We start from the raw sequence: 144,179 nt of genomic DNA, 5'->3' as shown, positions 1-144,179 counted from the left end.
AAATAACTCGGCAAGGATCGAAAATTCGATTTCGCTCATATTTTTATGGTAGGCTAGGGCATGACAAAAACTACTGGATAGTTTTTGTGGCAAAATATCCTTTTATTTCAAAGAAATATGCAAATTAACAAATTCCGTTAAAATCGTCATTTGACGCACCATTTTATTAAACAAGTTTGAGAGCCTCGCATGCAAAACCACATCATTCTTCCGTCTTTAAAACACTCAAATATTTTTGTGCAATGTTTAAATGTGTACTGGGTTGACTTTAGGGAATGTTGCGTTGTCTTTTTGGGTGCAAAATCATTAAATTTCGAAGACATGTATTTCATTCACTTAAAAGTACTTCGTGAATATAATTAATTTTCACCATGTGCGAAACCTTCAAATGGACCAAGCTTCTGGTGGTTGAATTGCAGAAGGATGGTCTATAGATTCCTGTAAATATTTCTTTGGGCAAATGATTGTGAGCGACGCGAGAGCTTTTCAAAGTACGTCAAAAATGCAAATATTTGACCACCCGTCGTCAAATTTCAATTTACGGGTTAGACGTATATTTTAGCATGCGCCACATGACTTGACCTATGTAAGTTGAAATAGACACAGAGCTGATAATTTCGAAATGTTCTAACCTCATTTGCTGCAAAAGGCAGGTCCAAAGCCGATTTGACGTGTTTCTAGTCGATCTCTCACCATTCGTCGCACATAAAGCATATGTTCGCTTTTGTTTACACAAGGTTAACGTCCGATGTACATCGCCTACTGTCAACCTATTATTGGTCGAATACTATGAATCTGTGACCATCTTTCTGCGCATATGAACATCACTGCATCAAAGTCTAAAACGACTGAGGCATTTGTAGATAGTTGCTCGCTTTGCGCTGCGCCAAAATATTGCGTTTGATCGATTGCTGACCATTGCTGATAAGCGTGTCGACGCAGCACAATCTTACAGCCGTTATTGTTCGTCACGCAGTGCTGTCATGGCATATGCTGCACATTTTGATCTATTTTGTATAGAGTACTCTCAGCATAAGTCAAACAATTTAATCATTGTTCTTCTGTTTTTTCATATATATAATAATATATGTGTATATTTATATAATCATATTCTATAGTGTACGTGGCCTCGGTCCATATCACGTTTGTTGTACGTTCTGACGTTTCAGACAACAGCTGATAAAGCTAGTACCTGTACTCACTAGAATTTTAAGAAAATCGCCATAAAAAAAGTTATACATTAATGAAGCAAGAACTAGCTGAAATAAAAAATAGGAAATCACAACGTGTCTAATTGGTGAGAAAAACAGACTAAATTTAATTAGTAATTACGTGAGTAAATAGCCCTGGCCATGCCATTTTGTTTGGCGTATCAGTTGTTTGCTTAGTGGCGAGGCATTGGTATGTAACAGAAAATAGAGGACTGTTGTCAATACAGTCCAAAATTATCGTCAGTAAAATATTATAAATAAAACACCTATTGACCGGTTACCTCCGCGGCCATCATTTGGTCTTTCCGATAAGGGTTTCATTATTGTCTTTACCCCTATTAAGCGGCCACCCAAAATTTAAGAGCTTTGTTTTGGAAAGGGCGATGGCAGATAAGAGTCTGAAATTGAAGGTGCATGACGAGTGATAATTCAAACACACGTCTATCATGATTGTATTGAATTGACTCCATGTTCACCAAGAAATTTATAGCCCGATAGTGAAAAATTAAATATTCAAGGTACACCAACCTCTATTTAAGCGGCTAACCCCATTAAGCGGTCGCCACCCATTTCCCCGGGGGTAGCCCACTGTATTACATGTAAACCAAAAATAATTGCAGAGCGCGAAAAGACCTAGGTATGAGTTTAGCGTTACGGTATTACGCAGGGGCATGTAGGTAGCGGTGGTCGAGTAAAAGATAACAACAGGGGCAATGGTAAATTATTCATTCTTTTCATTTCTTAATTTAATCTCTTCCTACTCAACACGATTGCGTGCTCCCAGTGATTCCAAGCCTTACGGAGCCTTACGTATCAGGATAGAAATTGTCCCACCCCTACCCCCTAAAATGGGATGACAGAATTGCGTGACGAACAAGGAACCGCTGCAAGCAAGGATTCAAGCCATCAAACCATGATGATCAAACGTAATATTTTGGTGTAGTGCAAAGCAAGCAACTATCTACAAATGACTTAGATGCAGTGGTGATCATATGTGTCGAACGAGGGTCACAGATTCATGGTATTCGACCGTTAAATAAGTTGACAGTTGGCGATGTACATCGGACGTTATGTAAACAAAAGCAAACTTCTGCTTTATGTGCGACGAATGGTGATAGAAACACGTCAAATCGGCTTTGGACCTGCCTTTTACAGCAAATGAGGTTAGAACATTTCGAAATTATCAGCTCTGTGTCTATTTCAACTTACATAGGTCAAGTCATGTGGCGCATGCTAAAATATACGTCTAACCCGTAAATTGAAATTTGACGACGGGTGGTCAAATATTTGCATTTTTGACGTACTTTGAAAAGCTCTCGCGTCGCTCACAATCATTTGCCCAAAGAAATATTTACAGGAATCTATAGACCATCCTTCTGCAATTCAACCACCAGAAGCTTGGTCCATTTGAAGGTTTCGCACATGGTGAAAATTAATTATATTCACGAAGTACTTTTAAGTGAATGAAATACATGTCTTCGAAATTTAATGATTTTGCACCCAAAAAGACAACGCAACATTCCCTAAAGTCAACCCAGTACACATTTAAACATTGCACAACAATATTTGAGTGTTTTAAAGACGGAAGAATGATGTGGTTTTGCATGCGAGGCTCTCAAACTTGTTTAATAAAATGGTGCGTCAAATGACGATTTTAACGGAATTTGTTAATTTGCACATTTCTTTGAAATAAAAGGATATTTTGCCACAAGAACTATCCAGTAGTTTTTGTCATGCCCTAGCCTATCTACCATAAGAATATGAGCGAAATCTAATTTTCGACCCTTGCCGCGAAATTAAGAATTTGTCTGATTTTTACGGGCAGGCACTCTTAAAACCATAATCAAGACCGGCTGGTATCAAATCATATTTTGTTTATTGCCGGCGAGCTTTCAAATTTTCTTGAAACAATTTGACTGAACCAGAATAACCCTCAATAAAAAAAGGAACAAAAATATATGTGGTGTTCTAAAAACACGAAGAACGTGGTTAAATTATTTCTGCAGTCTTTTCTTCGCCTTAGTAAAACTCAAATAAAACTGACAATTATAAAACTAACGACGGGTGGTTTAAAGCTCATATATGTGTCAGCAGATACGAGCGTTTCGGTCGTTTCCATGTCACCTGAAATCTCATTTCATATCCGTTTAATTTCATTTCTTAGTCATGTATCATATAGTTAGATACTAACTAATTGGCCAACGAAGAGTACGCATAGAGCGCAAAGTAAGGTGTCAGCCATTTCAAGGTTTATTATAAATACCACGCAGTGAGTGCAATATGAAAGTCGGGGAGTGATTGCGAAAGCTCGAATAAATTTACGGTTTTTGTCGAAAATTTGAACTCTTCGAGCTACGGAAACACCGCCTTCATCTATATCACTCATATTGCACACATTCGCATTCTGGTGATCTCCTTATACACTGATCGATCGAATAACTCGGAAAGAGGGAAGTACCTTATCGCATGTTACTTACCAAAGTCCCAACTTCTTTAAGAAACTTCTTATCCGCGGTAATGAAAAAGCAAATGATAGAACTTACCTTTTATGCCGTCAGGAAGATAAATATCCAGCTTCGTCTGGAATCAAGCGGAGAGCAGTCTGAAATACTAGCAAGCAATGAATAAGCGTAATATATTCTGTGAAGAACACTAATAACATTGGCTATATGTCGTATTCTGCATGTTTTTCTACCCACTGCAAAATGGGGCATTTCAAACTAATCATTTTACAATTGCTGCTTCAACATAACAGACTACGCCGTGTCTGTAAAGATTGTAGCGGGACTCCTTTTATTGAATGTTAATTAGAAATTCACCCCTTGAATGACTGTCATGGTCGGTACAAGAACATTAAGCCATCTGCTGGGCGTTTTTGCATCTACGTGTTAGGCAGAATTATGTGGTCCTTTTCGTTTGCAGAAGCGATGACAGCATCATTTACTCGCTCCTGTACAATGGACGTGTTTGCTATAATATGGCTTCTCCAACTGAGATCTCTTGATTAATTTTGACGCAGGCTTCTTAATTTCTTCATAGATTGCTCCTTTGAAAACTAAAAGCTATCAAATTGCTGCCTGGTTTTGGTTGCTATGCTAATTAACAGCGTTTTGGAGGAAATATTTTCGTGTGTTGCTGGCAAGATTTTAACTTTTCTCGAAAATTTTGACTGAAACTGAGTGAACCTCAATGTAGAAATACTCGAGCGTGCTTTCAACTTAATCTATGTTCAAAACATAAACAAAATAGCAAGGAATTTGTAGAAATTAATTTAGCAGTCTTCTCTTCGTTTACAATAAAACTCTGATAAACATAAGGGAAACTGACAAAAATAAAACTACGGAAGTGTGGTTCGAAACTCATATATATCTGTGTCGAAAGTCTCAAAACAGCATAGCGGTGTCTAATTCTCCAGCGCTCGGCTTGCACGTCGCTTGAAATACCACGCCACAACTGTTTAATATCATTTCCAAATTAATTATCAAATAGTTAACAAAACTGCTAGGTACTCTTTGGTTAACGAGGTGTGTGTGTGTGTGTGTGGAGGGCGCGGTTAGCAAAAATGAACATAAGTGTAGGTCATTGTCATAAAGCCTGGTTTACATATGTCGGGAAAATCCCAGACGGTCAGGGATTTTACTGTTTCCCGACCGTCCCAGATTTTGCCGACTAATGAAAACTCGAAATCGTAGATATCCCCGATCGTCTGGGATGAACTGGGACAAATCTGGAGAATCCGGAGCGTTTCTATTTTCCCGACGCGTGCCAGATTTCTGCGATGGTCGGCGATCATTCCCGACAAATGAAAACTCAAATTTGTACCGTCGGGACGTCGGCGTCCGTCGGCGATGGATTTCGCTCATTACCAATCCCCTAAATTGCTGGACTTCAGTCCCCCTATCACAAATAAACATGGCGTCTCTCGAAAACACGAGTGAAATCGGGAAAATCTGGGATAGACCTCTCCGAATATCCGATATATCGGCAAAATCTGGGATGGTCGGCAAAAAGTAAAATCCCCAATCGTCTGGGATTTTCCCGACATATGAAAACCAGGCGGCTTAAGTGCAGTGAGTGAAAGCTGGGCGAATGGCTGCGAAGACTTCAAAACAGATTTTCAGTTTCTGTCGACAATTTGAAGTCGTTTTTCGCTTCCTTTTACCAGACTGTTAAGCCTGGTTTTCATTTGTCGAGAAAATCCCAGACGATCGGGGATTTTACTTTTTGCCGACCATCCCAGGTTTTGCCGATATATCGGACATTCGCCAGAGGTCTGTCCCAGATTTTCCTGACATATGAAAACCAGGCCTTATTGTGGAAGTAAAACAAATTAAAACTACCTATGCGCTTGAATCCATACGATAGTCATCGTGGATTGCACACTCTTGCATTCAAGCGATTTCCTACGCTGAGCAACCGCGTTACTCGATCGGAAAGAGTGAGTTACTTCCTCAACAAAGACACTGGTATCAATCTGATGAAGTTGCGGATTGTTTTTTGTTTACTTAAATTCTTTTGTTAGGTGCAGTGACTGAGCAAAGTTTCGCGACTTCTTGACTGCGACACAAAAGAAGCGAATGGCTACGCTAATATTGGCATAGCACCGGCACTAAAAGATGAAATGATAGAACTTACCTTATTGAATGCTAAGAGGAAGAGAAATAGCGACTTTCGGTTTAAATCAAATGAGTAGCAGTCTGATTTACTGGCAGGGAAAGCGACCAAATAGGCGTATAATTATAAGCCTTTATTGTAGTTGGCTTTTGTCATTCAACAATTTTTTTTACGCAATGCAAATTAAGCGAACTATACCGACCGAAAACTGATCATTTCACTGCCTGCTGGTTATACACAACAACCCTTAAAGAAAATAAAGTTAAAACGTACCATGCTGCGAAGAAAGACGGCGTAAATGATATGTATGCTTAGTCATATTTATTTTAGGGAACACCTGCTTCAGTTTTTCGAGAGGTTTGCCTCAAAGGAGTAGTAACAATAGTAAGCAAATGCCAAAACGGTGAGTCCTACTTGCGTAATACGTCTGGTGTTGACTGAGAACATTTACAGAACAGAAATGTCATGAGATTACTACTTTCATTGATTATAGTTCTGTATTAGTTTTATTTGACTGTTCTTCTTGACCCATTGCTGCCATAACATTTATGCTAAGGGAAAAAGCAACCTGGGGCCCGTTTCTCGAAAGCCCCGAAACTTTTCGGGCCCACAAAGCCATTCTTAGCTCGTCTGTATTAGTGTATGCGTCCGAATGAATGAATGGAAAAATGAAAACTTTATTTTCAGGAAACTTCTTGTATGAAGGGAACGTCTGTTCATATTAAGAATATGCGAATAAAGCAGCTCTGTAGTCCTAGGGTTCGAGATTTTGCTATGGCTTTACGGGCCCGAAAAGTTTCCCGGGCTTTCGAGAAACGGGCCCCTGGGGAGCTTTCCATTCAACCAAAAATTCCGAACGTTTCAAAACGAGCAAAAATGGTTCGGAAACTTCCCGGGAAAAGTTCCAGAAAATCCGAGAGTTGTTGAATTTCCGAAAGGCAAACCAATCAATCGAAAATTTCGGGAGGAAAATAAAATGGAACGGAAATTTCGAGGAAAAAAATTCGAAAATTTAGGTATACCTCGGGAGGTTGTCCTCTTTCTCGGAAATTATGTAAATTCGCAATTGCCTGTTCAGCGCTAGTTCTTTTGGCCGTGATAACAGCGAGTTGGACGTCCCACGAAAAAATGACGGATCAATAGTTTACTTTAGAATCTTGTCATTTGTCCGTCGATAAATACTTGCCGTAACTAAATTCGTCGAAAAAGAAATTCCAATAAAAAAGATATGCCGCCGTGGTGTACTTGTTTGTTTTGCATAGGTTGGCTAGGAAATGTGCGAAGATTTATAACGCGTGCAGAGCCATTGAACTGCACTCATTAACCCTTTTTTCGCTGCCCTGGTGGTTTGCATAACGTCTCTGCTATTGTGGCCAATTAAAAGCCACGATTTCGACGTATATCAGTGTTCTGTTTGCTTCTTTATTGTATGGCTAGCTTCGTGAGCGGGCAAGATGAGTCAAATCCTGCGCTGTGATTGGCTACCCGAGCGGGCAAGATGGAACTATCTTGCCCGCTCGGGACTACCCGCCGTGTCCCGCAAGAAAAAATTCCCCAAAAGTCATGTAATAAATCCTTTATTGGCCAAGTTTGTTCGGTCAAGATGGCTGGATATTGGCCTCGTTCTTTTTTTGCGAGTTTATGGACCTAAACTCGGTCCCGGTCCATGAACACGCAAAAAAGGAACTTGGCCAATATCCAGCCATCTTGACCAAACAAGTTTGGTCAATAACCGATGTATATTTGCGATTTAAACCTCGTAAAAGTCATTGAAAAATTCCATACGAACAAAAATGTAGCTTATCGTTCTCCACTCTGGTGCAGTCAACGGGAAAATTTTGTTCCATTCGTCCCAGGAAATTTCCGGAAATATACGCTGGGATTTTTGGTCAAATGGAAAGCGCTCCAGTTCAGCTCCTTCGTTTCCAGTGGGTGGTAATGAATATTTTGTAGGGTGTTAATTGACATTTCGCGGAAGCGCGGTGACCTCATGGTTAGTACGCCAAGTGGTCCGGGTTCGAGCCCTGGCCAGGGAGATTCTGTTGTCTTCTTGAACAAGACACTTTACTTGCTGGGGGTAACCCTGCGATGGAGAAACATCCCACCCAGGGGGGCCGTAGAAAAATTCCTAGTGGCTTCATACTAATGAAACCGGAGATAACCGCCGGCTTGATGGACCAAGTAGTTCGTGTGCAGACTTTACATAATTGACATTTCAAAGAAGGGTGACTGGCGCATTTCATCCGTTAGAATTAAGCATTTTCGGTACGCTTTCTACCGCGAGGATACCAACAATAATAGCGAAGCTCCGGCTCGTGTGCTGTATTTTATAGTTATTTCTAACCCTGTTAAAAGGCTATTTTAAAGCCATTTTAACCCTGTTTTATACTCTCGTGTGCTTTATTTTATAGCTATTTCTAACCCTGTTAAAAGGCTATTTAAAAGCTATTTAAACCCTGTTTTACGTCTATTCTAAATCTATTTTGAGCCTCCTTATATTCCAAGGTAGATTTATTACTAGTTTAAACTATTCTAAACCTGTTTTATGTGAATTGTAAAGCTATTTTAAGCCTGTTTTCCAAGGTAGTTTCCTCTTCATCCCAATTTTATCGCTGTTTTATTACTATTTCAAGGCTATTTTCAGCCTGTTCTATTTTCAACTTGATTCATTTGTGCTATTTTAATACTGTTTTTTCATCAAGTTGCATTGATATTATTCACTATTTTACGACTGTTTTAGAGCTATTTTAACGTTAAGTTACATAACTTTAGGTCAGAACTCAAGACTATATCTGGGCTATTTTTTTGTTTCAAAATAAAAGGTTTAAAATAGGTAAAAAAATGCTTTAAAATAGTCCAGAAAAATAGCAAAAAAATACAGGTTAAAGGCTTCTTCAGAGTCAGCAGAATTGATCTTAGGTTTGTTGATGTAGTTTGAGTACCCGCAGATGAGGAAACAAAGGTATAAATACGGGCTAAGAGCAGAGCTCAGGATGACGTGACCGTTTCGCATTGTCGCTGCATAAAGATCTACTTAAACGTTCAAGCATATATTTGTTGACAAAATTAGGATCCTAAACAACGTGAAGTAGAGGGACACTGGTAAATATTTACTGATAAAACAAAAGATTTAATCTGATTCCTTAGCGCTTCGAATCCACTCAGTTTTAAAGGTTTTTTCATCAATTAAATTTCAGTTTCGTTTCAGATGTTTCAGTTGTCTCAGTCGCTCAGTATATTTTTCATTGTCAGCGGTGCGAAAACTCTGATTACACTTTCGAAACAACATTTTCGCTCACAACCTTCGAAATTAACTGCAGCCTTTTAAATCAAAGTTGAGTTCTATCATTATCAGGCTTTGTAAAAAATAAGACGCTTCTCTTGGAAAAGGACCGAGCTCTTTTCACTTGATTAATTTGTCTTCATTACAATTATCCGTTTTGATTCAGGGGTAGCCTGTTTGTTCCAATTTATTCGTCGTATAGAACTATCTTTTCGTTTCGTCATTTCTTACAATAACCATTCGATTCAACAAATGGAGGGTAAGGGCTATGATTGGTCAGGCGAAAGATCAATTATCATATAACTAACAAATGCTGGAGTTAAAAATCCAAACTAGGTTTCGACATAAAAAGCAACTACGGCCCAGTGTGGAACAAACCAGATCTTTTGACCTGGCATCAACTTGAGATGTTGATGACTGCTCTTTTAAGCTTGATTTTTTGCCAAGCTCCGATTGTAGTTCAGGCTAAATCGGTCGAGGTGTCGGCCCACTGGCCCAGGGACACTTACGGTAAGCAACTGTATTCTAGTTTATTTTAAGTCGTACGAACAGTCAGTTCGGATAGTTGCATGAGTTGCTGTAAATTACCGGTCACATTTAATAGTTATTAAGTAAAAGAACGGATACCGCGAGCGCTATCCGGGACCAATTTGTAGCATAACCCTGAGATCCCTTTTGTGTTTCCCGCGGAAATGTTAAACTAAGCAAAAGGAAGATAGAGCTTGATCGCAGGTTACGGAGTAGGGAGCATAAATGTGCTACTTGATGACGGAGGCGTGCTGGAGGTTTCATGAGGAGAAAATAATCAAGAAGTTATTCAAAATTGGGAAGGATCGTACTAATTTTTAGGATTCAGATGAACTATTGGATAGAAAAAGTGAAAAAAAAAAAAAAAGAGAGAGAGAGAGAGAAATCTGACAAACAAAATTCTCGAGTCCAAACTGCTTTCACATGAAAACGTAAAGGAATAAAACACTAAACAATTCAATGCAGGGCAAAAAAACCCAAACATTGTAAGAACACAAAATACGACGTTTCTCGGAGAAGGTGGAGAAAAAAGACAAGTAACATGCGTTATATCAGGCTAAAGAAATTACTAAGCATTTTTTTTTTAGTAAATGTCCGTACAAAAGACAAAAAGGTCCGTGCGAACCTTGCCGTCTGAAGATCAGTGATGGCTAACGATCACTCGAAACGCGGAGCTGCATAATGAGGGACCGCAGAGACATTTTAAAGTGGTAGGGTTAAAACATCTGCCTAAGTTCAAGGTCGTAAGATTCATACATTTCCATGTCATTTGGAGCCTCAAAAAATGAGTCCAAGAAAAAAGTGGTAGAGCTATAGTCCCACCAACCCCTTCCCTTTCGCGGTCCCTGAATTTCTAGAGCTTAAGCAAAGGCGTTTTTGAGCGTTGCACTGCAACCGGAAGTGTACGTTTCTCATTCCGAAGCAGTGGTCGTGCACAAATTTCCGAGTAAATCGTATCTATAAGGGTGAAGACTCTGTAGTACAAATGTGCTAGCGCCAAGGCGATTAAAAGAGAGAACGCCTCACTTCCAGTTGCCGTCTATGGCTCGAAAACACCAGTGTTTAAGTTCCCTAATCGCCATTTCAGATGAAAAAAAGTGGCTGTGAGCCACTGAACTTGGAAAATAAATTATGAAAGAGTGTTATGGGGCACTTGAGTCAGCTGCACGTAGGTATATAATTAATACTTTCAGCTTGTGGTATCTGCTGTACAGGTAGCGGAGTGTGATGAGCGCGTACCCGCCGAGCGAGTCACCGGGAGTTCGAATCTTGTTGGTGACACCAGATTATTTTTTGCTTTTCTTCTTTATTTTTGTTCTGTTTTGTTTTTCCCCTGTCAAGACACCATTTTACCGAAAGGTAACGTTTGTCTTTCCGTTTCTTGTATTAAAAAATCGTCTGAAGCCCCTAATTATTCGTTTCTAATGTTTGCTTTCGAGCTCGCGATATCACGTAGGTTTGTGAAGGATAAACCACGAAGACTTTCCTGAATCGAATCGCTAAGGAAGAACCATAAGTATTTTCCTTATTATGAAACAATTGTTATACCTTCCCCCTCTATTTCTCGAACATAACTAACTTGATACGCTGCTGGCATCTGTAAAATGGCCTTAGATGGCTGACTTTCGAAACTTGGAGGGGACTACTATATGAAAGGTCGAGAATGCTCGCCGTCTCGGGTACAAATCAAGGATTCTGGTCTCCCTTACGGTGTTGATGACGAAACGTTACCATTTTTAGCTCTCTAAGTATCCTTTAGGGTGCGCTCGAAGAAATGATAATGAAAGAAACGCTCTTATTTAATTTCTGTTTTCAGGCTTGATTTCCGATGATCTCTCGAGTACATGAGTCGGGTCTACAAGTGCGCACGAGATCATTTCTTGAACAGTGGCTAGTAATCTAACCTATTCCGTTCTAAGTGGTATGTTTTAGGGGTATAATAAAGCTCAACCAACGTCCGCATTAGCCTCCCTTAGGGGCTAAATTCAAATTTTCCGACGAGCATCCCTTGCCTTTTCATATGGGAGCTCTCCCCCCCCCTCCCACACCAGGTTTCCCAACGTCTAACGGGAAGTAAAGAAGTGAAGGAGCGAAGGAGCGAAGGAGCGAAGGAGCGAAGGAGCGAAGGAGCGAAGGAGCGAAGGAGCGAAGGAGCGAAGGAGCGAAGGAGCGAAGGAGCGAAGGAGCGAAGGAGCGAAGGAGCGAAGGAGCGAAGGAGCGAAGGAGCGAAGGAGCGAAGGAGCGAAGGAGCGAAGGAGCGAAGGAGCGAAGGAGCGAAGGAGCGAAGGAGCGAAGGAGCGAAGGAGCGAAGGAGCGACGGAGCGAAGGAGCGAAGGAGCGAAGGAGCGAAGGAGCGACGGAGCGAAGGAGCGACGGAGCGACGGAGCGAAGGAGCGACGGAGCGACGGAGCGACGGAGCGAAGGAGCGACGGAGCGACGGAGCGACGGAGCGACGGAGCGACGGAGCGACGGAGCGACGGAGCGAAGGAGCGAAGGAGCGAAGGAGCGAAGGAGCGACGGAGCGACGGAGCGACGGAGCGAAGGAGCGAAGGAGCGAAGGAGCGACGGAGCGAAGGAGCGACGGAGCGACGGAGCGAAGGAGCGACGGAGCGACGGAGCGAAGGAGCGACGGAGCGACGGAGCGACGGAGCGACGGAGCGACGGAGCGACGGAGCGACGGAGCGAAGGAGCGAAGGAGCGAAGGAGCGAAGGAGCGACGGAGCGACGGAGCGACGGAGCGAAGGAGCGAAGGAGCGAAGGAGCGACGGAGCGACGGAGCGACGGAGCGACGGAGCGACGGAGCGACGGAGCGACGGAGCGACGGAGCGACGGAGCGAAGGAGCGAAGGAGCGACGGAGCGACGGAGCGACGGAGCGACGGAGCGAAGGAGCGAAGGAGCGAAGGAGCGAAGGAGCGAAGGAGCGAAGGAGCGAAGGAGCGAAGGAGCGAAGGAGCGAAGGAGCGAAGGAGCGAAGGAGCGAAGGAGCGAAGGAGCGAAGGAGCGAAGGAGCGAAGGAGCGAAGGAGCGAAGGAGCGAAGGAGCGAAGGAGCGAAGGAGCGAAGGAGCGAAGGAGCGAAGGAGCGAAGGAGCGAAGGAGCGAAGGAGCGAAGGAGCGAAGGAGCGAAGGAGCGAAGGAGCGAAGGAGCGAAGGAGCGAAGGAGCGAAGGAGCGAAGGAGCGAAGGAGCGAAGGAGCGACGGAGCGAAGGAGCGAAGGAGCGAAGGAGCGAAGGAGCGACGGAGCGAAGGAGCGACGGAGCGACGGAGCGAAGGAGCGACGGAGCGACGGAGCGACGGAGCGACGGAGCGACGGAGCGACGGAGCGACGGAGCGACGGAGCGACGGAGCGACGGAGCGAAGGAGCGAAGGAGCGAAGGAGCGAAGGAGCGACGGAGCGAAGGAGCGAAGGAGCGAAGGAGCGAAGGAGCGAAGGAGCGAAGGAGCGAAGGAGCGAAGGAGCGAAGGAGCGAAGGAGCGAAGGAGCGAAGGAGCGAAGGAGCGAAGGAGCGAAGGAGCGAAGGAGCGAAGGAGCGAAGGAGCGAAGGAGCGAAGGAGCGACGGAGCGAAGGAGCGAAGGAGCGAAGGAGCGAAGGAGCGACGGAGCGAAGGAGCGACGGAGCGACGGAGCGAAGGAGCGAAGGAGCGAAGGAGCGAAGGAGCGACGGAGCGAAGGAGCGAAGGAGCGAAGGAGCGAAGGAGCGAAGGAGCGAAGGAGCGAAGGAGCGAAGGAGCGAAGGAGCGAAGGAGCGAAGGAGCGAAGGAGCGAAGGAGCGAAGGAGCGAAGGAGCGAAGGAGCGACGGAGCGAAGGAGCGAAGGAGCGAAGGAGCGAAGGAGCGACGGAGCGAAGGAGCGACGGAGCGACGGAGCGAAGGAGCGACGGAGCGACGGAGCGAAGGAGCGACGGAGCGACGGAGCGACGGAGCGACGGAGCGACGGAGCGACGGAGCGACGGAGCGACGGAGCGACGGAGCGACTGAGCGAAGGAGCGACGGAGCGAAGGAGCGAAGGAGCGACGGAGCGAAGGAGCGAAGGAGCGAAGGAGCGAAGGAGCGAAGGAGCGAAGGAGCGAAGGAGCGAAGGAGCGAAGGAGCGAAGGAGCGAAGGAGCGAAGGAGCGAAGGAGCGAAGGAGCGAAGGAGCGAAGGAGCGAAGGAGCGAAGGAGCGAAGGAGCGAAGGAGCGAAGGAGCGAAGGAGCGAAGGAGCGAAGGAGCGAAGGAGCGAAGGAGCGAAGGAGCGAAGGAGCGAAGGAGCGAAGGAGCGAAGGAGCGAAGGAGCGAAGGAGCGAAGGAGCGAAGGAGCGAAGGAGCGAAGGAGCGAAGGAGCGAAGGAGCGAAGGAGCGAAGGAGCGAAGGAGCGAAGGAGCGAAGGAGCGAAGGAGCGAAGGAGCGAAGGAGCGAAGGAGCGAAGGAGCGAAGGAGCGAAGGAGCGAAGGAGCGAAGGAGCGAAGGAGCGAAGGAGCGAAGGAGCGAAGGAGCGAAGGAGCGAAGGAGCGAAGGAGCGAAGGAGCGAAGGAGCGAAGGAGCGAAGGTGCGAAGGTGCGAAGGTGCGAAGGAGTGAAGGTGTGAAGGAGTGAAGGAGTGAAGGAGTGAAGGAGTGAAGGAGTGAAGGAGTGAAGAAGTGAAGGAGTGAAGGTGTGAAAGAGTTATGGGGTGCAATCGTTCCACCACTACAACTTGGAAAGTGATAACTATTATCCAAGTTAATGAGCGGCCACGCGTTACTGTCGCTATGATAACAGCTGTTGCTTGGAAACCAATAAGAAAGTAAACTTTGACTTCTATAAGAAATTTTGATTTCTAAACAACAAAAACTGATGCGAGCCTCCTTAATCGGTGAATGAATATTTGGTCGTCCGCATTCGCTCTGTTGTAAACCGGTCAAATGGACATAAATAATCATATAATTTCCCAGAATAACATAATAACACTATGAACGCCACATTTAGCAGTTCCCATACCTGCAAAGCACTCGAGTCGAGATGGGAAACTATTGTCTTGTAATTGCTAGATGTAGAATACTTTGCAAATTTCAGTGAGATAGCCTCCAATTCCCTTCGAAGATTCATTAACTCTGAGCATTTTAAGTCTCATTCGTGAATAACAGTCACTTTTCTTCCAGATTATAACTTGTTTCTGAGCATTGAGGGACGCGACTGTTTGAAACGCGTTAAACAGTTTACACTGTTTACCTTGGACACATCTTTCACACCAGAACAGGAAAGAGAAGTTCTACTAGATATATATGCTTCAACAAATGGACAAGAGTGGTACGACAGACGCGGTTGGATTAGTTCAACCAATGACACATCCCATTGTTCCTGGTATGGAATCACCTGTCACGGAAATACGGGACACATTAAAACTATCGTCTTGGCTTACAACAACCTAAACGGTTTCCTTCCGTCTAACATATGGAAAATCCGAAACTTATTTTCTCTCTGCACACCAGGGAACCCTTCTCTTCGAGGACGCATTGGCGACTTTCTGTTTGCTAATATGACCAATCTGTTGACCGTTGTGTTCAATGCCGCTTCTATTACTGGGAATATTCCTGACGAGATTGTAAAAATGAAAAATCTGCGAAACTTCCTGGGCTGCGTTATGAACGGTGATGGCTTCACTGGTCACTTACCACAGGATATTGGAAACATGACTGAATTACGAGTGCTTTGTCTTGGAGGAAACAATCTAACTGGCCAAATACCAAAGAGTATTTCTAGGTTGAAAAAGCTGTGGTATTTGGACCTTCGAGTGACTCCTGGCCAGATCCATGGAGACCTCAGCGACATATTCGCAATACCCTCTATAACAGATTTGTTTATATCTGGAGTTAAACTAGCCGGAAAGTTGCCTCGTGTATTGCCGGAAAGACTAAACTACCTATGTTTACCTGGAAACAACATTTCTGGGGAAATGCCAAAGAAAAATTTTCCAAGTATATTAAATCTTGCCAATAATCAACTAACAGGGGATATTCCAGGCGATGTGCTGCTGGAGAAAGCCGACATGATCAATTTGTCACAAAACGAGTTTGTATCAATCAACGAAGGAAAACCATGGCCAGATACAGCTCGTGCTAATATTGGCTCTTACATCTCTCTGGCAGGGAATCGAAAATTGGCAATTAATTTTACAAGCTTCGTCGAACTTTTTACAAGGAAAGTAGACTTTGTTGATAGCCCCTCAATTCTAAATCTAAGCTTTTGCGACATAACAAGTCCTGTACTCGCAAACGTGCTGTACATGGAAAAAGTTTCCACATGTGATTTAAGTGGCAACAATTTTTATGGTACTTTACCTGTTTTTTTTGAAGATTTTTCGTTTTTGACGTTCTTCGACGTCTCCTCGAATAACTTGACAGGTAGCCTGCCAGCAGGAATTCAAAACATGGTTTCTCTCCAATATCTAGACATATCTGGAAATCCCTCTATGCGAGATGGGACAGGCGCTTCGTCCAACGTCTTTAATCCTGACTTTTCGACTATGATCAAACCATCTCAACCAGACAACTTTACCTGCCCTGAAGGACTACTCACTTTCAACAATGGTCGCATTCGCTTAGATCCAACATTTTATGAATACAAATATTGCGTCTGCGATGAAGGTTTTTACGGAGACAATGGTTTGTGCAAGGAATGTATGAATGGTGCGACTTGTCATCGACGTGCCATCAATGCATCCGACGATCTGCGTTCAAACATCATGGAGGTATCGGGTGGCTACTGGCCATCACCAGGTCCCAGCAATGCCACCCACCTGGTCAAATGCCCAGTACCGTCTGCATGCAACCCTACAGATTCCTGTGCTTGTCGACTGGTCGCATCACCAAAGGACACAGATTCCTCCTATGGAAGCCGTCAATCACTGTCATCTCTGATCACGACGTGCAATCATTCTTGCGTTTGCCATCCAGGGAACACGGACAGATTTTGCTCTCGCTGTCAAGAAGGATTTTACAAACTAGGTGGACTGTGCTTTAGATGCAAAAAGGGCGATTTAACTTACTATTACGTGTTTATTCCTATCTTTGCTTTGTCCTTTCTCACTCTGCTCTGGTCGTACTTTCATTTTTATCTTCGACCAATCAAATGGTTCCTTGTTACTGCGGTTCATTTTCTACTCATGCTAATCATGATGCTTTTGGAGTTATTACCTGCGTGGCTTTTCAAACTAAACCTGGTCGTTTTCGTGTTATGTATTAGTAAGAGAGGGAAGGCTGCTCGCTCTCTAATCAGCATAACGGTCTTTTACATCCAAACCATGGATTTCATGGTATCCAGTGTCAACGTGTGGCCTAAAAGGGTTATTAAGGCTCAAAGCTACCTGAGCAGCTATTGGAATCTGTACTTTCCCTCTCTTTCATGTGACCTGCCCTCTCTTTTTACTCCAGTAGGAAAGTTTGCATTTCTTCTCCTACTTCCCGTGGTGTGCTTGACCATGGTGGGTGTGTATTTCACCATGATGCTGATTTACAACAGATTTCGTCCCGCTGAAAGGAGAATGCAACTTGTTCATTTTAAGTGTCGCCAAATCGCCTTCTTTTGTCTCAGCTTCAGCTACTTTCCAATCGTGAAGCAGACCCTCTCCATTCTACGCCCATGTCACAGTGATCAGGATGTTCGATACATGCCCAACTTTCCTTGGATAGAATGCACTTCGCACATGCACAACAAACTGAAAGCCCTTGGCGTTTTCTCCGTTGTGTTCTACGTGACTGGGTTTCCCTTGATTATCACTTTTCTGATGATTCGTTTCTTTCCAAAAAGAAGCTCGATGACTCCTGAAGAACAGAAGAAACTTGACGTGTGGCTTGGACCGGTCTATTTGTCGTACAAACCAAAATATCGTCAGTACTACGAGATCCTCATGCTTTTCCGCCGCCTGGTCCTTGCCATTGGCTTGTCGATGATTTCTTCGTCGTCCACCTTGCAAACATTTGTAGTGTGGCTCGTTCTGTTGACGTCAGCAATCATCCACTTGTGCCTCCAGCCATATGACGAAAAAGGCTCCATAAACAGATGCGATCCGAGCGAGCACGAGACCAACAAAAAAATTATCTTGGAACGCATTTTCCGTGAGAATGTTTTTGAACCCTTGGTTTTACTCGTGTTGTCCATGTCTTTTATGGTGTTGAGGTTTACAGCACTGGACAGCACCTATGCTAACATTTTCGTTTGGCTGGTGATGGTCATAAATACATGTGTTCTTGTGACTTTGCTAGCTGGTATAGTTTATCGTTTTCTTGGCAAAAATGAAGGCCGCGGAAATGGTAGTAACAATAACAGTGGTGAAAATTCTGATCAAAGTTGCCCGAATGCGATGGAATCTGACGACGGCAGCGATGAGGAAAGAGAGCATTTGCTACCTGTCAACGGCCGCCTTTGGAGATACGTTAACACAGGTGTTGTTGAGTAGCAACTGAGGTAGCCGTGTCTTTTTACCGACGTCAATCTTTAGAAAAGACCTAAATTCGTTTTTGGTGACATTACAATTTTTTGAAGCACATTTAATGCAGCTGAGCAAGGAAAAGATACTCCTTTGTTGCCATTGACATGCGTTTAGTATTTTAGACCACTTGGGTGAATCAAGAACTTATCATTTAACGAAAATACACAACCTTTTTGATTTTAAAAAACATGTTTTGACAGTTCTTCTGTAATCTTCAGTTCTAATTTACACAAAGTACAAAGTTGAATTTAAAGTGCACACAGAATGCTAATGGGACATAACGACAAAAGGAAACATGAAAATGTATACAGTTACAAAGAAAGTTTGAAATTTACAAGATAAAGTTAATGATTTAATGTAGGTTGCTCCCATTGAATACGAATAGCTTCTTTGATCTTACTTTAGAAGTTGGTTGAAGTGTGACCTAAGATGCTAAAATAATCATTAGCACATAAAATGCGGCATTACTGAGAATTTTGTACAAAATGTCTAAAGATGTGAGAGGTCCCATCACTGACCAGGTGCTCACGCACGCGTGAGGTGGAAAAATGCCGAAAGGTTTCGCCGATATAGCAGTCATTACAGCTCGCGTACAAAGACTTGTAAACCACACGTGCACGGAGCCCGCGAGGGATAGGGTCTTTTACACCAAACATATTACCGATTTTAAAAGATGAAAAAACTAACTTAATATCCAGACGACGATCGAATAGTATCCCATGATGCATCTGGTTTAGGCTTATATTATCACTGCGTACGTGACGTCATCATTTATTCCACGCTTTCGCGATGAAGCCATGGCGTGCTTTCACACTTGTCTGGATTCCGTGGCTTCTGCTTTTAAGAGTACCGAGTTAGTTTATATTCACTGCGTTTCAAAGGAGAATTTTGCCGTTACAGTGAAGGGTTTTACTTGCGTTTCGTTGGTCTGTCGAGAAATACATATAAGCTATGTGGAAAGCATGGACGAACGAAGAAGAGCTCTCGTTCCTGTGGTTGTTGTGAATTCGCCTACGGACAAATTATTCGCTGGGGTAAGAAGCCCTGCGCTGATACGAATAAGTTACAACAGGTACATTCTCCAAAGAGAAGTAAAGGGGTTTTCTGATTTTTCTTTTGACATCTCTTGTGCGCTTCTTAGCAGGCTTGTTCCGTGTTGTGCCGCTTGCTGTATGACATCTCTTGATTACGGCTCCATTGAACTATTGAAATTTACGAAGTTAAACACTCCATTACTAAGGCTAGTTATCACTGCTGAGCATTTTGCAGTTTCGGAAAGAATAGTAACCAAAACACCTTCGAAAATAATCATTTTGACTCTAAAAGATGACCAAGCTCCGGAATAAAGCGCCAAACGAACTGAGACTTGAAGCAGACATTCACACACGCAACACTGGTATGTTACGAAATTTCAGTCCACTTCGATCGCTTAAAAGATCATAAAAATGTGGGTACTTCTCGGTACTTCCTTGCCAAAAATCATTATTATGTCTATATTTTGTGGCGTGATGCCCAAAAATCGAAGACATCAACATACTGTGCAAAGAAAAGCGAATGTTCATGACCTTGTTACGGATCAACGAACACTTTGTGATGCGAATAGTCATATAACACAATCAAAGACAAGAATACTATAATAAGGCCGCGCTCTTAAACACTTACAAAACTTTATAATCGTGTCAAAGATTTAAATAATGCACTTTTCTAACCTTTTACTGCAATAAATATAAGAAATAGACCGCGGAGAAAACCACGTTATTTCACGCTGAAATCCATGATAACTTCGATGTTGCGTCACGTACGTAAAAAATTGCATCATGGGATACTATTCGATCGTCGTCTGCTTAATATCTATGTTATTACAATCACGTTTAACAAAGTGGCTAGCCCTTTTTTGAAAGTGAAGAATGATCATCGCAATAGATTTTCCAATTTAAGCAATTGGAAAGAAGAAGCCTGAAAAAATCAGGACTTCAACGGGATTCGAACCCGTGACCTCCGCGATACCGGTGCGATGCTCTACCAACTGAGCTATGAAGCCACACATTGGGAGCGAGGTCAATTTATTGAGTTCATATCTTCCCGTGAGGAGTGAAATGATGTGAAGTTTATATGAAATAATTCATATATGAACTGCGGTTGTAGATGAAAGTGAAGAATGATCATCGCAGTAAATTTTCCAATTTAAGCAATTGGAAAGAAGAAGCCTGGTCCAATTGCTTAAATTGGAAAATTTACTGCGATGATCATTCTTCACTTTCATCTACAACCGCAGTTCATATATGAATTATTTCATATAAACTTCACATCATTTCACTCCTCACGGGAAGATATGAACTCAATAAATCGACCTCGCTCCCAATGTGTGGCTTCATAGCTCAGTTGGTAGAGCATCGCACCGGTATAGCAGAGGTCACGGGTTCGAATCCCGTTGAAGTCCTGATTTTTTCAGGCTTCTTCTTTCCAATTGCTTAAATTGGAAAATTTACTGCGATGATCATCCTTCAATTTCATCTACTACCGCAATTCATATATGAATTATTTCATATAAACTTCACATCAAGCTCTTTTTTGCATGACAACAGAAAAAGGGCCAATGTAAGGTACTTTGAAGTAATAAGTCGGTGCAGTGTCTGAGACGGAGACCCGGGGATTACAGTCATAACGGGTCAATGTGAGGTACCGATTAACAACCCTTTCAGCTAGATTGGCGGGAAAACGTTTCTTTTGAAGGATTTCAGTAAGTTTCTTGATATCTTCGTGAAAACCCTACCAAGTGTTGCTGATCTTGTAAACTCTATGAACAAGAGTGCGAAAAAGACCCAGTTTATAAGAATAAAATGTAAAACTAAAGTAATTAGTCGATAGGCCCATGAGGCTTCTCCTGCAGTAAACACTAGTATTAGGAAAATGGGTATCGTTGTTGATTAAAGCATCTAGGAATGTTGTTTTATGATCTATTTCTTTTTCCATAAAACACTTGATGTTGGGGGACCTGGAGTTGCATAGTTGAAAAATTAATAGCGCATCATTTACCAAAAAAAAAAGACCACATGTATCATCAACATCACTGCGGTAAAATAATACCTCAGAACCCTTAAAATTTCCCAACCATACCTTTTCATGATGTTAGATTTTAGTAAGGTTGTTTTAATGTTGGAGCATTTGCACAACTTTTGGCAACCAAAAGACAAGTAATTTCTTCTGACTAGTACTTAGAAGTAATGAAAGTGCTCCCATCACTAGGGAAGTACAAGTCCCATACTAAGCCTGTGTCATAGAATTTTTGCAGCCCATTTATTTTTAGACAGTCTTTTCCCGCGAAAAAGGGAGAGCGCCACAAACCAATGGGTTTAATCAGCAAAAACAATGGCTCTGCACGTGCAGATACTTGTGGCTGCTAATCGGCGCTCCTGGGGGATATTCGCGGGAAACTCAGTCTAAACATAAATTGGTCACTGAAAACGCTGTGAGAGAGATATAGGCTACTTCTACGCTCCCAGCGAAAGGCTCCTGATGTCCTTCCCCTTACTAAGACTAGTTGATACAGCTAGGCATTTTTTGTTATTGTTTCTTTCTTTCTTTGCTTCTTTTAGGATCTTACATCTTAGCTGAATAACTCTAAAAAAAATACAGAGCGATATATTTCTTGTACTCGTGCTGAATTCAGTTCTTCCTGAAATGATCAGATCAATAATTATTATTGTTGCTGTTGACCATGCAGTTGCTTTCCTTCTATTTCGAGACCTCGCACTAGTTGGACTGTACAGAGGAAACCTGTATTGAGTAGACACATTGTATCAAGCGGAAACCAGCTTAAGTCATAACATTTTCTTCCCATATGTACTGTAAATCGAACCTGCAATCAGCGTATATCCCTAATCAAAGGACTTGGACACCAAAATTAAACCCTAAGTTACATGAAACCTGTATTGAGAGGACACTTGAAAGAGATTTTAGAACACAATTTTATCAGATTACAGAATTGCTGTTCACTCCTGAAAGCGTTTCTTCCAGTACTTAATTCAGCGTCAATCAAACCTAAGCGGCCAGATGCGAAATGTCTGCGATAAGGCATGTTACACACTAGGCGCTAGTCGACCTTCATTCGGACTCTCAATCTCACATGCAGTCTTCATTCCCCTTGTCCTACGATCGGGAAACGAGCGATCCTATTAGACCTTCGCTTGAATTGCGCATGCTTGGAGATCACCACCATGTTGATGTTTGTATTACTTTCGTTCATTTTGTGATGTTTCAAACAGCCAACAAATGATCAAAATCCGAAACCTAACGGCTCTTTCGAGAGCAGCTCGTTTCTTCAAGCATACACACTACAGGTACGAGATTGGCCGACTCTAGCCCATACACTGCGCTTGTGCATGTTTACTGTTTATTGTGGAATGTTATAGTGGGAGAGTAGTTATGACAAAACACATTTGATCAGTAGCATAATAAGCATAGGCAAGATATTATAGTGTTGATAACTTTAAACTATATTTAAGGGGACATTCACTGTATAAACCGGACATTAACGTAATTCCAGCCAAAATGTCTAGAAAAATACTTTGGTGCGTGCCTCCTGTAAAGAGCAGTATCGATGATACAATAGAACTACACCGTGAATTGGTGGGTAAACATGTTAAGTTGACCATTAAAGAATGGTCGTGCACTTTTTGACCACCCCGAGAGCAGGAAACGTATCTAAGAAAACGAAACCTTATATTTAATACCAGGATTTTTTTAACAGTTTTTAAAAAAAGCGAACAGTACGAAATATATTGATAGGAACAAAAACCTAGGCTCGATTACCAGCCGCTATTCGGGAAAGGAGCCCGCGTTCCTCCCCCGGACTCACGGCTGGACTCGTGGACTTGGCATTGTTAATTTCAACCAATAAGAAATCTACCTGCCTGAATCGAGCAGGCTGCATAAATTAGCTTTCTCGCAGTAGCAAAGAAGTTGTGCGGTATGAAGTGCGATTGCATTAGTGGGACATTTAACCAAATACCGTCAACTGGTGAAACCTTGCCTGATCTAAACCATAGTGGTATGTACAGCACGCAAAATAGTCAACAGACTCATGCTTTAGAATCTATATTTGAATCATGTCGTGCCAGAATGTCAGATAACGAACAAAGTCAACAAAGAGAGGGATAAACGCAAACATCGATTTCAAGAAACAAAACACTCAGTTAAATTGATGTGTACGGCAGTCGTCTTGACGGGAAGCGACGCCAGTCTCTGGCGAAGCCAGACAAAATTAAATTTTTAAATAAGCCAAAGCAAACCGAACTAGCGAAACATAAACATGGTGTCAACACCATGCATACCATACGGCATATGTGTAACCTTTGACATGACCGTTGCTACACCATAGTCAAAGTTCTCTGCTTTACTTTTAAAAAAATTCTTCTATAGAACACAGCATGTAATGCCCTTCCGCAACAATAATGTGAAACAAAATAGGTTGGAGGGCCAAAATTAAAAGACTGAGAAGAAGTGGCGAAAACGCCACAAATTTTACGAGCCGTAGGCGTCATCTGGGCCTGCCTATGATTGCCATCAGATAACATTTTCGGCCACCTGATGCGCCGCAAGAATTAAGTTATGAATTTACGTTACAGACATGCTTTGCCGCTCACGCGTCCTGCCGTCTCTTCTCGGGGAGGAACGTAGACCGAACTCGAGAAAGCGGCGGAAATCGAGCCTAACAAAAACCCTGCGACTAAGGAACAGCAGTTAAACTGAACATTGGCAGTCGCAAATCGTCCGATCATTGACAACTGCAAGAAGCCGATCACAAAAGATCTCAATTCATCAAACACCAACAGTGACGGTTCTACTTATGGTGGTCATTAAGCGACCGATACAATCACCTGTAGAAAAAGACCACGGACAGACAAAGTTTCTCATCCTTTCACGCTGCTGAAGCTTCAATCGTAATTTGGGAAATCAGTTCTTTGATGTCGTTGAATAAAAATTAGTTTTGCAACTCATGATCAAAGAAAGAAAAAGGTGCAAGTAAAGGGAGAGAATACAATAATGATGATGTATGCGAACGCAGCCATAACACTACTGGAAAAGAAAGACCTGAAAAAATTTCAGGCTTTGAACGGGATTTGAACCCTCGAACTTTGCGTCACGGGTGAAATGCTTTCCCAACTGAGCTATCAAAGCCACCTAAGAGCAATTGTATGTGGGTTTGGCCCTTTGTGTTCAGTGGACGTAATACTCGGCCCAAGTATATGAATTCCATGGAAATAGATATCCAACAATAGCAACATAAAGGCCAAACCCACACACGACTGCTCTCATGTGGCTTTGATAGCTCAGCATTGCACCGGTAACGTAAATCTTTTTAGGTCTTTGTTTTCCAGTAGTGTTATGGCTGCATTCGCATACATGATCATTATTACATTTAATTGCTACTGTTGGACATCTATTACCTTGAAGGGAGAGATATCATGATTTATAATAGGATATCATAAGGCAGACGTTCAAACACACATTGCACCACAGCAAGCGTTGCTCACTGCAAATCATGCGCACTCTGTAAACTGAAGTTTATTTGGCTAGGTGACGGCATTGATAGTTTCTTTTGTTCTTTTGGGAAAATAATGCACAGCGGATCGTGGCCACGGATGTTTATCTCAACTACTGCTTTCTACAAACGAAGCTGCCAGCGATTATTAAACCAGATTTCCTTTGCTCAGCAAGAAACAAACAAACAAACAACAACAACAACAAAACCAAGAAAATGTAACATTAACAAAGGTAGAATAAAACTTTAGGTTGCCGTCAAGGAAGAGGGGGACATTCAGGTTTGCGGTATTGCGGTATTGGACAATTTTTCCCGCGGGATTTCGGTAATTTTAAACTCGAAATTCGGTATCGCGGTATTCTCCGAACCTGCAGGATGAGGTTTTTTAGCATTTTGGACGGTATCAAATATTATCGTCCTAGTCCTTCAACGTTTTTCGGACCTTTTCCAGTTTTCGTTTGGACATTCCCGATGAAACTTAGCTCTCATGGTAATGGTAAACTGCAATTCTTTGTGTCGCAATCGTAAAAAGGTATGTTACTTTTTGTTAATTATTAGCCAACACTTTAATGGATGTTACTTTAATATTTTGTCTAAACCGAAAATTACCTGACCTAACGTTCGTTAATAAATTCTTAATTGTTATTTCCGTTTTATTTGCTCTAAACGTTAACATACAGAGTAGTGGTCTCGGTATGACATCGCGTCTCCACTCGGTATTGAAGTATTGCGGTATCTAGCGATTTTTTTTCTTTTTTTACTCTTATACAAGAAACGTTCATTACTACTAATTTTCGTCACACTGTGCGATTTTATTCCCACATTTAAACTTCTTTTTTTTTTTACCCAGGCAGTGAGGTCTGGGTTTAAATTTCGGCTCTTTTTTCGTCGTTCAGTCACAAATTGCCGTCTGGTCTCTAAAGCGCATTCGTCACCTGTGCATCGTACATGTGTAGAGTAGGGCAGCTGAGCACATGGCAAGAATTCACAGAAGTTGTTATCGTTGATCCATGATTTGTAAGGCGATGAAATAACATACAAACGAACACACCGTTCGCGGTAGACCAACAATAAAGGACGTTAAGCGTTTTCGGAACGCGTCGTCTGCAAGACTTGCGAGAGATCAGTTTACGAGCGAACATTTTGAGTAAATTTATCAAGGATCATGTTATACCAAAGGAACGTCTCAACTCTTCAACTTGATAAAAAGCATCTTCAGAAGCGTCATCGTATTTTGACGTGATCGTGGGCCAAGCGCAATCCCAGTACGAACTCAAGAACGTCTGAGCAGCAAGAGCAGAAAGGTTAGATAATTTGTTTATGAATGTGTCTGTTCGAGTACACCTAAGTAAAATGCTCTTGGACACTTCCTAAAAGTATAATCATGTTAACATCTCGAGTTAAACGATATTCTCTCGTTATTTTCTTGTAACAGAGTTATGTGTCTTTACAACAGTCAAACCCATATAGCGAATTATTGTACATTTGAGCTGAGCACAGATACATTTGTAAAGACATTAAACTAGTGTATGTTGTCCCCAGCAAAACAATTATTGGCTTGCACTGTCACGAAATCCTTTCACGCGTTTTCTAAAGTTATTGATCTTTTGTGAAAACTTTTATGGTGCCCGTTACATTTTTTTCTGTCATCTCTCCAGTAAGTAAAGCATTTGCATATCCCGCACTTGTTTCGCGCGCACACTATGCCGCTCTGCAGGTTCATGTTTACAGTTGGATTTCAGTATAATTTTCGACAGATTTATAACAGCTAGTTTTCCAGCTGGAACAGATTAACAGTTAGTGGTTAGCGATATGCCGCTACTCCGGTGTTCCTGGTTTAAAGACATTTTCATCAAACTTGATTTGCTCACAGTAGAAAAATTTTGCTTTTAGTTTCGTGTACTTGCATTGGAAGCGTTGTTAATTGCGTCAATGTCAACCGCAGCGCGCGCGTGGCGCTCAACCATGCCTTGCGTGATGGGCAGGAGCCGTGCGCACTTAAAAAAGTAGGCACTGTACTTAATTTGCATTATAGTAAAACTTGCCAGGCATACCGTATTTCAAGGACTGGACTGGACTGGACTGGACTTGTAGAACGCGAACTTGTAAAACGCGGACTTGTAAAAATATTTTCTAGATCATCTGATATAATGACAGTAGCCTGAATTCATCCACAGGTGGCTGAGAGATTTTAGTGTCATTTCCTGCTTGCGCTAGATGAAGTGTGGAGTGTGGAGCTTGATAAGCATTGCTTACATGACTCTATTAGACACTTAGTGTTATTGGGCTGTTCGGATCTGGTTTTCAAAACATCAGGTATATATCGTCATTATATCACTGGCTAGAGCAGAAATTGCTTGTAATAAGCTGTTGATTGATTAGCTAGATGCTGTTATGTATAGTAAAATATGACTTTTTTACTGAAAAGAAAGGAAAAACCAAAATAAAAATAGGTTGCAGAGTCATGATTATATCGTAGGGAAAGTGACAGCTTTCACTGCAAAGAATTTATGAATTTTCACAAGATAAATTATTGACATTGTATCAATGGCTAGAGCAGAAATTGCTTGTAACAAGCTGTTGATCGATTAGCTAGATGCTGTTTTGCATGGTAAAATATGACCTTTCACTGAAAGAAAAGGAAAACTCAGAATGCAAATAGGTTGTAGAGGCATGATTTTATAGTGCGGAAAGAATTTGTGAATTTTCGCAATTCTTAAATTATCCCAGAGCCTTAGTTTTCTATGACCGAATAGTCACCGAGTTGACTATCCCTTATAGAAAACAAATGTGAGTTGTCTAATGGTGTTAGTAGGCACTCAATGACTACCATTCAAAACCTATAATATTTCATATTTTTGGCCAGAAATCAAGAGTGATTTTCCCTTTCACGAGTAACACACGCACGGCCATGTTCAATAATTTAGCAGTCCGGGATCGTTATCAGATTTGATAACCAAGTGACTTCACAACATGGCGGCCATTTCAAAAACCGAGAATTTTCGTATTCACTTCGCTTTGTTCGTCATTTTGTTCGATTATACTCGGGTAATTTACCCATAATTCTATTCGATAATTACCAGAAAAGAAGGAGCCTCACGTGTTTTGAAGATGGCGGTTGAAGACCAGCGTAAACGATGTAAAATGCTACTCGTAAAGTGAAACAGCGCTTGCAATTTTGCATCCAAACCAGGTATGTTTTTCATTTTGTCATTAGATTTAAGTTACCTGGAGATTTTTGCGAAAATCACAAAAAATATGTCGTTAATCTTCACGCCATATTCTTGGGATTTAACGTGTTTTTAGTGTTGTGCACGATCTGTGAAAAAAGTGCACGGGGGTATTTTGATTTGCGATGTGTTGTTCGTAACGGCGGCCATATTTACATCTGTAATTGATATGTTCCTAGGTATTGAGATGGCGGATGCTGGTACCCATAGAATCAAAATAGCAAATTTATGTCGATTTTGTGGATATAGCTTGGTCGTTACATAGGGTAGGTCTATTGTTGTCGAGTTTTGCAGCATAAAATTTTCGTTCCTTTTAGACATGACAGACACGCACCATTCAACTTTAAGAATTACTAGTGGCAAAATCAAGGGGTACGTAAAAGTAATTTACATAAATCATCTGAGCCCCTTCAGAAAAAAAATTATAGCTCTTAGTGAGTCGCTCGATTCATGGTACGGCAGTCCAGGTGGTCGGGAAACCACTTGCGAATCTAACATTAGTTGTTTATTTTCTTTTGAAGGGTTACCATGAGGTCAAAATCAAGGGGCCAGAAGGAACTTCTTTTCATGTCTTTCCTGAAAATTGCAAACAAAGACTCGTTCGCACTTCGTTGTGTTTTGCCAGAAATGAGAGAAATACCCGAGACACTTCTAGACGTGCCACAGTCTGGTATCCAAGAGCGCTAAGAAAAATTGCAGTTTGAGAGAAGTTGCTGGAAGACAGATAGGCCGGGTCCAATACTTCATAAACAGGGAACTAAAACACCTTTCGGAATGCTGGAAAATCGGCAATCACGTTAAAGGGTAAGTTGCCTGTATTTTAGAGTCAATTTCAACAACTCGCGGTCCTGAAATATTTTCCGGAAATGCCGGCCAAACTAGGTCAGTTTTCTGGCACACCAGTCGTTATATAATGAAGCTTATTGTTGGATTTAGCGAGTGAACTATGGTACGAAAACATATTACTTGAATTATAGCTTCTTTTATATGAATCGGTTATTAAAAGCGTTTTTCCATATCACCGAATGCACAACAATAGACTATTGATCTACAACTAAAACAATTTTTTTCCGGAAATGCCAAGACTTCCAAGTTTACTGTCACATCTCACGACATAAAGTGTTGCATGTACCCATTCCACTGAACGGAGGTGTATCACGAATTGAAGTAAATATACCTGCTATATTTTTGTTGTTGCGCCAGAACCATATCAGGCGAGCCCACAACGACAAAGAGAACTCCAGTGCATCAAAAGTGGAAACGAAATGTACAATACGGCGGAGGGGATTGAATTAGCAATCGCAGAAATGGAATTAGGCGTGGGATGGGATATGGCCATCGAGGTAAGCTATTCTATCTTCAGTATATCTGGACAGAGAGTCGACAGAGGGAGGGTCGCGAACTGTTTCGATACTGTTATTTCCATTTCATAGTAATGAATCATAGTAGGAGATGTTTCGGTCCTAACCACGCTTCGCTCATGCAAATTGAACGAAATTCAGTTACAGCTCTCCGCTTGGAATATAGAAGCAACTTGTTCAGTGTCAATTTGTGAAGATGTATTTACTGTTAGTGTTTCGTTTATATTTTGTACAGACTGTTGAACAGCCAGCTTCGCCAACTACCAAGAAAATGAAGCCTGAGTGAAAATAGAAGCTATCATATTAGTATCAATAAACAACGCTTTTGTGAACAGAATAACTGTTGTCTACCTTCGTGTGTTTTTACTCGGAACAAATATTATACGGTGTCTATCTGAAAATGAAACTTTTCGCTGTAGCTTTTGGACAAAGACAGTTTTCTTCCATACATCTCTGTTTCTATTCCATAATCCAGTAACCTATTGTGAAGCAAACATACAATTACAATTAAATGAAATTGCATTGTGATGTTGTGAAAAAAGTAACTCCTTTCATCGCAGCGCCCCGTCGACCGCCATATTGAATTATACACTGTTGCTACCAAATAATGTCACGTGAACGAAAACTTGTGCAGCGATTGGTTAATGGTTTGTTTTGGTCGAGGTTATCAAATCTGATAACGATCCCGGACTGTTTAGGAAAAGGATGTGATGATATGAGGACCAATCAGATTTACAGATTTCCGATAGAACCAGGGCTGGAAAAAAGCATGAATTCCAGCTTGCCCATTAAACAAGTAGCTCTCAAATTTTACTTACCCTGGGCAAGTGTCAGTTCACTTTTTTCATGATTTAGTTGGCAGATGACTTGCGTGGGCCCTTGCCCATTGGGCAAGTAAGAATGAAAAGGACTTGCCCGGTGGGAAAATCTGCTTGTCCCGGACGACAGGACGGCCCTCTTTTCGAGCCCCGTAAAACACCTTGAGTGGCTAATAAACATATGCAGTTAGATATAGCTCGCTGGCATACAAAGCTCTGCTTTCATGTCCAGTTTGAGCACTCTACTGGGATGAGTCGTTACTTTTGCAATTGCGCATGCTCATTAGTTATATATAACTAGTTATATATAACTAACTGCAGACAGTACTGTTTCGGCCTTCTGGGCCTCATCAGTGCAGTGCTGAAGACTAGGATGGAGGCTAAGCTTAAAAAGCCGCCTCAAATACTACTCATGTGGTAGTATCTAAGCCATTACCAGAGTGCTCAAACTAGCGAGCTAGTGAGCCTGCGCAATTGCAAAAGTAACGACTCATCCCAGTAAAGTGCTCAAACTGGACATACTTCTTGAACTTGAACAGAATAAATTTATAGAGCGCTCGACTCTGAGAGGAGCAGTGTAGATAATAAACAATGGTAGCAAGACTTCAATTCATCGTTTTTGCTAAATTGAAGTCTTGCTACCATTGTTTATTATCTATATATATGTCTGGATTTATGAAAACGGTGTTAAAGACTGAATCAAGTGTTTTTTGATTTATTTTCTTTTTTCTGTTTTTTTTTTTTTTTTCTGCTTTCGCTATGACATCAACTTGTAAATCTTACCTAGCATGAAATGTAGAAACTCCCTGCCGCATGTTTCATTTATTTAGGTATTTTTTTTCATTATTTCTCGACCCCCCCCCCCCCCCACCCCTTTTTCAATTTGCGCTAAGTTTAGCCTAGGCTACACTCGTCTGAATTCAGTTCGCGCGGTGACTCTGACAAGGAGCGACCGATTAGCGTTCTGTATTTGTTGTCTAAAGGAAGTCTGCCCGAGGACATCATTAAGTCCAATGAAGGCCCAAGTCTAACGATTTGCTAGTAAGCGTCGTCCATTATCGTACGTGAGGCGGGCCTGAGGAGCTGTGTTAACTGTACGGGTCACATTTAGTCCCGTAACAGTGGGCCGTTTGCCCTGTGGCGATAATGTTGTGCTTGCTTTAGACAGCAAAACTCTTTAGCCACATCAATTTAGGGCTTAGACGTGCAATGGACCAGACATTTCTAGCTGCTGTTGGCGTCATTTGCTTTGAACTTTGATGTAGCTAAAGACTTAGAAAAAAAATCTGTTGAAATCTGGATGCGCCATTCCGCGCTCGACAAAATTGAAGTACATCCGGGACATTGCTATTTGCCAGCAAAACATGTCCACGAGGAGAGAGAAGAACATGAGTTCAAGCGCTGATCGTGAGTAGAATTTCCTTGTTTTATCAATTTTAGGCGTTCTCGGCTTAGCTAAGTATCAGAACTGTCTGTGATTCGCTAGCGCGGAAGAAATTTATTTGCGTGGCTTCCGGGCGATAATTGACGTAACGACAACATGTTGAGTGTTCGCTTACTGCTAACTATGGCCTAGTTTGTCTGAATTTCAATCGATTCTCGATGTAGGAAGCTCTTGTTCAGTCCATTTAGGACGATGCAGGCCTTTAGAAAGCAATAGATTGGCTCTCCGCCGCGGTTTTGATATCTGTACGTTCGTGTTGATTTAGACTCCAATTTCATGTTAAAAGCACTCTTAATCAAATTGTACAATTCATGATTCAACGAAAAGACGGTGAATTTAGTCTTCCTGGCCTCAAAAGATATACAGGAGAGTTATTTGCTGCTATTTGAGCTACGATAAGCCTCGTGGAAAGCTAGCTCTGGGACAGAATTGTAGCAAGATTATCAGTGACAAGTCAAATTCTATGGCTATGTTTTTGCGAATCCGGTCAGATATTGAGATGAAATGTCACGTAACGGTTACTTTTTGGCTGAAATATAGAGGTAAATAACCGATTCAGCTGCTTACCATGCTCTTGTTAGCGTGACTGGCTAATTTAACCCACAGTAAAGACATATTGAGGTCATTTAGGTGAAATCGCAGAGGTTAAGCCTGTCTAAATTAGTGCCGCGGCGAACCAAATGATAAATGTAAGCTCTAATTTAGCTTTGTTTGGCTCGTTCGACTCATTTGCAGCGACTTCAAAGGCTTGTATAGGCATGGTATGGACTCTGTTAAGAGTACACGAGGTAGATAGCACTCTCGGTACGACATGGCCATATTTATGTACATTTTCTAACCGATTTTCCAAAAACATGCCCGCTATTTTGGTGCAAAGTCTTTAACACGGTTTTCATAAATTCAGACATAAACAAAGCTACTGGGATGAGTCGTTACTGTTGCAATTGCGTATGCTCACTAGCTCGCTAGTTTGAGCACTCTGGTAATGGCTTAGATACTACCACATGTGTAGTATTTGGGGCGGCTTTTTAAGCTTAGCCTCCATCCTAGTCTTCAGCACTGCACTGATGAGGCCCAGAAGGTCGAAACAGTACTGTCTGCGGTTAGTTATATATATATATATATATATATATATATATATATATATATATATATGTCTGAATTTATGAAAACCGTGTAAAATTTGGGGCAAAACTTTCGCGCCTGCCTGCCGGCGATAGCCGGCAGGGAGGCCTTTGCGGTGCTTGAAAAGCCAGGGGGGCTTCCGTCAAGCAGGGTGGGGAAAGATAGCCCTGGGACCTGGCTACCCGCTGATACCAAGCGGGGCTGCCAGGAGCTAACCCCAGGGGGGTGGGGTGGGTCACAGAGAGAGGCACATTCCTCAGTTAAAAACTGCTCATTTTCTTTGCAGGACAGCCTTGGCCGGCAATGCCCTGCAGTCTTAGGGGCTGGCAGCCAGCCTGCCAGCCAGACACAAGCAAGGTGGGTGAGTAGGCTGTGTGTTGACAGAGTGCCTGTGGTTGATCGAGTGAAAAAGCCTGTGTATTTTCTTGGAAAAGTGTCAGGGTGGTTGTGTTGAAATTAGCACGGTTTTCATAAATCCAGACATATATATATATATATATATATATATATATATATATATAACTGCAGACAGTACTGTTTCGGCCTTCTGGGCCTCATCAGTGCAGTGCTGAAGACTAGGATGGAGGCTAAGCTTAAAAAGCCGCCCCAAATACTACACATGTGGTAGTATCTAAGTCATTATATATATATATATATAGATAGATAGATAGATAGATAGATAGATAGATATAGATAGATAGATATATATATATATATATATATATATATATATATATAGATATATATATATAGATATATATATAGATAGATATATAGGCAATTGTGGAAAACGAGGACGGACAACTTCGATACGAAAAAAATATATATATACAGTAAAAAATCTAAGAAATCTAAAAAAAAGTTTAAAAATTTTTAAACTTTTTTTTAGATTTCTTAGATTTTTTACTGTATATATATATTTTTTTCGCTCGAAGTTGTCCGTCCTCGTTTTCCACAATTGCCTACAAATTTCATTACTCGAGGTTTGGACTACGAATCCTTTTGGATCCTTCTGGCGCGTGGCATCCCTGTTGGCTCGAAGCATCTTAACTTTTTATATATAGATATATATATATATATATATATATATATATATATATATAGTAAAGTGTAAGATGTCCGGCTTTTAATGTGACGTTTCGGCCTTCGGCCTTCTTCAGATTGGAACAATATTCACAAATCATCCATGCTCACCAACAAAAAGACGCGTGAGCTTGCAGTCCATTTTAATTGTACTAGGCACGAAATTTCCGAAATTAATTTTATCGTCATCGAACAAATTACTAGCCAGGGGGTTGCTGCGTATATTGATAAGTTGTTATTGACCAGAGAGGCCTATTGGACCTCCCAGCTATTTACACTCAGCCCTCATGGTCTTAATAAAAGACGGGAATTTAGATCCAAAAATCGCGTCCGTTACAATACATAATTAGACTGACTATTATACACTTATACACTTAGTAATTAGGGCGCTCGCAGATACATTGTTGTAATCTCATCACTTGCGCGTTCTTGTAAGTTGCCATTAGCTTGTTACAATACAGAATTAGACTGACTATTATATACTTAGTAATTAAGGCGCTCGCAGATACATTGTTGTAATCTTATCACCCGGCGCATTCTTGTAAGTTGACATTAACTTGTTATGTAATCTATTATTTCAGGTGTTATAGCATTATGTAATTATATTTACATTTTTCTGATCTTATATATATATACATGCAAATCTGTAAACTTACTAGGATTTTTAACGTTTTATTTTTTAACTTGTAAATATTGTTCCAATCTGAAGAAGGCCGAAGGCCGAAACGTCACATTAAAAGCCGGAACAGTTAGAAGTTTGCTTCATGACGCCTCATCTTACACTTAACTAAAATTCACATTGAAGCACGGTATCTTTTGATCCTTCTACTGGAAGTCACCGTTTGGAAAACCATATTATTCTGCCTATATATATATATATATATATATATATATATATATATATATATATATATATACTTTATTATTGTCATTAATGATTGACTGCTTTGGACTGTAAATTGATTTTCTGCCACAATTGTTACTAATCTCGCAGTCGCTAATTTGCCGTTGTCAATAGTAGTCCAGACAACGCTGCTTGCGTCAGTGTGTCACACAATGTCTTTTTTAGCTCGCACTCTGAAAAAAAAGTTTTCTTTGACGATGATATTGTGGTAAAAAACAAATCGAAATGTGGTTTAGCGTTGTCTGTACTCTTATCGACAACGATACGCGTCATCACAGTGGTCACCACGGTGATGACGCTTACTCAGTTAGACAATTATATAGATCAGTTGACCTCTTTTGCTTTTATACGAGAATATTTTGTTTTGAACTAGGTATTTTTTTAACGATGTCAACATATGTTCCTGCACACACCTAGCTGTGAGGACTCATATGTTTACACACCAGTACTGCGGGGACTGTTGACGAATTTTGAGGACCAAAACGAGGCCCCCTTATCTACATGGTCACCAAAAGATTTCCTGTAAAACATATTTTTGACATGAAACTGGGGAGGTCCCCACTACTCACCCAAGTGTGTAAATTCTGTGTTGAAAAGTTCCAACAGTGTCACAAAGGAAGGTATCGTATCTTCATTGAATGTCGATGGGTGTCAAATAACGTTACTCAGTAGCAGCTGTAGATACAGAGTTGCTTTTCAGATCCTATTCGTAGGGCTTTGTTTTCGTTTACAGACTAGCTCTATAATAAGCGTACACACGTTGTGGGGACATCAAGAGAAATTAAAATTAAAGACGAATACAAGACATATTTGAAGAAAAAAATGTTTCCAATGTTTAATTCTCACAATAAAAAAAAATTAATACACAATGATGATGATTGTAAACATAGTGATAAACAAATTAATAATTAATAAGAACTGAACTCATACATATAATCCTAGTATGATAATCATGTATGTACACAAACAGTGTATGTACATTGTGTATGTGTCTGTCCTTACGTATTTATGTATATAAATGCGACTAAATATTCGAGAAAACTGGATAAAAGATCAAAAAAGAAAAAGAATGACTTGTCAGAAAGACGTGTAACGGTTAGCTTTGAAGGCCTTTTTATTCCCACTTTTCCATGGTGCAATTAATATATGATGACATGATAAATACAGTATATTGGTGTTAATAATTACTAGATACCTGTTTTCTGATTTTTTCCCTTTTTAAAAGACGCATGGAAGACTATCAATGGGGTTAAATTATAGTTACAGTGGGTGAGAGAGGGGAAAGAAAACTCAAAACTACATTTAGAAGTCTGTTTAGTTTTTGTTTGTGTTTTTTTTAGTGGCAACACAGGCCAGTTATGACGTTACAATATAACAAGGCGGAATTAAGGACAGATTGGGTATTTTTGTAATGCCAATATATTGCCAATATTGTAACAGAACTGGATATGAGTTACAACTTGATAACTGCAGGAAAGCGCTGGAAGCTGTTACCAGCTACCTTAAAACTCTTGTTTATCATATTTTACTCAGCCTTTGAGTGAAAAACTGTCTACGAATAACCAAAAAAAAAAAATATCGGCTGAATATTCATCCCTGTAAACTAAGATAACTTGGTGTCTTGGAGCAAACTGTTTTAGTATCTACTTGATATTCTTAACCCTCATTTCACCTTTGGTCGCTTCTTTTCCAGGTCGATTTTTCGAGGTACTCAGTATCCTTCTTGTCAATACTGTGATCTCTGTTTGCTTGGATAGACTCCGATCCTAAGACCTTGAAAAAACGTAGCTTTTTTATTTTCTTATTTTCTTTTTTTATTATTATTATTTTTAATGTGAATGAATGTAAACGTAATGGATTAAAGCACGGATTGACCGCAACACATTCTTAAGCCTGTATTGTAAATAAACAGTTCAAAACTAAAATAGATCAACAGAGAATTTTTCATACGCTTTTTACACGAGAGAAACTGGTTACATGCAAACACGCTAAGGCCAAACGGCCCTAAGAATGGTCATAAGAAAAAGCTTTTGGGGGTTATTAAAGTCAAATTTAGAGAATATATTTTTACGAAACTTGGCAAGTCAATAAAGAACAAATGTCCATTTTTTGAGCAACAAAATTGACAGCGAAATATCAACTTATCTCAAAGTTGATGATATCTTGCCAGGCCATTAATTAAGAGTTTTTAAACTCCAACGGTTTTTAAAAATAAAAAGCTGCGATATTAAACAATGACGTTTCGACGGCTCCATGCCATCATTCTCAAATTCAAATAAGACACATTATGTGAGTCCGTTATATAGTGATTGTACGTGTGAAAGTCTCAGTGCATATGATTAAGAAATCAAATAATAGTCGCTCATATGACCGGTAACCAATCAGGAGCCGAGAAAGACAATGGGCTATTGTTTGGAGAACAATGGATGCTATTGTTTTCCAAATCCAAGATGGCCGCCACAAATTTCAACCAATCAGGAGCCGAATTAAGAATTCAAGATGGCGGCGCCCGCGAAAGTCGGCCATGTTGGAAAACAGCCCACCAGCCTCAACGGAGGACTGGGATCGGTCTCACGGATTTCCATGGCGACACAAATCACGCCAGGGTCACGTAAAAAATGTCATGCAACTTCAAAATCGATACTTACGGTGTCCTGTGGTCCTAAACGACAGAGGTCCGGTATTTAAAAACCAAACATCACACATTGTCAAATGTCACGAACTTTAATATCAACACTTTTTGGCTAACATTAAAAGATATGACGTCATTGCCATGTTGATCGAGTAAAAAGACCGGTTTCTATCGTCATCACACAATTTTTCAAATGAACTTTAATGTCCAAAACGTTTGCGCTAAAATTACAGAAAGCTGGTCATTGTGTCTCAAATAAGATAGCACTATCAAAAGAACAGAAATAATTTTATCCAGCGTGAATGCAATCTTTGACGAGTAACGAATAATAAGGGAAGACAAAAATTTATAGGCTAAAAGGTGAGAAGAAAAAAAATACAATTGAAATGCTTCAAGTGAAAATGAATTGCTAATGACAGATTGCAATAAAATCTAAACTCCTTGATCTCGACTGTTCCCTTGAGAAAAGCACCATTCAAAGGAATCTTGAACAAACAAAAGGCGTTTTGGGCGACCATTGAAGCGGAATTAACATAATTAGTCAGAGATGAAACATGGAATAAATTAAAACCGAAAAGCACATGTTTAGAGGCTCAAATCATGATAGACTGTATCTTAACCCTTGAGAATAAAATCAAAGGAATTTCAAACAAACGTTTCGCGCTTGAAGTAAAGATTTAACTTCATTTACAAACACTGCAAATCGCTCCTTATTCAACAATTATAGTTGTCTAAGCGGGTTTCCAATAGCGCCAAAATAAATCACTTACATCAAACATAGTCCTTTCCTCCAAAGCGTCACACAACTAGCAATCGCTCAACTCCATAGCCACGAAGACAGGAAAGAATGTTACGCTTAGAAAAGAAGACGTGTGTTGAACGTTGTCACAAGTAAAATGAATTCTATCAAGACCGATTGACTTATAAACTCGTAAACCAAAACAAAAACAAAAACAAAGAGTCTGAGTCTTTGCAACGTTTATTGAATAATGATAATAAAAATAATAACAGGAACTCCGAAAAAGAATTGATTACAATTTTTAACTCTTTAAGTCTTGACCGTCGGTATTCCACAAAGTGTTGGGAACTAAACTCGTTTCCAGTTTCACAGACTCTTGGTCCCTGGTCCCAAAACGCACGATATTCTGCCCTAGTTTTCTTTGCTTTTGGTCATGAAGTCTTTGCCTGATCCTTTCCTTATTCTTGGCATAATAACTTCTCCAATACTCGTTGATCCGTTCCCTGTTGTTTTTACAGTATTGTCTTCGGTAATTTCTGATGTGCTCCTTGTTCTGTTGACAATACGCTCTCTGGCTGCTGGCGAGTCGTTCCTTGTTGTTTTCATACCATCTTTTACGACGGGTTTTGAGAATCCCGACGTTCTCTGCACGATATCTCTTTTGTTGGGCCAGGATTCGCTGTTTGTTCTTGGCATAATATTTTTTGTGGTAGGCCCTTTTACAGACAACCCTCTGGTCATTCCCCGACAGTTGATTGGAGCAATTCATCTTGCATGTGTGGCGTCTTACAAATAATGACTAAAACCCTGGAATCACACTCTCTTATAAGAGTCACATGGCTAATTCAGGTCTTAACCTCTTCTTCTACTTCCTCTTCGTCATCACCGTCGGGGAGTAACTTCTTCCGCATTAGTCTGTTTAGCAGAAATTTTCGTTTTGCCACTGCCGACTCGGCCGCTTCGTCAAAATCCATGTCGTCTTCCTCAATAAAGCGTCGAAGAGTCTTCATGACTTTACGGTGTATTGCGTCGTGTTTGATACGGTGAGTCCATTTTAGACGCTCTAAGTAAGTCCTTCGTAGCCTTCTTCTACTTACAGGTAGTAGGACGTTGAAAGCAGCATTTTCTGCATAGTTTTGGGATTTTCCCTTATCCAGGAACTGCTGGACTTCTTTCAGGTAGGTTTTTTTGACGTCTTCCCCGGCGTTTTGACGTAGCGGACTCCATGGATCTGGTTCATCGTCGTCCGCTTCTTCTTCCTCTTCGGAGCTGCTACTATCCTGATCTTCTTCCTGTTCCTCTTCAGGCTCCTCTTCATCCACCTCTTCTTCCTCTTCAACGTTCTCGTCATTGTTATCTTCCACGGGGCCAAAAATATCTGTTGAACGATCATCCATGATTCTCGTCGACCTTCACCCAAGACAACGTACTTCAAATGAGCCGAGTCGATTAAACTGATGTTTAATATACCATTTTGGGCAATGATCAGACATCCTCTCTCTTTCTTCGATGCCAGCGCGGGTATCCTTCGTGCGTCCTGAGGTGACTAAACACGCGTTTCCTGTCATCACTGGCGGATGTAAATCTAGGACCGTGTACCCAAACGGTCGTTCGGACACTTTTTGATACGCGTCCATCATGTCTTGCCAGCAAGTGGGAAAAGCTTGAAGCAGTAAATTCTTCATACCTCCTATATCACCACCACATGCACCACCACCGCCGCATCCACCACATTCACCACCACAGCCACATCCACCACCTACACCACCAACACCACCACCTACACCACCACCACATTTACCACCAAATCCACCTCCACCGCCACCATCACCACCACATTCACCACCACCACCGCCACATCCACCACATTTACCACCACCACCGCCACATCCACCACATTTACCACCACCACCACCACATCCATCACCTACACCACCACCACCACTGCGCGAAAAGCCAAATGTTCGGGCCCGAATTCGCTCGAATACGGATCGGCGCACGCCGCGTATGCCGCAATGTTCTGACGTATTCGATTGCGGCTGACTCGAAATACACCTGGAATATTCTAGAGGAATCCGGCCTGTTTTTCCGTATTCAAATTTAATACTCGTGAATGACTCGAAGTGTTCGATAAATCATACGGGCCACGTTTTGGTAGATTAATGTTGCATTAATGTTCTTCGAAGATATAGTGATCATTTATGACTCGAACATTTTCCAATACTCTCAGTTGTTCGAGAGTTTGCGACTGGAACACGAGATGCACGACGCCATTTCTGACGTCAACGTCTTCGAATACTATTGAATACGTCAAGTATGCTCTAATTTTCGAGAATCGCACGCTATGAATACGAAAGTTGTGTCACATTTTTCACAGCCAAAGATGTCTTGCGTCGTCAAGAACGGGTTTTATGCAGGTAATATACACTACCGCGTAGTTCAGTCAGACAACACGCTAATGTTCGAAACGTGCGACTGGAACACGAGACTCATGCGAAGTATGAAACGTGTTCGTGTTTGAACACGGAGGCACACGTGAGGTTTTAAGGTATTCTAAACGACACACTTCAAGTGTTCTGTGGTGTTCGACTGGGACACGAGACTCACGCGAAGTATGAAACGTATTCATGTTTGAATACTGAGGCATACGTGAGGTTTTAAGGTATTCTAAACGACACACTTCAAGTGTTCTGTGGTGTTCGACTGGGACACGAGACTCGTGTAAAGTATGAAACGTATTCGTGATTGAATACTGACGCCAACGTGAAGTACTGAGGACTCATACCAAAGCTTGTATATCCCCCAAACTTTGTTCAAACTGCCGAGTGTAACACACTTTTAAATTCCTTTGGATTCCTAACAAAACCCACCCAAAAGAAAGAAAATTACCAGGACAATATGCATGTTATCCCAACAAAAAGTAAACAACTGCCGTTATGACATCTTCATTTCATTTCAAATAATACTTTATTTATACTGAAATAATAAAACTTACTTGTATATTGTTACTTGTTCGTGTATGTTTATTTTCATCAAACGAAGGAAGAATTTACATTGTTAAGACCCTATGTTATGAAAAAGTATAAGGAACCATCTGAGAAGCAAAACCTAGAAAAACACCATAACATTTTGTATGCATTTACTTTATATCTAGATGCTACTTTGTTATGAAAAAGCATAACCATCTGAGAAGCAAAGTCTTTAAAAAACACTATAACATTTTTGTTTGCAAACTTTATAACTAGATGCTGCTGTGTTATGAAAAGGCATAATGAAGCATTTGAGAAGCAAAGTCTAAAAAACCACTTCTATAACATTTTGCATGCAACTTTCTAACTAGATGCTGCTATATTATGAAAAAGCAGAAGGAACCATCTGAGAAGCAGTCTAAAAAACACTTACATTCTGTATGCAAACTTTAGAACTAGATGCTGCTATGTTACAAAAGAGAATTAAGGATGAATTAATGAATTGCTGCTTTGCATATTTAGAGCGGTTTTCAGTTGAGTGTCGAAAGTAATTAGACAATTACTTTGGTTTAGACAATACTTTGGTTTTGGTTTTGGTTTTGGTTTTACTACACTTCGAGATTAGCTGAGAAGTCAAACTGGTGAGTAGTTGGTTTTAGTTTTGGTTTTACGACACTCAATTGAAAACCACTCTAACATCATCATTATTCAGTTCAACAATTGGAACCCTCTTATCATTACCATATACCTTTAGAGGTGTCTCAGACAAAAGGGACGTAGTGCATCCGATTTAATCTGTAGACACTGTATGTAAACCCCATATCAAATTAAAACTTATAGAGCTGGCTATCAAACTATACCAAGGACTTTCAAATAAAATGAATTGCCAAATTTTTCTAGACATTTTAGTGCTGGCGTCCAAATCATTATTATTATTATCACATTTTGAAAGCTACATGTACAAGTCAAAGTGAACTTTGTTTCTTGTTAATTTAATTTGTTTCTCAGTTTCTGGACACAAAACACTAAAAAAATTGCCCGCGTGTTGCCATATTCAATCACAGTAAAAAGTTACAGAACATTTCCAAAACAGGAATAAAAAATGGTGGACTGATCATTCAAAAATCACTCTCAGAGAAAAAATATTTCAAAATAAAAATTAACAGACATGGATGATAAACTAGCTACTGTCCAAAATTCGAGGCAGACTCACTTTGACTTAGCTTTCAAAAAGTGATCGGATGCTCGCATAGAGAAACCCTGAAAAATTTGACAATTCATTTTATTTCAAAATTCTTGGTATACATGTACGTGTAGATTGATAGCCAGCTTTATTGGCTTGAATTAGACATGCTAAATGGCGTGGGTGCAAGACACTCTGAAAGATATAGGGTAACCTCAAGACAAAGAGCTGAAAATTCAAACCAAGACCTGAGATCAACACTAAGTGTTGACAGGATTGATGACCAAAAGGTTTCACAGTCACATTGGGAAAGCTACACTGTAAGCACCTGGGTTTCTAGTGCATGCAAAAACATACTTAAGATGCCTTTGAGAGAAGAGAGAGTTGTGTTGCACATTAATCAAGTTTACAGTGCAAACAAAGTATGAAAGGATGTGAAGGCCAGAGTTTGTGGGCTTAAAAACATTAAAAACGATTCAAGCAACAATGTTCAAGGTTACAGATTATGTTTCATTTTGCACTGACAAAGGTAGCCAAGCTCTAGAAGCCTTTCATTTTTTGCTAGATATGGTGCAAACTTTTTATGCATTAATTAATCCAATCAAAATTTGAGTATCAAATTCAATATTGTTCTGAATTTTCAGCTCTTAACCTGAAATGAGTGGCTAATAGTCACTCTGAACAAACAGAATGAACTGATTAGATAACTTCATGTACACATGCAAACAAATTCCTTCTTAGACTAATAACCTAAATGAGTAATAAAACTCAATTTTCAATATTTACCTTTGGAAGGGATATGGTTAGTACAGTGGAACCTCGATTTAACGAGCCTCTATATAACGAGGTCCTCAGTATAACTAATGATTTTCATGGCCCCAGTAATAGTAGACTATACGGAAAAGAACCTTGATACAAAACCCTGTTATAGTGAACATACTTTGCCAATTCCTTGGCACTTCATTATATCAAAGTTTCACTATAGTTTGACATTACTATGGGAAATTGTCTTGAAATTTGTAGTAGTCATCAATGAAACAGGGTTTACATGTACCTTAACATAATGTATATATAAAATAACAGATGACAAACTGATCAAATGTAGATTTGACTTGACATTTTATTACTAATTAGTTTCGTACTACACAACTTGTGTGCAGTACTCATGAGATAAAATTGCCAAATGGGAATTTGCATCATTACACTGATTTGAAATACACAAGCGGCCATTGGAAATGTGATAGCTACAATAAGCGAATGCTTTTACAAACAAAGGATAGTTGGAAATTAGGAATAAACTCTGTTATTATTGAAATACAAGAGAAGATTTAAAATTTAAAATTTAACATGTAACATTTTTGAGGAGGAATTTGTTTGCATGTCTACATGAAATTATCTAATCAGTTCATTCTGTTTGTTCAGAGAGGCTAACTCAGGTTTACAAATAATAAAGTACTTCTCCCAAAGGCATAGGTTACATCGATTTGAAGCGGGGTTATATGGGGCAGCCTCCAGGTGACTTTGACAATAAATCAAAGTTCAAAGTCACTTGAAAGATTTTAAAGCAAGCTGCCCCATGTAACTCCACTTCAAATCAATGTAACCTTTGCCTCCGGGAGAAGTACCTTTGTAAACCTTTGTAGCCTCTCTGAAAAAAAATGGAATGAACTGATAACTTCATGTAGACACGCAAACAAATTCTTCCTGAGAAATGCTAAATTTTAACTTTTAAAGCTTCTGTTGTTACACAATATTAACAGTGTTTATCTATAATTTCTAATTTTCCCTCTTTTTTTTGTAAAAGCGTTCACTTATTGTAGCTATCATATTTCCAACGGTTGCATGTGTATTTCAAATCAGTGTAATGCTGTAAATTCGAATTTGGCAATTTTATCTCACGAGTGCTGCACACAAGTTATGTACTACGAAACTAAATAGTAATAAAATGTCAAGTCAGATCTACAGTTGCTCAGTTCGTCATCTGTTATAATCACGCTCTGGTTTACTACTGAGCACTCTGAAAACAGATCTCCAAATCACCTTGTTTATATATAAAATATATAGAGACTGACTTGTGAAATGCCAAAATTTACTTGCCAATATAATTTTTCAAAAGCTCTTACAAAAATAAATCTCAAAAAGTCTCCATGGCCCCCTAAATAGTCATAAATACATACATGTATCTTGTAAGCCAGGGTCTTCCTCATAGGTTTTCCTTTTTTTTCTTCAAATACGGAGGCCAGGGATTATACATACATGTAAGGCATTACCAATTTTACTTCATCCTATGATTAAAATACAATACGCATAAAAGGTTGGTTAAGTTTATGTGTAATTCCACACTGGGAAACCTCAAATCAAGCTTGCAGAACTAAGGAAAATATCATAATAAATCAATCAGTAAATTTTACACAGTAGTTTGATTTAATGGTTTAATTCACCATCGTTCCCATTGCTGTCGCTCTTGAAGTCAAGGTTACATTAACTTCCAATGTATAATTTCTGCTTGATAAAGAAACATTTACAACCAGAGGCAATTCCATACATCTTAAGCAAACATTACAACTGAACTTTACCCTAGAAACTTAAGCTTAACTTACTCGTACGTACAAGACAACCCGGGAAGGCAACAATGGCTTACGTTTTACCTGTTGTTGTTGACTCGTACCTCCGTATGTATCGATGTTTTCACCAGTTGTATGCCACCAAAAACTGCTTGAAATCGTGCACAGAGAAGAAGTGAAGGTAAACTGAATTTTGTCCGCCAAAGTAGAGTTTTTAAACAGTGAAAAAGGACCAAGAGATTGATGCAAGCTTCAACATTTCACACTTTTTAAAACGCCAAAAAATGGCGCGAGAACCGAGAGAACCTGGTATCTAATTTGGAAAACCGCTGATCCGTGCTTGTTGAAGGCCGGACACTCAGAATGCTGATGAATGTCGTTTCTCTCATTTCGTTTCAAGTCGTTTCGAGACACATTTAAAGTCAATTTCGTTTCAAAAGTAACCTCGAGGAAAAAAATCTGATTAAAGTGTTTTCGACTTCGTAATACGTTTTGTGATTTCTTGTTCAAGCGTAATGCAATCTTGATATGATGGCAGGGAGTCGACTGAGGAAGCTACTGGGCCGTTATTTAGGAGTCATCCCACAGAGAAAAGATATTTGTCTGAAGGTCTCGGGACTTTCTCCACTGAATACACCAAAACTTCTCCGAAACGAACTTGATTCCTCTTACTGACCAAACTTTGCGCAGCTTTACGTGTCTCTAGTCAGTTTAACTTTGCGGAACTTTACGTACATACATACACTTTGAATTGTAGTGATTATCCCGAAAACCTCCGTCAAAACCGAATGAGGGGAATTCGAAGTTACAACAAAGTGTGTAAATTTCTTGATTCAAGCAAAACACATGCGCCGCGCCGACAACATGAACCAAAAAAGTACAATTGTTCTGGTCAACGAACGAATACACGGTCGTGCTCCTGCCGTATGCCCATATTCTATAAGAATATTCCAGGTCCACGTCACGGTTGTACACGCGATGAATACTCTAGAATTCTATAGCTTTGGCGTCAAGATCACGTATTCGAGGATAAACGTGTACACGCGCAGATCGCACATACTTTGAATTCAGTCTAAATTTTGCTTCCAGGAGAATGCTATGCACCCGAACTGTTACCTTCTTTTATAAAGTTCTTTTTAGAAAGGGTTCGCCATCATACTCTAGGAGTACGACAGATGTGTGGTATACTTTAACGAAAATCCTCGAACGATTATGAACGGAGCGTATTCCACCGTATTCGATACGAATATTCCAGGTGTACGTCACGTGTTGTGTGCGGCTTGAATACTCTAGGATTCTATTGCGTCACCATCACAGATTCGAGTCTAGAATACATATGGGTTATTGACCAAGTGTGAGGTCAAGATGGCTGGATATTAGCCAAGTTCTTTTTTTGCGTGTTTATGGACCGAGACGGAGTCGAGGTCCATAAACACGCAAAAAAAGAACGAGGCCAATATCCAGCCATCTTGGCCGAACAAGCTTGGTCAATAAAGGATTTATTATATGGCTTTCGGGAAAATTTTTCTTGCGGGACATGGCGGGTAGTCCCGAGCGGGCAAGATAGCTCCATCTTGCCCGCTCGGGTAGCCAATCACAGCGCAGGATTTGATTCATCTTGCCCGCTCACGGAGCTAGCCATATAATAATCTAGAATATTTTGGCTTTCACGCAGTGCACCTACACCACCACCACATTTACCACCGCCACCCCACCACATCCACCACCACCATCACATTTACCACCACCACCAAAACCACATTCACCACCACCGCCACCACCACCACCACCACCACCACCACCACCACCACCACCACCACCACATCCACCACCACCACCACCACATCCACCACCACCTACACCACCACCACCATATCCACCACCACAGCCACCACCACCGCCACCACTGCATTTACCACCACCACCACAATTACTACCACATCCACCTCCACCGCCACCACCACCACATTCACCACCACCACCGCCATATCCACCACATTTACCACCACCACCGCTACATCCACCACATTCACCACCACCACCACCACCACCACCACATCCACCACCTACACCACCACCACATTTACTACCACCAGCACATTTACCACCACCACCACCACATTTACTACCACCACCACATTTACCACCGCCACCACCACCGCAACCACCACCACACTTACAACCACCATCACATTTAGCACCGCCACCAAAACCACATTCACCACCACCACCACCACCGCCACATCCACCACATTCACCACCACAGCCACATCCATTACCTACACCACCACCACCGCATCCACCACCACCACATCCACCAACACCACCACCACCACATTCACCACCACCACCACATCCACCACATTCACCACCACCACTACATCCACCACATTCACCACCACCACCACATCCATTACCTGCACTACCATCACATTCACCATCACCACCACCACCACCACCACCGCCACCACCTCCACCACACTCGTCAACTCGATCATTAATTATGTATAAAACTAAGGCATTAACTGCCTCCATTCATTTTGAGTCAAACTAGCAAGGAGTCATGTCCCTTTATTGCCGATATTGTCATAGACTATTCTCTCGTACAGATAGTAAAATTCGTCACGAAAAACATAGTTGTCAAAGCAGTGGATCAGAAAAGACACGAGATGTCCCAAATATTACATTACCTACCGAAAAGCACCATGGGATCCCTAGTAGAATAGAAATGGGAGAAGCATTTCGGTTCAAGACACCCTCCAGTATTTTGATCGTGGGCCCTTCTGGTTGTGGCAAGACTTGTTTTACCGAATCGTTACTCTTGGATCACTTGGATGAGTTGTTTGTAAACCCTCCCACTACGATTCATTATTGCTACGGGGCGTGGCAAGACGGATTTAGAGACATGGAAGACGCTGGTGTGCAATTTCACGAAGGGATTCCAGAGTCAGACCATCTCAAGTCATGGTTCTCGAAGGGTGGATTACTTGTACTGGACGATCTGATGGCAGACGGAAGTGAGGAAAAAGCGTTGCTAGACTTATTCACCAAACACTCTCATCATCAAAATATCACCGTGTTGTACTTGTACCAAGACATGTTTCCACCAGGGAAATACGCCAAGAGTATTTCCAGGAACGCCCACTACATCGTAGCCTTCAAAAATCCAAGAGATCAATTAGGGATGAAGAATTTACTGCTTCAAGCTTTTCCCACTTGCTGGCAAGACATGATGGACGCGTATCAAAAAGTGTCCGAACGACCGTTTGGGTACACGGTCCTAGATTTACATCCGCCAGTGATGACAGGAAACGCGTGTTTAGTCACCTCAGGACGCACGAAGGATACCCGCGCTGGCATCGAAGAAAGAGAGAGGATGTCTGATCATTGCCCAAAATGGTATATTAAACATCAGTTTAATCGACTCGGCTCATTTGAAGTACGTTGTCTTGGGTGAAGGTCGACGAGAATCATGGATGATCGTTCAACAGATATTTTTGGCCCCGTGGAAGATAACAATGACGAGAACGTTGAAGAAGAAGAAGAGGTGGATGAAGAGGAGCCTGAAGAGGAACAGGAAGAAGATCAGGATAGTAGCAGCTCCGAAGAGGAAGAAGAAGCGGACGACGATGAACCAGATCCATGGAGTCCGCTACGTCAAAACGCCGGGGAAGACGTCAAAAAAACCTACCTGAAAGAAGTCCAGCAGTTCCTGGATAAGGGAAAATCCCAAAACTATGCAGAAAATGCTGCTTTCAACGTCCTACTACCTGTAAGTAGAAGAAGGCTACGAAGGACTTACTTAGAGCGTCTAAAATGGACTCACCGTATCAAACACGACGCAATACACCGTAAAGTCATGAAGACTCTTCGACGCTTTATTGAGGAAGACGACATGGATTTTGACGAAGCGGCCGAGTCGGCAGTGGCAAAACGAAAATTTCTGCTAAACAGACTAATGCGGAAGAAGTTACTCCCCGACGGTGATGACGAAGAGGAAGTAGAAGAAGAGGTTAAGACCTGAATTAGCCATGTGACTCTTATAAGAGAGTGTGATTCCAGGGTTTTAGTCATTATTTGTAAGACGCCACACATGCAAGATGAATTGCTCCAATCAACTGTCGGGGAATGACCAGAGGGTTGTCTGTAAAAGGGCCTACCACAAAAAATATTATGCCAAGAACAAACAGCGAATCCTGGCCCAACAAAAGAGATATCGTGCAGAGAACGTCGGGATTCTCAAAACCCGTCGTAAAAGATGGTATGAAAACAACAAGGAACGACTCGCCAGCAGCCAGAGAGCGTATTGTCAACAGAACAAGGAGCACATCAGAAATTACCGAAGACAATACTGTAAAAACAACAGGGAACGGATCAACGAGTATTGGAGAAGTTATTATGCCAAGAATAAGGAAAGGATCAGGCAAAGACTTCATGACCAAAAGCAAAGAAAACTAGGGCAGAATATCGCGCGTTTTGGGACCAGGGACCAAGAGTCTGTGAAACTGGAAACGAGTTTAGTTCCCAACACTTTGTGGAATACCGACGGTCAAGACTTAAAGAGTTAAAAATTGTAATCAATTCTTTTTCGGAGTTCATGTTATTATTTTTATTATCATTATTCAATAAACGTTGCAAAGACTCAGACTCTTTGTTTTTGTTTTTGTGTTGTTTTACGAGTTTTTTGAGTTACAATAAAAGTGACACGTTACACCCAAGCTGTGTCTTCAGGGTAAATGGGGGGTGAAAAAGATGACTGAAGAGTTAATCTGTTGATAATCACTTCATCCTCAGCGTCGTAGTGCAGCCACGACAGGAACAATAACCTAAATTTTACTTCGCGTACGCAGAGCATTACTTCCGTTGGGATGTTTCTACTGAACATTTCATACACCGTCTGTCTTATTGATTGGGTAATGGTCATCCACGGCAAGTTGACATAGGCATGGATGTACAGGGTAGCGTTTCTCCTTTACTGCACGAAGATGGTGAGTCTTGTATAAAATTCAAACCAGATGGAAAGATTCGCATGGTACGGCAAGGTCCTCCACGAATTGAACAATATTAGGGTTGTGAATATGATAAGGCCGTCCCCCTCGCCGATACCTATTGATGGCATTTGTTGCGTTGGTAATCCTCTCGCGTACCACCTCCTTCCAAGGTGAAAGTTGTGCCTCATCTTCATTCCCCCGAGGATTTGAGGTTTTGCAATGTCCGCACCTATCTGAGTATTGTAACTCCTGTTGCAAACATCTCTTGTGCAAAAATTTTCCACAGCAATAAGTTTTCGCACTACATCGAGTCAAGGAGTCAATGACAAGGTCGCCTTGACAGATGAAACATTTGTCCTTGAACTCATCTACTTCGGGGATCAATCCTAGTAGTCTTCGACTTCTTCTAACTTCCATTTCGTGAGTCAACAAACTTTTTTACTATTTACCTTTTTGACCGAGAAGGGAGTGGGACAAGTCTAGGATTGGTTCCCGATGAGGTCACCGTCCCACGATGCTTTGGAACAGGGAGTACCCCCTCACCCCTATTTTTTACTCCTTCGACTGCCAACGGAGTGGGGCAAGTCTAGGATTGGTTCCGATGAGGTCACCGTCCCAGGATGCTTTGGAACGAATAGAAAGGTATATAAGTGCCTCGGACACAAGTCTCTCAGTCTCCATCATGGCCGCTTGTTGGACGGACCTCTGTCGTTTAGGACCACAGGACACCGTAAGTATCGATTTTGAAGTTGAATGACATTTTTTGCGTGACCCTGGCGTGATTTGTGTCGCCATGGAAATCCGTGAGACCGATCCCAGTCCTCCGTCGAGGCTGGTGGGCTGTTTTCCAACATGGCCGACTTTCGTGGGCGCCGCCATCTTGAATTCTTAATTCGGCTCCTGATTGGCTGAAGTTTGTGGCGGCCATCTTGGATTTGAAAACAATAGCATCCATTGTTCTTAATTCGGCTCCTGATTGGCTGAAATTTGTGGCGGCCATCTTGGATTTGGAAAACAATAGCATCCATTGTTCTCCAAACAATAGCCTATTGTCTTTCTCGGCTCCTGATTGGTTACCGGTCATATGAGCGACTATTACTACTAATAATCAACGAATAAAATACTAAGCATGATGCGCTTCAACTGTCAAATGAAAAGTTTTGCTTTAGTGGAGTCGGATTGATTGTTAAAAGTTTTTTGTCTTTGATGAAGAGCATTTCTTAAATTAGGCAATCCAGCTTCAGACGGCACTACTTGAGGATTGTAAATTGGTCACGGAGATCTTAGTCCCTCAGGTTGTGTAGCACCGCAGTTGTTAACCAATGACCGCAGAATGCTTATGTCCGTTAATGCGCTGAAACAGGTGTCGGCATGTATAGCTCACATAATCTGCATCGCACAGCTACATTTGTGGTTTTCACATGACGTCACTAAAATTCGAACTACAAAACTATTGATCTTCCTGAGATTTTACTTAAATGATGCTTAAGAGCAGCTGAAAACTAATGTTCATACAAATTTTCGCTCCGAATGGGTTCTTGGTTTTGTGATACACAACGCTTGAATTTCTAAGCTTTTGCGTGACGCGGCATTTACATGACGGCCTAGAGAGCCGTCATGATGGTTAAAAAAGGTGACTTATTTCGAGGAACTTGGCTATCTGAACAGTTCATGTCTTAGAAAAAGTATTATTTTAATGTTTTAGAGTTCCTCGAGGGATAAATTCACACTTTTGTAGCAAAACTCAGTGACAGATGTTTCTGTTGGTTTCCGGCCGCCATGTTGGTGCCCATACGGATGGGCACCAGCATGGCGTCTCCATACAAATCTCTATAAATTTGGGTAAAACATTTCTCCGCATATCTCGCATAAGAAAAATTGCTGTGACCAGAATTTTGGCGAGAGCCTTTGCATATTTACCTTCTTTCATTTCCCAGATTCTGGACTTTATCTATTGAACGGTTTTGATTTTTATTTTGATCTATTTTGAATTGCGTGACACTGAAAACCAGCAATTCATAAACAACGCATTGTTCGTTCATAAGAGGTAGTTTGGGTTCTGTCACTTTGATCTCATCAGCAATTTTCTCGCTCGTAAATATTGGGCGCAAGTCGCCATTAATTTTCTTCGCGAGATCGGAGAGTTATCTTCGTACTAAGTCGCTGATTGCTGATCTTTAAAGGTTAGAATAATCTGAACGGGCTTATTATAGCTCACATAACCTGTATTGCACAGATCACATTTGAATTCATAAACAACGATTGTTCGTTAATAAGAAGTGGTTTGGGTTCTCTCACTTTGATCTCATCAGCAATTTTCTTGATCGTAAACACTGGTCGCAAGTCGCTGTTATTTTTCTTCACGAGATCTGAGAGCTAGCTGTCTTCGTACTAAGTCAGCTGACCGCTGATCTTCAAAGGGTAGAGTAATCCGAACGGGCTTATTAACTTGAATATCATGTACTTGTTTTCGGTCTTGCGACTCATTGAATCTAGTGATTGTAGAGTTAATGAGTCTCTTAGGGTACTTAAACTTGAGAAAGATCTCTTTCAGGTTATCACATTCAGCAGCAAAAAGATCAGATGAAGATGAGATTCGATGTGCACGATTTAACATAGTCGTGAGAAGAGATCGTTTATACCTGTTGTGTACATGGCTCTGGTAATGGAGAAGAAGTCCTTTATCTGTTGTTTTCCCATAGACGCATGTTCTTACTTGGCCACCCATCTTCATGAGTTCCATTCCGATGAAAGGCAGTTTGCTATTGATTGCTACTTCAATCGTGAAGTTGATTGAAGAGTGTTCTTTGTTCAGTGTTGCAAAAAAAACTGTAGCAGTTGGAATATCCCGCACCACGGCTAAGGTGTCGTCCACACACCTTTTGTAGAAATAGGGTAGTTTATTCTCCCTTTCTAGCTTCGCCTCGATGGAACATATGAATGCATTTGCCATGAGCGGTTCTGGTGGTGATCCCATCGCCACACCAGCTTTTTGCTCGTAGAGGCTGCCATTAAACTGGAAAATTTGGTGTTTGGTAGCCACTCATAGAAGCGTAACGAGATCATCTCGGCTGATGTTCAGGTTGTATGTCACATTGAATCAATTCTCAGCAAAAGCATTGTTAGAAAGGATCTGTATTGTTTCCTCGAGGGGAGCATTCGTGAAGAGCGAAGATGCGTCATATGATGTTAAAATATCATGCTCAATAAAGGCATCTCCTTGAGGTCAGTGGTAAACTGGAAGACATCAGTGATTGTTTATTTGTTGACCGAAAGCTGTTTCAGTTTCTCGTCGAGCCATTTCGCAAGAACATAATTATATGTGCCCGTGGCAGACAAGATTGGTCGACTACTACAGCTTTTCTTTCAACGCTGAACAAAGCACACCTTTTAAACTTCACGATGGGTAGCCAAGTAAGATCATGCGTGAACAGGAATACAACAGATAAAGGACTTCTTCTCCATTACCGGAGCCATGTACACAACAGGTATAAACGATCTCTTCCCACGACTATGTTAAATCGTGCACATCGATTCTCATCTCCATCTGATCTTTTCGCTGCTGAGAGACTCGTTCACTCTACAATCACCAGATTCAATGAGTCGCAAGACCAAGCACATGATCATACATTTCAAGTTAATAAGCCCGTTCGGATTACTCTACCCCTTAAAGATCAGCGGTCAGCTGACTTAGTGCGAAGACAACTCTCAGATCGCGTAAAGAAAATTAACAGCGACTTGTGCTCAGTGTTTACGAGCAAGAAAATTGCTGATGAGATCAAAGTTACAGAACTCAAACTACCTCTTATTAAGGAACAATGCGTTGTTTATGAATACAAATGTATCTTTGCGATACAGATTATGTGAGCTATACATGCCGACACCTGTTTCACCACATAACGAACATAAGCATTCTGCGGTCATTGGTAAACAACTGCGGAACGTACACAGCCTGAGAAACAAAGATCTCCGTGACCAATTTACTATCCTCAAGAAATGCCGTCGGAAGCTGAATTGTTTAATTTATGAAATGCTCTTCATCAAAGACAAAAAAACCTACTCTTAACACTCAATCCGACTCCATTAAAGCAAAACGTTTGATTTAACAGTTGAGGCGCATCAAGCTTGGTATTTTATTCGTTGATTATTTGATCTCTTAGTCATATGCACTTAGACTTCACTATATAACGAAACCCACATAATGTGTTTTATTTGAGTTTGAGAATGATGGCATGGAGCCGTCGAAACGTCATTTTTTTTTTTTTTTTTTTCATATCGCTGCTTTTTATTCTTAATTGCTTATCGAAAACCAACGGTTTCTCTTTTTTTCTTTGTTTGTATGTTTGTTTGCTTGTTTGTTTTTATTTTTTGTTTATTTGTTTGTTTTTTGCTTCTTTGTAAAGAAGACAGCAAGGGCAATTGAAATCTGAAAGCTGTTTGTCTATATCTCAAAAATTAAAGAGTTATGACATTTTGAATCCCAGAGAATGCCCAAAACCGAAGAGCTAACTAATTGACTGGCTCACTAATTCACTGACGCACTCCCTAACTGTCCGCCCACCTGCCTGCCTGCCTAACTGACTGACTGACTGACTGACTCACTCACTGATTGACAGACTGACTGACTGACTGACTGACTCACTCACTCACTCACTGTTGATTACGGAATAGTCAGTGAAGATCTTCAAAACACTGCTAGGATTTCAAATACAGCATTTGACGCCTTATTCTGATCACTGTCTAATCGTTCTCAAATTAGCCTCCAGTAATCGTGATATCATGAACTACAACGCCTCAAAAAATACTCAAAGAAAGGGGGCGTTTCCACAAAACAACTTCACCAAGTTTCTTTGGAAGTCAGAATGCAAAGATAAATTCATAAGTGCATTATCGAGTATTGATATTCAAGACAGGCTTCAATCCTTTAATGCAGCACACCACAGCTCAATAGATGATGAGATTTCACAGTTCAATCAAATACTAAAATCAGTTGCAAAACTAAGCCTGGAGACATCACGTAAAACGCGAAAATGCAATTATATGTACGAAGAAACACAAACCATGGTACGATAATACTTGCAGACAACTAAAGAAAAAGCTGCAGAAACTGGCGAAGGAAATAAATCCCACAGCTCCTCGATCACTGCGACAAGAATACTTTACCCTCAAAAAGAAATACAAAACGCTAGTAAAAAAGATGTACAAGACATACAAAAATCAACTTTTAAATGAAATAAACAATTTGAATTCCAACCGAAGCGGCGAATTCTGGAAACTAATAAACAAAATTCGTAAAAATGAGACGGTCGAAGAAAGTTGCGATATTTCGTAAGAAGATGGGATAAAACATTTTAAAAACCTTTTATATGACGAATCTCAAGAAACGAACGCAAACGTCATATTTCCGTATGACCGATGAAATTTTAGACGCGCCTACCACTGCAAAAGAAATTCATGATCAAATATCTAAACTCAAAAATAAAAAGGCATTTGGTACGGACACCATTCTGAATGAAATGATCAAACATGGGCGAATTATGTCATGCCTTCTCTAGAAAGAATATTCAACGGCATCATTGAAAACGGCACCTTCCCAACTGAATGGAACATTGGTGTTATAAAACCAATATACAAACAAAAAGGCGATAAGAAATCTCCAGCCAATTATAGAGGAATTACTTTAACCAGCTGCTTAGGGAAACTATTCACATCAATTTTGCAAAACAGATTGAATAAGTTCATCGAGCAACATAATGTTCTAAATCCAGAACAATTTGGATTTAGACCAAACACTAGAACCACGGATAGTTTATTCATTTTCCAGCAACTACTCCATAAATACACCAAACATCACAAGAAACTTTATGTTGGTTTCATTGACTACGAGAAAGCCTTCGATAGCGTATGGCAATCCGGTATGATTCATAAATTACACAAATATGGAATTCAAGGAAAATTCTTGAATGTTATTAAGTCCATGTATTCGTCAATTAGGAGTTGTGTTAAAATTAATCAAAACACGCTTACCGAACTTTTTTCATGTAACAAAGGGATAAGACAAGGTGATGGCCTAAGTCCAGTTTTATTTTCGTTATTTATGAATGATCTACCGCAATATTTTAAACAGAACAAATCTCCAGGTGTGATGTTAGGGAATCGCTCTATAAACTGCTTAATGTATGCAGATGATTTATTAGTAATCAGTCCTTCTCCGGAAGGGCTGCAACAATCGCTCGATGTAATTCATCAACACGCTCAGCAATGGAAGCTCATGATTCAAAGTCAACACTAAAAAGTCGAACATAATCATATTTAGAGGTAACGGGCAAAATAAAAACAATACAAATTTCAAATACAGTAATAAAACTTTACAAATTGTCGATAAACAAACACATTTAGGTGTAGAAATGACTTCATCCGGTCGTTACACCTATGCAAGAGAAATTCTCAGCAAAAAAGCCACAAAAGTTCTCTCGATAATAAAAAGATCCTTTTCTAACTCAGATTCAGCAACTATTGCGATTAAGAACAAACTTTTCGATGCCCTTGTTAAACCCGTGTTACTTTATGCATGTGAAATTTGGGGACCAGAACTACTGTCATACAGAACGCATTTTGATAAAAGTACAATTGAACAAGTCCACATTAAGTTCTGTAAACAAACACTAAACAGAAAATATACAGAAAATATTGCCTGCTGGGCAGAGCTTGGGAGGTACCCTTTAAGCATTGATATAAAAGCCTCAATCTTTAGCTATTGGCAAAGATTGAAGCATTCTTGTAGCAACGTTTTGTCACGTGAAGTATTTCAATATGCAACAACTTCTACACCTTTCGTTGATGTTACAATTAATGAAGAGATCACTAGGGGGTATCAAGTAACAGAATCAACAGAACCAGTAACACGGCAACACATCAAGAACGGCCGATTAAAAATAAACAAAAATCTTAGAAATAAGTATTCACAAAATTGGCTTGAGACTAAGAACAGTTCATCAACAACTTCAAGGGAAAAATTTACGCACAAGGAAGTTAAAAAGAGTTATCAATTTGAAAATTACCTGTAAACGGTTACAAACGCAGCACACAGAATTAGCCTGACAAGGCTTAGGTTAGGATGTCACGCATCACGAATACAAACTGGAAAATATGAAAATAAAGGAGCATCAATCCCAGTAGAGGAAAAAACATGCTTAGTATGCAAAGAAAATTGCGTAGAACACGAACAGCATTTCTTGAGGTATTGCCAGGGGCACGCTACCATAAGAGTTGAGCTCCATTCTCACATTTCAAACAAAGATGCACTTTACGCAAATCTGAGCGATAACGAGAGACCTAAGTACTTACTTAGAGCTGACAATAGAGTTACATCAAAAATAATAGGTAAATATATCAACTTAATGTTTAAAAAAAGAAAAGAGATTCTCAACTTACAAACGAAATGAGCATTATAATTTTTATTTAATTTTATTTGAATTATAAAAGAATCAAGTGAATGTTATTTCTTATTGTACTAGTTAATGTTAAACCTTTATTGTAAACAGACCAATACCTCCCTTTGGAGAGTAAGGCGCAATAAAGATACACTATACTGTACTATACTATACTATATTATACTATACTATACTATACTATACTATACTATACTATACTATACTATACTATACTATACTATACTATACTATACTATACTATACTATACTATACTATACTATACTATACTATACTATACTATACTATACTATACTCACTGACTCACTGACTCACTCACTGACTCACTCACTAACTCACTCACTCACTGGACGACTATCTAACAACTTCTACTTCCTCGTCTGCGTCAGCATTTGGTCCATGCACCAGGACATCAGTCACTGGGATCGACCATAGTTCTGTCTGGGTTCCTTGTTGACGTCTTGAATCGCTGTATAAGGTATCATGATGAGTTTGCTCCAGTATCCTCGCCATCTTTTTATCATCATGTTCCCCTTCCTTAAGAGTGATATCGATGGTTCCATGGTTTTTCACGGAAGACAGGATGCTAGGCTTTTCAATTTATCCGGTTTGCAGCTGGTTTTGAAAAACATTTGCTTCTTCTAATCCGCCTAATGCTTCCTGCAAATCGTTGAGAGGAACAAGCAAAGTCAGACAGCATGAGAAGGACCAATGTGGATTTTTGCGCTATTCATTCATGTAGCAAAGCACGAATACTGTGTACTGACCCGGAAAAAACGAGCAATCAAAGTGTTTGGCATAAAGGCATAGGCCAAAAGAGGCGTGATATCATATACTGAAAATAAACTTTTTTTTCTAAGGAAATCAAAGGAAACGAATACTTTAAAAAGCACGAAACACCGGTGCCCGGTTCCGAGTATCGAAGGCTCAGAATGAAGAGCTGTTTCTCGACGGTTCAAAAATTTGGGCCCGGCAAAGAATACTGACTTCCACTTTCATTTTGAATACTACTTGATGTGCAACAAAGGCCTGGAGATTAGGGCAGATTGAAATCGGAATAATAACAATGAAAAAAGTCTGCTCTAAGTGTTATATGCAAGCTACAAGTTAATTATTGTGTGCGTATAGTGATGCGACTGAGTAGTGAGACGTACCGTGCAGAAATGTAAGCAGAAATACAGGAATCTCAAAACCTTAATCCGTTGAATGGGATTTACATAGCGCTAAATACCAGACCAAAGCATTTTCTACATGTATGTGCAATAATTGTAAAACCTTGAATTATCTTTGACTACCTCATTATCTTTGACTTACTCATGTCCTCTCTATCTCTCTTATGTTATTCTAAGTGCATCAATACTTCACTCATAGATCAAACAGATTTCTCGGGGTAAGTACCGTAACAGGTAGAACTGTAATATCAATACACAACTGTACTGAATATATTTGCCTTAGACTCTACAGTAAAATTAGCCTTCGATTTCCATTAGCAATCAAACTGGTTTCTATTGACCGTCTATACTAAAAATAATGCGATTCAAAAGAAACCTTTTCTCCAGAATACGAACATTATTTTTATATCGTTATCTTTCTTTTTTTCTCATAGTTCTTGCAGACATTGCAGAAAAAGATGTGTGTCTGTTTAAATGTACATGCAATGTGCTGAAAAAACAAGGTGTCAACAACCCAATTGATGTTCAGCCCCAATAAAAGATATTTAAAATAATAACAAAATGATAATAATAATTATAATCGTACTAGCAGTAATATATTTAACAATTATTCACCGAAGTGGAGGTAAATATCCATCACTTTCACCGACACGGAGGTGAATAATTGTTTTAGTATATACCTCACAAGCTGAATAATTAGCGGACCAAAACGCTATTTTATGTGTGACAAGCGGTCGGAATGTTAAAATCTCTGAAATTTTAAAATCGACTGCTCAGAGGTTAATAGTACTTGCTAATCACCTCCGAGTTAACCAATCAGAACGCGGGAAAAGCACTATTCACTTGTGTGGTATATACTAATAATAATTAGTACAATTCTACTAGTACACTAATGCAAATGCTGTTATCTGATTGGCTGAGCCATTGACCACTATCAGCCATTAGAGTGCAGTGGCTGGAGGTCGTCTAGGAAAGGGCAAGGTTTTTTTTTTTTTCGTTTTTCCAAAGTTTTCGACGAAAATTTTGATGCAAATGCATTATTAAATTCCTAAGAAGTCTAAACGAAGGACATTTACTGTTTCTTGAATATTAAAAAAGTTGAAATTATTGAAAAATACTGTTGCGCGCGCGCACACAACTTCAATTTTAAATGACAATTTAATCCGAGCGATCTTTTTCAGGCACAAAGTGTACTAATACCTCAAGAAATAATTGGAAACCGTTATTTGAAGTAAATTTTAGTAAGAATTCTACTAAAACAATTAGATTATTCGCTCTCGATTTCTATGAGGTGAAAGTTGATTCGGCCCTCGGCCTCATCAACTATCACCTCATAGAAATCTCTAGGTCATAATCTAATTGTTAAATATAGATTACTTCATGGAAAGTTCACGCGTACGGTACTGGTATTTACGCACGAGTTTTCTGATAAAACAGTGGATGCGTAAATACCGTACAAACCACTTTCCATGCTGCAATTTGTTTATTTTATACTTACTGAGATTTTCACCGGCAGAACAAATGTCAAGCCGAGAGTTATGTTTTTATTCCGTGTGAGTAAAAGCACTTTATCGCTTCTTCAAAACCCTAGTGTAAATATTTTTCGTACATAATGTTTCTCTCGTCATCAGTCAACGCCTCAGTTGCGTTTGGTTTGTTTCCCTTGCCTTACTGTTTTTTAAAGTCGTTTGCTTCGAGCTTCCAGACATTTCCTTGCTTGGTAAAACTCTTTGTCGTCGATAATGCTTACGGTATATCTGCCTTCTTTAAAACTTTTCTTGTCTCTTCCTGTTTGAGGAATTTGCTAAGCAAGCTAACCTTAACGTCTCGTCGGATTTTTGCCCGAGTCTTTTTGTTCAGCTCTTCCTGAATGTACTTTTTAATGGGTTTATCTAAAGCGATAAACCTCTTCGAACTTTCCGCCATTGTCTACGGTTTATAACTAATTTGCGAGAAAACTGGAGTAAAATTGTGGAAACTCTACAAAATTCTGTGAATGAAGATTGAAGAGGCGCCAACAACAACGTGAACGCGTTGCAAACTGATTCATTTTGACAACTGATTTCTGACTGGATGAAATGCTTTTCCCACGTGTGAGTAAGACGTTTCGCGATCGTGCTTGGATGAAGAAATTTCCGTATGAGTTTTTCATGCGATCGATTCCACCCGAAAACGTCAGTAATTATGATATAAGCAGACTTGCTTAACGCTTTTATCAATTAGTATTCAGTTCTAACGATGATACTTCTGAGACCAACCAAGGACCATCTGTTATATGTGCTCATCACTTAAGCGAAATCCGCCTCACAACATCACAGGTAATTAAAGTTCTGAAAAGCATTGATGTAAACAAAGCGCATACTCTTGACAACATTTCTGGCAGATTGCTGAAAGAAACTGCGCCTGAAATTGCCTCTTCTATCTGTCGTTGGTTTAACTTATCGCTTTCTCCTTAATTAATGGCACGTTTCCAGCCAATAGACCAATTTCGATATATTAAAATTCAGCCTAAAACAATAAACCCCAGTACGAGGCTCTGGGGAATAACTACAGAGTTTGTGGGATTTATTCCCCAGAGCCTCGTGCTGAGGTCTATTGTGTTAGGCTGAATTTTAATATATCGAAATTGGTTTATTCACCGGCGCCATAATAGGCCATTTTCGTATTGTCGGTATTCAGACTGGAGCTAGCTTGCAATAGAGGTACGTGTGGGGGAATATCATTAAAAATAGATTAACGCCAGTTGAATTTGAAAAGACTTCTCGTATTACGCTCAGTTAAAAGTTAGTTCCAGTCAAATACAGAATACCAAAATGGTCTATTAATCTTGGACTATCTATGTCGCGAGGGAACAACAAATACGAATGCATGTCACTTACCGCCTATTGTTTAGCGTGTTATTTAGTGTGTTTGTGCGTTCATCTTTATCCCTATATTCCCATGCATATGGAGGCCGGTCACATACTAGGTGAATCATTAATTACATTTAAGGTCCATGCTGAGAAGTAGAATTCTGATTTATTCCCTGAGCGATCTGAATTGGATCACGAACAGCCAAGACTTTTTTTTTTTTCCTTTCGTTGTTTTGTTTTGTTTGTTTGTTTTTTTTTTCAAAGGAAGACGGTTGGTTTTTAACATAAATAGTTTCCATTTAGTTTCGGCGGACTATTTCACTTGTATATATATATATATATATATATATATATATATATATATATATATATATATATATATATATATATTTTTTTTTTTTTTTTTTTTTTTTTTTTTTTTTCGCATGAGAAGAATAACTTCATACCTTTAGCGCCCTTTTTAACGAAAATTGATTGTTGGGATGCATTAACCCTATTCAGACCAGGGACGGTGGACTTTTGAGACCCTCATTAACCTTGGACTCTGATAACCATTAAAAAAAAAAACACTCTCGCAAGTTTTGAATTGTAGTTTGCTTCGTATCACTTACAGATATCTCACAGTTGCTAAATCTGCGAACGCTCCTTCGGATAGAGATGCAATAGCGTTAGAACGGAAGTCTCCGAAAGTGCTCAAAGCAATGTGTGAAATAATGAAAAGCGACGGCATTTCAATCAGAACTTTTTCCCTTTATAGATTATCAGTTATTAGTCATTAACGTGCTAACGTTCTGTTTAGTAAACGAGCTCAAAAAGATTATGGTTGATATTTTGATGTCCACAAGATGTGTACTGTTAGCACCATTGCGTTCATGGGTAAATTTAGCACAAAAGGAAACAATACAAGCATCCCTAAGTATGGCCATCGCAGCACCAGCACAAACTGGACTCAGGTTGTACCTTTGATAAAGTCGGTTTACTAAAGGAGATGTTGAGTAACATTGCCAAGGAAATAAATTGTGTGTTACTCGAAAACGCGAAGTTAAAGTGATTCAAAATAAATTTTTTTTCGCAAAATCGCGGAATTTAAGTGTCGCGAAATATGCGCATCTCAAAATCGCGAAATAAACGTGTCGCAAAAATTTCATGTAATAATCTACCTCATAACTAAAGAAAGGGTTTCACGGCTTGGCCCATGTCTCTAAACCAAAATAATTTTGTTCGCTTCTTATCAATGTTTTTGCTTAAAACAACCCACTCAGATGTAGTTCAGTAATCACATGCTATAGTTAGTCGTGGCAGAATGACGGTTGACCAAAATTCTCAGATGATTTCAGTGAATTTTACCATCGCTGTCGACCATTGAATTTAGTGTTGACCCGTACAATTTATTCCAAGGTTGATGATTTTACGGCTTTTTGCATGTCAAATTTGGTAACTTGCTTACGATTCATAAACAATCAAAAACTGGGAAGCGTGCACAATTCGAATAAATAATACAAACATGTGCAGAGCCGTGCAACTCTCCCTTTAAACTATCAAGCCTAATGGTCAAGTTTTTGTATCATTTTTAAATTAGGAACAAAGAACAGGTCATTGGGAGAGAAGGGGGTAAGGAAAAAACTAAGGGCGTAGAATGTACTTCCAAAGATTTGGAAAATATTTAATTTCAAGACTCATTTTATCAATTTTCGGCGTCATAATAAACACGTGAAAACAAAAACAATACGCGATTAACAAAGTAGCGACCTCCGCCTCTCCCTCCATTCCAAAAAAAGCAAAAACACAAAGAGTCCAGTTAACTGGGGTCAACAAATAGATAAAATTATAAAACACAAAGACCTAAGTTTTGAAATGAAATAAAACCATGAACATAAAACAGGCTTTCGGGAAAGCTAAGGACAAAGGTGAATGACTGTCGGGGACACAATTAAGCCATGCATCTGTTAGATTTTTTTATGATCGCAGCGAGTGTTTGCATGAGTGTTTTTGTTCCCTTTTTCTGAAAATAGCGTGATCATTTACTCGCTGCTGTTCGCTGGGAGTTTTTGCTATTATATTGCTTCTCGAACTAATCTGATCTGTTGTTTAATTTTGTCGCAAAGTCCTTAATCTTTTATGGATTGTCATCAAATTTAAATTAAAACAAATGAGATCTCTTCATGGTTTTCATTGTTTTGCAAAGGGTTTATTTGAGTAACATTTTAGTGCCTCTGGTGAGGATGCAATTTTTCTTTACACATTTTACCGACTGAAATACACGGGCGCCCTTTCAACTTAACCCTTTTACGTACAAGCAACGCCAAACCCCCACCGTGGTACAAGGGCGGTGAGGAGGGGATGTTGGAGGGGTGGACGGTGCCCCTTCCTTGGGTTTTCATAAGGCACAGCAAAATAGATTTACATTGAGTAGAGAGATCTGTGTTTGCCCTACAAGATGACACCATTTCTACTGCGTATAACGTCATATTACGTCAGCTGATGTTATTTGATCCGCCGTCTTTGGTTCGGCATCTTGAAGTCAGTCGCCCTTTTGAAACTTTTTAAAAATCCTTATAGGGAGCTAGCATCCACCTCTCCTTTTTTGGTAGGTCCCTGAGTTAATCTATGCTCAAAACGTGTTCAAAATAGCAAGGAAATTGTGGAAACTGAGAGCTCCCATAATTTTTTAGTCTTTTCTTTACTTAAAATAAAACTTAAGCTCAACTGATAATTATAACACTAACGAGAGATGTTTCAAAGCTCATTTTTAGATACTTGTGTCAGAAATCGCAAAATGGCACACCGGCCGCTGATTTTCCAGCGCTTCCATGTCGCTAACAATCCCATTTCATACCCGTTTGTTTTCATTTCCAAATTTATCATATAGCTTGGAAAACTGCTATTGCCAGTCTGTGACTGTTTTGTCGAAATAAAAGCTCGTTATATATAATTTCTGCTTATTCAAGCATATACTCTTTGGCTACTATAAGTTTTTACTAAGAATTGCAATTGTATGACACAGAAATCGAGAAACCTGGAATCACCGCCTGAACCGTGTTTCGCGAATAGATCATTCTTGCATTAAAGTGCTTTTCTTAGATTGTCTATCCGACTCGATGAGAGGTAGATACCGTATCGTATACCGAAAACTAAGAGCGTTTTGTTAATCTTATAAATCCATGGAAATTCGGGATTTTTTTAATCACATGTGCGATGGCTTTGTAGCAGGGTCCCTACCAGCCTAGTTCAGAGACTCCTTGTTTAAGACACAGAAGAACCGAATGACAACTGTAATATTCCAATAGCACCGGTACTGAAAAAGCAAATGATAGAACTTACTTTTTGATGCTTCCGGAAAGAAAAATATCCAGTTTTGTCTTGAATCGAACGCCGGCTGGCAGTCTGATTTACTTCAATTCAAAGTCGTCCAAGCAAAGGGAACAAAAAAACTATCTGCAAAACAATTACTAAAGTTGTAAGCCTTTATAACTCTGTAAATAATTGGCTATTGGGATTTCAAAACTTTTTTTACCCAATGCAAAACGAAACTTTACAAAGCTGATTACGGCTCATGATTACATTCCAATTATCTCAAAGCTACCTCTTTAAAGTTCGTTCCTATCAAAGTCCCTAGCACCAGCATCTGATTCCTTCGACAATCATTTAACACAGTAACTGATCATTAAGCTTTAGGCACTGCTTTGAGTTCAGTAGACTTCTTGTTAAATTTAGCGCCAGAGTTTTCACCCTCTCGGTTACGATAACATTAAGCCATCTGTTACTAGCTGGGCTTTGTACGTGTGCTGTAATTGGTAGAGCTTATTTTGTCCCATTTTCTCAAAAAAAAAAAAAAGAAAAGGGACTTCTCAACTTAATCCGTTGTTCAATTTTGTCGCAGATTTAGCGCCAGAGTTTTAAATTTAGCGCTAGAGTTTTGACCCTCTCGGTTACGATAACATTAAGCCATTTGTTATTAGCTGGCCTTTGTGTGTGTGCTGTAATTGGTAGAGTTATTTTGTCCCTTTTTCTTACAACCGCAATGAAACACCTTTTATTTCTCGCTGTGGAATGAGCGTTTTTGTTAAAACGGGACTTCTCGACCTAACATGTTGTTCAATTTTGTCGCAGACAACTTAATTCTTTCAAAGATTACTGATTTCAGCGGCTATCTTGTAATACAATGACTGGTCAACGAGGTTTAGCTGCTGCCCTGAAGCCAGTACACTTCTTTTTGCACTTTACGTGCCAGAGTTTTGTCATTCTCGATTACGACAACATTAATCCATCTTTTACTATTCTTTTTGTAGGTGCGTTCTAATTGGAGGAATTATTGTGTCCCTTTCTCTTTCAACCACAATGAAACACCTTTCACTTCTTGCTGTGTAAAAGGCGTTTCTGCTACAAAATGACTTTTCAAACTAATCTGTCGTTTAATTTTTTTGCAGAGTCCTTAATTTTCTCATAGACTACTGAGACTACTGATTGCAGCGACGATCTTGTAACACAGCGAACTAGTCACTAGTTTTTAGGCACAGCTTTGAATACAATAGCCTCATCTTGCCAGAGTTTTGTTACGATCCGTTACGACAACATTAAGCCATCTGTGACTAGGCTTTTTGTGTGTGGGTTGCAATTAGTAGAGTTATCTTGTCTTACAAACGCAATCAAACACCGTTTAACTCTTGCTGTGCACTGTTATAATGGGCTCGTGTTATATTATGGTTGTTCGAAAGGATCCTTGTTGTTTAATTTTGTCGCAGACTCTCTGTAGTGTATTCATAGATTTCTAATTCCACTAAAATGTTATAACTCTGCGACTAGTCTTTAACATTCATGCACAGCTCTAAATCCAATAGGCTTCTTACTGAGTCAGTGCCAGAGACAGTTATGCCATGGTCGGTCACGGTAACATCAAGCCATCTGTTACTCGGCTGTTGTGTTTGTATTGTAATTGGTCGATTGCTAAAGGTGAAGTTAAGACTGAAGTTCTTTGGAACATGTGAAGAAACACGTTCTCTAGTGTTTGATAGACCTTTTCAATCTAAACTTAACTTAGGATGTAAATTAAAATCGTAAAAACCCAGCATGTTATAATTGAAAACATATTTCAGAACACAGTCACAGTCCTTTGTAGAAGTTTGCAAGAAGTTAGGCATTGAACATTAGTATTCCACTGTTACGAAATTCTGCCATAGTAAGGCAAGAAAGAGCACAAAGCGTGAGCCCGCTACGCGCTGCCGAGTCCCGGTTTGATGGGGTTACAACAGAGCAAATACGGACGGAAACTGCATCTCAAAATGAGTAAACGAGACTTTCTTGTTTTTCAAGCCCAGTAATAATACATTGAGGCGTTTCTAATTCGTTATTTGAAAATTACGAGACGTCGATCGTGTTCTATTCAATGCAAATTTGTTTTCAACTCCATACGAAGACCGAAAATTTGCCATGTCAATTGCTCGTCAGTTATCTTTTCAATGTAACCAATCCAATAAAAGGGGCATTTTAATGGTTTCATTTTTGTTTTCCTCATTTGCATCCGCCTTACACATGATGCAGGATGAAAATGCCATACTGCCCCTATACAAAATATACATAATATAAAAAAGGGTCGTGAAAATTTTTGTAAGAATATGGATGCGCGATTTCACGAGAGACCATACTAGAGAAATGGTGGACACAAACAACATTTTATTGACACCGATGGTTTCGACTGAAAAGGCTGAGGCTATATGGAACTGGTGCTGAATATACGAAAGTCCCCACTTAACATAAAGGCCGAGACACAGTAGGCGACAAGTCGCTAGGACAGGTCTCTGTGATAAGTCGCTCCGTGTGTACTGCTTCCGAAACAAGTCGCTGCGACAAGGCACTTGTTCTTACCAAGCACCGCAGTGATTTCGGATGAGGGGAAATATATGTGAACTAGTCTTCTAATTCAACACGGCGGACCTATAGCGAAGGTCAAAGAAAAAAAAAAGCTTTGAGTTCTGTTAACGATGCTGTTAGATACGGAAAATATAAACACGTTGAAAGAAGATATTGGACACGACAGTGAGTGTCAAGAAGAGAAGAAAGAGGGGTTTATTACACTGTTTTTAAAAAACCTGCTATCGAGGATTTATCCCATAGGAGTCTATTGTCTCTATAAAACTGGATTACCACTTAAGCTGCAGTTACATTCCATGTTGAAGGCGAATAATCCTCGGATCGCTCAGATTTTTGCCCGTTTACATGTTCAGTCGCTATTTTGAAAAGGCTGCTGAGAGGTCATGGTTTTATAAATGACGCTCTCTCATTGGTTAATTTATATTTTGTCGCAGCGACGCGTCGCAGGAGTGTGCACACGCTGCGACAACGCTGCTTACAGTCATTTTGTCGCTGCGATTAGTCGCACGAATTCAAACCAGTTTAAGTTCCTGCGACTGATCGCAACGACAAAATTCTGTGGCAGCGACAAAGATTTTCACATAACTTCACCATGTCACACAAGGCGAATTGTTGCAGCTACTTGTCCCCGGGACGTGTCGCAGCGACTTGTCACCTAGTATGTCTCGGCCTTAATATTTAAAGAACAGCTAGCGGGTTCCCAAAACAGCCCGAGAACACTCTGGAGTTGGATATGGAAATTTCTATAGGGTGTAACACTATCTCGAAGTTACATTGAGAAAACGAACAATGAAAGGCAGCCAACCAGAATTATCGAAAAGGCTCGGGGCGCGAGAATGGTTCAATGTAACGGTTTAAAAGAACAAACTCAGTTTAGGACTTTGAGCTCTTAGTGCTGTAAAACGCCAAATATTAGGTGATGGCAATAAACGTCTTTGAAGAAAAACAGTTGTTCGTTTATCTTCTCGGTATATTTTGTCAGCTTGCATAACTTGTCGCGTTGCTGAGCCTAGGGATTTTGTTTTGCAATAACAAAGAAGCAGTGGAAAACTCTATTGTGTTTGAACAAACAGAGTTGTTTTGTTTTGTATATTTAGTTAATTAACCAAATAGAAATCGCTTTGTTGGCAGTCAGAGATTCTTAAATGGCTGACGAAACCGCGATCCACAATTCCGTATGGCCCAAGGCATTCTGAAGCGGAAAATCAATCACACTATTTCATACCACTCAGAGTGTCAGCACAAATTTAGGTCCAAGCCCTGGCAAGCTAGTTTTTCGCAAGCAGAAAAATAAAATAAAGCAATCATAATGATACAAAATCATATTTTATTCTGCTTTAAAATTACCCTACTAAAATGCGTTTCTTATTATTCTGCTCAGTAACTGGCCCATTGGACACGGGTCCCATTTTATGATGTCATCTTCTAAAATCATCATATTAAGTTATCCAATTTTATGTTAAGCTTCCCTTCCTGATGATATAATCTTTCGAAAAGGGAAATTGCGTCACCCTTCGGTAAAAAATGATTTCATCAACAGGATACACCACTATGCACCATACACCACTATGCAAACGCCATCCTATCCAATCTCACCCAGATGATACCATCTTACGGAAGAGGCAATGACGTCACTTCCCTATGACGTCATGAACACGTCATGAACACACACCCCTCAGCAACCCGCGCACCCTTATTTATGCACCCTTCTGTATACGTCCTAGCATGGAAGCCCCACTCTATAACTACTTACGAAGTTTGACAAGATCGTTTTGGTTACAAGAAATCCAGATTTACTTGTGCTTTCACCTAGCGTTATTTTTAAATATACCAAATTATTTATTTATTTATTTTTTACTTTTAATTTTGTTTCTTTTTCTTGTGAAGGTTAACCTTAATTTTGTTGGCTTTCTTTTATTAGTCTCTGAAACTAAGTTTTACGTCAGCTTTCATGCGGCTGTCATAACATTGTTAATTAAGTAGTCTGTTGATCCACTCGGCTTCGCCTGGTGCAGTCACAGTTACTTTGCTTGTAATCTTTCTAAACCCAATATTGCAGTTGAGTCTGTGCCGAATATCTTCCTTTGTTTAAAAAGGGACATACATGAAGTAAAAAGGCTATTAAACTTTACCACACTGTAATTTGACGCAAATTTAAGCTTAAAAATTATTTCTTCATGCTATAATTTATATTCTTACAGAAATTCAAATGGGAGTGTGAACTATTTTTATTGTTATCTAAAAAAAATTGTATTCGTGCTACTTCACTGAATGGGCTTTGTGGTCTAATAGTATGCCCATAGGATACTATACATACAATATATAGAGTTTTCGGACACGCGCCTAGAGCTATGGGCTGATACTTGCCCTTGGAAATTTTATGCGCTAAAGAACAAATATTAGCCCAAGAACGACGTTCCAAGGCTCATACATCAAGAGTGTTTGGCACGACTACTTCTCGCAAAACTGCGAACCATGGCTCGACCAAACATACTTGATATGGTACTAAGCATATCAAAGGTACGGTTAGGTATAAATAGGAGCACGTTGAGCTTTATCGCTTGATACTGCCCGAAAGCGTACCACGTGATCAGCTCTGGGCCAGTGACTACAATGGAAAACGAGAAAGAGCCGAGGGAACCCAGACGCGGATTCCAACAGAACACGCTGCGTATCAATTCGATATAATATGATACGTGTAGTTCGTAGAACAAGCATGAGGCGTTGACGTAATTAGGGTAAGAGCATAGACAATTTACATTTTGAAAATCGAAAGATGAGTAATTTTCCTCCCTTGATCACGCAATATCTTATAAAAGAAATAGAAAACATTTTCTCAGTATCGCAATAAACCTATGTGGAGGCGAGGAGGCCTTCGGTTAACACGCTGGGCTCCGGGTTTAAGCCGTGGCCGAAGGAATTGCACTGTGTTCTTGGCCAAGACATTTTACTCTCACGTTGCGAAGGGAACTTTCTCCACCCATGTGTATAAATCAGCACTGGCGAATTTAATGCTGGGAGTAACCCCGCGAAGAACTAGGGAGTGATTTTGGAAGGAGTCAAAAAAGTTGTGTGAACCCCAACCTGGCGGTTCGTGTTCCCTTAAAATTTCTCCATCTCACAGACTCTTACTGGGATTTCAATAACTCGATAGCAACGGAAAATGTTTTCTATTTCTAATTTAAATTTTTATTCCGGACAGTGTGTAGTACCAAGTTTAAACTAAAATTAGGTTTTTTTTTTTAAAGGTTCATTTTAAATTCATTAAACCATCCGACTGATTGAGTTAACTGCTCGTGAACATTTACGGTTTAAACTTTACAAAAGTCAGAGCACTTTTAAAAACAAAAGTACATTGGACTAATAACGTAACCTATATAGCCAAAATGTATTACTTGCGTTCCAAATTTTGTTTCTCTATTAAGTGCTGGATTTGTGTATTCATCTGCTTGATATCTTTTATCATTTTTTTCAACGTTTCATTCTCCGTCTCTTGTCTCTTAAGTTCAATGGCGATTTTTGTCAACTTCTTGATCTCCGCGAGCAAGCTAAACATGTCATCCGCTGTTTCGTGCTCACTCGGTTGCTTAGACTGTTCACCTTCCCGTGTAGTCGCTTGTTTCGCCTGCTCACCTTCATGCTCCTTTAGTCGTCTTTCTAATCCAGTGACGACTTTTCTCAATTGTTGGACGGTTGCTTAGACAGTTCCCCTGCTCGTTCTCTCGGCTGCTTGGACTGTTCTTCTGCTCGTTCACTCGGCTGCTTAGACTGTTCACCTTCCTGTTCACTCAGCTGCTTGGACTGTTCTCCTGCTCGTTCACTCGACTGCTTAGACTGTTCACCTTCTCGTTCACTCGACTGCTTATACTGTTCACCTTCTCGTTCACTCGGTTGCATAGACTGTTCACTTTCTCGTTCACTCGGTTGCATAGACTGTTCACCTTCTCGCTCACTCGGCTGCGCAGATTGGCATAAGGCTAAGAAAAGAAAACAACAAGTACTGCCAAAGGTGAGATTATACCTTAAATGAAACCACGATGGCGAATTTTTTTTTTTTTTTTTGAGCATAGTTTTTATACCATAGAAGATACAGCCAATCAGAATACAGGAAAGCCGTTGTATATTCGACGGTATAAGATCCAACGTTACGTTCCTATCATGCGCCGTGCTTTGCCACATTGATTTTGTTGGCCACTGTATTCTCCATGTCATGGTGTAAAATAGTTATGAAACGCTCTCTCGTGGTATGCCTTGGTATACCCCTCATAACCAGTATACAAATGCCTTTAACAATCCAGCTGGAAATTATTTCTGATACCGATTGAAACACTAGATAATTTTAGAAAATCGCAATATTCTGTGGAAAAAATACCGGCAGAATGCTGTCCATGCCTTTTTTGCTGCTGGTATTGTATTGTGGTAAAGTAAATAGATGAATGGCGGAATCGTTAAACTCGAGCCTTTTTCTACCAAGTTTATAGCGACGTCAACTAGCGATAAGACTTTTGCCTAAGGGTGTGGTCAATGGGGTCTCTTGTTTATTATCCAGCCTTTATTGACGCTTAGTGGGAGGCATCAGGGCAGTGTTTGGATATCTGATCTAAATTAGCACAGATTTTTACCATTTTATCTCTCCGGTTTCTTCTTAGTGTTTTTTTTTTTTTTTTTTCGATTGGGAAGATACATCAAACACTCAAGACAGTGATGACGACATTTCCAAACACCTCGAAGCTCGTGAAAAATACTCTACTGCGAGTCATAGTTTCAAATTTTTTTCAGTGTTTAGTTTGGAAACGTGGTCAAACACGGTCTTTCGTGTTTCGTAGATCACATAAAGTTCAATCCAACGCATCACAGCACCATCTACATGTACCTAACAACTGAAAAAGTAGCGTCTGCTTTTCATTCATTTCATGAATAGTGTAGAGTAAGACCTTAGCGGGGTGATCACTTCGAATCTTTATTTCATAAAGAAAACAGCGCAGAGTTTTTCAAATTTGCCATGAAATTAACCAATCGCCCCATAAGATGACATTCTCCAAAAAAAGGAACGTAGCAGGGTTCGTTTCGTGCATTGGTGGTTTCAAAGCTTGGAACAAAAAGTGCGCATGTCGTCGGACAGATCGGTGAAAAAGGTGGCTTCTCCAAAACAAACATTCTAGATAAGGAACACCGCACACAAAAATGCTCCAGCTTTGCTGAGAACTGGACAACACCTTTAGAAACATCGAAATGTCCTTAATTTGCGTAAATTTGTATTTCTCGTTAAATTAAAACTGGTTGCTATAAGATTTCCTTTGCTCTACTCTGATTAAAAAAGTCATTTGTACGACTTAAATAATAATATATCGTGAATTACAGCGTAGCTCTGTTAACTGGGTAATTTAGTAGCAATTTTATCGTTGGAAAAAATCTTCATAGAGAGATCAATTATGTTATTCATTGGAAGAAGACCATTTACATACCGAGCAGCTTATCTGCAATCCTCTTATGCCCAATTTTTATAAGAGCGCAGGCAAGACGTCCCACCGTAGCATCACTCCCTTTCTTTTCTATCCATATATCCAAGACACGATGAGCCATTTCCCGGAGATCCCGGCAATCGTGCTCTATATTGTGAACTTTTGCTGTGTCAATTCCAAGTGCTATTCCGAGATCGCGCCAGCAGGTTCCTACGTCGTCCTTTATCTTCAAAATGTGCTGTGATGTTAACTGTTCCTTTCGCATCTCGATTTCACCTGTAGAAAATGAAAAAAATGTATATCTAGCTAAGAATAACTTCTTCTCAACAACAATCACATCCGATCAGCTGAAATAAAAAAAAAAATGGTGTTCCGACGGACCTAATATTGACCCATAACAAAACATAAACGACCACTGTAAAACAAAAAAAAGTTAGGTCGATCTTACACAAATTAAATGCACGTTGCATGCAGATATGATACGTTTCTTGGCCATATGAATGTATCGTGATGATATACTAAATGAAGAGAGGTACTTGGCAATGAAGATGGTGAATGGAAGGCTGAAATGGTCAGCACGTTCCAGAAGTTTAATTTTCTCTCTCGAACCTCCTACGGTATAAGCAAACATCCCTTATACTCTGTTATACAAGTCACGAATTGCGTCATCGACGAGTCAAAACAACTTAGAAGGCTAGTATCTTTCGCTCTCATGTGACCATTTTTGTCCGTTGTCCTTTTAAGACCACGAGAACTCAGCTCTGTGTAAATCTTTATTCAATGTAAGATGATTTTCTGATGTTTTGATCGAATAAGAGCAGAAAAACGTCAATTTGCACGTACAGCCCACCATTCTCCCTGGCCGTTACCTATCTTCCCCAAGAGCAAGGCACTTGGGTGCGAAACCCCGCAGGCTACACAGGCAACCTACCATGCCTACCTTTCAAATCTAGAAATCAGTGACAAAGAGAATCTCCTCCGTACTTAGGGAACTTCAATGAATAACACCTACCTTGATCACCAGACATGCCTTGTGAAGTCGAAGGACGATCATGCTAAGGATGAAAAGCTGGGGTGACTTTAAGAAGGATTGTATTGCCTTTCATTACTTTACAACTAACTCAAATAAAATGATTCAGCTACTTGCAAAAAAGAGAAATCTGATTCATTCTAGCTAAGTACTTATTTGCCTAAATCTTCAAGTTGTGGTGTTAACCTTAATGTTCGGGGGTATTCTTTTTTTCTGCTAAACTTGTTTGTGCAATACTTCCTGACGAACATTTTCGCGGCTATTTTAGAAAAAAAGTACCACGCTAAAGACGATAAGTTTTTCCAAGTAATAATGTAAAGAAGAGGCCCACGTAGTGCGAACAGAAAATAGACTATTTTATTTACAGCAAATGACAATTCATTACAGGGACCTTTCATTGAATGTGAGAATTACGCTGGTTTTTTGTTTGTTTGTTTTGGAGATAATGAGTGTTCAACTTTGACATTTACGACATGCTAAATTTCTTTTTAATCCATAAATTAGGAAAATGTTACCTGTTGCGAAGCAGGTTTTTCAATAATAAGATCAATATAAAATTTTCAAAAGTCAATTAGTCTTGAGTCAGAATTATTATTACGTCACACAAACTAAGGTTTGAAATGTTTTTGCGGTACATTCTTTATCAAACATACAGACTATTTTACTCTTTCGTATTTGATTTGCCATTCACCATGCATTATGACGTTGATACTCTCGTCTCTAGATGCAATCTGGACCTAGTTAAACCTGAGTTTTACGGATTTCCAAGGTTTCTGTTTATCGTTGTCATAATATCTAAAGCCGCACGTTCGATATGTCAAAATTCCAACACTCTGCCAAACTTTGTCTCCTTTGCTTTGAATCAAGTCTGATTTTAGGATTACCAGACGGAAACATCTTAGAAATTTACAATTTTGGGCAAAGAGCTTCAGAGTCAGGCTAGAATTTTAATATATCGAACTTGGGTTATTAATAAGAACGCTCACCGCGCCATCAACGAATTCTACATCGATTCGACTTTTAAAGAAAGTAAAACTAAAAAAAAAGTATTTGACTCGAGACTAAAGACCTAAAAGACTATCAAAGATGCCGGACACAGTATTAACAATCTTCAAATGACGGTACTCTGTTTCCAACTTAGCTATATTTCACTGTTTTACTTCTTGGTCTGTAATTTCGCGGTAGTGAGAAAAAAACTATACTGTTTAATTGCTCTCGGTTTAGTCTGCCGCCGACCAGTGGTATTGTGGCTCGCTCATACTCACCTAATCTCATATCTCGTTCTCATAACTCTTGTTGACATCGGTAAGGTTGCCTTTCTGTTGAGAATTTCCGCAATGAAAGATGTGCGAAGTGTCTAAACATTCAACTTGCCGCATAACATGTTCAGAAAAGTGATTTGAGCAGCTGCCATAAATCAAAATCAAGAATTTTTCCCATTTTCGCCGGTCTGGGTTTCATCTAAAAGAAATTGGTTTACGAGGTTCATATGTCCTAAAACAAACAGTAGAAGCGTACTAAAATTACACGGCAAGGTGTATATACATGTAGCTATAAAGGTTTACAAAACGTGGTGTAAAAGATACCTGTGGCGGTGATTTCGGGAAGATGACCATGGTGCAAAGGACTTTTTCTTGACCGTTCCGCTTGAAAAACTTTATCTGCGGAGCACTTTTGGTCTTTCCCACGTGTACTGTAAAGGCTCTCTGAAACGATTCATCGCCAAGAAACCTTGTAGGAAAAAAATATGAAAGATTACATATCAGAAGAAAAATAAGACATCTGCGATCACTTTTTGTAATCATTGAGCTAAAGGCTCTGAAAAATCATAGCAGTATTGCAGAATACGGACATACTACGGCCGCACAATACATAAGGTATACAACCGTAGTAGATTTAAGTAATATATAGATTTAACCAAGCCTAAAAGCGTAGCTCCTGATTCCAAAAATTGACCATAATGAAAAAAAAAATGATTTGTTTTTCTTCGATCAGAAACTCAAAATATGATCAATTATGAGCATGTAATTGTTCAGCGTACGCGTGTGGTTTTGCTACTCTTTCCAGTTAAATTTTAACACACTATACCCACTATAAGCGTAACTTAAAGATTGTAAAAATTACGTACGCAGTACTTCAGGGACATTCCAAGGGACAATTATACAAGGAATATATCAGAAGGAAAGTCCACAACGCGCCAGAGGTTAACTCGCACCAAAATTTTGCCTTTGCATGTACTTCCTCTTTCTTTCGCAGAGTAATAACCTGACTTTAGCCTGCGATTGAAAAACCAGTACCTGGTCAGCTGTCAACTTTAAAAAAACCCGTGACATGAATGAGTTCTAAACCTGAACACGTGATAAGGTCACATGATACTGGTCAGTGGATACCTTGTTTTGACAGGTGTCAATCGATCATAACATAGATGTTCAATATCAAAGATGTAAGTTGTAAACCAAGGCCACATGTCTCGGTCAACCTATTAGCTGGAGTATGGCCGCCATGGTGCGAGTCGCCATCGTCGTGCATACGCATGATAACCAGCCATGATAACAGGAGCCATAATCGGGGACGGAGACCGTAAATCTTAGGATCCGCGCGCACCCATGATATGGGACAATTTTTCTATTTTTAGAACAAATTGTGCCTATGTTAATGGTGCTATCTTAATTTTCAAGGTATTGGGCTTGGCGCACGGACAGTCACATGACAACCACAATTTTTAGATCCATGGGTTACATAATTTTCGAAGGCATGGGGCTCCACTCGCACACGGGAGCTCCCCTATAATGAGATTCATTCCCTACTAATCAGGATCTGTTACTGGATTACCTTTAATTATTATTATTATTATTATTATTATTATTATTATTATTTTATTTTAATTACATAATGCAAGAAATTAAATTATAAGAAAGGAAGCAATATCAGGAAGCTATTAGTATTTTACATTCACTATACAACTTGAGTGACCTACTGAAAGGTTATGAGGCATTGGTACATTGGTCAGCCAAGCCAAGATTGTTTGAATTGACACATCAATAACATTACAGCAGAATGGATAAACAATAATTATATCCTATTAATATACTAAACATAATTTACAAAAAAAATTATATTGTACTACAGTTTGATCCCACTAATTTGAACGCGGCCATTTTGAATTCTCCGTTATTTCGAACTCAAAACCATATCCCTAATGGATTTGCACTCAAGTCAAATACTATCAGCTATTTCAAACTATTTTTTTTGTTTCTCCCGAGGGTTCGGAATGACAGGGTTCAACTGTATATAAAAACAAAATTGTGTGTGAAACTTTATTGAGTTATTTCTTCCAAAATAATTATAACTAATAAAGCATTCGGGGCAAAGAAATCTTTTTTCCTTTTTTTTTTTTTTTTGTATTAAAAATAGCATTTTTATATGTATAAGAATTTAGGATGAGGGGCCCAGTTCTCTGTAATAAAAATATCAACATCATTTACATGCATAAAAAAGTAAGGGCATCATTTACATACAAAAAAAAAACTAAGGGCAAAGAAGTTCTCGCCTCATCCAGTTGTCTGTAAAAAAATATATATCATTTACATACATATAAAAAATTTGGGGTGAAGAAGTTCTTGCCCTGCCCAGTTCTCTATTAAAAACACAATACCATTTACATACAGATAAAAAGTTTAGGGCGAAGAGGTTCTGGTCCTGCCCAGTATCCTGTAATAAAAAAAATATCATTTACATACATATAAAAAAAAATTAGGGCAAAGAAGTTCTCGCCCTGCCCAGTTTTCTTTCATAAAAATATCATTTACATCCATATAAAAAATTTAGGGGGAAGAAGTTCTTGCCCTGCCCAGTTCTCTGTAAAAAAAAAAAAATGTCATTTGCATCCATATAAAAAATTTAGGGGGAAGAAATTCTCGCCCTGCCCAGTTCTTTGTAATAAAAATTTCATATATGTGTGTGTGTGTGTGTGTGTGTGTGTGTGTGTGTGTGTGTACTCTTAATAGAGTCTATACCATGCCTATACAAGCCTTTGAAATCGCTGCAAATGAGTCGAACGAGCAAAACAAAGCTAAATTATATATAAATATATATATATATATATATATATATATATATATATATATATATATGTCTGAATTTATGAAAACCGTGTTAAAGACTTTGCACCAAAATAGCGGGCATGTTTTTGAAAAAACGGTTAGAAAATGTACATAAATATGGCCATGTCGTACCGAGAGTGCTATGTACCTCGTGTACTCTTAATACAGTCCATACCATGCCTATACAAGCCTTTAAAGTCGCTGCAAATGAGTCGAACGAGCCAAACAAAACTAAATTAGAGCTTAAATTGATCATTTGGTTCGCCGCGGCACTAATTTAGACAGGCTTAACCTCTGCGATTTCACCTAAATGACCTCACTATGTCTTTAATGTGGGTTAAATTAGCCAGTCACGCTAACAAGAGCATGGTAAGCAGTGGAATAGGTTATTTACCTCTATATTTCAGCCAAAAAGTAGCCGTTACGTGACATTTCATTTCAATATCTGACCGGATTCGCAAAAACATAGCCATAGAATTTGACTTGTCACTGATAATCTAACTTGCTACAATTCTGTCCTAGACGGCTAGCTTTCCACGAGGCTTATCGTAGCTCAAATAGCAGCAAATAACTCTCCTGTATGCCTTTTGAGGCCAGGAAGACTAAATTCACCGTCTTTTCGTTGAATCATGAATTGTACAATTTGATTAAGAGTGCTTTTAACATGAAATTGGAGTCTAAATCAACAGGAACGTACAGATATCAAAACCGCGGCGGAGAGCCAATCTATCGCTTTCTAAAGGCCTGCATCGTCCTAAATGGACTGAACAAGAGCTTCCTACATCGAGAATCGATTGAACTTCAGACAAACTAGGCCATAGTTAGCAGTAAGCGAACACTCAACATGTTGTCGTTACGTCAATTATCGCCCGGAAGCCACGCAAATAAATTTCTTCCGCGCTAGCGAATCACAGACAGTTCTGATACTTAGCTAAGCCGAGAACGCCTAAAATTGATAAAACAAGGAAATTCTACTCTCGATCAGCGCTTGAACTCATGTTCTTCTCTCTCCTCGTGGCCATGTTTTACTCGCAAATAGCAATGTCCCGGATGTACTTCAGTTTTGTCGAGCGCGGAATGGCACATCCAGATTTCAACAGATTTTTTTCTAAGTCTTTAGCTACATCAAAGTTCAAAGCAAATGACGCCAACAGCAGCTAGAAATGTCTAGTCCATTGCACGTCTAAGCCCTAAATTGATGTGGCGAAAGATTTTTGCTGTCTAAAGGAAGCACAACATTGTCGCCACAGGGCAAACGGCCTACTGTTACGGGACTAAATGTGACCCGTACAGTTTACACATCTCCTCAGGCCCGCCTCACGTACGATAATGGACGACGCTTACCAGCAAATCGTTAGACTTGGGCCTTCATTGGACTTAATGATGTCCTCGGGCAGACTTCCTTTAGACAGCAAATACAGAATGCTAATCGGTTGCTCCTTGTCAGAGTCACCGCGCGAACTGAATTCAGACGAGTGTAGCCTGGGCTAAACTTAACGCGAATTGAAAAGGGGGTGGGGGGGGGGGGGGTGTCGATAAATAATGAAAAAATTACCTAAATAAATGAAACATGTGGCAAGGAGTTTGCACATTTCATGCTAGATAAGATTTACAAGCTGCTGTCATAGCGAAAGCAGAAAAAAAACAAACAAACAAACAAATGAAAAAAACAAATAAATCAAAAAACAACTGATTCAGTCTTTAACACCGTTTTCATAAATTCTCTGTAATAAAAATTTCATTTACATACTTATAAAAAAAATTAGGGTGACGACGTTCTCACCCGGCTCAGCTCTCTGTAATAGAAATATCATTTACGCAGAGTTATTATATGGCTTGTGTTTGTAGCCAGTATAACGTGTGCTCTGGTTGACTAATTCTAGGGCATTATTCTCCCTTAAAATAGGACGAGAAAAGCATTTCAAGTGAACGTTGTTTGTCGTCGATAAACAAGGAGAATGTAGAATTCTTTTAATATGTATTAGTTCAACTGTTTTGTGCATTCGGTAACGATGAATGCATGGCCAGATAACTGCTTCAATTAACAGATGGCTTTTTTGTTTTGATTTTGGTTTTTAGGCCATATAATCGACTACTTATTAACCTGGAACGTTCGTTCTTTACGGGAAAATCTCAAACCTCTGCCTTGCCATATCAACCTTGCTGTCGTTCGATCAATACTGTAGGGTCTCGGTTTGAGATTTTCCTGTAAAGACATCATTTTCGGTTAAGCAAAAAGTTAATGAAACTATTAGGGCAAAGAAGAGGGGGAAGAAAGAGAGAGAGAGGGAGGGAGAGAGAGAGAGAGAGAGAGAGAGAGAGAGAGAGAGAGAGAGAGAGAGAGAGAGAGAGAGAGAGAGAGGAGGGAGGGAGGGAGGGAGGGAGAGAGAGAGAGAGAGAGAGAGAGAGAGAGAGGGAGAGAGAGAGAGAGAGAGAGAGAGAGAGAGAGAGAGAGAGAGAGAGAGAGAGAGAGAGAGGGAGGAAGGGAGGGAGGGAGGGAGGGAGGGAGGGAGGGAGGGAGGGAGGGAGGGAGGGAGGGAGGGAGAGAGAGAGAGAGAGAGAGAGAGAGAGAGAGAGAGAGAGAGAGAGAGAGAGAGAGAGAGGAGAGCGCTGTCACCAACAAAATTTTTTATATGTATGTAAATGATATTTTTATTACAGAGAAATGGACAGGGTGAGGATTTCTTCACCCGAACGTTTTTATAAGCATATATTAAATGATATTTTAATTCACATTGTTCATTACTGAATATAGCCCTTTGTAAAAAAAATACCTCATTGTACATACACCAAAGCCAGACATGTAAATCCCAAAAACCTCTCAAAGGGAAAATAGGGGCCATGTGCCCTCGACCAAATCAAATAGAAAATCGAAATCAAAGTAGAGCTTCATGTGCAGACAGGGTTTACATGCATAATCTCGGCATTTTAACTAAGCATTTCACCGAACCGAATTAACTGGACAAGAGGAAATCTTAATAAACACAATATGCATATATTACTACATCTGAGTATCACACAGCAAATCCCGTTTTAATGAAACCTGGATGACCGAAATTATCCACGAAAGGATACAGATTCAAAGTAAAGCCAAGAAATGCATTTACAAGCCTGTAAACGACACTCCAGAAGTTAAAAAACTTGCTGCGTTAAAGTTTAATTATTATTCACGCTTAAGCATAGATTTGAGTATTATTTTTGCCGACGGCTTTACGGTCATTTTATCGGCGGTGGCTTTACCAGTCTTTAACCCCAAGCATTTCACCAAACCGAAGAAATTGACTTACAAAACGAGGAAATTCCATACTTTGTACACACAATTTGCAGATCACCACAAACGAGCAAATTTTGTTGGCTTCCGCTTAAAATGGTTTATTGACACTTCTTGGTTTCTATCTACGGAACGGGAAATTTTAGCAGTCTATAAAGCGAGCGCCTGTGAAAAAAAGATTCAAAACTCGCCTTGCAGTGTTTACAAATAAGCTTACAGTTTGACTATTTTTAGACGTGAGGTTCTAGTCCGTGAGGTTAGCGAAATTTGTTTATAATATGCAACTTACAACAACTTCCACAGAGCGACTCAAGTGTTATTATTTATAATTAGCGACGAGCGAAATTAAAACGATGTAATTTAAAAACTGTCTCGCAGCATGACCTCAAGTCAGGAAGACTTTGAAAAAATACCTATTCAAGATAAGGCAACTTGATAATTTGTATAGAAAGCAATTGAAAACACCACAACAATAGATCAGTCGCTTACCGCAAGTTCGGCCACTGGTTAAGTCTTCCGAGCAGCAAAAGTAGTGAAGACTGAACTGAACTAATCTTTTCGATAGATCAACGAATCAACCATCTCTTCTACTGTATTTAGCGTTCTGTAGTTTCTCTGAACACAGAAAACATCATGTGACTTTCTTTGCACGGCTTCACATCTCGACGAATAAACTTGGGAAGTTCTGTAGTCTTCTGAGGCAATTTGTCGGCCATTTCGCCTCCTTTCTCAAGCTCTCGCTAGCTCTGCCTCACGGCATTGCTCAGTATTGTTTCATCTCCATTCTCTCAGCCCTGACTTGCTCTGATTCACGGCATTGTTCAGTAATGTTTCGCCTCCTTTCTCTAGACCTCGCCGCGCCTACTCTCTTTCGCGATCTTTCCCTGTTACTAGTAATTCTTGCTCCCGATTATTTTCTTTCACGTTCTGCCTCAGTTAAACCCTCTCTTGAAAACATTACATTATTAACTCCGCTATCGTTTGTTGGCATAACAATATAGCAATGAGTCTTCCTCCCGCCAAGAAAAGATGGCATTCTTCAGCTCCCCCGTTCGGGTTGCAACTGTGAGCTTTCTTAACAAATTCAAGATCTATGCAGTTTACCAGATATTTTTATCAGATCAAATATTTCACATGCAGATTAAATGAACAGAGAAATCTTCCTACAAGCAGTTCATCTAAAGAACATTGGACAGTGACGATAACTAGATAACGATAATCTGCTATTACACAAAGAGACTAATTATATTAAGCGTCTCATGCAATCAATGAACAATTTACTTAAAAACCTCCCTGGAACGATGCATTTTTATCTTCAGAAGCTTGTTTTTGTCTTTCACAGTATTAATGCCAACAATTACCACCTCTAGTGTTTAACTTCTGCGCTCAATGTATACTCAAGATGGTAGAGCGGTTTTCAAGTTAGTGTCGGAAGTAATCAGGCAATTTCGAATTCTTTGGTGTTGGTTTTGGTTTTCATGACATTCCATTGAAAACCTTTCGTTTAGAAAAATACCGAAATATAACAACTGATATTATTTCATTCTACTTGAAAACTTATGCAAATGCTGCAATCTGATTGGCGTCTTGATCGTACGCTATCAGCAATTAGTAGAATTTTACTAGTATACTACTGCAAATGCTGTATTCTGATTGGCTGTGCTCCTCGTACACTATGAGCCATTAGCAGAATTCTACTAGTATACTAATGCAAATGCTGTAATCTGACTGGCTGAGCCATTGCACTCTATTAGCCATTAGTGTGCAATGGCTCGGTGTGGTCGACAAAATTACAATGTTTCCTAGTTTCTCCGAAGTTTTAAACGAGCATTTAAAGAAAAAATGGGTAATCAAATTCCTGAGAAGACTAAAGGGAGAGCATTTATCGTTTCATGAATTAAAAAAGCTCGAAATTTTTGAAAGAAAATGGAAGCTATTGTTTATTTAGTGTGGAGTGGCTGGAGGTAGTCTAAGAAATGGCGACGTTTTTTGCGTTTTTCAAAAGCTTTGGAAGAACATTTTGATGCAAATGGATAATTAAATTCTCGAGAAGACTAAAAGAAGGAAATTTACAGTGTCTTGACTTTAAAAAAAACTTGAAATTATTGAAAAAATGCTGCGCGCGCACACAACTGCAATTTCAAATGACGGTTCAATCTGAACGATCTCTCTGAGGCACGAAGGTTAATAGTACTTCGAGAAATAATCGGAAACCATTGTTTGAAGTAATTTCAGTCAGAGTTCTACTAAAACAATTAGATTATTCGCTCGAGATTTCTATGAAGCGATAGTTGGTTTTAGCTTTCGGCCTCATCACCTCATAGAAATCTCGAGCTCAACCACTTGGATTGAGCTCTATCCTTTATCACTCAGTTTATCTGGTCGCGTGTCCAAATTGATGATTAATCTGGACAGTGTGAGAAGTAAACAAATAGTTGTGCGCATGTGTATATCGAAATTTGCGCTGGTAGTAAAATTAAAGAAATAATCTGTTGTCAAAGTCTACGTAATACTTACCGAAGGAAGTTAGTTTCCATATCAATTTCTATACTTGGACTAAGTGCATCTGGAAGAGAAAAATAAACCTCGTCCTCTCTGTTCAGCGGATGGCGTGATGTTTCTTGGCCTTGGCTAACCACGGTATATCTTCTAGATACATTCTTCCACACTCTACTCGCCATTTGAAGTGGGTAACAGCATAGAACGAGGAGGCGTTCAACCAGATTTTCAGGAGAACACAAACAGGCTAGGAATCCTGCACGTTGTGGCGCGGAGGAATCACATTTGAGAAGCTCTCGAATACTGGCTTCTTCCAAAGTCTCAGATGCTAGGATCACAGTAAACCTGAGAAAAAATAAGGTACAGTCCGCACCACGTACAAAAAAAATTTGAAAACGAAGCGTTATTTATACGGTTAAGTCTACCGTCCAGACTAATCAGACAAGAAAACGAAGCTTTTCGAAAACGCTCTTAAAACCGGAGGAATTTGAAAACGCGGGCTTTTCGTTTTTGTGTGGACGGCAAAACGTTTTGAAAGCGGAGCTTACTCATGAGTTAATCATGAGCTTTCCTTGACCAACTTTTCCTCAAACACAAATCCAAAATGACCAGTGATTCCTCCGGCGTAGGGTAGACGGAAAACATTTGATGCGTTTTCGGAGTGAAACCGCTATTTTCAAATTCCCCCGGAGTAGTGTAGACTATTCCGATTGATTGATTTTAAGACTAAGATTGATTTTAAGCCAACGAATTACAGAAACGTCGTTACATGAGAGGTAAACAGAAAACAAATATAGCAAACAAACATGTTAATGTATCATTGATGTTTATGGATTCAAAGTTACTTGGACGGTTGTTTCTCTTCCTTTATAATACAGGCTGATACAGGCTGATACAGGTATAAAAATAAATATATTTGCGACAGTAGAGTAGTCCCTCTTTCACTTATTCCGTCGAGCGGGACCGTAAATTCGCGAGGAAAAAATTCGCGTGGCGATTTTTTTCTCGCGGTTTTGTTTGTCGTGCCACGCACGACAGATCAAGCGAAAGAGGGACTACTCGTAGTCTAATCACTCTTTATTTGACCTTCCTATTCAACCAATCATTTGCAAAACCGAAAGCAATCGATAACTTGTCCCCCGTGTTTCTCCGCGCTTGGGGTCGCTTAAGTGCCATTTGCGTTGAGTTTTCGTCCGTTTGTTATGTTACATTCATTGTAATTGGCCATAATGATTGCCTAGGACAAGAGAAAATGAGGTAAGAGAACACATCCCCGAGAACACATTTTTACTCTCGGTCCCATGATCGCGCAAGCAATAGCCAACGGTCATCTGGTCGCGTCCATCTAAATATGAAATTGAAAATCTAGCTGGTTAACAGAAAAAAAAAAAGTTTCTTTTGAACTAACGTAGTGTAAGCTTTGGAAATCATTTTCAAAGCGCTGGGCAGGAAAATTATACGTGCTTCTCCAAAGTTCAAATAGAAGTCGTGTCATTCCCCGGCCCTGTATGAATGATCAACACAAAGCGCCAAGATTTGAATTTTAACTTCCTCAGAAAGTACCCAACGGATTGAAGCGTAAAACATCTCTTTCGACAGGTATATTTCAAAGCGCAAGACAGCTAAAATATTTGTTTCGCGTTTGTTAGAACTTTCGCTCCCCCCAAAAAAACGGTGCAAATGTTTGCATATTTAATTTCGGAAGTGCTGTGTAAATGTTTACCAGGTTTGCATGTTCAAGGCGAGGAAGGCTGCTTCTCCGGACTTATCGCAACTTTTGGATCGAGAGAGGTCTCTTTGGAAAGCATTTGCAAAGCGCCGGGCAGGAAAGTCATATTCTATATGTTTATCCTAAGTCTACTTCGAAAATAAGTCTTGCCATTTCTCTTCATGACTAATTCACATGAGAGGTTCCCTAATCTTACACTTTTTTCGTGACGCGTGAATGGGCGTTTTTGCCTTGCGTGAAGCATGAATAAGGACTTATTTTTTCCGTGATTCGTAAATCTATATTTTTCCGTCCTCAGGAAACTGGTTTTCGATTTTTTCGTAATCCGTGAAATATGCATTTACCTAAGCGTGATTTGTAAACCAAAGACTTTAGTGGGAATAATTTTACACTTTTTTGGAGATTTTAGAGTCATTAAAGCTCGTTAACTACACCAAACTAGAAGTAAAACCTGCCCAAGGTAATTTAGTCTGTCAGTATCTACACTCTATCCAGTTTTACTGATGTCTTCTCAGCCATCGCTTCGACATATTTACGGAAATATGTCAACAGAGTGTTAATATGTATGTCGAGATTGAGGGAGAAGTCGAAATGAGTGGAATGAACTGAACTAGCCGAACTACAGTAGCGGATAGTCATCTCACGCTCTACCACAAAGGTTTTTCAATTACCCAAGCCACAAAAGATCTAGACATGCTGATCGACGAGAACAGAGTCTGAAATTACCAAAAGATAGCCATGTGCAACTATATCTACTACGGCACACCAGTTATGTCAGGTAAAATGTTTTAATACATTTTTGTGATGATTTTAATTGTATGTTTTGCGAAACGTGAATAAAATTTGTATTTTTAAGTGAAACATGGTTTAGCCTTTGCATTTTCACGTGAAACGTGATTGCTCGCTTTTTTTCTGTGAACGTGAAGCTGTTTTTCGAATTTTTCGTGATGCGTGAAAATAGAGGATATTACATGCCCGCGCGTGGATACGTGGATATCCCACAAGTGAGCCCAGCGAACGAGTGAGATATTGAGTTGAACACGAGAGGATAAAATTCATATCCACAAGCGGGCATGTAATATTCTGTTTATTATATAAACATACTAATGACGACGTTTTTAACGATTTTCCGAAGATTTCGACCACTTTCCGAAGATTTCCGAAGATTTTCCAAAATTGTTCCGAAGGCCAGACGAACGCTTCCTAACATTTTCGAATATTTTTCGAAGATTACCGAAGATTGCCGAAGAAGACCGAAGAAGATCCGAAGATGTTTCGATCACATATCAACAAATATAAGTGTAGTTAAAGGGACAAAAGAAAAATGTTATCAAAAAAGAATGATATCTTCACAGTGTGAAAGATAAAAATAGTATCTTCACTGCGCGCGATGAAGATATTTTATAGTGAAAGGAAAAATTCTGGTATTTCACTGGTGTTTATGTAATAAAGGCCAATTACTTATGTGTGAAACTTCTTTCAGAAGAGGTATAGGGAAAGTCACATTAGCCGCTGACAAGAATTGCATTCCAATAAACACGCTCGAAAGTCCTCGAAAAGTACTGAACGCATTAAATCGAAAAACATCTCTTTCGAAAGGTTTTTCACAGTGCAGGACAGCTAAAATACTTGATTCCCGTTTGTTGGGGCTTTCGCTCCACAAATCTCGGGAAAAATTTTTTCATATTTAATTTTGAAAGTGCTGTTTAATATTTACCAGAGTTTAGATATCCACGACGAAAAAGCTGCTACTCTGGACCTACCACATCGTTTGGATCGAGGGAAGCGTCTTTGGAAACCATTTTCAAAGTGCGGGCCAGGAATTTATCTTCTATGTGTTTATCCTAAGTTTACTTCGAAAATTAGTCTCGTCATTTCTTCGCATGACTGGTTCACATTAGGCTCCATAGCTGCTGACAAGAATTGTATTCTAACACGCTCTAAAGTCATTTCTCGAAAAGCACTGAACGGCTAAAGGGAAAAACATCTCTTTGTAAAGCTCTTTCAAAACGCCAGACAGTTAGAATTTGTCTTCCTCTGACTTCACGAATTGCGCTCCGAAAATCCAGACGCAAGTTTTTTCTTGTTCATCAAAATAAAACCTTCGATGTTATTACGTCATCTAAACTGGCCAATCAGGTGTCTTTCCTAAAGTAGCCTCGCAGTTTGACGACGTGCTAAAATTAGATTGAAAAAGATTATCATTGGAAGAGGCCCATGTATGGGGATTGGTCTCTTACCTAGGATTGGTTTCACGACACTCAATTGAAACCTAGGGGCGCTTTCCATTTAACTAAGAATTCCGCAATTTTCGAAAAGGGGACCAATAGTGCGGAAATTTCCTGGGAAAAGTTTCAGAAAATCCGGAAATTGTTAAATTTCCGAAAATCGAACCATTCAACTGAACTAGCCTATATACATGCACATTTGAACTAGCCTAGCCATTCATTTAAACCTCACAAGGAATGACTCTTCTAACTCAAATGCAAAAATAAAAAAAAAGGAGGGGGGGAGTCAAGTCAAAAGAGGACCGCACACAGCCTACACCAAGCACCTCGGTATCTCCTTTCTGCCTTGAATGGGTACAATAATGGGTAGAGTTACCAGAGACAATCTCAACAAGAGTAATTTCCGAGTAAGCTTTTCCGCTTTCGAGTTGGACACGACACGCCAGACATGACCTTCGCTGCTAACCGAGCAAGGTGCACTTAAGTATAGATGGTCCTGTTAGGGGATATATAAGCGTTCGACGGATGCGTTCACGGTTAAGGCTTCTAGTTAATGCTAGAAAAGCCACTGTAACTGGAAAGGGGCCACCAAGTCATAATGCAAGCCCCTTACGTCACGACTTTGAGCGCGACAATTTCTTGGACATTTCATAAATTTAGAGCTAGTCAACATAATCCTTGTCCATTGGGAGTTTTTAAAAACACTTGAGAAGTGCAAAAATCACTAGGCTGCGCCTTGTGCATCCCTCTGTACATGTACTTTACTCTTGTTCTAAAATAAGGAAACAGCTAACGCACCCGAGTGCACTGTTGAATAAATAATATATGAATAAAATATCAATAGGCATTTCCGATTGGCCCTTTGCCTCCGTATGTAAATGAGTTTATGTATGTAAATGTGCACGTTTATTGCCATGCAAATCACGTGAAAAGATTTGCAAGCGGACTGGCTTTAAGACCAAATGGCATCCTCAATGTCGTATCAACTTCTTGTAAGACCTGGTTCGCACCAGCGACATAACAACATTTATTATCAAGAGACGATTTTTTTTCCGGAAAATACGCCACGAACTCATAGGAATCTACATCCGGGACTGTAGTGGCGGAGTGATTGTGGCCGGTGTCAGTTTCAACTGATTCTCATCCCCAAATTAAGAAATATATGAGAGAGGAACAAAAAGATAAGAAATTCCATATTGATGGATGGCATGCCTGCGAGAATGTCCAAAAACAACTGTCAGCATCCTCAAAAAAGAAGGGCAGTGAAAAGTTGAGTCAATGGGTTCCCCCAATCACAAATCACTTTTGGGGAGTATCGAGACTTGCCAGGGGAATCCAGAAATCCCGAAGGAGAAGTGGTTGTCAATAACAAACCATGTAGTAAATAGACTTTCCAACCAACAGAGTGTTCAAAAAATGCTAGCATGATGCTCTCACTGAAGGCGGGCGACGAAAAGAGTGGCTCACTCTAGGTTCTCCACCACTCAATGAATTGCTAAAATAGTTCATGACACAAGGTTGCTCAAGACTGTTCCTCATCTTACAGACTGTGTACGCACAACAGCACTAGCGGCATACCACTCCCTTTACCTTATACACTTACCTAAGCATACACACTTTTCCCACGAGGTAGTGGAGGAAGCAACAAAGCTCATTGCTCTTGATCATAATCACAATACGTCACGACAACAGGTAAGACAATAGCACGTACTGTACAATTGTCAACAATTTATCCTAAAAATTACACAAGTGCTCTCTCGATGTTATGTAATTTGACAGTTAATCCAGTTGTTTCCCAAATTAGAGAGTACATGTATGTACCCCTATTGTTAACTATAATGTGCTTATCTACTTTTTGAAAACACCCCATTCCCTCGGTACTCAGGGTAGCAGAACAATATTCAATTGACAGTTCAGCACGTAAATTAACAGTGAACTTTATTCCAGAAGTCATGCCTATGATTTGACCAAACACCTATTGGGTAGGTCCCAAATAAAGCATGCACATATTTGGTAACATAGCACTGGGATCACAGGTATGCTTTGTGATATTTCAGGCAACAATCTAAAGTGGCCAGAGGGAGGGGGAGCTGAGATATAAAATTGTATGGAGAAAGGTTACTACGCGACATGATGCTAAGCCTGTGCTCCAGGAAATGCTAAGTGATGTTATTTCCCAAACTGAGGAAGTGAGCATTAGCAAAATCACTAAATATACTTACTATAAAAGTGAAACCGGACGTAGTAGCCCGGATTATAAATAACAACTGGTACACTTCATGAGAAAATATATACATATTTTTAATGAATCACATGGGAGCTTAAATTAAATATATACGTACTCATTTGGAAATTCAGTAGCAGTCAAATCCATGCCTTGCATCAAATGTTTTATGCGGATAAGGGTTGTCTTAAGCACTGCTGTATTTAAACAACCTGCCCTAAAATCATCGTGTGTGTAATACAGGTAATCGGTTCGCTGTTAAAGTCAGCTAGTGCTGATGCTTCAGCAACCTCTCTACAACACAAACATTCTCGGGGATGGCTCAATGTCGTTGTGGCGCAGTTCGAGCATTTGCACCACTCCAGGATCAATAGACGTCCGAAAAACTTCCTCCTCGCTGCCACCTGAATTTTCATCTGAACTTGGATCACTGCTGCTTTTTTTCCCTCATCGTACTCTGGTTCGAAGCTCTACGGAGTTACTGAAAATTCCTCCGCAGACGCCATATTGGAAGTCTTCGACAACGCAGTGACGTCACTAATTCTCATGAAACATTTCGGAAGAAAACATAATGAAATGTTGATTCAAAACCACTGGAATTGTTAGAGATAGGCATGAAGTATTATTTGACAACAAAAGTATTTTTAAGCCGAGGTTCCCTTTAAAGAGCAGTTTCTTCAAACTAAACCAAAAATGAGATATGCTAGCCGCCGAGCTGCAGTTCACACACGGTTTGTGCTTTCGATTCGTTTCTGTGGTTTTTGGCTTTATAATAAAAAGAACATGGAATAACTCAACGATATGAATTTCATGTTCTCGTCGCAAAAACAATATCGAACATAAAATTCATATCTTCTCGCCACCGTGTAATATCGTCTATAAACGACATAACGATATAATAACATAACGACAAAATCGTCCATATCGGTAATGTCAACATCGACATAAGGAAAAGATCAATCTTTTTTCCCTATGTCATAATGTCCGTGCCGTTACTTTGCTGTTATGACGTCATTACATCAGAATGTTCACACTGTAAACATAACAACATAACGACTTCTTTTATGTACCTATGTTTATGTCGTTATGTCGCTAAAGTGAACTAGGCCTTAAGCGACCACGACCACATTTAGGGCCAACAGATTGAAATTATCCAACGCTTTTCTTCGCTTATAACTATAGCCACTACTTGACAAGTGATTCGATCACACTGCTCAGAATTGCGTAAACGAGAGGCCCGACCTCGACCTTACAGTGAATTGTTTTCAAACAAGTGCAATACCAGCCCGACATCTAACAGGATAGAGACCATCATCTTCCGTAATTTAAGATCTTTCCGTTGGTCAACGATTCTCTTTACAGTATTTCATTAACCAAGAGAAACAATGAAAAGAAAACTTAAGGTACTTACAGTGCAAAGTGGGTGACTTGAAATGTCACAGTCCCGTTCTCTAGTTTAGCTGGTGGTCTCAGGTCCTTTGTGATGTCAACCCATTCCTGTGAGCTATCCTCCAAGCTTCGGTAACATACTCTCACACTGCTTATCGACAGGTTCTGTAATTTCTGGAGGTCTTGTTCCGAAGCAACGGGTATTCTTATCGAAGCAGGCTCTTTAAGCTTCAATTCCACAGGGCACGAGATATGAAGAATTGGACCAGCAAAAGCTCTTTTTTCTTCATAATTATAATTTGGAACCTCTTGAACCTGAATACAGAGTTTCATTATGATTAAACCTTGCCTCGTTCTCGGCTGATAAGATGCTACAATACAAAACAAATCTTTTACGTTTAACATAGACTACGAGTAGTCCCTATTGTTTTTCACATTACGCTCGACGTGAGCGTCAGGAGCTGCAAAAATATTCTGGTAGTCAAGATATTTGTCATGTGGGCTGTCAGTTCTGCTTTTCTAACGTTAAGGAAAAAGACCTCGACAAACAAATTCTACATTATCGCTCTGAACCCTCTAAAACCTGTCCAGCTATTTTAGTACAATCTATTCGCCCCAAAATTCAGGAGGTCAATTCTAAACTTTTCAACCATTTACACCAAATTAGGCCCAAATGCAAAAACTTCAACAATTAATAGGTCCTCAAATTACTTGTGACTTATCACTTGAAAGCCTTAACACCGTGGCTTCTATTCCAGAAAATCTTCCGCTTTCCAACTCAGAGAAATCCGTCCCCAGTAAGCTAAGGGCTTGAATTTTGTTCTTATATCCAAAAAGCTGCACGAATTCTCAGTTAGGCAAGATGTTTAAAACTTCCTTCACCGCGTTCAACTGGAAGCCTTTTTCCATAATAAAGAGGATGATTCTAACACCTCGGACAAAGATACTTTCGAGACGCTTCAGACTCGAAAATCGAAGTGGACTCCCCCGGAGGGCCAGTTCGCCTCTTTAGATTTTTTCATTAATAAATGCCGTCACGACATCAATAAACTTAATTTCAATCGTAACACCAAATCGTCCAACCTTTCTTCGGAAGAGAGGGCGCCGCTAAAAAATCTTAGTAAGTGCAAAGGCATAATTGTCAAAGCGGCCGACAAAGGCGGCGCTTTGGTTGTTAGGCGGGCCGACCTCTACCAGGCCTACTCTTGGACCTTAAGTCGCCGTAACTTAAGGCGACTTTAGGCGACTTAAGCAAAATTGGCAGAAAAAAAAATGCGTCTTTAGGCCATTTAAAGCGATTTTGGGCGCCTCAAGGCGACTTAAGGCGGCTTAAGGTTTTAAGCGATTTTAGGCGACTTAAGGAGACTTTATTTCACTCGAGTGATATAAATATAAACTTACCAACAGTCTCTCAATATATCTCTTGCAATAAAGCAATATTGTACCAATACTGGTACATAATTAAGTCACCACAGTCTCAAATATCCAGGGCTGGGTTGTTCAAAGCCTGCATGGTTAAACTAACCCAGGATTAGAAAAAAATTTGATTACAGTAGTAGCCCACGTATAAGAACATGAAATTTTCAATTTAGCCTAAATAGGTTTTTATATAAATGGTGCTTAAAGCAAATTTAGGCTACCAAGGTTATTAAAATAGGTTCTTATATTTTCATATAAATTTCATCTGAATATACTATATATATTATAAATATCATCTCATAATACAGTATATATCATTTATTTGTACCATAGGGCAATGCCTATAGGCAGTTCAGTGCAGGTACTTAAGCTTGAGAGAAAAAAAAAGTTATATCAAGTTACTTTCTTAAAATAGATGATGATCTTAATTCAGCAGTTTCTACCTATACACTTTTACAGCAACCCCACTGATAAGAACTTAACTTAAAATTTTAGCCTTAACAGGTTCTTATGTGGAGGGGGCTTAAAATGAAAATTTTAGCCTAACAGGTTTTTAAAACCCAGGTTCTTATACGTGGGCTATTACTGTACTTTCATTAATGTAACGTTTCGGTCCAGTTTTCTGTTTATGTTGTTTGTCTTTCAGTTTTGAGTTTGATTCATCTTAAAACAACTGACAACCATAAGCAGTGAAAAATATTTCTATACAAAAAATAATATATTACCTGGGTTAGCGCTAACCGGCTTTCGAACAACCTGGGCCAGATTTCAAACCATTAAAAAAGTAGTATTAAAGAAAGAATTACCACAACACTGAACAGGTACTGCTATAAAAATAATAGTAACAGTAAGCTACCAGCAAGGTAGCGTGAATATTAGTGAAGATATCGCAATAAAAAAACAAAAAAACAAAAAAAAAATCAAACAAAACTAATAAAAATATATTCATAGTGACAAAAAATTTTAAATTTAAGATATCTTGATTTAATTTAAAATGTTGGAAAATTTCCATAAATCATTCAAACAACAGGGAAATTAAAATTAATTTAGCTCATTAACATGCAGTTATTTTACAATGCTTCCCGAACTATAAAAATGGTTATCTTGGTAGACTTATCTGCCATATTTTTGGCATTCCCACTGTCAGTTTTGGCATCTCCACTGTCAATTTCAGTCCTTTTCAGGGACCCAATCGATTTGTTGCTCTCCTGGCTCAGTCAGACAAAATATTCTAATACCACAATGAGTACCGCTTGCTAAGCTCCTTCGTAAGAACACTTCCTGTCAAATTTCACCAACTACTTGTCAGGCTCCAGAAAACTTTGATGACCCTGGCAGTTTAAACAGTGAATCGAATCTTTTTTGAAAGGTTTTTACCACGGTTGATCCGACCACCAGGAAATACACCTTCCAAGCTTTCACTAGTTTCCACCTGCCACATTACAAATGCCCTTGGCGACATTTTCACAATGAAATACTAAAAATTGATATATCGATACCAGACACACTGGTCTCCCAGTAACCCTTGCGCCGCTAACTGGTTTCCATGCTTCTAAGAGACGAGACATCGGCCTGTGCCACGAAAATTCGAGTTCTCTTGCTAAGTGTTCGGGTGATTTCAAATCACCCGATTACAAATTACTGTATTCAAATTTCGGAGAGTATTTGTTTGGCGATTTGTTTTCTTTCTTGTTTTTTTGTAAACGCCTTTCGGAGTAATCATACTTTTGTGACCTCGCGTACTCTTTACTGTCTTTAGTTACGGGGCCAAACTAAGTCACGCGTTCCAAATATTCGCCTGGCGGCCATGTTTACTGAGAGTTGATCACAGCGAATTTTCTGTACCTTAGCTTTCAATAGTAACAGTAGCGCAGTCCACGTAAAGTGTATAAGAGATGTGAATATCTGGCTTTATCAAATGTACGAAAAGGATAGATAAACATTATGCTGCAAGTTGGTTCGTCCAATTACGAAATTCAATCGTTTACACCGTCAGTTGGTCGAATGTGGAGACAAACTACAAGTAATGATTTTTTCTGGAGAAATGGCCCACTTTTGTCACTCTTTTACACTGCATGAGTAAAGTATTTAAAGTGTAGACTCAGTTCGGTTCAATTGATTCCGGATGACCATATTTTTACTGCTCAGTGTAAAAGTGACTAGAAAGAACTGAGCTTTAACAGAGAAATATCTTTCTGTTTTTTTTTTATTTTTTTTTATTTTTTTTTTTATTTTTTATTTTTATTTTTTATCTTGATGATCTGGAACAACTCTCACTGTTGCTGTTTATTAATTATAAATTGTACGTCTTCGGAAGATTTGATTCAGTAATATCGTACAAAAATTAATAATCTTAAATGAAATTATTGCAGTATAGCCATTTGTTATAATTTCATTCCATATTTAATATATTTCCTGATGATAACACAGAGTGTCATCTTCATCTTTGTTATTAACTCTTTTATAATGAAACACAAGAAAAAATAAAACTTAATAGAAATAAAAAGCCATCTGTGAGAGAGTATACATCAGATTGTCATTTCTAATTACATATTATCTACATGTAGAAATTATTCCCGCTAACATGAAGGCTAGACAGGTGCAGAACAATTATAATATTAGATTTTTTTATGTATAAGGAAGCCACGGATTTGAGGTATAATACACTAATTGTCGGGTCCTCAGCTTCTTAATGGACCCTAGTCAGCTCGTGCTATTTTCGATGCCATCAAAATTATTGATATTGCATGGTGAGGCGAAGTCTTGTTGCTTTACTGTAAGTTGTGTTCCTCAAAGTATGTCCCTTTATCTTTAGTACATGTAGCTTCACAGTGATTTTCTTTGCTTTGACATGCTCTGAATAAAACAAAAAAGCCAAGCTCTTGTTTGTAAACAAAAACAAAAGTTTGGCTGACTGGGACCCTTTAAGGGGAGTTTTAGATGGCTCAAATGCATTGGGAACGAGTGTTAAAAAAAAAAATAATAAAAGCACACCTATTCAGGTTACCTCTGCTGCACCCTGGCCCCCATGTTCCGTAACCAGTACCCATTTACACATCTGGGTGAGGAGAGGCACTATGACAGTACGAACACAATGAAATGATCCCCAATAGGGTCCATTGCCCAAACCATTGGACCATCCGGCCTCGTCCTCCATAGGGTTAGAGTGGAGTTTACTTTAAAATGACAGTTATAAGTCTAATAATCTTCTACAGAGGCAGTTTGAGTGTGTTGAAACCTTTTAACATTGTGTAACCGATAGCAACTTAAGGCGACTTTAGGCGACTTAAGGCGACTTAAGGCGACTTAAGGCGACTTAAGGCGACTTAAGGCGACTTAAGGCGACTTAAGGCGACTTAAGGCGACTTAAGGTGACTTAAGGTGACTTAAGGCGACTTAAGGCGACTTTAGGTGACTTTAGGCGACTTTAGGCGACTCAAGGTCCCAGAGTAGGCCTTCTACCAAAAAGAAGCCTTGCGCAACTTTCTGACACCTCTTTTTATGCTAAAGTCGATAAAGATCTCACTTCCACTAACCAACAAATTGTCAAGAGCACTATTAACGACCTTATAGTCAAACAAGAATTGCCGGCTACTGATACCACTTTCATCATTAGAACTCCAAGAACTTCCTGTATTTACTTTTTACCTAATATTCACAAACCTAACAATCCAGGTCGGCCTATCGTCTCTGCCGGTAGTTGCCCTACCGAACCCATTTCCAGCTACTTAGACAAAATTAAGGCACCTATCGTCAGATCTTTACCGTCATACGTTAAAGACAGTCAACATGCACTTCAAATTTTTCGCGATTTTAATTTCCTAGGCGAACCGTGGATATTACATCTCTTTACATCGTCATCCCAAATGGCGAAAGTCTTTTAGCCCTCAAACATCTTTTTTGATTTACACACTGTTAAGGAACCAAGCTCGGAAACACTACTCCACCTGGCTGAACTAGATGTGTTAACACTCAACTGTTTTTCATTCGCGGACGATTATTATAAACAAATCAACGGCGTGGCCATGGGTGCCAAAATGGGACCCAGCTACGCCAATCTTTTCGTGGGCAACATTGAACACCAATTTTTCAATCAATGCAACGGCCCCAAACCTGAACTCTACCGTCGCTACATTGACGACTGTATCGGCACTACCTCTTCTACCAGGGAGGACCTCAATCAATTTATAACTGCTGTCAACTCGTTTCATCCTGCTCTTAAATATACCTTAGAAATCTCCGATACTTCTTTAGCATTTGTGGATATCAAAGTTTCCATCGAAGGCAACGGTTTATGCGCCAGTGTGCACTACAAACCCACAGATTCTCATAGTAATTTGTTGTATTCATCTTCACATCCATCACATGTCAAGAATTCCATTCCTTATTCTCAGTTTCTTGGACTTCGTCGTCTTTGTAGTGGTGACTCTGATTTTTCCTTAAAATCAGAGGAAAGGTGCGATTTCTTCGACAAACGTGGCTATCCTGCTTCTGTTGTCCAAGCGGGCCATCATCGCGCCCAAAATATTGATCTACAGTCAGCACTACAATCGTCACAGACGAAAACTAATGATAGAATTCCATTCACTCTCACATTTCACCCTCAAAACCACGCAGTAAAATCCATCATTCTAAAAAACGTTAAATCACTTCAAAATGATCCTGATACAGGTAAAATCTTTTCGCAACCTCCATTAATTTCATTCACACGCGACAAAAACATAGCCAGAAGTGCATTCCAAACAAGTAATCAAGCCGAACTTTTAAATGCGTACACGCACGATGCAAAACATGTCCTTTCATTCGCAACGTTGAGAAAATATCGGAACCCAAGCGATCCATCAAGATCACTGATCATTTCACCTGTACCTCAGCCAATGTCGTCTACTGCATAATCTGCACTCTTTGCAAAAAGTTATAAATCGGCGAAACAGGGAGATGACTAAGCCACCGATTCCGAGAACACCTTCGTGACGTAGAGAAAGACGACAAAAACGCATCTAAGCCGGTCGCGAGACACTTTAATCTCCCCAATCATTCTAAGTAACATATGGCAGTCTGCGGCCTTTCCCTACATCAAGGAAGCACAGAAATCCGCAAAACTCTAGAACAAAAATTTATTTTTAAAATCGACACTCTTAATCCTCACGGTATCAACGAACGCTTTTCATTCAACTAATTTATTCCGTTGTTCTACACGTTACCATGCACCAACAATTAGCGTAGCTCCATCTTTCTGTATATAAACCACACACAACCCACAATTCCTCGATTCGCTTCGACGAAGGGCTAACACTCGAAACGTCAACTTTCGAATCTCTACGGTGGCCAATTCACATTATCAACCCAGTTGATAAAACCAAATTATCTTTTCTAATGTTAGACGGATCGTAAACTAAACAAACTACATGCAGGTCCATTTCTACCTAAAAACAAATTACTTTTACTTGACCATTTTTATCAGTTTGTCATTGTGTCAGAGTTGTGCTCGTTGACTTTATTTCTTTTTTGTTACATGATGGCAGTAAACCTGTGTGACATTATTCGATGGTAGGGCGGAATTTGAAATAAATCACGAGACAATTGTAAAGTTTCGATGTAAAATTCACAGTTCATGGAGGTAAAGAATTGTCTCCTAATACTTTTATTTTTATTTTATCTCATCTCGTAATTTCCTCTAATCCTTACCTCTATGTATAAGTAATGAGCGGTCCCTTGTAAAGCATTAAACTGACAAAGAACGTTTTAAATTCCCAATAATGTTCTCTTACCTTCATTGTCAATTCTACATCTTCTCGCAAAGACTTTCTGGGAATTGTCACACTCACATCCGAACACTCAGAAACTGGACTTGGGACTTGACAAGTCAACTCGGGACTTTCCATTGACGCGTCGAATGAGAATTTGTAAGACTTGAGACGACAGATCACAGCGTACAGAGAAAAGCTCGTTATTGTAGCTTGGACAGACTGTAAAGCACTTTGCCTTTCACAATTTTCACGCAGAGACTCTAAGATAAACAGATGTAAATAAGAAATATCATATGTTGTAGCCATCCCATTTTTATATGCGGTTACTGTACTATTGTCACACAGCGTGATAGAGTTCAATCTCCTCCAAGTGCAGCACAGTACTGGATGCATACCCCTTTACAAGATGGGTACTCAAACTTTTTCCGACTGTTTGGGTCTGAAAATTATTAAGGCTGTCCCACTTACAAATCATTTCAGAAGCTTAATATTTTATTTTCATTTTAACGTAACAGAAAAACGTTGTGAGAAATTTTGCCTCGATAAATGATACATGTGATAGTGTGAGCTACGACGCTCTCCACCATAGCATAAAATTTCACGTTTGCATTTTTGGAAATTTCCAGAGGCGAAGCGCGCGAGGTGTATCCCAATTTTCAAACGTTTCTGATTTTTCCCCAAATATGTATTTCCAGATATATTTGGAAACTTTCTAAAAAAATTCTTCGCGCCGTTTAACCCTGTTTGCAAAGTTAGGGAACTTTTGGTTGATTAAAAGACTCCCTAAATTGTACACCAATTCTGTAACAAAGACCTCATAACTTTGCTTTGTAACTATGGGAGATGGTGATCGTTAAAAATAAACAACTCGAGCTCCCTTTCTCTTTATCTCTCTCTCTCTCTCTCTCTCTCTCTCTCTCTCTCTCTCTCTCGGTTTGTTGATTAGTTGTTTTTGTTTCTTTGTTTTCTCTTTTTGTTTTTGTTTTTGTTTTTGTTCTTGTTTTTTTTTTTTGTTTCGTTTTTTTTTAAAGCGCTCCAACTATACAATAAAACGTCTGAACAGGGTAGCTAGCAGACAAAATATCCAGTAATCTTCACGCTCATGCCACTTTAGGCGCGTGAATCGCGCGACTTTCCTGACCGTCGGAGGCATATTCAAATAATAAAAGTACAATGCCTGCCTTCGCAAGGTTTTACGAGACTCTTCAATATCTCCAATTGTTTTGAACAACGGACGCATTAACGCTTTTTCACTTGTTAAATTACGAGCAATATACCTTGTGAATCCCAAATTACGTTTGAAGTATTCAAATTCTTCCAAATGTTGTTCTCTGAGTCAGTCTGTTCTTTCATCACCAGTTCGTATCCTCCCAAGTCAGTTGCACTGTGCAACAAGGCCACGGTAACACCAGTAAAGTTAACACCTAGTGGATCATCGCAGGCAAGTTCTATTACGCTGCTGACCAATGATTCATCACCTTTAAGAGGCAGTGAGACAGCACTGGGACGCCACGATGAACATGTGATCCGTTTGACTTCCGGCACCGCTTTAGGAGAAAATTTTATGCAAACACCGCTTTCTCTGAAGTCGCACGTGGCACCTTCCTCGGCAATTGTCTCTCTGTTTGGGAAATAGAAAAAAAAAAACATAAATGTTTATTATTTATAGTAGAGGGTCTGGAATGAGTTTAGCTGGTTGTTTAGTGGGGACCATTTCGATTACGTCTCAACAATGTTTCGTAAACAAATAAACACCTTCACAGATCAATTTGCTGTGCCGAGTTTAGTAAATGTGCGAACTTTTATAGGAATCCGTTACTGACTTTACTTCATTCCATATAATAGAATAACAGGGAATTTCTTATGGAACGGTTTTCAACTGAGTGTCGTAAAACCAAATCGAAACCAATTACTTACCAATTAGACCGCTTAGCCACTCTCAAGTCGTAGTAAAACCAAAACCAAAGCAGAAGTAATCATCTTTTAACAAATAGAATGTGGTCTAGCGTGGTCTGTACTCTTATCGACAAAGATAAGCGTCATCACAGTTGTCAAAATGTTTTGGACTCACGAGCCGCAGCCGCGTGAGTCCACAACAAATTTTGACCACTGTGATGACGCGTATAGTTCTCGATAAGAGTACAGACAACGCCAAACCACATTCGATTTGTTTTCTACCACAATATCAACGTCAAAGACAATTTTTTCTAGAGTGCGATCTGAAAAAAGCATTGCGTGACACATTGACGCGAGCAGCACTGTCTGGACTTTTATGGACAACGGCAAATTAGCCAATCAGATTGCGAGATTAGTAGCAATTGTGGTAAGAATTATTTTTGACACTCAATTGAAAACTGCTCTATGGGCGTTAGAGCGGTTTTCAATTTAGTGTAGTAAAACCAAAACCAAACCAATTACTGACCAATTAGAGTTCTCAGCCAATTTCAAACCGTAGTAAAACCAAAACCAAAACCAAAGTAAGTGTCTGATTACTTTCGACACTCAGTTGAAAACCACTCTATTCCCAACGTAATACCTTATTAGTTATTATCTTAAAAGGGTCTGCTGTGTCAACTATAGCCGATCTTATCAGTCGAATCCTTTTCAAAATTTAGTTCAACATACTTGTTGGACATTGCTCTTGAAGAAAGTTTTCACGAGTTGGAAATCAAAATTTGCAGGTGTCTTTAGCTATAAGTTGGTATTTTACGACAACTACAGAAATACTCGAATGCTCATTGGCTAATTTTCATTGTCAATAAGCAGACAGACACATGAATTTACAGTTTATGCGATGCGTAAGCGAGCGAGGGAGGACAATTTCACAAATTGTTATCGTAAAAAAAAATTGACGTCAATTTTTCATGCGTCCGTGCTGTTATTGTCAATGAATTTCGGTATAACTTTGTCAAAGTAGTCTGCGGAACCACTCGGCTATCCGCCTCAGGGCTCGCAAAAAAAATTATCTCAAACTGGTTGAAGCTGTTCTAAAAATTTTCGTGTCGGGAAGATATTTTTGGCACTCATTGGCAATGTATTCATGCTGCATGGTGAAAACTGTACTTACTCGAAGATTATAGTCTTTGGAGCGTCTTCTGGAAAACGTGAGGCTGCGAAAACTAAAAACAAAAGTGTCTTATCAAGAACAACATTGATATGCCAGTCATTTCTGTCTACTTTAAATTATGTTTTCCCAGAAAGTTTAGTGATCAAATGACATGCAAACACTGTGTCTACGTACGTCATCTAGAAAACAAGCTGCTTAATAAATGAAAATAAAATAAACTTCAGAAGACCTGTCCGCGGAAAATGTGAATGTTGTTACTGGGTGTCTGTCTTTAAAGGAAAAGGTCACTCCAAAAACTTTGCATTTTTTTCCATCACCAATAAAAATTTCACATTGAGTTGAGTTACTCACCGTTGCTTTAGCTTCTGAAGTGGATGCGATCCCAATGAAAAAGAAGTGAAAAGTTTGACACTGGGAGCAACCATTTTGAAAGAATCTTGAAAGCCAGGCCGCATATCCATGACGTCATTCAGTCCGAATTGACGCGAAGCTCAAAGGCTAAAGTTCTCCCTTTCTGTTCTAAATTCGTTTATTCAGTTGTGAGCTAAAATGTTGGGCCCTGGGCTGTAAAACCCGAACCGAAAAGGTTAGGGAAAGAGGAGTGACTTTCCTTAATTTGCCTGCAAAGAACAAAAAATTGCCAAAGAAGTGGATCGAACAGCTACGTCGGGATGAGAGATTCATGCCAAAAAAACTAAAAAATGTGTATGTGTACAACGAGCATTTCATAGACGACTGACAACACTGAATATCGATTTGAGCTTGTGGGTGGAAACACAAGAAGTAGGTCATTGAAAAATGCCTTCCGACAATTTTTCAACGGAGGGCCCTTGTAAAGGCACGCATTGCAAGCGAACGACGCATCGCAAGGAACGAAAAGGGGTAACTATATATCAGTTATACTTTTCATTTTTTTAAGATATTTTTGCCCGGCAGAACTGTCGTTGACTTGATTTGGTAAATATTATTTCTGCCCAAGAAATTGAAGCTCCTAGTTGGATGGGGACTCGAATTTCAAGAAAAACCTTGGGGCCAGCTGACCCCTAAGTTTTCAGGTTTGGTCACCAGCACAAGTATTTTAGTCGCCAAAAATTTTCAACCCTTCAGGCTTAATATATTTTAACGAAAAGACGCTAAAACGGCTTGAATCACGGGTTTTGCATGTATATATCAGTTTGCCGCCTTTTTTGAATGGCTGAATGAAATTCAATTCTTCATTTACCAGTCTTCCCAGTATTTATAAAAAAGCTTCCATATTGCAAGCTTTGATCATTATTTTTCGTAGACTGGCGCAACGTTTTTCGTGTTTTCGTGTTCATTGATGCATAGCGACTTCACGCATTTTTTTTGGGTGAATTTATTAAATTTCTTAGGGTACCGTGGGAACTTCAAATGCCCTGCAGATATCTTTAAAATTACATGTCAGACTAACCGCTTCGGTTTTATTTTATTGGAAAAGCATTTTTTCGATTTACAAATCCGGCTTTTGTGTGAGCCGAAAACTCAGAGCGTGTTTAATAATCGGCCTTGACAGCCAGGGGCGAGTTAAAATACTTACAAATTTTAAATGCTGTCTAATCTGATTTGAAATACAATCGGAAGAAGTAATTGTACATCAGTCCTACCTATATATCGACAATTACCGATAACAAGTCCTGCTCTAGCGAAATCCCATATTCGCATGTAAATAATATTTTGTCTGAAATGTGTTGCAATTTGTTTTCAATTTCATCATTAATTAAGGACGGTTTTTTTTTGTTTGTTTTTTTTTTTTTTTTTCATTTACATTATTTTTGGGAATTACAGTTGCTAATGAAAGCAGTGCTACGGTGAAAAATGAAGCTGTAATCTTACTGCATGCTTTGTCAACTAACGATGCCAGTAAACACGACACATGCGATACAAAAAAACACACTTGCAGAGTCAATTTTCCTTCCGCTGGTTTACGTATGTAAAAGTTGTATATATACTTTTTTTCTTCTATCCAAAATTTATAACATATGCTTTCCAACAATACAAATTATAATTCTCACAAAAAATCTTAGGTACTGATAAGGATTGTCATCAATTTCACATTTCAAGTTAAAGACGTCGATTTCACTTCGCATCTTACATGTAAAGTCACTGCGTATTTTACGAGTCCACGTAGTCCATAAGTGCAAAGAAACCTAGACAAAAACTTACGAGCACGAGCAAAAAGTATCCAAATCTTATAAGTAAAAACACAGACTTGTGAGGAGAAAAGCATCCGCCTGATTTAAACACACCACTGAAAACTCGTCAGTTTCTGCGATACCAGAACTCCCTCCGCATTGAACTGCCAGTAACATAAAAATGAAGACAAATCAGATCACAAGCACTAAACTGAGGATTTATTTAAGCCACCAGTTCAATTCTAAGAGCAATCTACAATTAAAAATAAACCTCCTCTTCCACTAGTTGCGTCCATTGCAATTGTACCTAAAAATGTACCTTCCATCTTGGATGACCTACTCCGGCTGTTCTCGGCAACAAACACATTCTCTTTGCGTCGGTTGGCTGCACATCTCTCACATGGGCACCACAGAGCATTTTCCAACCGATCATTCAATTCAACTTGATTATTATCTCCCGCGGAATCACTAGCACGTTCTGGCTTCAAGAGCAGCCATACTAAAGCTCAAAGAAACAAACACTCTCAGACGGAATGATGTCACGGATATGCAGCCAGGCCTTCAAGATCCTTTCAAAATGGCGGCTCCCCAGTGTCGAACTTTTCACTTCTTTCTCATTGGGATCCCATCCACTTCAGAAGCTAAGACAACGGTGAGTAACTCAACTCAATGTGAACTGTTTTATTGGTGATGGAATAAAATACAAAGTTTTTGGAGTGACCTTCTCCTTTAATAGTTTAAAAGAGTTTTGACATGCAACCTGTTAAGTTATTTTGCTTTTCCTGATGGTGGCCTCTGAACAACTTCCTGGTGATCATGAGTTTTATTCGTCTCTTGTGTACAATTACGTATTCGTGGTGGGATGACTTTCTTACTCGATTAAATTGAGTCCGCAAAATTGAGAACGTTTACTTTTTTCGCATAGGCGTCACTACGTTCTTCCAAATTGGTACCAAATCTAAATTTATAAAAAAAATAATAATAATAACAAATGAAATTTAAAAAAAATCTCTTTGGCACAGAGCAAGAAGCCTCAAAGGCCATTTTGCAGCATTTTGGATTAAAGCTGTGCTAAAAGTTTCACCAAGTACCTTCTTTCGTAAACAAATTGTTCGTACAGCTCCAAGATATTACGTAAATTGTTGAAAGAAATGCAAATTAAAATTATTTTTATTTATTTATTTATTTTTTTTTTTTCAACATAGCACAACATAAAACAACGAAATTTTCACCACCTAGTGCTTGCGTAGCTTATTATAACACCCCTTTTGCAGCTTCGGTTAACTTACATAACAAAACTCGGCCAGTATTTTTAGGTTTCTACAAGAGACTATCAAGGTAAGAGAGTGAATCCCCCATATAGGCCTTATACCCAAGGTATTATTTTTAGACATAACACTCAGTTCTTCCAAGGATATTACTCGCGCGTTGCGTGGATGATATCGTGGAGGATCTGTTTATGTCGTTTCGTTTCGTTTCAAAGCAAAGGAAAACCTCCAACGTTGTGGGGATGTCTTCTTTAATATTTTGATTACAAGCAAAGAGCTTCGGCTCTCGGTATATCTTAATAAATTTCGAAACTTTAATAGGAGTTTAAATAAGCGACGGATGTTCACTGCACAAACAGTAACAACTGAATCAACGGCAGATAAATATTTAGACAAACGAGTGCAAAGCAAACAAACACCCAAACACAAGCTAGGTAACCGAACAAACAGATGATCGAAAGTGCAGGCAGACGCGCGCTACCCAAGTAGCAAAAGCAGTTTAAGTAGCAACGGCAACAACGCCAAAGACAACGACTTAATATTCAACCTACGAATCTCGCGAGAATTTAGATTCATTCAGTTTGTCTATACTGTCAGAAATATCCCAAACAGAATATGTAGGACAGCGTCAAAATTTGAGAAAGAAATTTAATTATTGGCCGTCCTATAGTTTATGTTCTCTCGAATATGCAGAGTGTGGCTATTTCACGTTGTTGTTTTGTGACCCCTTGTTAACAATGGCAAAGAAATACACAGCACTTCCACAACGCTCTTTGTTTCGATTTGACAGTACTCGTTGCCGTTGCCGTTAAAGTTTGCTTAATTAAACCCCCTAGAACCGAATAAACGACCAAATAAAGAACAGCCAAACGAGCACAAAACAAACGAAAGCCCGGCTGAACAAAAAGACGGCTGGGAGCGCAGAAAACATCTCTGCTATGAAACGAAATCAAAACATATACAATGACGTTCCCGCCGGCCATTTCGTCTCAGGTAGTTTCGAGAAAGTCGCTTCGGCTGTCCACGCATCGCGCGAGTAACGTCCTCTGAAGAACTTGTGTACTTTGAGGGATTACCTTGGGTATAAGACCTATATGGGGAATTCACTCTCTTACCTTGATAATCTCTTGGTTTCCATCAATAAAAATATGTTTTTGGGTTTTGAATTTTTGAAGTTATACTCATGAAAGTGCTTCGGTAATCATGGGATTTTGCTGCATTTTCCGGCAAAACGGTCGCGATAATAATCATTTTAAAAGTGATTTATAAAAATGAAAATTGAGATCAACGCTCTGTGAAGAAACTAGAATAATATTAATTTTCAACAGACCATTATTTTAGCCAGGATTCCATTGGTCTTTCAGCCCGTGACGTTTCAAAGTCTTGGGAACAACAGTGGCCCTATAAGTTTCGCAACTCTAATAGTTACCTTGGTCAAACCTCATTACACTCAGCTCTCCACTGGTTTGATTGTCATTTGCAGCCGTGGACTGTTTGAGGACCGCCGTCATAACATCTGGTGGAAGGCTACTTGGTGCAAGCTTTGGAACATCTGTTGTAAAAAGGAATTAAAACCACGATATTCAATTAATTAAGGTTGTGTAAAAACTATAAACGACAAAAAAATGTTTTCACCTAGCTAATAGCAAGTGGAGCGAAGAATACAGCCGTATATCAATGCAAGTACAACCGAAATGCTGCCCTGAGAGCATGGTTGACTCAACTGTTATTTTTTACCTTCACCTGGCAAGTAATTAAACTGGATGAATCACTGACTAGGATGGCCGAATGATAAGCATTTTTTTTTTTCTGTAGACATCTCAGCGACTTACATCAGGACAAAGTCAAAGCCTCAAATGTAAATGTACATTTCCACTAGTGATTATCTCATATCACGCCACTTTCAGGCAAATGACTCTAATTATCTAAAGACGCGTTAGACATGCGCGTCCAACCTCAAGAAATTCAGATCTTCTACTCTACTAGTGCGACGGAATATCATCAAAAAAAATAAAAATCTTTCGGTAAAGACTCGCCGCATTAGCGTCAGTTGCAAGCTAATTCCAGTCCAATAGCGAGAATAAGAAAATGATCTTTTCAAAATTTGCTACTTAATACACTGCGCAGCTTAGTTTTCGAAGAGTCGGAATAGTCAAAGAGTTGCAGTCCAACAACTACTATTTTATGTATTTTCAAGCCAAATATCAAGAGCAAGTTTCCCTTTCCAAAGCAATGCACGCGCGATTGTGTTTTTTTGACGTCCAATCTAAGAATTTCAACCAAATGAATCGAATAATCTATTGAAAACATGCAGAGTGAAATACTCTTGTTGGATGCTATCATAACTGACCTTCATCTGCGGTATTGTCTTCTGCCATCCTTGACTTTTATCTCAGTACCTTCTTGAGATCATAGAAATTCCAACTTCTAAACAAAATCTTTCATTTGACTAGTAGGGGGACAAAGTTCGTTCCACGAGCCTGTGAAGGAACAAAAGAAATATTTACTGAGCCTTTCAGTTGTTACAGAAGCATATATGCTTCTGTTTGTTACAGAGATTGCATTTGGATTATGATATTCAAGAGTGAATTTACTGTTAGTTAAGAACCACTTTCACCATTTAAGTTTTTTATCAGCTGAACGTGGTCGGCTTCACCTCGCTTGAGCTTGCAAGCACTTTATTTATCTATTGATTGATTTATTTATTCATTCATTCATTCGTTCATTTATTTATTTATTTATTGGTGGGAAAAAGAAATTTATCTACGTTTTGCAATTTATGTCTATGTAATTTATGTATTGGTGTTAATTTCCGTGGAAGAGAAATCAGACAAATTCTCTATTTCCCAATTCCCCATAATTAAATGTCTTTGCCCACAAAATTTTGCATAAACTATTGTTGTAAAATGCTCTTGGGAGGTCTGCATATTTTCAAGAGCATTTCACAGCAATAGTTTATGCAAAATTTGAGGTGAAACAGAGTGAATTGCGGAGAATTGGAAAATAGAGAATTTGTGGTTTGTGCAATGATAAAATGCAACTTTGATTTGCAATGACAGGCTGGCCGATTCCTGTCCTTGACCCAGACAATTGGACTGTTTTACTACTATAGATCGGAACGTATTCCTAGTTTACTGTGCGATAGTGATACGACCTCTGCCATCATCACATTTTTCGCCGAAAGGCCACGTTTAGGCTCTATGGTGATTATAGGTTATAGTATTTCCCATGGCAAGTCTATGTTGTTAAATTGTTCACCAAATGGTATGGTTTAAAGGTAAGCTTCATGGAGACAAACGATGTTGACAGCAAGCATAGAAAGGTCAAATATATGGCCTCCCCTTAAAGGGCATAGGTCTTTACAGAACTCCATATACATGTACCAACAAGTTATAAAAATTACATATATACCTGCATTACCTCCACCATTACTATTACTATTACAATTACTATTACTGTTGCTGCTGCTACTGCTACTCCTATTGCTATTGCTATTGCTATTGCTATTGCTACTCCTATTGCTATTGCTATTGCTATTACTATTACTATTACATCAGTCTCCGAGAGCAGCCTTCTTGAGAATGTGAACGTAACACTGTTATTATGCTTTCGTTGTTTTAACGGATACATTAACACGAAAATTGGTATTCTTCCAGCTCTCACGTCAAGGAGGCTGCCCACAATTTCAACCGAGTATCACTATGCGCCCATATGCTTATCGATTTAAAAGATAAGACATAAATTGTTCACGACCGAAAAAAAAAAATCGAGCCGAGGTTTGATTATTAATTAACAAATGGTAAACGCCATAGCGTGTGCTATTGAGTTATGGCTGCACGCGGGAGGTTGCTAAGCACTAAAGAAGCGTAAGAGTCGCACGAGGCGATAGCCTCGTGCGACTCTAGCTTCTTGAGTGCTTAGCAAACCTCCCAAGTGTATCCATAACTCAATAGTGCACGCTATGGCGTTTAACATTTGTTTTATGACATAACATTGAGACATTGGAACAACAGAAGTCCTTTTGTTGAGCTACATCACAAAAAAATGTTCGTGTAGTCTTACATGACAAGAGAAAACAAGCGCGCGAAGATTCATTCATGACAACCGACTGCACACCAGTAACTCGATAAAGTTTCATCTTCAGACAACTGTGAAGACAGTTTCGCATTTCTGGCAGAAGGACGTTGGCCATTACTTTGGAAACAATGTCTGTCAAAAGATTTGCTTTGTAAACGTTAGCACACACGTCAGCAGCGTGCACCCAGGGGCAAATAGTAGACGCTGAATTAAGCAATCAGAGCGCGCGCTTTGCTTCAGTTATGTTATAACGAACATTAGTAAAACGAGTACTAGTTGTGAAAAACAAACGCACTAACCTTTTAGAGATGTGTTTCACTGCAGTAACTTATCCCAAATATCCTAAAGGAAGAGAACAGATTCACTGTATCCACTGAAAATCACAAAAGTTACAAGGATGGACTTCTTGCGGCTTGTTAAGACGTGAAAACTAAGGAGTGAAGGAAAGGCGGTTAAGTCTGGATATTTGGCGTTTTCTGTATGGCATCACTGACCAAGGAGGAAGCAGAACCGTAAACGACATGAAATATCTATGCAGGTGTCAACTTAAGCGTAACTGGGGAAAAACATGCCTATTCTACCTCAGAGCACTAATCTGTTCGTTTTGCTGGAAAAGGACAGGCTATTTAACCTGATTATTTGACTGTTCCGTATAACATCATCCAACAAGAAGAAAGTTAAACTATACACGGAATGACTGAAATATAATTGCAAGCGTTAACTGAAGTTTCATGGAAGAAAACAATGCCTACGAAAGTTCAAATAAATGGACTCCCTTAGAAACGAAATTACGCAGCAGGCCTTGCCAGAACTCCGTACTCATAAACCAATGTTTATTAAAAAAATTCACATACATCTCTCTCTCCACCATTACTTCTCCGAGTACAGCTTTCTGCCAGAAGCCTGGCGGAATATTTGAAGGCGTCAACAGTTAACATTGATTTTATGCCGCAAAATGTAATTCAGTTCAAAAGTATATCAGTATATTTTTTTCATGCCTGGCAAAAGTTTAAAATACTCAACTGTTTCTAATCAGAAAGTTAGAATTTTAACAGCATTTTTCGATTAGAACGTTTAGCAAAGGTGGTGTCCTTTTGCTTTTAAAGATAAATTAATCAACGAAGCAAGTCACGATGTTCTAACTTTTAGACCAACATGGCTGACTGCCTGCCTCAGTGCTATTTAAAACGATGAAAAAATGGCAGACACTGTTCGCAACCGAAACAAAAACAAAGCGATACAACATTTTTGAAGGAAGTTAGTAAAACAAACAGTTGCCACAAAAAAAAAAAAAAAAAAAAAAAACCGCAACAACCTTTTGGCGATGAGTTTCACTGCAGTAACTTATTTAAAATGAAGAGCACAGATTCACTTTATCCACTGAAAACCACAAAGTTACGAGTGCGGACCTCTCGTGGTGTGCAGGGATGAAGGAAAAGTGGTTAAATCTGGATATTTAGCCGTTCAGTATAGCATCAACGAGCAAGAAGGAAGTAGTGCTGTACACGAACTGAAATATCTACGAAAGCGTCAACTGAAGCGTAACTGAAGAAAAACATGCCTACTGTACTTCAGAGCAATAAGCTGTCTTGCTGGAAAAGGACAGGTTGTTTAGCCTGGTTATTTGACAGTTCAGTATAGCATCTTTCAACAAGAAAAAAGTTAATTTTTGCACGGAATGACTGAATTATATTTGCAAGCGTCAACTGAAGTGTCACGGAAGCAACAATGCCTGTGAAAGGTCCAACAAATGGACTCCCTTAGAACTGACGAAAATACGCAGCAGTGTACGGGTCCGCAAATGATCCCCAAATTGAACCGCAAATGATCCCGGACCGGAAATGATCCCCATATTGGACCGCAAATGATCCCGATCAAAAAATAAGGACTGGCATGAATCTATATCAGAGGAAAGTGAGAACATGTACAAAAATTATGAACTAAAAAACATGTTTTATCATTTTACAAAAAAGTATTCCACAGTTGCTGTTTTGTTCTTCGAACGGTTCAGATCGTTTTCACTGTCAAGCAATAAAAAAAATAATAATAATAATACATCGAAAACCAACCAATGGAAAAAGCCAAGAAATTGTGATGTATGCTATAGAAGATAACTAAATAAGACACTTCTCCAAGTTTTAGGCTTGTGCGTTTCCCCAAACTTCAGAAATTCGCCGTAAATGTTTCCCAGAAATTTACAGAGCCCGGTAAGAAAACGTCATGTTGGTATACATCCGTGTTGGTACATCAATATGGCGGCCGGAATATAGTGTAAACATCTGGAACTTACTTTGGCTTTCCAGGCGACTGATTATCAGTGCTAAACATGTACAAACAAGCGTTTACATAAGCACTTTTCCTAACGCTCTAACTTTTAAAAGGCTCAAAATCGAGAGATAAGTATATAGTTTTCAACAAACTCGATCGCAGCCTTGTGTCACGCAACCTCCATAACCCTGAAATTCAAAATGCCCTGGTTTCCAAACGAAGCACGCTAATTGTAAACAGATATAAATATACCGCCTGTTACGCCCGATGAGGTTAAAAACACGTTACGTGAAGACGATCTATTGAATGAGAAGTCTTAGAAAAACACGTACTTGTAAACATTCTCGAAATCCCGGTGGCGATAGTATCAAACATCTATCAAACAGCTAACTTGTCAAAATGAGGAGGAAGCCTTGGCCTTGCTTGGTCATAAAGCTGAACTTTATAACTATAGCTTGGAATTTTGGCTTCTTAGAATAGTCAAGTAGTCATTTCCGAGGAATTAAAACCAAAATACGACCAAGGAAAAATTACAAAGTAAATTTGCTCAAATTTCCAGTGCTACACCTGACACTAGGTGTTTTACAGAGTGATGAAGCGTTGTAGGCTTGTGGGGTCTACTCAGGTGACAGCGTCTTCCTTAATAGTTGCTTCATGGCTAGATATTAGTTTAAAACTTATGACGAGTGGCGTTAATGGCTGATAAAATGTGATTTAACTATAACACCGAAATATCAATGTTTAACAAAGGAGGATATGTAGCGTATGTTGCACTGATCATAATTCTACTGAGAATTGCAAAGAAATGCAAGCCAAGTCGTGTTTTGATGATTGAGTGGTGATATTTACAACATCGTAGTTAGCAACAAAATTTAGTCGAAAGTATGAAAAAAAAAAAAAAAAAAAAAAAAAACAAGTTGTAAGCCATTATAATTATAAGATGGCTTTAATAAAAACATCAGTATTCACGCACGCCAATTCCCTATCCACACCATCCCACCATCCATGCCATTCGTTATTTTTAGTCGGCATCATTTGCGGTCCCTATCGGGGATCATTTGCGATCCGGGATCATTTGCGGTCCAATTTGGGGGTCATTTGCGGTTCGGGATCATTTGCGGTACTTGGATCATTTGCGGACCCGTACAGCAGGCCTTTCTAGAATTTCGTATTCACGAATCGATATTTATAAAAAATTTCACATTTATCTCCCTCGATCCACCTTTACTTCTCCGAGTACAGCCTTCTGCCAGAAGCCGGCCGTAATTAAAATGTCATTCAGTTGAAAGTTGTATATCTACTTTTTCTGCCTGCAGGGAAAGGTTGTACTACTCAACTGAGTTTAAACACAACTTAGAATGTAAACAGCATTTTTCGATCAGAACGTTTAACACATGCGGTGTTCTGTTGTTTTTAAAAGATAAATTAATACATGAATGAGTCAGAGGTCTTCTAACTCTCAGGACAAGATGGCTGCCCCACAACCAGGTGTGACTGCCCGCCTGTATGGTAATTAAAACGATGAAATACGGGGAGGCAGTGTTTGCAGCTGAAACAAAAACGAATTGATGCTAAGTTTTTGACGGAAATCAGTAAAGTAAGCATTAGTTATGAGCTGAGAAAAAAACAAACACACTAACCTATCAGAGATGTGTTTCACTGCAGTGACTTATTTAAAAGGAAGAGCACAGATTCACTCTATCTGCTAAAAGCCACAAAGTTACAAGTGCGGACTTCTCGTGGCTCGCTGAGATGTCCCTTCCCTTAGGACTAAGGAATAAGGGAAAGTGTGGTTAAACCCGGATATCTGGTAGTTCAGTGCAGCATCAAGCAAGAAGGAAGTAAAACTGCACACCAACTGAGATATGTACGCAAGCGTCAAGTGAAGTGTCGCCAAAGCAAACAATAATGCCCATTTTACCTCTGGCTACTGAATTGGCTGTTGGTTTTGTGTCTGTATCATATTGTCACAGCACTGTCCGCGCGCGAAACACTCAGATTGTGCAGATTATTTTCCTTCCGAGTTTTTTTACTTATTGTCTTTCTTGCTGTATTCCAAAGAGGTTTGTGAGCTATTCAAAATGCAAGTCACAAGTCGCAAAAAGGTACAATTAATGTCTACAATGTATCGGTGTTCATTTTCGCAGACGAGAAATCAGACATATTTGAGGTTTAAGCAGCAAGTCAATTGAAGTGTTTCACGAAAATGGATCAGAACATACTGTTGGATCGCACTAATTCGATCTCGATTATTTCGAATTCCCCGTTATTTCGAACTTAAAACAATTTCCCTTGGATTTAACCTTTAGTCATTTACTATCGGCTCTTTCGAAATCCCGCTATTTCAAACTATTTTCGTTTCCCCTGAGAGTTCAGCTGTATTCCGAAATGGTGGTGCTCTGTTGTTCTTGACGGATAAATGAACACGACACGTGAGTAGCTTCCTGTTAGTCGGGTCAAGATGGCTGCCATATAACTGAGTGAGACGGCACGTTTGTACGCTAATTGAACGATAAAAAATGGACAGACATTGTTGGCAACCGAAACGTAGCGAGCCGAGGTTGAGTTGTTAACGCAAATCACTAAACTAAGCAATATAAGCTGTGAAAATGCAATCGTACCTTTTAGAGATGCGTTTCACTGCAGTAACTTATCTCAAAGGAAGAGATCAGATTCACCCTATTATATAAGCCACCGAAAAACACACCAGTGGGGAGTTTTCGCGACTCGCGTAATTAGACGTCCCTTCCCTAAGGAGTAAGAAATGAAGGATCAAAAGGTTGCTAAACCTGGTTATGGGGCAGTTCAGTATGGCATCGTCGAGAAAGAAGAAAGTTAAACTGTACACGAAATGAGATATACACGCACGCGTCAATTAAAGTGTCGCGGAAGCAAACAATGCTCATATTGTTCCTCAGGGCTGTCTGTCGATTTTGTTACTGCATATCTGTTATCACAGTTTTGTCCTAGCTAAAGTTACCCCCAGATTAAAGTATATTGTTTTCCCTCCGGGTTTTCTACTATGCTTCCTTTCTTGCAGTGCGACCAGGCTTACAAGCCCTTCAAATCGCAAGTTACAAGTCCAGAAACGGGATGAATAAAGAATTTCGCCTCATCTTCAAGCTGAATTCGTGAGTGAAAATTAGATTAAAATTAAAACCATTGTTACTATCTTTGTATTCTTGGAAATCGAAAAGCTGTCTTGCTGCATAGAGAAATTGTTTCTTTATTGGATTTTGTCGCCGTCTATAAAAGTCTGTCAGTGAATTCGAGAAAGTCTTTTTCCAAAGAACTAATCAAGAGAAAGTATTAGCAAAACAAAGCGCGTGAAACATCTGTCTCAAGCACAAGCGCGAGCATACACACAACACACAAATAGGGTGGCAAAAGGTTTATTTATACGTTGCACGTGATGGGTGCATTTCAGCGTGGGGCGTGAAAAGCATCTAAGCGACATATGCGTGAATCTTGAATTTCTGATAGAAATAGCATTTCTAAAAGTATATGTAACGCGTAATCATTGTTAAAATTTTTGCATCAATCGTGATCACAACGCCATTTGTAACCCTCACACAAGCACAGGAAAAAGAAATCTCTCATTTAGAGTGTTCTTGCACATGTATCCGTTCTTGTTTACCTGTGTATATATAAAGGGGAGAAAATCGTAAAAACCCATGAGGTTCGATCTTTTCCTTTATCAAGCATCTTGACGTTCGCTGTAGTTTAGAAGGTGAATAGCATAGCATGTACTTTTGTCTTCCGGCGGATGTGATTCGTTGGCCCGTTTTACTTGGCGTTCTCACAAACTGTCCGAGAGAAAGGTATTGCAGTGAAGTTTGCAGTCTTTCAATACCTCTATAGGGTCCTATAGTGATTATCTTTGCACAATCGGCTGCTACGAATGAAGACAAATATGACTTTCTGTTTTTCGCTGGTTTTTAATCCGGAATAAAACGTTCGTCACGTTAAAGGAGCTACGTCACAGTTTGCTCATTTTGAAAAGTTTAGCCTAAATATTTCAAGTTCGTTGTTTGTTATCCATGTTAATCTTTTCCATCCTCAACAATCATGGCTCTATTATGGTTTACTATTATCTATCTAGTGTTTTTCTATCTTAGTAAACTACTTTTTTCACTTTTCCTTTAATTAAAAGGTAATTTTGTACGTGGCCTAAATAACTAAAAATTCCGTGACTGAACTCCTTTGACTATGCTTATGTATGACCGGTGATGTCATCAGTGATGAACGGTGATGTAATCGGTAATGATGTAAGTGAATTAATCCTATCTTTCAATTTCACGGGACTTTCTTTCAAGCGATCAGCGCCCTTATAACAGGGGAAAATGGAGAGGGAGGCAGGGACAAAAGTACAGATATGACAATTCAGGTTTCAGCAGGCTTTAGAACCTCCTTGAGTCTTCAACACTCGTTGCCGATACCCACCCCAGACCACCCCATCACCTAAAAGAGTGACAACTACATAAAAAATGATTTCATTTCTTGACGGACCTAACCTCTGCAGAACAATTGTAATAAACAAACATCAACAAAACACGTAAACAATCTGAGACGATGTATCGTGGTAAAGTGGTTCGAATTTTGATTGTAGTTTTATGACTGTTCTGAAGTTCTTACGCAATAAATAAATCTCAAAACTCCTGAAATCATTAGCAGTGAAAATCATTCCTTCTATACCAGCAAAATCAAAACCTTGAACACACTTTAAGCCTGGATACAATCAATACAATATAATCATTTTATTAAATTGTCAATACAGTAGACGAGGTTGCCAGAGGTTCATGTATAAAGTGCTTGTCAGTTGACGAAGAATTAAAACTGAGAAACTAATAAATATAAATGTAGATATTCATAAAACTTAGAGTTAGAATATGAATATCGGTAAAAAAAAAAAAAAAAAAAGAAAAAAAATAATAATAATACATAAATGCTTTATACAAACGCTAGTAGAATAAACAAAATGCTAAAATTCCCATAACAGACAACAGCTACATTAGCAGCTGTCCGTTAAGCTAGAAAAATCAAATGATCTCGACCTTCTTGCGGAAGCCTATTTTAACTTCGACGATTATTTAATATATAGAGGAATCTCATTCCACAAATGCGACAATTTATAATTAAAAGAATTATGCCGAAAGCGATTATTATAAGAAGGTTGGAGAAGATTACAAGCATTATTCATTAAATTGTAATGGGACTTAACGACGCTCAAAATGATAGAGATATAGCTAGTTCCATAAAATTTTTACTCACGCAGTTATAACTTTGAGGCTAACAGGCTAACAGACTAGACTAAGATAACTGAACTAATGGTTACAAAACCTCGAATAACTTTAAATTCCTAATCCTAGCTGGGAGCTCAAGGATTGAGCTTTTACTATGGCAGATTGTTTTTGGCAAGAGCTTTAAAAGTAAAAAGTTATATCTATATCGTTAATCAGTTGATTAAATTTACTGATTTACGTCACTTAATCGCAGCCACTAACAGCGTTTTTTCCCCTTTTTCTCAAAAGACTAGATTAAGTCATTTTCTGTTTCCTTTAGTACAAAAGAGATAATATTTCAAAACCACACTCTCTATTACGGTTTGAAGCTTACAAGCTAAGGCTGCCTTCTTGATTTCCCATGATGATTACAGTGCTGTTTGAACCAACACTAACATCACCAGTCTTGACTTTATTTACGTCACTACGGTTACCGTCGCCTTTGCGAGTCCTTGAACTGTGGGCTTGTGCACCCTCTCTTTGGCCTTCGTTTTGTAAAGCCATATGAGAATCTAAACAGAGAGTTAAAAAGTTATTACGACATCATGTATGTAATACTGATGCGCTCTCGTGATCTCTTTAGTTTCCTGCTCTTGAACATAAAGAGCGGTGATGCCCCGCAATTAAAAAATCTCAAACATCAAATCAGGTTAATAGAGGGTTGGATAGACCATTCCCTTTTTTTCCCTCCCTCGCCCTCTATGGTAGCTGAACACGTAGGAAAAAAGAACCCATGCGCATTCTCACCCTCATCGCCCCCTCCCCCTCCCCCTCCCCCTTCATTCTTGTCCCCGAAGCCTCCTTTTCTTTTAGTCACGTGGTCAGCGGAACGGAGGGCTCTGGAAGCAGCCAAAAACTGATGTCCGTAGATCACGGACATCCAGTAGCGCATGCAAGCATTATCTTTGCCAACACATCTGCTCATGCTTACAAGTTAATGCTGAAGGAGAGAAGATAGGTAGAGAATGTATTCTTCAGTGTCGACAGATCGAACTTCGAAGAAGCGTTACCAGAGGTTTTCACGTTGCTAAAGTTAGGTTATCTAGAGTTCATATATAGATTTAGCCAAGGCTAAAATCGAAGCTCCCGACCCGGGTTATTCAAAGCCCGATTACGCTAACCCAAGATCAGCGAGAATTTTGATGTTTTGTATCTTTGCAGTGAGGTTTTCTGTTTATATCGTTTGGCCTTCTGTTTTGACTTTGAATAATCTTACACTACACAAAACATAAGAGTGTGACCCTGTGTTAGCGTTAGCCGACCTCCGAACAACCCGGCCCTGATTATAATAAGTTAACCTGGCTTGAGCCCGCGATCCAATCCAAAAAGCCAGGGATCGATAGCAGTGTGTTTGTTTTTCCTTCTCTAAATGCGTTCATCTTCGATAAAGATGGAGAAGCTTAAAAGGCGAGGTGTAGTTAATAAAGCTCTCAAGCAAAATAATACGTCTATCGATGACACGGTAAAATTTGTTTATGGACGCACGGAAGCGTTTATGGAAATTGCATTCCTTAGGACTCTTCTAAAGGAGAGGATTTAAATATAAGCCGTGCTGATAGATGAGGGGGGAATTTTCCAGTGGTAAGAAATATTTACTTCCTGGTTATTTACATAGGTTTGTAAAGAGTACAGTGGAACCCCGTTAATGCGGACACCAAAGAGACATGATAAAGTGTCCGCATTATCCGGGTGTCTGTATTAAGCAGGCTAATTTAAGAGAAAATATATGACCTTTTTAGTTGTCGGGACAAAGAAAACTGTCCGTTAGAAGCAGGTGTCCGTATTAAGCGGGTGTCCGTAGAGCGGGGTTTCACTGTAGTAGAATTAACATGAACTCAAGGAAGTTTTTTAGTATTGGAGTTTCGCTTATCTTTCCTTGCAAGAGGGAGGGGTCACGGGGGTCAGAACCTCATACATACATTTACATACATTTATTGAAACTCCTCCATAGGGGCTTTTCAGCCACAATGTAAAAAACCTGTCGTCTCTCATACCCTGTTTTCCCTCTTCCCACACCTTTATCTCCCGACCCCCGCCCTTGTCCGAGACTGAGCACATCCTTGTCAACTAGCTACGCTGCCTCATTTTGTAGCCCAAGGTTGAATTTTCGTTTGCCCGTCGGTTAAGAAGTCCCAAAACACACTAAATGCAAATGAAATAACATGTTGAGTTCTTGTTTTTAAAAGTATTTGAACGCTTAATGAATGACACTAATTAGTATTTTGCATTTCTCTCCCGATTCCCGCTCCCGCCCTTTTCTTTGCCGCCTTCCGCACTTATTCTCCCAGGCTCCCACCCACCTGCCACCCCTCCCCCCCCCCACAACCCCCACAAGGGATTAGATAAAGCTGCTTACTTTAATATGATCTTTCGTGTCCTCCTTATTTCGAATTTTCCCAGTGACCCCATTCTGTTCTCTCTTTTCTCTCTCTCTCTCTCTCTCTCTCTCCTTTTTTTTTTCTTTATATAAAAAAAAGGGTCCTAGGCAATCAACAGTTCATTTTGAAAACTGCCCGGCCCCTCAAGATTCTTTTTCTCCTTTTGTTGATAATAACTTTTTTTGGTTAGTTTCATACTTTTCAACCAGCTTATATAAAGCTTCATCTATCAGTGGGTACTTTCATCCATATTACTCTTTAAATTGCAATTTTTTGGAGCAAGAACCTTGTAAACAGCAATTTTATCCATTTCGGTCTCCTACAAATTCAGCGAACATCTTTATGCCAAATACCATGAGCAGTAAGCAGCAGAGTTATATTGTAATGGTCTAGTTAATCTCTTGTATGGTACTTCTTTTGCACGAGTGTTATAATTTGCATTTGTATTTGCTATACATGTAGACGTGGCTGATGTGAAGAGAGTGATTAGAGCGCGATATACACTAAAGAAGAAGTTTTTTTTCTAGGAAACTGGATGAACAAGGTAAATAAATGGGAAATAATGGAATGTCATTTCTCTATTACAATTGCTGTGACGTAAGGGTAAGGAGGCTCTTCAGCCTGTTATATAACGAAACATCTTGAACATATACTTTCTACTTCTTGTGGTTGATCAGAACATCAACCACATAGCTTTACTATTAATGAAAGTTTTTTCTCCATCTCCTTCGTTTTCAATATTATTTATTGAGCTGCAAGAGCAACATTCCTATTTGTATTATCCATACGCCATAAATCTTTACTTCGTAATCGTTCGAGGAATTTACAGCACTATTTTGATCTGAAAGTAACAAAGATTAGTAAATAGAAATAATGGTGTGAAATAAATGAATAAACAAGTGAATAAATAAATAATTATAAATAAAATAATCTTTTAAAGGCTACAAATAAATAGGTGATATTTTTTTTGTTATGACCATGTTAATGTAACTCTGTACATATCTTACGTTTGATTTGTTTTTGTTTTTAGTAGAGACTCCACTTTACATATTGGAAACCTTCTAGTCTGCTTGATTCTTTCATCTTTTATATTACCGGTAATAATTATTTCTATATTCGCGCACAGTTATTAGCATTAATGACTAAATTACTGTTATTTACTAATTTTTGCTATTGTAAAAATGGCATAAAGTTTCGTTAGTTGCAGTTGCAGGGGAGGCCTCAATTAAAGGATAATATCTGTAAAAGAAACAAACTAAATTTCAAGTTGATATGTTCATACCATTTGCTTCATCCTCCAAACACCATAGCGTAATATCACAACACGGACCTTTAAATCATTTTGGGAATTCAACGTCAATACATTTTAGGCTGCTAGAATCTGCTAAATCTCTCAGAAAGAAAAACCACAATCACCTTCGGATTTCCAGTTTCACGTTTGCTTCGCAAGTGTGGTATTTCTCCGTCTTTTCACCTGGCTCAAGGTTTCCTCTTGACCTTTTCTTGAATTAAGGCACACGTTTATTCAAACCCGCTGGCGATTAGAACTTAATTTTATGATTTCTCAGGGTGTGGTCAGTGACAAAGTAATTGTTATATCAGCTGATTGAATTCTCGGAGTTTTTAAACGTTTCTTCTCGCCTTCTCGGCAGCTACAACAAAAGACGACGATTACGATCGAGAATGATACTGTAGCAGGCGATGTACTGCTTTGGTAGCGCGGAAACTTAAACGACTCTTTCGGATCGATCGGGAATGGTCGCATTTGTTCTGCTTTTTTTCGTAAAGCGCGCCAGTAAAATTGCCGCCATTCGGGCCGGAAGTAAAATGAAATGCGTGGTGCCTTGAATTTTCATTTTTGCTACGCATTCAGTTTTTGATAGCCAATGAAAGAAATCGAATGTCTTAGTGCGTCCATAGCTACTCGTTGACAACATTATAAGACAAGTAGCACTGGGGACAAGAAAGCCTTCCCCCCAAAAAATCAGGGAAAACCGGAAAACCATTATGGAAGTACTTTTGGAAGCGCGCGCTAGCTAGTGACCAAGGATTAATTCCCTAAGCACTTCACCTGTCAGCCCCAAAATGTTGAGAATTGTATTTCTTGTCGCCGCTAGCCCATCTGCCTGTACATCTGAACGACAAGAAGGTGGCTAGGAAAACGTTTTAAAGAGCATCTGCGTGGTATTTGAAACATATTTCATGAGTTTCCCGTAGCCGCACATTTCTGGACGACTTCGCGATCCTGGCCTGAAATATGCACTGTCAGCAGCATCAGCCGCAAGTAGCATGAAATGAAACTAATCTTGAAAGCTAGACACTTTAAAACCCCGTCCACACACCGCGCCGGAGGAATTTGAAAGCGTAGTTCCATTTCGCCGGTTAAACCTTTCGTCCACACTAATCCGTAACAAAAACTGAGCTTTTCAAAATTGCACTTAAAACCCTTTTCAGAATGAAACCTCCGTTTTGAAATTTCTCTGCGTAGTATGAAAGGGGCCTAAGATTAAGCGGACTGAACTATGTCTGATATAAATCCACGAGCTAAAACTACGTTTTTGTTTATATATGCGTAGCTCACCCACTGCATGGCGTTGTTCACTGATTTCAACATATTGAAAAAAAGTCCAGCCCTGAAAAGACTAGTTCACACGAGCTACTCTCTCTTTCTCTCTCTTCTGCAGCCTTGGTTTTAACCCCTAATAAAGTTAGGTCTGCATGGGAATGATGAATTCAAGGGACTGGCCTAGGGATAGGAGGTATGAGAGGAACGGAAGGTGGAGTTCACTCAGTCTTCTTACAAGACATTCGCAAATTAAAGTTCTTTGTGTATTATATGGTCATGCATACACCGCTGTTCTTTCAAATTGTTAATATCTGTCAGCAAAATAACAGGCCCATTGATATTTGCCGTATAAATATCTAAATTATCCCAAAACACAACCTTTTTCAGAAAAAAAAAGTCCTCGGAAACAAATTATGATGGAAAATGAAAACATCACTTCACTTCGAGTAGATGGATCCGGCTAAGACGAACCATTCAAATTTGTTTCAGAGCTTCGCGTTTAGTGTTAAGTTTTCGCTTAATTAGTTTCCTTTGTTTTGTGGCCTTTTGTACATATTATGTTCTTTTGCATACTCTATATATTTCGCGCGTAATTTATTTAGTTAGTCGCGGTTTGAGTTTCTGTCTACGCCTTGTTTGCAATTGCTCCAGTTTTCAGTTCGTCTTTGGTTTTGGGGCTCGTCACATTCGTCTTTTACCGTGTTCATTCTTCGTATTAAGTGGAATTAAATTAAGCTATTGCAAGATCTGGATGCCTGTGATTAGCGTGTGCGACAACAGTTCTCTCAGAACATTGTACAAAACCATATTCAGTACTCCATGATTAGCTGTTAATGGACCTCTCTACGAGGGTCTCAAATGGGTTAACCGTTAGCCGTAAAACGGGCCCACAAGTTTGCCGTTAGGCGTAAAAATTGAAAACTTTTAACCGTTAGCCGTAAAGAAGAAAATTAGCCATGAAAGAATTTTACCCACGAAACTTTTTTTTAACTTTTTTTAACTTTTTAAAACAATGGTAATTACTTTCTAAGATTCCTCTTAACCGCAAAGAAAAGAAAGTAACCTCTATTCGTAAACAAAGCCAAAATATTAATCGTTAGCAGGAGAAGATCGAGTAAGACTACCTTGATCTTTTCTTGGCCTTAGCCGTAAAATGCCACCACCCCTTGAGACCCTCTTATCGATGTCACGCAACATCAACACTTTTTGTATTTCTCACGATAAACAAAAAACAACCTCCATAGATCCATAGATCATGCTGAATCTAGTAAATACACGAAATTTCATAAGAATCAGTTGCAAACTCAGAAAAATATGGGACCACAAACTTGCTAACTTATTCAAAGAAATGTATGCCCCCTCCCCTGGCATCGAGCGGTGCTGCTTATTTCTTGTTTGAATGTGACAAAATGGGAAAAGCGTGATATCTGCAAAAAGGTTCTTTTAAGTTTAACTTTCAGGCAAACTTGTGAAAATGGATTTATTTAAAGCAAAATTTTAAAATGCCATTGAAATTAGTCTTTTTTTGTAAGGAATTAGCTTGTTTCTTCGCAGTAGTGAATATCAATCTCGTTTTTTTTTTTTTTTTTTGCTTGTTTGCAAGAGCAAAATTTCGCCAATTTCCTCAGTATAGACTTCAACTTACGACAGTAACATTTTTGTTTTGGTCGGGTTTTTCTTATTTCGCATGTCTTTCTGAGAAGCTTGTTAATTCATGGCAGTTCAAATAAAGAAACTAAATACCTAGCAGTGCTTCTGCAATTGATCTTTTTTCAATCCTCAGGAGAGCATCTTGAAGACTCTTTACGGTAGCAGCCTTTCCTTCTTTTTGCTTCCAGAGACGAATTATTTCCCTGGCTTTCTCGCGGCACTGGCTTTTTTCTGTATCTACATTACGCAGAACTGCCAATTTCAGGCCCAGCTCTAAACCCAGATCCTCCCAGCATGTTCCTACATCGTCACATATTTTCCTCACGAGCTTGTCATTGACAACTGCTTGGGTAGCATCATCTGCAAGTAACGTTATACATATTAGATAAACAAATCTCAGTTTTTTGTTATATTTGGTACTGGCCTAAGATCAGTTCCATGTGATTCCATGTGTAACTGGCGTATCTAGCTAGTGGATAAGGATAAAAATGTCAATAAGTTTCCAGTTAACTCAAGCATTACTATAGAATCATTAGGTGGGGAAATCTATGGGAACCTAAATTGAACCCAAAAACAAGTTTTACTTTTCTCCGCTTAAGTTTGAATATTGGTTATGAATCTGAAGCCTCTTCAGTTACACACCATGTAAATTCTTGGAAAGGCTGCTTTTGCACTGAAGACTATTAGCGACGTTTGATCGACTCAAACCAATCTAATGTGAACGTGCTGACTTCTCCTTGTCTGTAAAAAAGATGGGAATTCATGCCATGTTTAACGGCGTTTATGTCTGGCTAATATTTCTCCTTTAAAGTAGACCTTTTACCACGAGAAGTTCATCCCCGATAGGCTAGTATAGCCAGTATAAGTTTTGTCTGCAGTTTCGTCTTCAGGATATTCATCCTTACTTCAGAAATTGACAAGGCGGAAACCAGACTGTGCAAATTCCATTTCCTGATCTTGGAGGAGGACGAGGACGAGGACGAGGACGAGGACGAGGAGGAGAAGGGGGAGGAGGAGGAGGAGGAGGAGGAGGAGATGAAGGAAGGGGGTAAGTGTGCACGAGATAACAAGTCAACGATACAAAATCTGGTGCCTAGAACGTAGTGTAACGTCAATTTGCATCACAGTAGCCTTGAATGCATTAGCTGGATTCTTTGGGGTACATTTTGGAGTAACTTTTGGATTACAGACTCCAGCGGTTCATGGTCACTCTCTAGTCTATACCTCAATTCCGATCTCTTCCTTAAATTGTGAGAAATCAAATAATTACGGTTTGTAACTGAAGAGCAAAATGTAATTCATGCTTCAGTTTTCCAAACTTTTCCTTGCTTTGAAATTGCGCCAACCCATTCACTCCAGAAATGATGCCTGTTAGCCTCAATGCTATATATTTTGAATTCGTCAAGAGCTCGAGGGTAGTTTGATAATTTTTTGTGCATTCGCTCAGACGTTACCTTTCCCTTTTTCTCTTCTTTTGCTAGAGGAATTCACTTTATCTGGTGGTTTTTATTTTTGTGACAGTTCCTATTTTTTCTGAAATTTAAGCCCAGTTTGGTCGAGTTTGGGCGGGGGGTGGGAGAGATGGGGGCTAAGAAGTCAACCCGGCTTCCTTTAAAAATGAAAAACAGTTGACAATAAGTTCTTCGAGAAGCCTTTTGCAGCAATTATACTCATGTGCAAACGAATGCCCTTGACTGTTTAAAGTCCCTTGTTTTGGAGTTTGTGCATTCTTCTGCTTTCCAGCATAACAGATTTTGCACCATGTAACCAGTCCATGCAAAAGACCAGCTCCCTTCATAGGCAGAAATTTTAGCCCGGGAAATTTATTGGCCATGTATTAAGTCCGTTATGTAACGTTGCGAATACAATACATTTCAGTATATAAATTATATTTGTAAATTCACATCCAATATTACTTTACTGACCTTCAGTACTTGTCGACATATTTATGATTTCTTCGCCTTCCTCCCTTAGTTTCTAATCTAAAATCAAAAGAACAACACAAAACCACTGCTACGCTGCCTTTAGTTACTAAGCATAAACTCAGTTTTAAGCTTCTTACTTTTTCACGAAAATTAAGAAATAAACTCTACAGTAGATTTCTATCTTTTAGTGTTGTGTTAGCTGACTTTTTGCAATTTTGCTCTATTTTATTGTAGTTTTTATTGCTTTGAGTTGTATTTTTCAATTGCATTTTAAAGTATTTTTTTCATCAATCATCATCAATCATCAATCATAGATTATTAACACCGAAAAGCCTCATTGGAGAGTGTTTATAAAATTTACATATTGGGTCTGACAAAATCTCCAGTGTTCCGTAAATGCTTTGACTTGTCCAACATTGTGCCTAATCCCGAAAAAAAAACCCTGAAAATTCATTGAAAACAAAACTGATTCTTTGGTTTATCTTTAAGAAATTCAGACTGACAGAGGCAGAGGCATACAGGCTCTAAAGCATTCATATTCAAATTGTTAAGCTGACCTTCTAAAATGAACACCGCCGCCGGCTAGCAACTTCCGCGTCGAATGAGGCGCCATAAACTAAGGCACGTGTATTCCATAGGAAGGATCCGTCGATTTTGCCTCGACAGAATTGAGTGAAAACATACTCACTATAATTCAAGTTGTGATAATTTACATCAATCTAGAACTCAGATATGTCAACTAATCTAAATTACGTGGAATATAGTCAAGCTAGTTCTTTTAAACAAACGTCAAAACAAGCGATGAAATTCCTGTAAGGAAATGTCTCAAACGTTGTGCAACAAAGCTTGCCATAAATTCGGGTCAGCACTCAAAATTTTAGTCGATTAACTGAATAGAAATTACATTTGGCGACTACAACGCCGCTCCACGTTTGATTTCTAATCACGTATAGCTAACCATGGCGATTCTGATAAAGAATATTGAAAAAGAGCGACCTTCCGAGAATTAAGCAAATGTATTCACAAGATTAAACTGAAAACTTACAAAAAGCCAAATAATTCTTCGGTTGACCTTAGAAAATAAACATCACCACTGGCTAGCAACTTCCGCTTGGAATGAGGCATAAACAAGGCACGCGTACGTATTTCCATATATAAGAGATCGAGATCAACCCTACTAAGCTATTATTTTTAAACTTTTTAAAATACCAAACGGAAACTTCAGTATATATGTCCTCGATCACGCATCATTCAGTCATTTCAAAGTATACTGAAACTGACTGAAACTCTTACTCTATAAACCTATTAATCATACACCTTTTTAATCTATAAAACGCTTACCTCTGCCCAAATTTGATGCTTCGTTTCGAAAATAACGCAATTTGAAAATTATAATGTTTACCTTGGTAAATAGCCCTTCAGAAATCGCTATTACGTTGCAGATTTATTAACCTGATCAAACTGACTTAAACTTAAAGACTGGACCACAGCAGGTTATACTGAATATTTTGTTGGGAAAAAGTGGCTAGTCAGTTGCTATGAAGCTCTCTAGAACCTCTAAATTCATTGGATCTTGTTAGCACGAAGCTCTATTCTTTAAGGGCCAGAGTCCATTGTTACAATTGTTTATATATCATTTTCTCAGCCAATCCTGTGAGACGTTCCGAAGAGTTTCGTGGCGACCCTAGCTAGTATCTCGCATTGAAAGCCAGATTAATCGCCAAACTTCTCATTAGTCGATCTATGCGACTTATGCGGAGTTGTAGATGAGATTGATCTTTTGAGTTACATAAATTTGTTTTAGTTATCTGTACTGCTACAACAGATGCCTCTAGCTACATGCATGACAACAAACAATCGACTCCCCGCAAATTTACGGGTCAACACGATTTTCATTTCTCACTGTCTGTTTCGACTTAATGAAAAATCAGTAGACGTTGTCCTGAGGACACGAAATTCGATGTAAACGAACAAAAACCTCAAATAAAACAAATGAAGTGACATTATTTTCATGTATACTTAACTGGAGAGAACGTCTTCAACGTTGCATTTTGGGCAACAAAGTTTGTCACAAATTCGTGTACATTTGATAACTGATTTAGAGTATTAGTCTCCGTCACGATCAGAAACTGATTTATTTAACACTGTCAATGCATGAATAGCTAACCATGGAACAATGAAACTTATCATTTTAGTCGATAAATTACGTTTGGCTACTAAACCTTTCCGTTTTTGACATTTAATCCCTTTTAGCGAATCGTGTCATTCTGACAATGTGGATTGAGCTAGCGACCGTGCCGAGAAGGGCCTTCCGATAATTCCCACGCTAAACTGAAAATTCACTGAAAACCAAACTGATTCTTCGGTTTATTTTTTAAGATATTCAGAACAGTAGCATACAGGCTCTAAATCATACATTAAATACAAATTGTTAAGCTGACCTTATAAAATAAACACGATTGTTGCCTAGCGACTTCCGCGTCCAATGAGGTATAAACTAAGGCAGGCATATTTCACATGAAAGATCAGTCGAGTTTACCTCGACAGAATTCAGAGCAAACAACCGACTATGGCTCGAGTTGTATCAATTTACATCCATCTGAAACTCATATATGTCTGACTGATCTAACTTACGTGGAATGCAGTCAAAACAAGCGATGAAATTCCTGTGAGAAAACGTTTTAAACGTTGTGCCGAAAGTTTGCCATTAATTTGTGTTCAATTTTAAATCAGTCCTATGCATGCTTGGGTCGGTAATGAACACTGTCACTGATGTCTGAATAATCAACTGTGTCACACCAAAATAACTTATCGTTTGGTCTGACTAGCCATTACGTTTAGGGACTCAAACGTTCCGCGTTTGATACGTAATCACTTTTGGTGAACCGTGCCAATTCTAACAAAGTGCACTGAACAAGCGAGTATTTCGCTTTCCGAGAATTCCGCCACTGTGGCTTAAGCTGGAAATTCACTAAACACTAACCTGATTATTTGGTTTACATATAAGTTATCGAGAACAGCAGCATACACGCCCTAAAGCATACTTACAATATATTTTCTTAAGCTGACCTTATAAACACCGCCACTGACTAGTGAGCCTCCGCAATTTTCGATCACAAGTATGCGACTGTTTGTTCAATGAGGTATAAACTAATACATGCCTAATTAATATCATATGAGATGAATCGAGATTAGTTGAGTCTACCTCGACCGAAACCAGTGAAAACAGGCGACTTCAATCCAAGTTGTGGCAATTTGCTTCAATCTGTAACTCAGGTATGCAAATTTACGCCATGTCTCATCAAGCGAGTCAAAATGTCGTTTGTTCTGTAACGAAAGCTTTATTGGGCGGGTCGAGGTCTCCTATGTCATGCAAAAGAATGCTGGCGAACAATAATTCAGCCTTGATCTAATAGCTCATACTCAGTGTGATATTATGTATCTCACGCTGAAATCTACGAATAAAGTTCATAAATGTTATGTCGTTAAAAAAGAGCTGCAGGTATTATAATCAAACCATCAGACGGGAGAGTACAAGAACTGTGACCCACTGGCAGGTCATTAGAAAAAGAGCTTTTGTTCACTTACTTGATCATGTTACTCTCGACAAGGTCTCTTTATTTTCATTCCTTCTACGTAGCTGTAACGTCCTTTCTGCTCTTTATTACTCACTCAGGGTAGGATCAACATTTCAACTCGCTCCTCGCTTCCTTACAAATCCTTTTATCTAACGCTATCCCTTGGTACTTAACCAAATATGGTAAGACACTACACTACCTAAGTTTTCATTTTATTTACTGAAACTGAAGATTAGTCCATGAAAAGCTCTTCTAAACTGCTTGCATTTGCGAGGTCATGCATCGGCACTTTTCAACAATCTTGGGAGAGAAACCCTAAACAAGAAACACTTTCCAAACCTGACGCATTAATAATAGACGGTTGATATTATTCGCCGGTCGATATTGGTCAACTGAAGGTATGTAATTTTACGGTATTGCTGTTTTGATAGGTTCCGTTTTGAGACGGAAATCGGCACTTGATTCTTTCAGGAAAGATAAGATTAACCCCTGAAGTGAACATTGGAAATCAGTGATTTCAGAACTGACTTCTTTTCTAGGATCCAAAAGAACAAATTGAGACGAAGCTCCGTATTGAAGTTTCAAGTGGAAAAAAAATTATATGCGCCATGTGTCCTTGCAACAGGCAAATTAAACCAAGACAATTTGAAAAGAGGCACTTCCCGATTCCGCTAAAAGAAATAACACCGATCATCTTGTTGCCCTTTGTTCTGTCCTCAGCACCCATCTCTACTCATTCTATTCTTTCCCTTCATTTCTTACCAAAAAGTGTTGTCTGCGTAGGAGCCAAAAGTAGCCTCTATTGGAAGTCTACGGTCTAGAAGAAAATTAACCATTCACAGACGACGATGGAAAGTTGTTAGCTGGACGAGGGTTCGGGCAATTAGGTCATTCTTTGGCAGACAACAACTGCTTGCAAAAGAATCATTTAAGAAAGGGTGAATTTTAAGCAAGCGTTAACGTTCCTTCGTTTTATTTCCTTTAAGACCTTATCACAGACACAGACAGTTAAGTATAACATACTGCAGCACTGAGCATGCGTGAGGCAATTCTTGAGTCAAGTTCAAGTTTGAAACAAGTTTTTTTAATGAAAGTGAAGTTCCGGTCTCCTGGATTTCAAATGCTATCATGGTTGTTTTGTAGTTGTTCCCATGGTAACTATCAACGCGAATCTCCGATTGCTTTGATTTTTAAGAGGTAACTTGACAACTTCGTTCCCTTCGTTCAGTTATCCCAGACGACTGTGGTTTGCGCCTGGCTACAAATTATTGTTCATTCATTAATCTAAGTCACGCGTTTTTCAAGGTCACTTGAGTTCCATCAATCTGGAACTCACAAATGTCAACTCATCGTGCCCAATCATAATAACGTCAAGGTTAGTCAAACCAGTTCTCTTCATATTGTTGACAAAGGTGAAAACAAACGATAAATAACGCATCTAATTTAAAATGTATATCCAAAAAATGTTCAAAGTTCTACCCATATTTTGCCTAATTTTCCAACATCTTCCCTTAATCCCAATGTGTGGCCTCGTTCTCAAATCATACAGTGAATATAAAATATAAAATACAAAATTCTCAATTTTGACTGAAACCGTTAACCCTACAAAACCATTATTTATACGCTTTTGAGATCTACAAAACGCACACCTCTATGTAAATTCAATGCTTCGCTTCGGAAATAGGCGCGTTGAAAGTTATGCCCCGGATGAACGCGTTTACCGTGGTAAATAGGCCTTCAAAATCGCTAAATCCGAAATCCTTTCGTGGAGAAGATTTATTAACAAATCAATCTAATTAATTTAAAAGAATGGAGATGGTTATATCGGAATTGTCGGTGGGAGAAAGTTGGCTAGTATCTCGTATTGAAGAACTGAGCCAATATCAATCGCCAAACTTGTCATGAGCCGATCTGTTGGGGACTTCGTAGAATTGGTTCTGCATGGCCTTTTGAGTTGGACAGACTTGATTTCCGAAGAAACCAGATATATTCGCCACAGCTCCATTGTGCAGTGAGCCGTCTTTGGGTTATATGAAGGGAGTTATTAAAACCTGATCACGTGATTTATCTGTTCTGCTACAACAGATGCCTCTAGATGCATGACGACAAACTATCGACTCAGCCCACAAATTTACGGGTCAACACGATTTCGTTTCTCACTGTTTTTTCGACTTAATGCAAAATCGGTATACGTTATCTTAAGTACATGAAATCACTGAAAACGAACAAAAACGTCAAATGCAGCAAATGAAATGACATTCTTTTCGTGTATACTTAACTGGAGAGAACGTCTCAAATGTTGGGCAACAAAGTTTGTCACAAATTCGTGTACATTTGATATCTTGGTATTAGCCTCGGTCATGATCGCACACCTATTTATTTAACACTGTCAATGCCTGAAGAGCTAACCATGGAACAATGTGACTCATCATTTTAGTCGACAAACTTAATACACATAAGGATTGCCTTCTAAATGGTGCCGTTATTGACATCTAATAACTTTTCGTCAATGGTGTGTGCCATTCTGACAAAGTACATTGAAAAGCGACCTTACGAGAATTTTCAAGCTAAAATGAAAATTCGCCAAAATCTTAATCATACATTACATACACTGTTAAGCTGACGTTGCAAAATAAACACCGCCACTGGCTAGCAACTTCCGCGTCGAAAAAGATGTAAACTAAGGCACGCGTATCAATTTCCATATGAATTTTTCTCGACAGCATTGAATGAAAACAACCGATTATAGTCCAAGTTGTGATAATTTACATCAATCTGGGACTAATCTAAATTATGTGGAATATAGTCAAGCGATTTCTTTTATACAAACGTCAAAACAAGCGATGAAATTCCTGTAAGCAAATGTCTCAGACGTTGCGCAATAGAGCTTGCCATAAATTCGGTTCAGCACTTGAAAATCTGATTTTAGTCGATTAACTGAATAGACATTACGTTTGACGACTACAATGCCGTCCCACGTTTGATTTCTAATCACTTATAGCTAACCATGCCGATTATGATAAAGTATATTGAACAAGAGACACCGAGAATTCCGCCACTGTATTCACAAGATTAAACTGAGAACTTAGTGAAGACCCAACTAATTCATCGGTTGACCTTGGAAAATAAACATCACCACTAGGTCAGCAAATTCCGCTTCGAATGAGTGCATTAACTAAGGCATGCGTATTTCTACATATAAGAAATCGAGATCAACTTTACTAAGCTATTATTTTTTTAACTTTTTAATACAGCAAACGGAAACCTCAATATATATGTTCTCGATAGCGCATCATTCAGTGATTCGAAAGTATAATTTGATGGCTTCCATGAGACGTCATCAAAAATCTTAAATTTAACTGAAACTGGTAACCTACAAAGGTATTATTCGCACACTTCTTAGATCTACAAAACGCAAACCTCTGCGCAAATTCGATGCTTCGTTTCGAAAATAACGCACGTTGAAAGTTATAATGAAAGGAATGTGTGTACCTTCAAGCTGGTAAATAGGCCTTCAGAAATCGCCGAATCGGAATTTCCTTTACCGTGCAGATTTATTAGACTAATCAAACTGACTTCATATAAAAACCAGACCAAGTATTAGTCGATCTATGCGACTTATGCGGAGTTGTCGAAGAAATTGACCTTTTCAGTTACACAGAATTGACTTCGGAAGAACCACAGCTCGATTATGCATAGCTCATTGTGCCGTGAGCGGTCCCTAGGCAATATGAAGTGAAAATCTGATACATGATTTATCTTCTGTGCTACAGTAGATGCCTATACATGAAACGAACTATCGACTCACCCCGCAAATTAATGGCTCAACTCGATTTCCATTTCTCACTGTCTGTTTCAACGTAATGCAAAATCAGTAGACCTTGTCTTTTGAACATGAAATTCGATGTAAACAAACAAAAACGTCAAACTTTGTCAAAGAATACTTTGTAGGAAAATGCCTCAAACCTTGGTCAACAAAGTTTGTCACAAATTCGCATACATTTGACATCTGATTTAGAGTATTAGTCTTGGTCATGAACAAAAACCGATTATTTAACACTGTCAGTGTCTCAAAAGTTAGCCATATGGCAACAATGAAACTCATAATTTTAGCCGTAAACTGAATACACCTTACTTTTGACAACTAAACCGTCTGGTGCCATTCTCAGAGACAAAGTACATTGAACAAGCGGCCTTCCGATAATTCACGGGCTAAACTGCAAATTCAATGAAACTGATTCTTCGGTTTATCTTTAAGATATTCGTTAAATACCAGTTGCTAAGCTGACCGTATAAAATAAATACCACCGCTGGCTAGCAACTTTTGCGTCGAGTGAGGAATAAACTAAAGCATGCATATTTTCCGTTGAGTTTAACTCGACAGAACAGTGCAAACAACCGACTATAGTTCAAATTGGGAAAATTTACACCAATCTGGACCTCAGATATGTCTTACTAATCTAAATGACGCCTAACATAGTCAAAACAAGCGATGAAATTCCTGTAAGAAAGCGTTTCATGCAAACGTTGCGCAATAAGTTTGCCACAAATTCCTTAACAATTTCAATCTGATTTAAAACAGTTATATTTGACTCAGTGATGATCACAAACTGATTTATTTAACAGTGTCAGTGATGTCTGAATAATCAACCGAGTGACAACAGCATAACTTATCATTCTAGTCGATTAACTGAATAAACATTACGTTTGGCGGCTCAAACGTTACACGTTTGATATTTAATCACGCAGAGTGAACCGTGCCAGTTCTGACAAAAACATTGAAAAGGCGACCTTACGAGGATTTTGCCACTGCGTTCACAGGCTTAGACTGGAAATTCACTAAACATCAACCTGATTACTTGGTTCATCTATAAGATATTTAGAAAAGTAGCATACGTGCTTAAAAGCATACTCTCAGTGTAATTTGTTAGGATTAAGCTGACCTTATGAAATAAACACGGGCACTGTCTAGTGCACAACCTCCGGAATTTTCAATGACAAGTTTGCGACTGTTTGTTGAATAAAGCATAAACCAATGCATGCCTAATTTCATATGAAACAAATCGAGATTAGTTGAGTTTACCTAGACCGAATCCTGTGAAAACAGCCGGTCACCAAACAGCCAACTTCAATCCAAGCTGTGAAATTTGCTTTAATCTGTCCCTCGGGTATGCAAGTTTACGTCATATCTCGTCGAGCCAGTCAAAATGTCCTTTGCTCTGTAACGAGGTCTTTTAGGTCAAACGAACAAATGCTGGGGAAAAATGATTTAGACTTTTCTATTAAATGTTATGAGCAACTAAGGCACTATCATCAAGTAAGTCTTCCTAGTGCAACATGAATCAAGTCTATTGCATCATTTTTTTTTTCATATATTAACATAAATCACAAATCATTGCTCATTAACATCAAAAATCCTCATCGAAGATCATTGGAGGATGTTTATAAAATTTGTATATTGGGACTGACAAAATCTCCATTGTTCCACACCTGTTTTGACTTGTCCAACATTTTGTCTATTCCCGATGTCACTTTGTCCTCGATTAGGGATCAAAAGTTATTAAAAAATATATATAATTTGATGACTTCCATAACACGTCGTCAAAATTCTAGAATTTGACTGAAGCTGTTAACCCCAAAACAAAACAAAACTCAAACCTCTGCGCAAAATCGATGCTTCGTTTCGAAAATAACGCACGTGGAAAGTTAATTATAAAGCCCCGGATGAGCGTATTTACCTTCACAAATCGCAAAATCCAAATTCCCTTTGCGAAGCGGATTTATCAACCTAACCAATCTAACTAATTTAAAAGACTGGACCAGGTTATACTGGCTATGTTGGTGGGAAAAAGTAGCTAGCTAGTATCTCGTATTGAACGCCAGATCAATAACCAAACTTCTTATATTAGCCGATCTATTTCGGAGTTGTAGAAGGGGTTACCTTTTTGAGTTGCACAGACTTGATTTCTGAAGAAACAAAATATATTCGCCACAGCTCGAATGTGCTTTGAGCGGTCCATGAGCAGTATGAAGTAAGTTATGCAAAACTGATATATGATTTATCTCTACTGTTGCAACAGATGCCTCTACATGCATAACAAAAAACTATCGACTGTCAGCAAATTAACGGGTCCACACAGTACCGTTTCTCACTGTCTGCCGATTAATCGAAGGAAAACATTCAAATATAACAAATTAGAAGACATTCTTCTAAATTATGCTTAACCAATTAAGTCTCTCATAAAAAAAGTTCCTGATCAACAATATGACAGCAATATGACTTATCATTTTGGTTTCTTAATCGAGTAGATAGTACTTTTGGCGACTAAAACGTTAACCTTCCACATTTGATATCTTATTACTTTTAGTTAACCCTGCCAATTCCGACAAAGGACATTGGAGAAGCGACCTTCTGAGAATTTCGCCACTGTGTTCACAGGCCTAACCTAATAGTTCACTGAAACCATACTTTACCTATGAGATATTCTGAACGGTAGCATACAAGCTCTAAAGCATACGAAATACAAATTGTTAAACTGACCTTAGAAATAAAGGCCGCCACTATCTAGCAACTTCCTCGTCGAATGAGGTATAAACTAAAGCACACTTTCACATCTCCCATGCTAAAAAGATCGAGATCGGTTGAGTTTTCCTCGACAGAATCCAGTAAAAACAACCGTCTACGGCTCACATTTTGAAAATTCCCATCAATCTGAAACGCAGATACGTCAACTAACTTAATCACGTTGAGGAAAGTCAAACCAGTTATCTTTATACTGGCTGACGAAGATTAAAACAAGCGATGGATAACGCAGCGAATGTGAAACCTATTTTCCATAGTTGCGACCGCTTTGTGGGTCTGAAGAAATCTTTAGTGATTCACGTATGTTCTTAATCATTGCCCAACACTTTCCCCTAATCCTGATACATGTCCTCGATCACACATCATACGTGCAGTGAATAAGAAATATCACTTGATGGCTTCCATAAAAAGTCATCAAATTCTAAAGTTTGACTGAAACTGTTAACCCTACGAAGCTATTATTTATACGCTTTTTTAGACCTATAAAACGCTAGCCTCAACGCAAATTCGATGCTTCGTTTCATCGAAAGTGCCCCGGATGAATGTGTTTACCGTGGTATGTAGGCTTTCAGAAATCGTTGAATCCGAATTCCCTTTGCGTGGCAGATTTATTACCCTCATCAAGCTAACTAATCTAAAAGACTGGACCAGGTTAAATTGGATATGCTGAAGGGAAAAAGGTAGCTAGTATCTCGTATTGAAAGCCAGATCAATCGCCAAACTTCTCATTAGTCGATCTATTCGACTTATGCGGCGTGGTGGAAGGGATTGACCTTTTGAGTTACACAGGTTTGATTTCTGAAGAACAAAGATATATTCGCCACAGCTCGATTGTTCCGTGAGCGGTGCTTGGGCAATATGAATTGAGTTATTTCAACCTGATACTGATTTATCTATACTGATAAAGAAGATACCTATACATGACAAGAAACTATCGAGTGCCCACAAATTTATTTCCGTTCTCACTGTCTGTTTCGTCCCCGTGCAAAATCAAAAGGCCTAGTCTTTTGGACACAAAATTCAATGTAAATGAACAAATGTAACAAATATAGCAAATATAACAAATGAAATGAGTTCTTTTCATGTATACTTAACTTGAGAGCTTTGTCAAATAAATTCACAAGTTTCTAGTAAAGAAATTTCTGTAAGAAAATACCTCAAACGTTGGGCAGCAAAGCTTGTCACAAATTCGCGTATAATTGATATCGATTTAGAGTATTAGTCTCGGTCATGATCAAAAACCGATTGTTTAGCACTGTCAGTGTCTGAAAAGCTAACCCAGTGGAACAATGTAACTTATCATGTTAGTCAATAAACTGAATTCACATTACCTTTGGCTACTAAACCGCTCCATATTTTTGACACTTAATTAATAACTTTCAGTGAATGGAGTCATTCTGACAAAGTAGATCAAGTTGAACAAGCGACCTTCCGAGAATTTCGCCACTGTGTTCACATACAAAACCAACCTGATTATTTGGTTCATCTGTAAGATATTCAGAAAAGTAGCATACGTGCTCTAAAGCATACTCTCAGCGTGTTTTGTTAAGCTGAGCTTTTGAAATAAACACGGCTAATGTCTACAGTGAGCAATCTCCGCAATTTTCGATCACAAGTTTGCGACTCTGTGTTGAATGAGACATAAACTAATGTACGGCTGTTTTCATATTAAACAATACAAGATTAGTTGAGTTTACCTCGACCCAATCCAGTGAAAACGGCCGACTTCAATCCAAGCTGTGAAAATTTGATTCAATCTGTAACTCAAGTATGTAAGTTGACGTCATGTCTAGTCAAGCAAGTCAAAATGATCTTTGCCGGCTCTGTAACGAAAGCACGGGTCAAAAATAATTTAGCCTTTTTCTATTCGTTCATAGTCAGTATCTATTATGTATCTCACGGTAAGATCGTCGAAAGAAGTTCATGTGGTCATTAAAAGAGAGCCACATGTGTTGTAAACGAATTATCACATAAGAGAGTACAAGAATTGTGTGACCCACTAGCAGATCATCAGAAAAAGGGCTTTTGTTCTTTGACTTGACCATGTTACTCTCAACCAGCTCTCTTTATTTAATTCCTCCTCTGCCATGCTTGCCACAAGACTAGCTTAGCAGTGGGTGACCAAGGGCCTATGCAAGATCATTGTAACGTTAACTCGACAAGGTAAGCTATATTAGAAGAGTTTCTCCTACGTGACTGTAACGTTATTTTTTTTTTTTTTTTTTTTTTTTGCTTTTCACTACTGACACTCGGGTTTAACATTTCAACTCTCTCCGCGTTTTGTAACAAATCCTTTTATATTAACGCTATCATTTTGTACTTAACCAAATATGACATGACGCTACACTAGCTAAGTTTTTATTTCATTTGGTGAATCTGAATGATTAGTCCTACTAAAGCTCTTTTAAACTACGGTGGCTCATAGTATTTAGATAGAATGGAACAGCAATTATCTGAACTCCTGTATAACAAAGTGCAGATGTGATGACACGATTGATCATTACAGTTACAAAAATAATAATCATAATCATAATCATAATCATAATTATAATAATACAACACATATTAAGAGGAGGCCACCGTCACTCAGGTGTTTAGGTGGGTCAGCTTTTAAATTAAACTACAAAAGCTAAAATAACATTTAAGTCCATAAATGAAATGTTAAAAGTAACTAGCAAAAAATTAAGAACTGCATAAAAAAAGTATACATAAAGCTAATTAAGAAGAATTTCCTAAAAACCTTTTCAAATTTCTTTTCAAAATCATGTTTGGCATTGGTTTTTTGAGTGTAATAGGTAGGGTAGCCCAATCGTTAATCATACATGCCTAATTTAAGTTGCGGTTGCTGGACGACGATTAAACTCGGCTGGTTCGTTTAGACAACTTTATTCGCGGTTTTTACACGTACAGCAACACCGCTTTCACCACTCACGTTTTACAAACTCAACTCATTTCCTCTCACACGCGTGCACGTGTCCCCTAGCAGTGAACTGGCCTCTCATTCGAGTTAAGAGTTCTACTCTTCTGCTTCCTCCAATAAACAAAGTGTCGTAATCGGTCTTTTGCACTCTCCGTGCTGAGTACGCACTGTAACTGCTCAAACTAACCCATCCTACCCAGGATGAGTAGACACGATTCTTCCCAACGGCCATACACCTCTCAGCTGCTTTGGCTTAGCAACTAGAACAACATCACTTTCTTTGAGGTTATCAGTGTTTCTTCTCTTTCCACTTTATCCTTTCTGTCAGCCTAGGAAGGTACTCCTTGGTAAAACGTCTCCAGAAGAAATTAGCCAGCGCTTAGGACTATAGCGACGTCCTTGTCTATTGATCTCTCTATATCTTCATAACTGGGATTCGCCCGCAACAGCAAGCTAGAAATGATTTGGGGGTAGCGCTTTAATTTCCCCTGAATCATCGGACACATGAGTTATCGGTCGACTGTTTAGCATCCCTTCTGCTTAGACTAGTGTAGTTCTCAGCACTTCCGATCCTTGGAAACAGTCTTGTCTGACAGAGTTGCCTTCAGCATCTTCTTTATGCGCTGTACTAGTCTCTCCCACGCCCCTCCAAGGTGCGGGGCGTTCTAGTACTCACACAAGTGAACAAACAGCCGTACACTTTAACTTCACTGCGTCTTTCCTTAACTAGTTAGGCCCCAAAAAAATCAACTCCATTGTTCCAGAACACCTTTCCCGGCTCAATTATGCTCTCTGGTAGACTTCCTATTCCCTGCTCTTAAGGCGTTACTGTCTGGCAATAGCAGTAATTACACTTGAACTTCACGTTCTGCACCGCCTGACGACCATGGATGATCCAATACTACTGCTTAATTGATTGTGCAAGTGTTCAGTTGGCGGGTGGTGGTAGGCACGATGCATTTCCAAGACGATCAATTGTGCAAACTCATGGTGTGAGTCAATTATTCTGAGATGTCGCGTCTTTTATGGTAGGCATCTTCCACCAACAACCAAGAATTCGTCTTCCATCGTTGGATCCAGGGACTTAATTCTACTCTTTTTGTGGATCTCCTGGCTCAACTCCAGACACTATCTCTTCGCTGAATGACTCAACTTGCGCCCTCTTTACTAGAGAATTTTGAGTAGCTCTCAGTTCTCTCGACGTATGTGCTCCCAAACGTGCTTCCTTCTTACCTCTGGCATTGTTTGCGAGTCGCATCACATTAACTGTGACTTTTCTTAGTTTGGTCCGTGACGGATACTTCTTCTTCCTCTGTAGAACTTAGTCCTCGAGTGATGTGATCTGTTCTCCAACAATGGCCGACCCATCCCACAACACCCATCCAACAACAGTGGTTCCCCCAATAGGGCACGTCCTCCTTTGATGGCAACTCCATTCCCAAGTGCACTGCTTTCAGCAATTGCAGCTCTATCGATGATGCCAGTTTCCAGTTTGACCCCCAGGACTTCGAAAAATGAACTATAAACTCTAAACAGGACAGTACCCGTAGACGAGCTGTTTGACGAGCTTATTAACTTTATTAAGAACATGTTCTTGGAACAAGGTTTACAATTTTCTTTATCGCTTAGTTTCTGTAGTGATATGGGACCAAAATGTTCATTTTAAAATTTCCTATTAGCACTGTTTTAAAGTGATTCTAGAACAATGTTATCAAATTTCTATTTTTCTCTTGATATAATTTTAAAATGATTTCAGGACAAGTTTCCAATTCTTATTACACTTACATTGAATAGCAATATTGGAACAAGGTTTTTAATTTTCCAATTCATCTGTTAACAATGTTTTCGAGTCACGCATTGAAGGAAAACGTTTATTTTTCGTTAGGTGCACTTGTTCACACATTTTCACTAATGATGTCAACAAAATTTCAAGTTTCAATGTTTTAGTTATTTACTTCTCTTGTAATTAATTCAAGGTTATCATTATTGTAATTATAATAGTATTATGTCATCACTGCATACTCATTACCTCGTTCTCTCCATTACTCACATTCCTCTGAATAACCATAATGGCAAACAGAATTTTGAAACAAAAAGGGGCTGACAAAAAATAACAGAGGGAAGAAATAAGGCTAGTACAATAATTTAAACAACACATTGTAGGTTACTGGGTTGAGACGCCCGGGTTTGGTAAAGGGAACGCGGAAAAGAAACCAGCAGTATTGAGCATCCTAGTTTAACGAAAACGAGCCCTTTCTGCACCATCCCAAGCAACGGGATTTGTCATCTTGCGAACAATCTAGCACATAACAGTATTCGAAAGGCCGAGCCTAAAGCTGTGAGGTATCTCACCACAAGATACTCTTTAACTTGAGGGAGCGCCACGGGGCTAGAATAGTGCAAACGGCCAATATTGTTGAAAATAGCCCTAAATTTTCCCGGTAACGAGTCTACCGAGCCAGCAGCCAAACGCGAGGGGCAATTACAACCAACACGTGGACACGACTGAGTATGAACTACAGTTCTGCCGACATTGTCTTTGGTTATCAATAAGTTAATAATCTAGTCCAAAGTACGGGAAGAAGCGCACTTCTGAGGAGTTAAGGAAGTCAGGAACTCTAACCGTCGCCGTTCCAGGGCGGACTTCTGTCGCTGACAAGGCTTATTTCTCGACGTGTCAGCGAATTCCTGGAAACGTCTGGATATCCACAAATGATCTAACTGGTTATTAGGCTTCCCAGTTTGCACAAGACTTATCCGCGAACCCCCGGGGATACTCCCCTATATGAGCTAAGTAGGTCTGTGCGGTCCCAAAGGGTATGGTTTTTCAGCGGTTTTGGTCATGAATAGGGTATTGATTTTGACCATTTTGGTAATAAAGGGGGCATGGTTTTGCCTTCTAGTCTTGATATGGGTATGCCTTTGAAAAGAAGTTACTTTTCATCATATTTATCGATAAGACCATCAACAAATCTGTTCGCAAGTCATTTTTTAACATTGGCCTGAAGTAGGGAACTAATTAGAAGGTCTTATAATGCAAGTCTGAAACAGGGCATTGATATAAGGGTCAGGTAATAGATAGGGGAGGGGAAATCGCAGATTTTGGTCATAAATAAAGTAGGGGTTTTGCGAAGCTGGCCACACATCCCCACCCAATTTTTCTGGAAGTTTCCTTTCTCTCCACCCGCCCGCCCCCCCCTCCGGGGCGCGAACCGCAGGCCTGAAAAAAATTGGCTTCAAGGTCATTTGGATACAACCACGTAGAACAAAGTGAAACGGCTTTCCAAATTCTCGCAACCTGGGAACGAATAGCGCAAATAAAAACCGTTATTCACTAGCAGACACAGCGAAAAGCCTAGAGGTCCCACGTGGAAGCAATTGTGGAGAACTTCCAGAAAGAAACAGCAGCACCGAATTGAAGCCTCTTCTGCCCAAAAGTAAACGGTCAACAATCAGAACTTGAAGGTTTGCCCACCAAAAAGGTCGAATGTGAATGTCTGGGACGACCAGAGTGAATGCAACGTGAAAATCTTGACTGAACATGTATAACGAATTAAAGGCTCCTTGAGCCAGCTCATGGATGAATAAGCCAATGCTAAGTTAACTTTTACCTTCGTGGCGAAACGAGCCTTTGTGCGAAACTATTCGTACAAAATGTATGCCATCTGTATGTTCATTCTTATGAAAATCAAGTCATTTTCATGCAAAACGTTTTGCACGAGCACTCGTTCTGAAAAAGGGGCAAACGGCAACTCAAAAGTGAAAGGAAAGTCTGCATATGAGCCAAGAGGCCCATCAGGCCGTCTCTTCGCCCGTTTCTGTAGCATAAACCGACTAGGAGTATTTCTACTACCCCCTGGATAGAATGCTATCGCAGGGATACCCCCAACCGTAAATTTGCCAGTACCTACTTACACACCTGATTGGAGAGAGGCACTATGAGAGTAAAGTGTCTTTCCCAAGAATACATCACAATGTTCCCAGCCAGGCCTCGAACACAGACTACGCGAAATGGAAAAGAAATACAAAAATCAAACAACAGGTTGTTTACACAGACTGCTTACAAATTTTAACATGGATAATAATTAATTTTGACTGGAACTTGAACATTGTTATTATATTAACTTGGACATGATGTAGTGTCAAAGAATAACACCAGTCAGTCCAAAATTAAAATTGAAATTATAAGAATCATTTCAGACAGTTTTGTTTCAATCTTGAACCTGAAGTAAAGGGGTGTTTTTATTTACAATTTATAAGTTTTTTTTTTTTTTTTTTTTTTTTTTTTACTACATGTATATCTCTATGTCCATGGGGAGGGGCAAGGGAAGTAACAAAGTTTTATACAAGGAGGGTTTACCCCAAGGTCAAAAGCCTATCATTTTACATAGTGTTTTTGACAAGAAAGGCTTCCCTTACACATACATGTAGCTTCTACCTTGAAACCCCTTTCACAAACCTAATGTGGCCTCACTAGACTTATTTCCTGGATAAATAATCAATCAATGTTTGAAATTCTTGTCCTGTTAAGTCTTATATTACCTCCAGCCTGAAAAGAGTGAAACCTTTAGTCAACTATAGGGAGAAGACTCCTAGCTTGGTGCGATAAAATAAATAAAAGTACTACATATTGTAGTGTATGCAACCGGCCACCATGCGTCCGGCTTATGTTTGACACAATTGAACAGCATCTCTCTCTCTCTCTCTCTCTCTCTCTCTCTCTCTCTCTCTCTCTCTCTCTCTCTCTCTCTCTCTCTCTCTCTCTCTCTCTCTCTCTCTCTCTCTCTCTCTCTCTCTCTCTCTCTCTCTCTCTCTGTCTCTCTCTCTCACTCTCTCTCTCTCTCTCGCAAAAAGTAGATACACACAGTCTCTTGGACTTGATTTGCCCATCCATCACTAAAATATTTCAGAGTATATTTATTCGATCGCACATGTAGGTTGACTTAATTGCATACCATCTCTGGATAAATTTTCACTCTGGTCGAACTGCATGGAATACAAAAGAAACGTAGTGTGAACGACCACAAAACTAAAAGACAAGGCAATTCGAATTTTGTACTTGAAGTATTTTAAAATGAGCTTACAAATTTCGAACTTCCGTCGGATACCAACACAGGCAGAATTTTAATGTGTGTATACAAAATAAGACAATAAAGAAACAATGAAACCAAACTTAACAAGAACTTAAACTTAACTTAGACTCCACCAGGAGAGAAAGCGAGTAGTATATTAAACCATCAAATTCTCTTGCCAAGAAAAAAAGCTACGAGATTAATTTCCCCCATATGCTAAATTAACACGATCTCACTTTCTGGCTTTGTCTTCCTGGGTTTCTTGTATCAGTTCTTTGACCTCGCCGACCGTGCCGTCGTTACCGATGCATGACAACAGTCATAAATACCTCTACTAGCTTTCATCTATGTGTGAGCAAACGCTGATAGACAAAACACAACATATTTACGAAAAAAAAAACACATGAAACCAAACTTCGACAAACTTGATCGTCCCCAGGCTCTCAATTTTTCGGGCAAAAATGCACGCCTAGTCTAGTCCCCCCTTCCCCCTCGTTAAAAACTTTCCTGAAGACGACTGAACACTCTTGGACAAGAACGATACTTGGTATGGGAGGTAGGAGAAATTTTTTTAATCCAGGTTTAATGGATAAATTAATCAGAATCAAATGAGTGAGTGCCATTCGACTGCCTTCTAATCTCGTAGATGACGTTATCCATGAGCAAATAGGGGACCGATTTGGACAAAAGGTGGAAAAACGTAAATGTTTCGACCAGCAGGTAAAGGGACGGCGAAAACATTCAACCCCGCGGAGCCAGGGGTAGGCCAAGGGGTGAAGTGGGGAGGAGGTACAACCACGTCTCGGTGGTGAGCATATAATCGAAGTCTGAAAAAACCCGCGAAGGCTCATTATCTGGATTCTGGCTGGATGGAAAATAGAAAGTCTGGATACGGATATTAAAATCGCGACTGTAACGGAAAAATGACCTTCAAAACGTTATCAATGGCCAAGTTCTTACAGCAATCACCATCCAGAGCAGGCTTGAGGACGCGATTATCAAAATGAACGTCGACCCTCGAATTAGATAATCGGCTCCGTAATGCGACGTGAGCATTCAATAAGGCTTTCGACTCCAACATACTGACGTCTTCAGACGAGTCAATGGGCTAGTAATCCCTATCGACTATCGACTATCTTGACTAGTCCCTATCGACTATCGACTATCGACTATCCCTATCGACTATCTTGAAGCAAAACAGCACTCCACGTGCGCAAAAAAGCTTCAGAATAAAGAGAAACGGTGAGACGATGCTCGGACCGCCAAGGGAAACA

The 144,179-nt window shown here is 39.4% G+C and overlaps 6 protein-coding genes and 1 pseudogene across 10 annotated transcripts in view; 3 read left to right on the top strand and 4 right to left on the bottom strand.

Moving 5' to 3' along the window:
• Positions 1 to 18,261, top strand: part of LOC145487882 (uncharacterized) — a 19,682-nt gene extending 1,421 nt beyond the window's left edge. Inside the window, exon 2 of the mRNA XM_081466661.1 lies at positions 14,740 to 18,261. Within this exon, the coding sequence (XP_081322787.1) occupies positions 14,740 to 18,050 (3,311 nt within the window). The 3' untranslated portion in view covers positions 18,051 to 18,261. The remainder of the gene's footprint in view (positions 1 to 14,739) is intronic.
• A 19,208-nt stretch (positions 18,262 to 37,469) lies between these two features.
• On the bottom strand, positions 37,470 to 39,360 carry LOC145487123 (uncharacterized). Its single transcript, XM_081465850.1, has one exon. It carries the CDS (start codon positions 39,358 to 39,360, stop codon positions 38,809 to 38,811), a length of 552 nt encoding a protein of 183 aa, XP_081321976.1. The 3' UTR covers positions 37,470 to 38,808.
• Positions 39,361 to 47,242: 7,882 nt separating this feature from the next.
• Positions 47,243 to 48,068, top strand: LOC145487114 (uncharacterized; annotated as a pseudogene).
• Positions 48,069 to 48,148: 80 nt separating this feature from the next.
• Positions 48,149 to 50,907, top strand: LOC145487126 (uncharacterized). Its single transcript, XM_081465851.1, has 2 exons — positions 48,149 to 50,170; positions 50,277 to 50,907. The coding sequence occupies exon 1, from the start codon at positions 48,152 to 48,154 to the stop codon at positions 48,701 to 48,703; it is 552 nt and encodes a 183-aa protein (XP_081321977.1). The 5' UTR covers positions 48,149 to 48,151; the 3' UTR covers positions 48,704 to 50,170; positions 50,277 to 50,907.
• A 1,113-nt stretch (positions 50,908 to 52,020) lies between these two features.
• Positions 52,021 to 52,902, bottom strand: LOC145487118 (uncharacterized). Its single transcript, XM_081465840.1, has one exon. It carries the CDS (start codon positions 52,645 to 52,647, stop codon positions 52,021 to 52,023), a length of 627 nt encoding a protein of 208 aa, XP_081321966.1. The 5' UTR covers positions 52,648 to 52,902.
• An 18,848-nt stretch (positions 52,903 to 71,750) lies between these two features.
• Positions 71,751 to 107,039, bottom strand: LOC145487093 (ankyrin-1-like). Its single transcript, XM_081465817.1, has 10 exons — positions 106,957 to 107,039; positions 106,036 to 106,158; positions 101,186 to 101,237; positions 99,396 to 99,739; positions 98,140 to 98,378; positions 90,972 to 91,264; positions 83,398 to 83,724; positions 75,093 to 75,237; positions 73,489 to 73,531; positions 71,751 to 72,752 (listed from the first exon to the last, which is right to left on the bottom strand). The coding sequence occupies exons 1-10, from the start codon at positions 106,982 to 106,984 to the stop codon at positions 72,472 to 72,474; spliced, it is 1,875 nt and encodes a 624-aa protein (XP_081321943.1). The 5' UTR covers positions 106,985 to 107,039; the 3' UTR covers positions 71,751 to 72,471.
• On the bottom strand, positions 106,994 to 136,703 carry LOC145487121 (uncharacterized). Of its 5 annotated transcripts, none has more exons than XM_081465844.1 (7): positions 136,611 to 136,703; positions 132,466 to 133,584; positions 124,753 to 124,809; positions 122,921 to 123,187; positions 116,568 to 116,745; positions 108,983 to 109,113; positions 106,994 to 107,086 (listed from the first exon to the last, which is right to left on the bottom strand). In XM_081465844.1, exons 3-6 carry the CDS (start codon positions 124,769 to 124,771, stop codon positions 109,026 to 109,028), a joined length of 552 nt encoding a protein of 183 aa, XP_081321970.1. In that variant the 5' UTR covers positions 124,772 to 124,809; positions 132,466 to 133,584; positions 136,611 to 136,703; the 3' UTR covers positions 106,994 to 107,086; positions 108,983 to 109,025. The 5 variants fall into 5 exon arrangements, with proteins under 5 accessions (XP_081321970.1, XP_081321971.1, XP_081321973.1 ...); XM_081465845.1 differs by having other exon boundaries at positions 133,414 to 133,584; XM_081465847.1 differs by lacking the exon at positions 132,466 to 133,584.
• Between the last annotated feature and the right edge of the window lie 7,476 nt (positions 136,704 to 144,179).

Source organism: Orbicella franksi, chromosome 5 (assembly GCF_964199315.1).
Source record: "Orbicella franksi chromosome 5, jaOrbFran1.1, whole genome shotgun sequence".
NCBI lineage: Eukaryota > Metazoa > Cnidaria > Anthozoa > Scleractinia > Merulinidae > Orbicella > Orbicella franksi.
This window is presented reverse-complemented; position numbering and strand designations above follow the sequence as displayed.

Bases quoted from the DNA above. Each gene is read 5' to 3' on its own strand.
- LOC145487121 (XM_081465844.1), bottom strand. The intron at 116,746-122,920 runs GTATTTAGTTTC...CTCTCTGTTTAG, and splicing joins AATTGCAGAAGCACTGCTAG to ATTCTCATATGGCTTTACAA. The intron at 109,114-116,567 runs GTAAGCTTCAAA...TTCACTCCTTAG, and splicing joins CAAGAAGGCAGCCTTAGCTT to TTTTCACGTCTTAACAAGCC.
- LOC145487126 (XM_081465851.1), top strand. From the start codon at position 48,152: ATGGATGATCGTTCAACAGATATTTTTGGCCCCGTGGAAGATAACAAT.
- LOC145487093 (XM_081465817.1), bottom strand. From the start codon at position 106,984: ATGGCAGAAGACAATACCGCAGATGAAG. The intron at 106,159-106,956 runs GTCAGTTATGAT...TTTTTACAACAG, and splicing joins AGACAATACCGCAGATGAAG to ATGTTCCAAAGCTTGCACCA. The intron at 75,238-83,397 runs GTAAGTATTACG...TTTTCCTACAAG, and splicing joins ATGGAAACTAACTTCCTTCG to GTTTCTTGGCGATGAATCGT.
- LOC145487123 (XM_081465850.1), bottom strand. From the start codon at position 39,360: ATGGATGATCGTTCAACAGATATTTTTGGCCCCGTGGAAGATAACAAT.
- LOC145487118 (XM_081465840.1), bottom strand. From the start codon at position 52,647: ATGGGATCACCACCAGAACCGCTCATGGCAAATGCATTCATATGTTCC.